Source organism: Patagioenas fasciata, chromosome 12, assembly GCF_037038585.1.
Source record: "Patagioenas fasciata isolate bPatFas1 chromosome 12, bPatFas1.hap1, whole genome shotgun sequence".
NCBI classification, from domain to species: domain Eukaryota; kingdom Metazoa; phylum Chordata; class Aves; order Columbiformes; family Columbidae; genus Patagioenas; species Patagioenas fasciata.
In genome coordinates, this window is record NC_092531.1 from 18,178,635 (window position 1) to 18,322,813 (window position 144,179).

The 144,179-nt window shown below is 38.4% G+C and overlaps 1 long non-coding RNA gene across 2 annotated transcripts; it reads left to right on the forward strand.

The window, feature by feature from the left end:
• Positions 1-12,824: 12,824 nt before the first annotated feature.
• LOC139829014 (uncharacterized) lies at positions 12,825-118,089 on the forward strand. 2 transcript variants are annotated; one of them, XR_011741170.1, is made up of 4 exons: positions 12,825-12,908; positions 110,457-110,548; positions 114,755-114,871; positions 116,889-118,089. It is a non-coding gene; the product is annotated as an uncharacterized lncRNA (long non-coding RNA). The 2 variants fall into 2 exon arrangements; XR_011741171.1 differs by lacking the exon at positions 12,825-12,908 and adding an exon at positions 39,827-39,927.
• The last annotated feature ends 26,090 nt before the right edge of the window (positions 118,090-144,179 follow it).

The following is a 144,179-nucleotide window of genomic DNA, read 5'->3' on the forward strand; positions in this document are numbered from 1 at the left end:
CTTGCTGGGGACAAGATGGCTTGTAAATGTTATAGGAGAACACAGCTTTTCCTGTAGAAAACAGGCATTTATGGTTAAAACACAGGGATTATTTTCTCATGCTTATGTTTGCATTTCATGCCGATTCACTCTTGCTCACTATGAGCTTCGCTTCAGTACTTACATTTAATCACTTAAGATCTTTATTTGGATAGCTAAGAAGAGTATGGTTGAATTCTTAAAGCACTGGGGAGCAGAAGAGCCAGAGATCAGCCTCAAGCTTTGCCAGAGAACTTGCTCTCTGACACTGAGCAAAGTCTGTTTGCTTACTGAACCTTACTTTTCCCAGCTGTAAAATGGAGTTGCATGGAAAAAGGATCCTGTAAAATGTTATTTATGACTGACAGAAGAATAGTGTTTATTTGATTTATAAAGCTATCTACCTATTTTAGGGTGGCTAACTATATATCTGTGACTTTCTAAGTAGCATCCTTCCCTACAACTAGATAGCTTTGGTGAGCTCAAGTTTCCAGGCCAGCCAAGGCATAAGCCAACACAAGATTTTAAAATAACAGAAGACTCAGCTGGCCCAAAGTTTATTCTGCTGTGGACCGAGAGCATAACTGGGTGTAACCAGCAGCTGTTATTAAATGTGTGCAGGACACTGTGTGTGACCAAGCAGAGTCAGGAAATTAATATTGTACCAGTAGATCTCCAGCAGCTGACTGTGCTCGTACAGCTGTACCCCAGTGCCCAAACTGCAGGAGGTCCTTTGGCTGTCCCATGTGAAAGGGAAGCAAACTGTACTCATATGTGATTTTGGCATCTGGAGATCCTCAGTGTCTCTGTGCCTCAGTTTCCCATCCCATTTTGGGAGGTAATGAAAAATCTGTGTTAAGGCAGAAATCAATGAAGCTTCACATTGAAAGGTTTGCTGAAGTAAAAAATACTAGTGTCCTATGCACGTGGGTTCTAGAGTAAAGGGGATCATGTAAGTTCCCAGGTAGATTCGATAACAGAGTTAATAAAATAAGAAAAGTAAATCCAATCTGGGGAAATCTGAGCTTCTAGGCTTCATGCCACATAGAGTTAGTAGCTATAAAACTTGAATACTCTGGTAGAAGGGGATTCAAGATTTTTTTCTGGCAATAAGAAAAAATGATATGCAGCATACTAAGTATTAAATTGTGTTAGCTCAGGTGTTTTTTTTTTTTTTTATGCAGATGGATTTTTTTCCCTTCTCTTCTGCTCTTTAAAGTGTTTTGAATTAAAATAGCTTACTCAAGGTCACTGAAGGCATATGGTCCTGCTCAAAACTTTAAACAAAACATTAGTTTTTACAACCTTTTGTAATTTGGTATTGTATACAACATGGTTATAGACAGAGTTTCTGTAATCTTTGCAGTGGGTGACAGAAATATGAGAGCCAAATTTATAAGCCATTTAGTGAAGCATTTAATCAATTTCATGCATAGGAAATAACTCCGATTGCTTTGCTTTATCAATCTTGCTTTCTCAGAGACCTGCAGTCACCCCAACCTCAAAACACTTGAGTGTGTGTGGGGGAACCATACGCAAAAATCTAATGCTGTACACAGTGTCAGGAACTTCTGAGGGCTGCTTAAACTTACTTGCCAGCATCAATAATCCCTCTTGAAGCTGTTAATATATTTCAGAATGAAGGCAGAAAGCCTAATATTTATAGAAACTGGCAAGGCTTCTTTTTACAGAGTTTTTTATTAAAAACCCTTTGTCTAGAATGAGTCTTTGATACTGTGTAGAGTTATGCACATTAAGCTTGCCGCTAATACTAAAGAGCTTGTGTTTGTGTAGCCCTTAATAACTTACAAACACTTAAAAAGCTCCTCGCATCACAAGTCCCTGTTTTCATAAAATATGAATGGCATATATTTTGACAAATTCAGAGAGACATCGGTTGAGAGGATATTGTTTACCATGGCCATAATAAGAAAAAAAAAACATTGAAGTCTAGACTATTTTTAAGCCCATGTAAGAGTTAAAAGTCACACTTACCCATGACTGCAACTGGGGGAACCATCTGAGAGATTTATCTTGTAAGAAACTGAACTGAAGGATTAGAAGAGTTCATCTTCTGATCTTCTAACCATGGCACTGGGTGGACCACCTGACCTTCGGCATTGGGTGACAACACACCTCACTCCTTCCAGAAGGCAGGTGGTGAACTCGAAGGTCCTTAGCTCTGTTATTTATCTAGTGGCATCAGTACTCATAAGGAAACGGGATAGAACAGGTCTACTGGTATATGCCAGCACAAGTTACTACTCTTTCTACAGGAGACAAAGGAAAATATTGTCCAAACCAACCTCATTCACTTCTCTTGTATCTGAAATCACTATCTGGACTAACAGGTAGGGCTTAAAAGACTATTTCAGAGTATGCTTTTCTCCTCATGTACTACAACAGCTTGTACAATACCCCAAGCAGAGTACTACACAGTGACTTTTTTTTTTTTTCCTGGGTGAAAAATTCCTGAAGGAGCAAAAAGGCAATCTCTCTGATAATTGTCAGCTGCTCAACTGTATTAAATTTAGACAAGGCTACAATAGTGCCAGAGTTGTCCCCCGCCCTCTAAAATTAGAACTGAAAGAATGGTGGGCATAGCGCTAAATATATAACTCATTTAAAAATAATGTGCTCTCAGGCTTTCCTAATGCTTGAAAAACTGATCATCATAAATCCCTGAAGATCTGTTTGCACAGCCAGCCTGACTCCACCAGCCCCAAACATGTTTCAGTAGGATATGTCCTTCCCTGAACATCAACTTTTCTTCACAGTGAAGGGTAAAAAAAAAAAGCAGTAAAGGTTTGCTGCAGATAAACAATACAATTCCTATTTATCTAGAAGGACAGAAGCTTAACTTAGCCTCTGCTTTCTATATAGACGAAAAAAAGAGGAAAGAAAAAAGGAAGGGTTAGTATTTACTATTTCTTGTAGTGACTACACCTGGAAGAGTGGATAGAGACTATCCATTTGAAATGGCCACAAATGTGAGATTTAACCCTTTAAGCTATAGAAAAACTTAACAATCCTCTACAGAAGAAATAAAGATCCACAACAAATTAAGAAACCCCATCTTCCTGTTTCTGTTTCTCAGCTCTAGAAAAATCTAGTGCTAAAAATTTCAGAATAAATAAAATAAACAGGATGGATTAAAAGCAGTTTCATGTAGAAACAGAGCCATAGAAAACCTACAGGAGAGCATCTTTCCATTCTTCAGGTTCAGAACAGCTTCTGCCTAGAAGAAAATCTCTTTTTCTTCCCAGTTCCCTTCTAACAACACATACAACCTCTCCAGAAAACAAGATATCTTGAGGGAAGCAGCCCCAGGGCTGCACCCAATTTATAACACATCCAGTTGGGACTGGGAACGTAAATTGGCCCAAAGGAATTCTGGGACCTTAGAGTTTCCATCTCATGAGACAAGAGGTATCTTGGAAAATGTAGACTTTCATTTACCAGCTGTTTCTCTTTTTAAGTGATTTTGATTATCAGAGCATCTGCAGCAGATGGTGAGCTTTTACAAAGAGTGATAGAAAGGGATGTGAAATATTAGCTTGGGAGGGTTTCTTGGAGGCACCCAAACCACTCCCTTGCTTGATATGTTTCTTCCTTAGGGTGGGGAGAATAAATCTGGGCCAAACCCCACTTAACCAAACAAACAAAACCAAACCCATCCAACAAACAAATAAAAAAAACAAACAACAACACAACCCAAAAACTAGAGATGGAGACTGTGTGTGAAGTCGGAGACCTTGGTTAAAGGTGATGCTTCTTTTTTGCCACAAAATTTGTCAAAAAACAGTGTGGGGTTGTTGTTGTTGGTTTGTTTGTTTTTCTCCTCTTCATTTAGCTGCTCTTTTCCCCACCCCTGTTTATGGAAATCTGGAGAGAGCTTAGGTTCGTACTCTTGGTTTTCAATAGGACTCTGAGAGGTGCCTGCACCACAAGAAGTGGGTCTGGACTTGATCTGCTGCAAATATAAAAGCTTGTTAGTGAAGCAAACAGGTCACATTACACTATTCTTGTACCTTAAATAAATCAAGAAAGGTGTAAATGTGCTAGTCATGAACTTATTTCTCCCTTGGGCTACTTCCATGAGATGTTTCTTTCTCTTCCTCCCCCCCCTCATTCTACCTTTGCTACTTTGGATGGCATCAGCTTGTTGGAAGGGTTTGCTGAAAATAGTAATATTAAAAAGGCATGTTTTCTGTTTGCTCATCTGGAATATTCTAGGAGGGGTTAACATTTAATTCTTCACCCCATAAATTTGGGGTTCCCTTTTTTAGTTTTGTCTTGCAGAAATGTTAAGGCAATTAAAGTATAAAAAGCTGCAGGTGTGTTTTTTGTTCTCCCTCTCTGCCCCCCCCCCATAAATAGAGACATTCTGAAATAAAAATACCTATACTTTTCTGCTGGAGGAAGGCAGATCCTACCTGGAAATGTTTCTCAAGATGCAAATCTAGGTTTTTGTGAGGAGAAAAATAGTATAGGAACTCAAGGTTCAATTTTATTGGTTTTTCTTTTAAGGAACCCAGGATGTGAATCCAGCTACGAGTGGCCAGGACTGAGCTTATACCTGGGGCTGGTGCAGTTACACATGGGACATCCCAGGTTGACATCAAGGGATCTGCAGTTCACTGATATTCTCAAGGTACTCCCCAAAACTCAGCTGGCAGAAAGGCCATTCCCCACCTTTTATTCTCTGTATCCTCAAGGAAATGGAGGTTTGGATTTATTTGTTGCTCACCAGAATATAGACTTAAATCTTACCTATTGGAGAATGCCTTAAGTCTCAGTCAGTGAGCTGTTTCTGGGGAAACTGGTGGCTTTTGATGACCCTTTTCTGAAAAGATTACTTTGTTGCTCCTAGGAGCTGTTTGCTACTGTGTGGACTTTTCTGGACTTGGTCTAGAATTGCTCAATTTTTACTAATGAAAGTAAACAAGAATTAAAGAAATGCTACTACATGCTCACTCACCAAGGCTGGTTTTCTTAAGGCAGAATAGACACAACAATTGGAAAATCTCAATCAACTTGTTTTACTGTTTAACAAACACAATATTTTATGGGTGTCATCTATACAGAGAAAAGAAGAGGGCTATTTCCAATATTATCTTTATCTTCTAGACATAAATAATAAACGCCTCTGGTAATCAAAATTTACTGCAGTTTTAATGTGTTTTGGCATCGTTTATGTATTGCAGGGGATGTTAATGTAATGTTGACTTTCAGGACTCAGGTCAGTTTTTTCAGTTGTTATGTTTCCCTTTTTATTTTTTTTTTCCCTTTAGACTGGATTCATTATAAAAAAAACCCCAAACCACTATATTTGCAGTTTTTATGGCATTGGAGAGATTAAATCTTGTAAATAACACTGTTTGTATATCCTAATCAGAAAGTTGAAATTATCTGTGACAATGTGAGCACTAAAAAGTTGTATACTATGAAAATATTTCAATAATTAATGCATGCACTATCTAAAGCAATTGACAGTGAGGTCATAAACATAATGGGCCATCTGTGTTTGATTTGTATCTGAAAATGCTTAAAGGGAAAGGCAGGTAATTCAGGCTTCTCTTACAAATGTAGACAGGCAAGATTTTTCACCTTCTCAGAAGGTTGTTGAACCATTTCATTGCTTTAAAGAACAAGAAAAAAAATTCTTCCAGGCTAGAGACTTTTAACACGCTTGTGTTTTGCTCCTGTATTCTCTGACAAACAGAGCACACCAGTGGGACTTTTAGTTTTCTTTTAGTGTACACAGAGGGTTGTCATGCTCCCTTATTTACTTTATATTGTTTGCTCTATAAAAAAATGCCACTTCAGGCTCCTGAGCAATCCCACTGCCTCACTTTGCATTCTGGGACCTGGGTTTAAATAGTTTCCTTTGGACCTTTCCAAGTTCAAGTCTGTGCTGGGCTGCTGAAAGACAGCAAAACTTTTATGCAGGGTTCTGGCTCATTGCACCTTTATGACCCTTCTCTGGATTTGTCCCAGCTTGTCTCCTGAATCTGTTTTCCTCCATGAAAGTTGAGGTTCAGGTTACCTGTGTATCTGAGTTTGGATTTAATTGAGCACTAGATTTCTGTGCTGTAATGGGGAGAAATGGATTGTCCTGCTATCATTAGGAATAACTCTTTATCTCTGAACTTATATGCATTGGCATAAAGCCAATATCAAGCTGGAATGACTCAATAAATAAACAACCAAATACCCCTCTTGTTTCCACTGCCTGATTTGATGACAATCAGACTCCTGCTCTTGGCACCGGCTGAGGCTCTACTGAAGGAAATGCCATTATCTTTCCCGTGCCAGGCAGAGATTAATACATTCTTAGAAACTGTATCCAGACAGGACTTCTAAATGATTTTGTGTCACCTCCTGTATATCAGGGCTATTAAATACTACAAATTACTTATGATAAGACCAGATTTTGCAACCTATTTAAAACTCTGTACAACTTTTCCCTCTGCTCTGCCCTTTCTTGTTGCCCAAATATTAAGTGTAGGCAGAGAACAGGTCATAGTGAGGTAGCACTGGTGTGTAGAGAACCTGGCTGAGATATATCTAAGTAATCCCAGGCCGTAAGAATTCCCTTACTGTCCCTAATAATCTGATCTGGGGTTAATGCCTGTCTCAGATCTGAATCTGGTGATCAGTGTGGCCCTGATCATAAAAATAACCAACAGTAGCTACCACCTCTGTGGTTTCTTCATTGCCCCTGAAAATTTTGACCACATTTCCAGTGTCACATCCCTAACATTGCAGAATCTTCAATATAGCCAAGGGCAAAAATGCTAGAATGAAGCAAGACCAGAAGCTGAATTATATCAACAAGGTGTGAGAATTATTCCTGATGTTCAAAGTACCTGTCTAATGCTCAGGACTCTGAAGGATAAATATTTTCTTAATCTTGAACCACAAGGGTAAGAAAAGAAGGCAAGACCTCAGATTCACAGAGTAGCAGGAGGAAGACTTTGGTACCTGGATGCTGAGGCTGGCAATGTGCTTCTCTTACTTGCAGAAGCATCCTCCTCCTTTCCTCATATTCTCTCAAATATGAATGTATATAAATTGCCAAGTGTTTCAAGTCAGACCACAGAGAAGATAAATTCTATGTTGTCTCAAGTAAAGTGAATAAACACCTGTCACCTGCGTTTATCTTCAGCTGTGCTGTTGTATCTATAGAATGAAGAATTTATTCTGAGAGTTACAGCAGGCATCCCTGCCCCCCTTTTTTTGTTTTTCCTTTTAGAGAGTAAACTTTGTCTAAAACTCTTCAAGCCCACTGGTTTCAAAGTTTAGTAGTTTTCATTACTGGGAAACTGCATCTTACTACAAAGTTGAGTTTCTGTAACTTCTGTTTTCACTTTTGCATCTTGTGTTGTTGGCAACAAGGTCAAATGCCCCGTGTTATGCAATATTCTCCCTGGGTACAGGCATCAGTGCTTAGAAATCAAGTTCTCCTTTATTTTTGTTAAACTGCAGAAGTTGAGTTTATATATTGTACAGTAGTGCTTGTTTCTAGTACCCAGGTTATTTTCACCATCATTTATCTTACTAGTGCTTTTTTTTTTCTTTTTTCTTTTTTTTTTTTTTTTTTCCAGAGACACGATTATTTCCTTGTTTCTACTTCGATCTTTCTTTTTTTATTCTACATCTGGATTCCAGAGGGGTTTGGCCTCTTTATGCGATAGCATTAAACAGAGGTGGAGATTAAATCCTTCAGGTTCAACTGTTTTGAGAGAGTTTCCCAGTCTACAAAAGTAACCTTGTTCCCCAGCTTTTGATGTATTTAGCTGTATCACAGTAAATACAGAATAAGAGACTAACCTGAATCAGAATCTTGTCCTCTCCCATCCTTTTCTAACATAATAGTTCTTCCTGTCATCTACAGATTTTATCAGCACAATTTTATGTACTATGTGAAAATTTCATAATAAAGTTCATTATATTGCGAACTACAAGTTGGGTCAAACCAAAGCAAAATCTGACCCAAGAATTGTGTGTGACAGATACTTAGGGAAAGATTATTAGAAGGACGACACTGTGCCCTCCTGGTTTCATGATCAACAGTTAAAAAGACATCCAAAGCTGATATTCAGTATTATGCAGTGAATTTCAATTTTTTTTTTTTATTTTTAATTCATATATACTTTCGTTCTCTGCAACATTTGTGAAAATGAGTTCCACCATTTAATTTGTGCAGAGGAGAAAAATACTTTCTTGTAACAGGTATTGTATTATGAAAAATAGTGAATAATCATTCTCTACTTAGCTTCTTTACTCCAGATTTTATGGGCCAGACATCATGTCCCCTCTTTTTCAGGCATTCTTTAAAAAAGTCAGCAAAATGCTATAATCTTCTATATCTATTTTGAGTCAGAATGACCAGAACTACCATGGACTTATACATGGTATGAGGATATTTTCTGGGTTTTCATTCTCTACTCATGTTGTATCTCATTTTCCCTTTTGTGGAGCACTGAATTAATGCTTTACAGTGGGTTAGTCACAATCACTGAGAACTTTTTGCCATGGAAGTGTCTGGAGTACTTGCATTGTTCTCCACTCAGTGACACTAAGGTTTTTATTTTTGTTTGTTTGTTTTTTACTGTTTTCCTTCTGTTTTTCTTGGATAATTCTCTATCATTTGTCCATATATGTAACCAGAAAATAGTTTGGGTTAGGAGGGAATCACCGCCCTCAACCTGCTGGACACATATATGGTCAGTGCAGTTAACATAGATTCCTGGGAGGACCCTGCTCAAAAAGTCTCCCTGGTTTGAAAACCATGTATTTTTTTTATAACCATGTCATGTTATAACAGCCCAGTTTAAGTCCCTTTGCTGTGAAGCCTTCTCAAAAATATTTCTAAAAATCTGTGTACCCTCCCTGGAGCACATGCATTTGTTGGTTCCTTTGACAGAACTTTACTAAAAGGCATTTGTGCAGACCAAGGAATGGTGCTGAATAGCACTTGGCATTACAAACTGTGGTGGTTTTACATAGTCAAGTTTAAGATAAGTTCAAAAGGAGAGCATGGTTTTCTACTTAGAACCGTGGTCTGGCATTCAGGATATGCAGGTTATACTCTTTCTCTGCCAAAAATCTGCCTCACTGTGGTGAAATTACTCAGGGGTGCAATCATTACTTATTTCTTTCTTCTTTATTTAACTTCTGAGCTTTCCAGGGTAGGGGCAGTCTATTTGTATGTACATTTCTTTAAATCATTTCATTGGCAACTCTGGTTAATGTCATAATCCAAACTGATAATACATTTGTTAAGGACAAATAGTTTGCTAAGGGCATTAGGTTACTGCCTTTGATCAAGGTCTTTCACTCTTTCTTTTTTTTTTTTTTTTTAATTTGGGTGATACATTATCTCTATGAGAATATTTGTGTTGGCCACTTAATCAATCAGCATGTTGCAAGCAGTTTTCGAATTCTGTGTTATTTCAAGTAAAATTATTTTGCTATTATTCTGCTGTTTGAAGAAGTTAGTTGGACTTTGGCACTAACAATGTCAGCAAAAAAGCCAAGGACTTTTTCTCTGAGATTTCACTAAGGTGTCATAATTAAGAAATGTGAAAGGAATAAAAAATTGTGGTGCCCCTGCATTGAAGAGGTTGTGCCTGAAGAGTCTGAGTAATAACTGTTGGGTCAGTGACCATAAAACGGTCCTATAAATGCAGAATATAAGATCTGAACGGGGGTATTGTCTCACAACAATTACACCAGCAGCTAATGGTCATATCCAGTGGGTTACCCGTCCTTCCTCACCATTTAAAGTGGCACCATCCCTGTTTTCACTCTGCATCTATCATAAAGACACATTGATTTCCTTTCGGAGGAAAACACATATTTCTTCCCTCCTGCTAAGAAGATAAATCTGACAGATTTTAATCAAATATAGTTGTTCACAACTATAGAAATGTTTCCAGTGTCATAGATGAAAACCTTCTTTTTTTTTTTTTTGAAAGAAGGAGGGTTCTGGAAACCACGTTTATTTGGAGAGTACACCTGTGCTAAAATCTTACTATATGCACTGGCAGTTAACATTTCAGAATGCCCTATGGGCAGGTTTAAGTTTACTGCCCTCCAACATAATGTCTGTCTTGTAGTGGTAACCATGAATACTGCGATAGTTAAGGGTCTGTCAGTGGTTCTATCATAAACTCCCCTGTTTCCAGGGTTTTTATAACTCAGCCATAAAAACTCTCTCCAAGCTAAAGCTTAGCTTACCAAGGCAGACCTGATTCTGATCTTGGAAAGGCAGATGATAGATATCCCTCTGTCTCTTCTGAAATTAGCTGTGATCCTCAAGGAAGGGCTCTCTCAGACCATGGGTGCTATACATGTCCAGCAATATATGATACATGAAGGGGAAATAGTATCTTAGGAAGGCTTTCATCCTCTTCAAATGGCAAATAAATTTGTCTTTTTACTTTGAAGCAAAAGGAGTCGAGCAACACAGTGCTTTCCAATTTAAATTATGTTTTTACTTTAGTCTTTTATTTCTTAAAGTAACTTTAGGAGTTCATTACTTTTTAGTCTTGGCCACAGGCAACAATCTGATAGCATTTAGAAATGTGGAATGTCATTTACTATTTAAGTATTAGTCTGGATTTAAATCTGTGGGGATGAGTATAGAAGTGAGTATCCTGAAGAAAAAGATCAATCTAAAAACCATGGCTACTGTGACTCTGAAAGAAAGGAAGTGGTCTTAAAAATGTAAAATTGCAATTTAGATTTCTGCTTATTTGAACGTACTTGTAGATAAGGTTGGCTGCAATGAGCTCCAGAAGCAGAGCAAATGTTGGTGCATATTAATAATATTCTACAATGGCAGCTAGTATAGATTTGGAAATAGGTCACACGTTCTTCAGTAAAATTAGAATGCGATAGGTGGATGCTAGCTGTATTGTGTTTCCGATGTGTTATTGCCCACTAATTAAAAAAAATGCAGCAAATTTTGGATACTAGAAATGTTTTTTTTTTTGAGGAGGAAGAAATGTTTGCCTCTGTCATGATATCCATAGGCTTTCTATTCTACAGTGGCAATTACCTAGTGGTGCTTGAGATGCTCCAGTCCTTTTTATTCTGTTCCTGAGTGTCCCGAAGTTGAACACTCACTAAATATTTTTAATTTAAATCTGCGCATACCTCTACTCAACGCTGAAGAGAAAACAAAGGAATTACTTTGAATGTGACTATTTAGATCAAAGAACAGTAGGCCAGTGTTGATTCCTGATGAAGAGTTTGGCTAATGTTTGACTAATAAAGCTGCACCCCTGATAATTTTAAACATAAACTTTATTATTGTAAGTCAGTTAGAGATTCTTCAACAGTCTGAATTTAGTGCAACAAGTCTGTCTGCTCAGTCTGGTTTCAACCACAGTCTCCAGTCAGGTAGTAGCCAGTGGGCCAAACAAACAGTTGAACTGGATGTGGTTGCATTAGACCACCTGCTAGAAGAACTGTCACCTTCACACATTTTTTCCTAGTGCTGGGTTATATCTCCAGCATTTGACGTTTTTACTATATTAAAATCTGGGCTCTTAGGAGCAGGAAAATAGGGACTCAAACTGTCTCCTCTCCTATGGTGTTTATAACAGTCTAAGGAAGAACTATGGAAAATGAAAACAAATTAAGTAGGAAGGGGAAAAGTGCCTTTTATTTGCTATTTCTACACTGATAATGGAACATTAATTTAAACCAGGACCCTCTTTGGAAATGAGTCAGAAGTAAGCACTGGCCAAAGCCATTCTTACTTTTAAACAGTATTTCTTCTTCTGTGTTGCGGGAGCTTTTACAGTTACTGCCCCTAAGAAAGATCATTCAGGCTTTATGCTTCTTTAGTTCTAAGCCAAGAAGATGATGTTCTGATGACCAAGCTTTTCTCTAATGCTTGTGCCTTTATGAATCTTCTTCTTCAAGCTATCAAGGAAGTTTCTCCTTTTAAGGAGTCTGGTCTCCCAGTGGTCTTGGGGTGTATTTGCACATTTAAGTCCCATCAAATAGTAATAGGAATTCCTTGGTCAAATCCTCTCCCCCATCTGTCTTCATGCCTCACTGGGAGAAAAGAGCCATTAGTGTGTTTAAAAGAAAATTTCAAGGTTTCCTTTTTGTGTGTTCCAATGGCTGAGGTTTATTCCTCTCGTCCTTTTTATTTTATTGTGAGGCACCTTGAGTTATTTGCATGATAAGACACCCTGTAAATGGATTATATTGTAATGCATTGTGTAGGTTTAACGCTGACAACAGCTTGGTTTGGAAGTAAGATAGCAACTTAGATTTTTAGTTTCTGATGTGCCGTGCAGAGAAATGTCTTTTGAGAAGCATGAGGCAAAGCAGGAGGGATGAGGAGGAGGCAGCTGGAGTTAAGTTGTGTGAATAACGTGAGGGAAAGCTGGCATTAAAGAGGAGTTGAATACATTAACTTCTCAGCCTCCAAGCTGGAGTCAATCAACGGCACTAATGTGAGCAGCTCTCCCCTCTCTGCCATAACAGTCGATGTAGTTTTTCCCTTCATTTTTCCTAGGATAGCAGAGGAATGACAACATTTTCTGGTAACAATCATTCACATGTGACGAGTGTACTTCTGTAGTCTCTATGCCCAGAATATTATGTCATTATATACTACCCACTTCTAAACTGAAGCTGGTCCCCTGGAGAAGCCCTGTATTTAAAAAAAAAAAGTGGTGAGATGAACAAAAATCTGTTTTTTTGGGGAGGAGGTAGGTTGCTTTTAACTCTCACTGGACCATGTAATGAGTGCTGGTGCAGGAAGCTTGGCAGTCTGAGCACAAAGCGTGGAAAACATACACTCCCCAGGAACAGTTTGATTAGAAGCTGGCAGAAACAGCTTGGGTTTTCCTTCCAAGGTAAATATGCAGTTTGCATTGAGTGGGTATTTTAGATAATACCATAAAAATATAAACTTAGTGTGGGAGACTGAAGTGCTTGTCATCTATATCGAAGTCCTGTATATTGATCGCACTGAGTGTTACATGGCTCAAGATATTCTGTACAAATGGTGGAAATATTCCTCTTTCTCCCTTTCATTTGCAATAATTAAACTCTCAATTTTTTTACACTTTGCTGCATGCAACTCAAAGCTTGAGTAAATTGCTAGTGATTAGACCAAATAAGATGTCTCTGTTGTCTCTGTTTCACCTTTATGTTGTTGGCTTAATTCTGCATGGTACGGAGCACCCTTCTGCTGGTCTAGGGATACTGAGCAGCTCTTCAGCTTTCAGTATACACATAGTATCATTTCAGTCTGATAGAACTATCTGCATATTATAAATGCAATTTGATAGGTTGTGGTAAATATTTTAACCAACTTTTTTTTTTTTTTTTACCTATAGTGTTTGAATGGTGGAAGCTGAGCAGTTATGGAAAATTTAAACTAAGATGAAATGTTGCTTGGAATATCTTTAGTTTTTTTTTTTTTTTAACTCAAAATAGTCACAAATAGGATTTTTAAAAGCACTTTGATCATTGCAGTCTTAAAAGAAATTAAAAATGAAGGGAGTATTTTTTGGGAAAAAGCGTTTGAAATCATAAAGTGTAACTGAACTTAGTCAGCATACTGTGAGCTGTCAGGAAAGTACTGATCCTATTAAAGCTCCGCTGCATGCAGCCAAAATACTTTAAAGAGAATTCTGTAGATTTCTGTATTTACCCAAGTCAGCGTGGCACAAGGGGAAAACTGGTTGCTATGTGGGGTGTGTTTTTTTTTTTTTCTTTGAAGAAAAAGAACTGCCTAGAAGAGCCATCAAAGCATTCCTGCCTTATGCTGCTGTACTGGTGATGATGCAGTTTCTGGGACATATTGTCACTTGATTCAGCTTTCTGAATCTGTGACTGTTCAGAAAAAGGGAGATTTTGATTTACCAATCCATTCTTTTCCATTGAAATATATGGAGCTGCTTGTCTTCCCTGCAATTTGGATCAACTCCACAGTTATGAGGAAAGAGTTGGGCACTAACTGTCCCTTATAGATTACTGGTGTGTAAATCTGGATTAATTCTGGCAACCGCAGGGAAGCAATATGAGGATACTTCTCATTTGAGTGTGTGATCTTTATGCTGTTACGTTGATAAAGAGATGCTGTACATTTGTATAGCTGACACCAGATGCAGGGCAAGAAACTTTTAATATTAGTTTAAATTAAAACAACTGGTGCTTTTAAAGAGAGGAAGAGGTTCTTTGTAAAACACAAATAAATTCTCCAGCTCTCTCTGTGAAGACGTCACTAACAACTCATTTAAACTCTTCTCATAAAAAGAGCGTTTGTATTCTAACAAGAAGTTTTGCAATCTGGAACAAAATGTTACTGATCGGGGAATTTGGATCTCAGCTGCTCCTGAATGACTCCAGATTTAATTCCATTCATGTCAGTGCTGTTATTCCAGATTTGCATAAGGGCAATAGATCATACTTGAGAGAAATCAGTGTTACTGAACTATTATTTAAAAAAAAACCAACATAGGACCTTTGTTGCTAGAAGCAGTATTCTTTTGGCCTTTTGCTGTTGAAAACGTCTGAAGCAGGTGAAAGCAAAGCTGTGCAACTCATGTTACATTTCATGAAAATATCTGGTATGTGCAGCTTCCTTTCCTTCTGTGAGTTCACTTTTTTGTGTGGCTTCTGTGCTATGTGGGGTGAGAGTCTCGTACACGCGATGGTCTAGGATGCAGTAATAACATTCTAAAATAAATCAGTCTGCATTTGAAATTGGGAAGAAATTTTGCTTTATATACAGGGATACACAGACTGATTTAACACTACTGTTATCTGAAAGAAAAACAGAGTGATCAAAATTGATAATAATTCTTCCATTAAGTGACAGATAAAACTTTAATTAAGACAGTCTACTTGAAACTCAGGATGCTTCATGTGTGACTAATTCTGACTGACAAAAATATTAATTTTAACAAACATCAATTAGCAAGTTTTTGCCTGTAGCTGAGAAGAGAGCTGCTGCCTGCAAGTGAATGTGCATGAGTATGTACATATGTGCATGCAGGAGCATGTGACATCTAGCAAAAAAGCATGAGGGTTCTCACATATCCCGCAATATTTAATACAAGGTTGTCTGGTGTCTAAGCGATGTGTCTAAATACATGCACGCAAGAATTTCTCAGTATGATAGGGTGCACTTAGCATACACAAGCACCAAAAAGCCGGGGGATCATATGAGCAGTTGATACATGAGGCTGCATCGAGCAGCTTTCCGTGGTTCAGTAGGTGGGCACCCATTTGGGATTTCTCCATTTTCATGGATGCAAACTGGGCCTCACTGCTTCAGGCTCCTGACAGCCCTAGGAAGAGGTTCCAGCTCTGAGTTTCTTCTCCAGTTGAGGTGTTTGGAGCTATTTCCACCTTCCCCAGCCCTGTGGTTTCCCTGTGGCTCGTAGCCCTGAGGGACACATGGCTGCTTGTCCTAGAGCCAGATCAGCCGGAAGTCAATGGACAACTTGCCCTCCAACTTCTGGGGACTAAGGTTACACCACTGATGTTACAGGACAAATGCTAAATGGCAGGATCAGTTGGATGTAATGGCTACTTCAGAGTATTTTAGCCCTGTGACTGGAGTGTCCGGGTTATATTTTAGCAACTGCGATGACCATTCTTTACAGATATTAAGAATGCAGAGCCTTGTGAATAGCGGAAAATTTAACATTTCATGGATATCACAACTCACGCTCTTTTTTCAGTAATACTAGTGTGTTGTAATTATTTTTTTTTTCCCCTCTATTATCCCTTTACAGTGCTACAGAATGTACTTTCATCTTTTGGAAATGACCCTTTAATGTAGTGGCTAACATTTAATTTAGGATATTCGGTTCTAAAAACTGTCGGCTTTGTTTCACAGGATTAACAATAAGGCTTCCATGTATTTTTATTGTGACTTTTAGAGCAAAAACGTAGTTTTTCAAGAAAATGATTTATTATTTTTTTTTAACCTGTCTGCTCAACCTGCAAACTGTGCCCAGCTCTGCAGACCAGGCTGTGTTGGTCCTGAGGTGTGAGATCTTACCACCAACATGAATTCTGACATCACATCCTTCCAGTGATGGCTGTGTTGCCTCTTCCATGTTAAAACAAACATAAAATAATTAAAACTTAATTTTCTTTGGAAAATATGAAAAGAAACATGATTCTAAATCATCTTAGAAAATTATTGAGAAACAAATTGTCTTTTTTTTTTTTAATAGAAGGGTTTTTTCTTTCTCCTTTTTTTTTTTTTTTCCCCAGTGTAAAGCAGAACTTTTCATTTTGAATGACGTTTGCCCTTCTGTGTGGGCCTTAATATGAAAATTGTTACCCACTTTCATCTCTGGGAAGCTTTCAAACCATGTTTAACTGGAACAGCAGAGACAGTCCCTTCAACTGGACAGAGCAAGTTCAGTTCCAAACGTTTTTATAAAGAAATGCTAGAGCAGATGCTTGTATCATTTTATTGTCTCAGTGCCTAATTTCCTTGACTGTAGCAGATACAGAGGACTTTTGCCTGTATTTCTGTAACTTCTAAAACTTTCTGTGTGATTATCAAAGTTTTCTTCCATTCCAGCTACTGATTTTGTTGCCTAATGCTGGTAATACTCAGTTATGTTTATCTCATCTTGATCTACGCTTTTTATTTGAGTTGCAAAAGACCACAGCCACAATTCAGCCAAAGAAGATAAACTAAAGTAATTCAAGCCCAGTGAATGGTTTTATTCTCTTGTGTTCATACTTTCATAACTTCCTACTTGTCTGATCCATTTTCAGCTGTAATGTACATATAATCAACCTTTTCAGACTTCTTACAAGAGAAGCTTTTGTTCACTTTGTGCAGTAATCAGTATTAAAGACCTTTAAAATGGTGAAAGTCAATGACACTGGCACATTGTCCAGATACATTGTTGTTGATGAAGTGAACTGATAGTACTGTGAAAACCCAATTTCATCTCAAAGTTCTTTCATCTGTGCTGATCACAACATTATCGACACATTGTTCTTCAGAATCATGTAAGTTGGTACCCACCTCTGATATTTCATTCTAGCTGGTGTTTTTTTTTTTTTTTTTTTTTTTTTTACCTCCCCAGAATAACTGTAAGATGATTTTTGATGGCTTGGAAAATAGCATTGAATAGCCTCAGTTCATTAATGGAGCCTCTACACAAATACCATTATGTATAGGCCATATATGTCACAGTATTTGAATCAGCAAAGAAAAATCTTATGGCAAGAAGATGCAAGATCACAAGTATGGTTGTGTCTCTATTAGATTTTAAACCTAAAACGAGCAGATTTTTTTTTCTAGGGGGACGCTGTACTTTATGCTTAATTATAAACCTATGACTGGTTCCAGATATTTCAAGTCCTTTAACATTAAGATTGTGATTGGATGCTTTGGTGTTTGGAATTATTGGGGAGATAATAATGTATAATAACGTATTCTTCTCCCAATTTAAAATTTTTGATGCATTGTTAATTAGGTTTCTATTTGAGGTGTTGAATAGGAACAAGATCCTTTAATTTTATGGTCCCCATATAATATGCAGCTTGTAAGGATCTCTACCACTTTATAGCCTGTTAACAAAAATGACAGGCAACATTTAGATCTCACATGAAGGTGGGGAACATCCTCATGTCACCCAAATCTGTCCCATGGAGGATGAAAATGTTAAGTGGACTTTCTGGCTCTGCTTACTTTCTGTTTGCCCTCAGGGTGTCCAGCTGCTGAAATACAAACTTCTATTAGTTTTACTACCAGCTTTGAAGATAGTCAGTTTTGAGACACCTTTTTGACTGGAATACCAAGCTTCCTTACAGAAGCTGGCATTGAAAATGAATTGCATCTGACACAGATGTATACCTTGATGTTGTCCTAAAATATATTTAGATGGAAACATTGTTACTTTTTAAATTAAGTCAAAGCCTATTAGGTACAATGCCTTCTGTTAGATCCCATAGTAAAGCTGGAAAAAAAGCCAGACGGCTATTGCTCATTGGAAACCTTCCTTATGTCTGAAACACAGGAGCAGGCTTAGCTAAATACAGTTGAAAATAATTGCTGCATGTTAACTTTATTAGTCACTTAGAGAGCTGCTGACAGGGAAATGGTTGGTATCCATGAGAAGAGAAAAAAAGCAAAAACCTCTTTTCAGATTTGACTATTTCCATCTTTCGTTCAAAATAAATATTGAACACCTATTTCCTATTTTTCCCCCCCTCTAAGAGAATAAGTAGTGGTTTGGAATTTTTCCAGTATTTTTCTTTTTCCCCCTTTTACACCTCCCATCTTCTTTCTCCCTATTTTTCCTATTTTTGCACTAACTATTCCAAATCTTTTCTTCTGGAGAAGTTACAGAAGGGAACAAAGGAAAATTAAAACTCTCTAAAGTGGTTGAGCAAGTTTCATTTTTCTTTCTGCTATTATATCTTTTCCAAACCAAACTGAAATTTTGGATATAATTCATTTATTCAACTAAAAGCATCAAAAAGGAAAAATGAAAGGAAATGGACAGGGAACAAAACCAATTCCCGCACTTAGAAAAATATAATGTAAACAGTAGAAAAAAACCCACATTTTGTAACTTGTTAAGGGGAAAACACTTGAGTTTTGAACTTTTTTTTTTAATGAAAAAGTTCTTCCATTTTTCAGCTTCTCTGAGAAATTCAAAGACCTCAGCTGTTTTCATCACTAGTGTTACTGCATTTCTACTTGTCTTGGATCTTGCTTATACAAGATGCTATCTCTGCTATACTGTGTCTCTTCTGAATTAACTGAGCTTTTCAGCTGCATATTTTAAGTCTACACGAGTCAAACATTCATTGGACTCATCAGTCATCAGCCCCATATATCACTAACGCCAACTATGATACTAAGATGACTCATGTTGTAATTATTTTGAATAACAAGTGTGCTCTTGTGGTAGGACAATATGATTTTGCTTGCTACAAAATGAATCAGTAGAAAGTGGCCACATAACACAGGCTTGCAAAGCGATCGTGAAAATGCAAGTTGGTACAAAATTGTTCAATATTCTTTATTTTCACAAGAATGATTTCTGTCCTCCAGCCCCACAATGAATCCATTAGGCAACTCTTGGCTCTCTATAGATAACAGGTACTTGAAAGTTTAAACCTGAAATGAAAGTATATATTTTTAAGTTACTCTTATGATGTAGAATTACTTCACCTGTAATGTCAATGATCCACCAAGGAGGTTGTAGTTATAATATTTGTTTGTGATTAGGATTTCCTTTTTGACCATTCAACATCCATCATTCCATAGAATATTGACAACACTATTTTATGTCCAGCGCATCTTCTGCACTTGTTGACAAACATGAGGAAAAGAAGTCTGAGTGTCAGCATATTGACACTCATCATACAGGAGAAATGTGAAACCTGGGGAGAATACTGACCTATGCTTGACTGTAGATCATAGTGACTTCAGTGGTGGCACGTCCTGTTCAGAACATGGAATAGGACAACGAATGGAATGCAATGCTTTGGGCTGTAACTACCTTTCCCATTTCAGTTTAATCTGACACCTCAATGATTCAACACCCACAGAATTTTCCAAGAAACAGGGTTTGCTGATCCCTGGTCTCCTTCAAACAGTTTCATATCAATATCCGAGGAACCTACTTTAAAGTATTTCTATGTTGTTCTTTAGTTGACTGAAGACTTTATATTTACAATATCGAACACAGAAGGCCACCTCTTATTTGCAATCATTAGATGCTATTGAAGTAGTTGTTATAATAATGTCTATCAGATTAATCTGACCAGCTGCTGTGTAGTTGCTTTCCCCACCTCTGTATCTTGTAGCTACATGTTAATAGGTGGAATTATTTAGTTTTTTTTATGGCTGTTTTGTTCCCATCAGTCATACTAGTTCTTCAAGGAGCAATGAGCAAAGTTTTACTTCTGAGTTAGCATCTTTGGGAGTTTCTGGTTTATCCTTTGAAATGTGAAGTTGTCCAGACTATCCATGTTTTAGGCAGGACATAAAAAAATGCTTGGCAAAGTTATGCACCAAACCCGCATCAGCTGAAAATAAATTCTTTCTGAGATGAAGTTGCCTATTTCAGCTCAGATGGAAGACAGAAGAAAGCAAAACATAGAAGAGCATGTGGACCACACAAAATGTAAACAGTTAGCTGATGTTTGGCTTGATCCAAACACGCTGTTGAAATAATTGAAAATATGCCAATTGACTTCTGTGGGATTTACAGCAGGTTCTAAGTTGGCAACTACCCTTTCTAGCAAACAAATCTTGTCTACTTCTACATTTCAGGCTTATAGTTAATTAAGTTACTGAGACAGAAATGTCTTTGGCATGAACGTGTTTCTGTTTCTTTTCCCTGCAACTAATAATGTTTCCCCAGAAATTGCTTCCAAAAAAACTCAAAGGCCAGTATTTAGATAAGCAATATCAGAATGCTTCAGCATTAAGCTGTGATAAGTATTTCCTCCTGTTTGTTGTAAGAAAGGAGGTTTTACACAAGCCATGTAGTCTTAACTTTCACCAAGTTAAATAAAGGTTTAGTAAAAGGATTTTGTGCCCTTTTAACCCTCAATAACCAGAGTGCATCCTGTGTGACCATTCATTACATATGAAATGGCTGTAATTTATACCAAATGGGGTAGGTGAATTTAAACAGAAAGATACCATCGATGATAAAAAGATAACACTTCTCTGTAACAGATGCTTCATTTTATGATGGAAATGGGGAAGCTGAATGCTGCAGGTGCCGGGCTGACACTAGGCCTGTGGAGAATCATTAGAGCCTCCTCAGAGATCGAGGTTTACTCTGTGTTTAATCAGCCACAGTCAGAAGAAATGGCTTCATTTCAGCTTGATGAGAGCCAGATTACAAAAGGAAGATAGATGGCCAATAAGGTTCATCACTATAAGCATATTGTCTTAATTTGAAGAAACAAGCTGGCATTCTGTGCTGAGGAAAAGTGAAGTGCAATATGGCTAGTATCAAAACCCAGTTATTTCAAGTCTCTGTGCTCCCAACAATGAAAAAATTCTGGCTGTTCTTCCTTTGACTAAAATACGAAAAAAATATTGTGCATGCTGCAGATGACCACATTTACTCCTGAGATACCCCTGCTTTGGGTTCCAAACCACTGAAACCTATATAAGTAGCTTTGTTCACCTTAACAGTTCTCCAGTCGCTTATTTATATGTGTGTATATTATAAACATAAATGCATTTGTGTGTATACACAAGTGAAAACGTTTGAATTGACCATTGATCAAAAAAGGTCTCTGAGCATAATATGAACGCACACCTCCTAAAAGGGTCGTGGTGTAGCCATCTATCACGACTTCCCACGACAGCCATGGGGACAATGAGACTGTCAGCTGGGGCAGGCGGCTTGCCATGATGGGGGATGGGACTTTCAAAAAAGTAGGAACCCAGACCAGGGAACTCATTCACACAAAAGATAAACAAAACTAGAGATCTCTGCTTTCTAAATGAAACGCGTGATTCATTGCTATTGCTTTGCTTTTCCTTAATACCCTTTTTTTTTCCCCTCTTGTGTATGGACTGACTTTTTGTATAACCAATTTCTTCAGTGCTCTGCAGAAGAAAGAACACTCCTTCAAACCAGGGGACCTCTCAGGATAAGAGTATGGGAGCCTAATACAATGATTGGAACAGTTCAGTTTTTACTGTTTATTGTACAGTAGGATCCAGCTGTTTTTATTAAAGTCAGAACCTTTTAGTATCAGGTAGTCTACAAGTATCTGCAACTGTGATTTTTCAACTCATTTTGAATTGTGAATGCATCGGAATTTTCTCTTCTATGGCAAATCTAAACACCCTAACAACAGGTTTACATTTCTAAATTACCTCTTGGATCTCTTAAAGGACTTTGTCTGCCCCAGAACTACCCAGATTACTCACGCAGAGCTGAGGTGCAAAACTGCTGAGCATCATAACTATAGTTAGGGAAAGCTGGGGTTTAAATTTAAATGGGGAATATTTGTAGTAAACAAACCCCTGCCTCAAAAGAATTAGTGATCCATAAAAGCTTGGAGATCAGTATTTTTTCACCTTTGTAACTTACTGGATTTTGGAGCAGACCTAAAGCGGTAACAAAGCAGAAGACATTGTATAAGAAAGGCATGGAAAACTGACAGGATTAAAATAATGCTTTAGGAAATGCTACCATGTGTACATTTTTGTAAATGTAGTGAGCAGGTCACACACAAGAAGTCTAAGATAGAGATTTTCTGTGTGATACAGAATAAGAGTGCGATGAAGTGTTTTGAGGGGTGAAACTATGGTTAATTTATGGCGTTTGAGAAGCTTTGAGACTGATACTGCTTGAGGGAGAAGTGGACAGTCAGGTTTGATTGATTTGGACTAAAGCAAGTGAGAGGAAGGAATGCTTTTTTTGTGGGGGAGGGGGGGTCTACCTTGTAGATATCTTGGATTAAAACAAGAATTTTGTACCTTGATGCAGTGGGTGAAAAGGAGGAACTGATGGAAAATATGAAACAAAGACATGATAAAGGCTATAAATTGGTCTTTAACAGTATTTTTAACAAAGTCCTAGAGGCTATTGTGCTTTGTTCAAGACCTGCTACAGCCCAGAAGAGTCACCATGGCAGAGGAAATGGAAAAAAGATGAGCAGAGGATTTCCCAGAAGCCAGGGCCTGAATAAGTATTCGGAGATAAATAATATATAATGAAGAATAATAGTTTACTTTGCTTTTGTCCTTACACCAAGAGCACTGCTGTTTCTTTTGGTCTTCCTTAAACTGACTTTATAAAAAAGCTTATTTGTTTTTTTCTTCCTTTCTTTGTTCTAACTTCTCCCAATTTTGCGTGTTGAGATGAAAGTGAAGCAACTCCTACTGACTTTACAGGTCTGAAGGGAATTAGGGATTTGACTCATCAAAATTATCTTTCCTCCCACACTTTTTTCTCCACGAAACACTGAAGAAACACACATCTTCGTCCCTCACACATTTTCCTAATGTCTATTTGGACTAAAAGCAGAGTGCTCACAAGCAGGCAGCTGCTGTTAAACAGCTCAGATTCGACCACATCTGTGTTTCTGCAGTACCTGCTTGCTGTTGGTCCAAGACAGCTTGAACTGCCGCCTTATTTTATGGCTGTACTGACACAATCCTGCAGTGAACCATGCGACCCCTGAAGTGTTTAGAAAGGTGCATTTGTGTAAGGGAGACATTTTTTTCTCTGGAGTAAATCAGAGGCTCCGAGATAATCTCACACGAGCACTCGTACCTCTTCCTAGGCGAGGAAAGTTGAGTTTTTCAGAAAACGATACGCTGAAGCATTCACAAAGTGGAGACTTAAGAAGCTTAACAATTGGTAGAAATATTATCATCAGCTATCATGGTAACATTATCCAGCCATTCCCACCCACAGATACACATGCGTGCACACTGGATTTCAGCTTAGAAAGCCCTGGAAATAACGCACTGTAGGTGTGTGGTCCTGAAAGTGTTTAAATGTTTGAGGATGAAGTGAGCAGGAACATCTTGCATGCACCAGCTGAAAGAGGGTTGGGAGAAGTGGGGGGTGGATTTCCCTGGACAGATGATAATTCTCTATCCTTCTATGTGCTGCCAAACTACCTCAACTAGTGGGATTTATAAACTTTCTTTTTGGTCTCTGAAGAGCATGTCTTCCAGTTTTTTTTTAGAATACATCAAATGCAGTACAATTAAACAGGAGAAAACATATTCCCAGGACACTTCATTACCTTTGTTTCCCCTGTCAAGATATTACTTAATTTAAATGCTGCCAAAGTTAATAATGAAAGACAGCATCCTCTGCTGTGTCAGAGCTTGGTGCCCAAGCAGAAAAGTATGAGTGGCTCTCTGCAATCTTACCTTTGCTAAATCCAACCTGGAAAAAAAGTAGAGCAAATTCAGGGATACTGTAATTAGCAGAATTCAAAATGATCTCTTCAGGTCACTTTTCTTGGCCCAGAATTGCCCAAGAATTCAACATCTGAACTGAGTATCTGATGTGCCTGTGCCCTCATATGGTGCCTACAGTGTAAGGCTAGAAAAACCACCAAATCTCTTAACCCAGGTATATGCAACCCACAGGTACCCCATAAAATCAAACTACCTTGTAACAACATCCTTCCCTTACAAAACGTATGGGAAGTGAAAAGAATACAGATCAGAAATACATTCCAGGATTTTGTGAATATAACCACTAGTGCTTTTTCATGGGGAGGAAGGAGGGAAGCTGGTGATTGTTGAGGACCAAGTTGGTGCTTGTTGAGGTTTTGGGGTGAAGGAGGTGAGAGGAATGAGGGCACCCTCCACACTTTCTCCTTCCTGCACCTTCCTGCAGACCTAAAACACCACTGAGATGATGAACAGAACAGGTGAGCAGTGCCAGACCTCAGTTCATTGCTTTTCTTTAAAAAAAAAAAAAAAGAGACTTCTTTTTTCCCTTTTCTAAAAATATTTTTTCCCTTTTCTAAAAATAATTTGTGTGTGAATCAAAGGGGGAAAAGAAGGGTAATGCACAGAGATACAGAGCAGCTTATTAATTAGTTTGAGTTGCTCTCAGTGCTCCTGTATATATGGAAGGGCTAAAAATGTAAAATACCGAGGTGACATTTTTGCCACTGCTGGGCCTGTGAAACATCACAGCAATGTGCATACCCTCTTTGCCTGGGTAACTCACTCTTGGTGTGATTCTAGCTGGAGTCGTACAAAAACAAATGAAGGTTGCACAGAAAGATGCGGTGTTTTGGCATTGAACCTGGGGATCAGGATTTGTGCAAGAAGGGATATTCTCCCACAGCATGTCTGCTATGTGCAGGTGATATTTAGTGGGCTTAACCTCCACTTTCCTTATCCCCAGCAAAACCTTGCACCAAAGTCTTCTTACTTGAGGTACTTTGTGTCCTCTAGCATAGCAGCCTTTGGAGGCTTGCTGGTACAAAGCAGAAGTCCTCCCCAAGGTGGTCCCCATTCTCCATTGTCTCTAACAAGGCAATTATTGTTCCTACTCAGAGAGTGAAGGTAGCGTACTGCAAACCATAGTATTCACCTGCTAACAGTCAAGGTCAAAGCCTGCCTGGCTGTAGATCAGCATACCTTAATCACACAAGTCTGATGGCCTTTTCCTGTAGCCGATGGAGCAGAACATCATGTGATGTCTATCACTGACTTCCCAGGTACTGCTTACAGCTCAGTCATGGTCCAAAGCAGAGCTCATGCTCTTCGCTCTGGGTCTGCAGGAAGACTCTTTAACCACCTCGACCTTGTACCTCTGATAGCAAGGGGAACCTGTGATATCCTAAGCTTCAAAGGGGTGGTAACTGAATGCACTTAAGCAACCCCAGGAAGAACCTACAACAGGGTTTGAACCCAGTGACTGTTCTGCAGGAGCATACTGCTTCTGGGAAAGACTGTTTGATTGGATATTAGGAAACATTTATTCACAGAAAGGGTTGTGAAGTGGTGGAACAGGTTGCCCAGAAAAGTGTTGGAGTCATCATCCCTGCAGGTGTTTAAAAGATGTATAGATGAGGTTCTTTGGGACATGGTTTAATGCTAGATTTGGGTTATGGTCGGACCTGCTGATCTTGAGGGTCTTTTGCAACCAAAATGATTTTATGATTTCCTCTAGCTATGGCTGTAATAGCTCTTATTTCTCCTTTAGCTATGAAAGCTTCCACTTAAAAAGAAAAAAAAGCAGAAAATAACCTAAAGTATACCTAAGTTGTTAATGGACTCAGGTAGGGAGCACTGCATATCTGCGATGAAATGGAGAAGTTGCATATGTCTCATACAGCAAGTACCAAGAACAGGTTAAACTTCCCTCTTCAATGCGGTCAACGATGTAACAGCCAACAATAGTCTGACTCTTATCTGTCTATAACCTCTCTCCTCTAAATGGCTACTGCTTATCAGCTACAAGTTTTGGGGAGTTAGTAGCTGTTTTTTGTTTTGATGAGGGATCATAGCCTGTATGGTACCAAAAGGTACAAAAAGTCATTGCCAGTTTAGAATCAATTCTGAAACTACTAATTCTCTTAAGTCCAATTAAATAATGCAAAGCTTCTAGAGAGCAGTGAATGGTCACACCTGGATCCACCACCCGAATGCCATGTACCTACTTTCCTGCTGTATGTCCTCTTGTTTCCTTGCTAGGTAAAGGGAAGAAAAAAGGCTGGTAATTTATGACTCCTATTAATACAGTAGGCTGGATGTGTTGACAATATGTCAATAATTATTTCTGGCAAGACCTGAACAGCATCGTATGGGTCTTGTAGGATGACTCATTTTACCAGAAGACAGATATGTGTGACCTGAGTTTTATGACAGATGTCAAATATATCGACATGTGGTGTGAGGAAGATCATCTTATTGGCAAAGTAATGAGAAGCCAGCGGGAAGATTAATGTTAAAGCTGAATCGTGTGGTGCCTCCTTCACTCTGTGTTTTTGATAAATGATGCTGAAGCAGAAGGGAAGGGGTTATCCTTCGCCTCGTGTGGGCCAAAAGTGGGAGAAGTTTGGAGGAACAATAACATTAACCAACGTGGCACCTTAACTTTCATGGGGAGATCACAAAATAAACTGCTTTTTGAAGGGGAGGGAATTATTACGGGCAGTTGATATATGAGACAGTGGTAGAGGTATGGCCAACTAACCAGATAGTGTGACCTAAATCTTTCAAGGTGACTGCTGTCGTGACAGCTTAAATGGGTCTTCTTTTCAGCAAGTGCTAAGCCTCCCACCTTCTGAAAATCAAGCCCTTGTGTGTCTGCAGCAGAGCAGAGATCAGCTGCCACCTCTGGAAGTGTAGGCTTAGAAAGCCTCTTCTGCAAAGCCACTGCAGGGAGACTTTCTTAGCAGAGCTGGGAATTTGGCTGCTGGAATGCAGCTCCCTGTCCCAGGTTCACTGGTCAGTGCACCTCTCTGTTCTTTGGATCCCTGGTATGGGCCACCATGGTCCTTAGGTGCCACCAGAGTGGTGGCTGCAAAGGGCTCAACAACATACCTTCCTGCTGGCAAACCCTCCCTCCACAGCCTTTACCCTTGGCTCCTGCTGATCCCCCAGATAAGGGAGTTTAAGCAAACTTCACCTTCTGATAAGAGTTTTGGATCTCTGCCTTGCTGTGGGCCCAGAGCTGTAGGCTGGTCTTACGAAGACCACCTCTTCTGTGCAGAGAGGTCCAAAGGATTAGTTATCCCTCCATTCCTTGCTACTGAGAGAAAGATGGTGAGGAGTTGCCTCCTTAGGCAGTGAGGGACAAAGTCTGATTCATAGTGGAGGCAGGGAAAAATCCCATCCTGTACCTCAATCGTTTTTGGTCCTGCAAAACAACTGCTAACGCTTCATGGGGAGGGAGTTTTCTGTTCCCCAAAACCGCAATGTCATCCAAGGAGCAAGATTTTGGGGAAAGCCTGTGTTGTGATGCTTAGATAATTTTTTCTTGTTTGTGCAAGAAGACGCCTTTTCAGTGACACGGGCGCTTCAAAGTAATAACAAGGTCAAGCTTGAAAAAAAAATTATATACTTTGAATAATTGAGCTGTATTTTTAGCCTTCATTTTGTGATCTGTGTCACATATATATACGTGTGTGTGTGGCTCATTTCCCTGTTCACCAGAGACACTTTTGCCATATTCAGGTTTGCTACCTAGAGAAGAGGCACATGGGCACTTGGTGAACTAAAGGCACCTCTTGACTTCTTTCAGCCCCAAAAAGAGTTGCAAGGTTTTTCTTGCTTTATCTTTTTTTCTTGGAAAGGTCATGATTACAATTTCACCACAAATAGGACGAAGTTCTTTCATTCAGCTCTAATAGTGGCACAAATTTAACTATATTGTGCTAGCAGGCACCGATATATTAATTAAAATATAGTCTAATTATTTACTCTAGTTAGTTCATACAAATCTCAGTAGTGTAATCAGTGGACTCCCTTAAGGATTTTTGCCATATTCAGCAACAGAAATGGTTTCTCTTTTTTACTCTACTCAGGAACAGAGTTAGTTTGGGGTTTTTACCTCTAGGTCAGTAGTTCAGTGGATGCCATGGCCCTGGTCTATGCAGGAGAATTTTGCAGCCACAACCACACTGAGTAGTTCTAACAGGTGGATTAAACCTATTAAAAATTATTGTAGGAACTGCAGCAGAAGCATGAAGCGGCTCTTCCCAGCCCTGACTTTGAGAAAATTCCTGACCTTGTGCTGATTCCTCTGCAGTACATTTGTTCACATGTAGCCACAACCATTTCTGAGAAATGGTGCTCTGATGTTCTTCAGCGTGAATGGATGTGGAACAATGTTTACACAGGGAAAATGTCCAGCCTGTTTCGTAAGGAAGGGAAAGGAATGCCTCCTGGCAAAACGGAGGCAGAGTACCAAGACTAGAGGGATCTGAGCCTTTATTAAAAGGACAACAGAAACTGATGTCTGGTGCTGCAACACAACTCGGGATGCCCAACTTGTGTACGCTTAGGGTTTATTTGCTGTCAGGTGTTTCTTTTAAACACAAGTGGTATGAAAGTTGCAGATGGTGTTGTTGAAAGGGAAGGAAAAAGTGTTCAAAGCAAAAAGGTGAAGGAGAGGAAGGATGAGGTGAGACTGAGGAGGACCAAGACTGACCAACCATGCAACTTGCAACCCTGGAAATCTCATTTCTCCCTCTGGCATAAAGCCATCAGTCTTCAAACCCTGTCTCCAGAACACATAAAATTGAAAAGAGTGGGTTAAGAATTCCTAGTTTTTCTCCCTTTGTGTTTTCTTTTTTTACCAATCTGTACCTTCTCATCTCACTTCCACTTTTTTCTTTCTCAATGGGGAGATCAGGCAGCATTGAAGAGAAGAAACTGCACCACCTAAGCTGCTGGAAGGGACAGCGATGCAACACTATACAGCCCTTCAAGCATGTACTGTAATTAAAAATTGTGTCCTTCCTCCTGCTGAAGAGAGGGGCTTGACAGATACAATTTGGGGTGTTAAATACTGAATCCAAATTGTCCTTTGTTGGTGCAAGTAGTGTGGCTAGCACCTGCAAAACAAGTTCTCTCTAGCAGTTCTAGCCCTCCTTAATTACATACTTACTGCAAACAATCACTAAAAAGATCAAACAGAAATTAACACATGGGCTGAAGAATCAGGTTTTTCCAGTGAGACAGTGCAAGACTATATAAAAACCTGCCTTGAACAGCAAAGTCATCGGTGTTCCTGGGAGTGCAGCCTGAATTTCTTCAGAAATCAGGTACCCTTTAAGCACGTTTTCATCATAATATAACAAGTATACCTTTTATTACATTTCCTCTCCCTGTTCTACTTCTGGTTTAACCATGTGTGAACCAAGCTAACATGATTAAACACCTTGTTTTTCACCAGTCATTTCTGTTTGCATTCTTCCATAAAGTGCTTGAAATGAATTTTAATCTGTTGATGGTACTTACAGAAGAGATTAATATTCATAATAAATACCCCTCAGAAATAATCTTCAGCAAATCCTTTTGACAGAGGAGTCAGAGCTGCTAACGACAATAGCTACTACAAAATGCAATCTGGTCAATTAATTTAATTAAATTTCACTCTATAATGTCTTCTCGTTTATATAGTGAACTAATAGGGGAAAAGTACATCCTTATTTGACTCCACTTAAATGTCCCAAACTGTTTCCTTATGTTTTGTTTTAACATATGCAGCTCTCCCAGCTTCTCAGAACATTTGAGATAATTATGGGCTTTTCATATGGGCTTATTCTTCACCAAGAAAGGTTGAGAGTTTCTTTTGAATATGCTTTCCTAGAATAGAAACCTTGGCTACACAGATTCTAATCTGGTATTTACAGACTAGCTGATTTTGGATGGTGCCATCACTTCAGTGTAAATGGTAGACATGTCTACATTTCATCAAATACTTTTTAAATTATATTGTTTGAAATTGGAATAAAAAGGAACACAGCTGTCTAGAGATTTTGGTACCATACAGGTTATAATGAACTCATGAGGAATAACAGCAGCAGTTTTTTAATGCACTTTACTGTGCTGAACAAAGAATTTTACACTGTGGGCTACATTCTCAGTTGGAGTAAATTGCTGTATCTCTGATTTCCTCAATCTACGACAGTCTGGTTCTGAGCTCCTTGCTCAAAAAATTTGAACTTGTGTTTTCAGCAGTTCATATAACAGAAGAGAATATGGCCTGAGCTTATTGTGGTGCAATAGAGTGTAAATATTGAGGTCATCTGTTATCTGGAAAAAATGCATGAATTAAGTTAAATTCGGTAACTCCTACCCCACCCTGCATCAGTAAAATCAATAAAGCTGTTTCCATGAGCACTGTGAATATTCATGTTGACAACCCTAGTAAGGCATACAGGACTGTAAAGCAGGCATGTAGGCCAATCTAGTGGCAATTGTAGGGGTGACATTGTTTTGGGGAGCCCTGCATTTGCTGGCACCCTAATTTTTCTGTCACAGCATTTGCAGCAAATTAATCTTTGAAAGGCAGAAACAGCTAATTTTTATTACGGGGTGAAAGGAAGAGGGGCAGAGGTGGGAACCCCCCTTCCTCAGCAAATGTCTTCCATGCCACAATTTTTTTTTCCCTGTGGTTTCACTGAACTCCTGTAAACTACAGCAGTTTCTGCAGTGGGCTTCCAATTTCTCTGACAATGCTATAAATTTTGTTGGGAAGATGAAGTCCTACAGTGCAATTAACTCCAAAAGTGGTACAAAGCAGCAGCACGCAGATACCAGGCTGCAGTACTTAGCACTTAACTCTGAAATTCTGATAAGCCCTATCAACTCAGGGTTGTGTTTAATGTTCCCTCCTGCTTATATACTGAAGATACAACCTAACGGTCACAGTGTTAACACTCCCCAATATCTATTACAATTAGTTTTTGATTAAGAGGCCTAGCATGGCTTTTGAAGCCTTTTATGTTGTGTCAAATGGCTAGTGATGGAGTGAGATGCACAGACACCTCCCAGTAACAAAGCATCTTGTAAAAGGTTTCAAGTGAACTATTTTATCATCCTAATGGAAACCAGATAACTTTAACTCCCCCTTTAATTTCAACTATTTACTGAAGAGTCCTTGTTTTGAATTACTTAAAGATTTATTCCAAACCGCTGTTTAATGCATTAAGAATCACTAATAACAAAGCCATTCTGGGCAGAGCAAAGCTTTTAAAGACTGTGACTACGTCATTTCATTTATTCTTAAGTTTAAGCCACACTTTTAATGGTTTTCACATTATTTTATTTTATTTTATTTTATTTTATTTTATTTTATTTTATTTTATTTTATTTTATTTTATTTTATTTTATTTTATTTTATTTTATTTTATTTTATTTTAATTTTTTCTAAATTTTTTTTGTCTTCCTTGAAATCCTGAACACATTTTTCTCCAGACATTCGCAGCCCGTGCTGCAGTGTCCTGCTGACAGGGACCAAATTGGTGGAGCTGAACCTGTGCATGTGCTCCTTCGTCACATCCTCTGGAGAGTGTCTGGTTTGGATCTCCTCAGCGGGTTTAGCAGAGGAAAGATTGCCAAATGAGGCCCTAGGGGGGAAATCATTGTCCACCATGCACAGCTTCGTTATTTCTGCTGCGCGGTAAAATTTTCAGAGGACAAAAGTGTCGCTTCATATTAACTGTTCTGGCTTGATGGCTGGAGTCACCCTGGCTTGGCATCTCTCCCCTGGAAAAACAGGAGGACCGGGGGGGATCTGTTTCATCTGTCCTTGTCCGCTATCTCTTTCAGGCTCATCCCTTCCTCTCAGCCACATCACTCTGCATTGCTGCAGAAGGAACCCTGAAATAACTGGGATTAACTGGATTAGTGGTGCAAAGTGAGGATCCTTTCTCAGCTGCTCTGATATCTGCTGCCTGGGGTGCAGACCTCCCCATTTCTGTGGAGCCTCTCAGAGACACAGAAATTGCTCTTAATGAGCACAACCATGAACTGGTTTTCATCCCAAATTGTGACACTGTTATTTACATCTGTCAGTATTTTACCAAGCTCTCCCTCTCCCTGAGGACACTATCTTCTAAGATGTTTCAGGCAACACAGCTGCAATATTCTTCTGCCAAAATGCCCTTTCGGCCCAAACGGTAAAGTTCTTCAGCATATATTTTAGTGGCATTAAAATGATGAAAGAATGTCATAGTTAATTAAATAAAGATAGATTTTTCTATTTTAATTTTATGAGAAAAGATACACATTAAGAAAGAAGAAAGTGAAGAAATAAGGCTGTCCAAGACTAAGAATAGGTTGTATATTAAAGTGTAGCCATTAAATGTCTTGAGAAAACTGCAGCTGGATTGAATAAGAAATTTGGGCAAATAGAAGACAGTCTATTTCTAAAAATGTTAAGCAGACACTTGTTGCAATGATGACCAATAACTATTGACCTTTTGTGACCATGAATCTTCTGACCCACAGAAACAAGCAGTTAACAAATCAAACACACACTCCAAATGGAGAGCTCTCCATCCTTCACAGAGGTTTCTACTGTGTGGATATGTATTTTCAAAATCTAGATCAAACAGAAGCCTTTAGTACCCACTTTGCATGTTTCGGTCTTTGGACAGAACTTGAGTTCATGGCATGAGGGGAAGGTGGGAATGAGGTGATTTGGGTGGGATTCAGCCTCAGGTCATATCAAACAGGACGCCAAAAGATGAGGAATATTTGGCATATAGCATCTTAAAAACATTAAGGATGTACCTACAGCCTCTTTCTTCTTATTTTATCGTAACAATAAATATTTTTACAGTGATGGATAAAACAGGTGTAAATACATAGCTTGCTATCATTAATGGGACTTCAGTGGGATGAAATTAAAGTGGTAGGTCTCCTTTGGCAAACAGGGAACAGGAACCATGAAATAGAATGATTTGATGTTAATTAAATGCTAGAAATGTTGTTAATTCTCTTTTCTTTAGTCCAGTTATCGGACTGAGTTGCATTGTAAGCCTGAGACTGCCTATAAACTATATGCACATATGAATAGTTCTGCATTTGTAAAAGCCATATGCTGGTGCACAGAGATGGTGACTTTGGCTTATCATTAAGAAAACCTAAATGATTTGCATTTTGGAAAAAGTCAGGGAGGAAGGCTCTTCTCCTGCTAGTGTAGCATGAATTTTTTTGCTACATCTGCAGGTCCACAGAAGAGTCCTGATTCTCCAAGTCCATCATCAGAAATCCTTTTTGTTGCACCATAAAATATTCCATCTACTCTTCTTAGGCTTCCCTAATATGTCCTCCCTCCTACTGCTCTGCTCTCTGATCATACCTTCTAAGTGATCTGAGATGTTTCTACAATTTTACTCAGTGTTCAGATAATGCCATTTTACTTAATATTGAAAAGCAGCTTTTTTTTTTTTTTTTTTTTTACACACTAGAAAAGTGTAATATTTCTCTGTAGAAGTAATTTTCTACATTTTCTCACCGTGGGACTACCATGATGACTGTTGTTGAAGTATTTGGAAATTCCACTCCCTTCTAATATATAGTTTAAGATGCTTTGTATGATTTTTAGTTAAAATATAATAATTTAAGAACCCATCTGATTTGCGTCTATCGAAGTTTGCATTATGAAAACATAGCAGGAGAAATGCAGTTTGTCTCAGGTCTGGCTGCCTTTGTTTCCTAACCTGAATGACCAGGGACCTATTTACAGTCAGGTCAACTAGGACTAATTGTGGACCTAAGAGTGAGGCCTATTTCATGGTAATTTTGATACTGGTCTGGAATAAACAGACAGGGCTGCACAGGAAACTGCTACTGAGCTGACAAGCCAGAAGGAATTGAGAAAAAAAGCCCCTCACCTTTTTGGAATGTAGGAGGGAAACGCTGATACTTTATATTTTAGGAAAAAATGTGGTAATAAAACTTTTACCATTGGTAATTTGAAGTATATTTTGCTTAGAATCAACATGCAGCTCTAGTGATCATTGATGGAATGTTAAATCCAACTGTTCAGTATATTTTAATATCTTTCCGGTAATGAACAAAGGGAGGAGCTTTTTTATTTTATTTTATTTTTTAAAATTTTTTAGACCAAATATATTTATGGACAAAATAAATTCTTTAAATATTTTATATTCTGCAGAGTTGTCAACAAGACAGCATCACTCTGAGAATCAATTACAGAATGAACATCTGTGCAATACTTTTTTCAGTGATTCAAATAGCTTTACTCTCCATGAATTAAAAAATAATTTGTTCAGAAGTTGAGAGAGAAGAAAGAATGAGAAACAAATGCCTTAAAGTTAGGGTCCTCTAGGTTTAATTTTTAGATGCTTTTAAAATATTGGTCCTTGCCCTTTCCAAAGTTATTTCTATTAGCTATTTTACTAAGCTTGCTGTAAACTGCCAGTTTTCCTCTGTGTTAATTATTAATATGACCTGTTTATGTACCAGTTATCCAGCTAACCATTAATGTCTGTTTACTCATTGATGACCTTTGCAACTACATGCCAAGCTCTTGGCCAGTAAATGTCAACATTTTTTAATAATTCAAAAATACTCATCATGGCTTATCTACCAAAAATTTTTTTGACCCGAAAACCAAAAATTACATGCCACTCATAATTCATAGACATCTGTACAAAACTGTTTCAATTAAATGGCACAGCAAAAGTGAAAGAAACAAAATCTTCACTGATATTCTTTGGTTTTGTTTTCATATACATTGCAACAGGAAAAATAAAGGTCTATCATACAGGCATAATAAAATGCTTTTCAAAAAGAATTACTGTAAGTAAATCTTCATCTTTTCTCATTTAGATTTGCAGTATTAATCTGAGCACAAATAAGATATCTCTTCCCTGTGTTCTACTAATAGCTAAAGGCTACACTAGGGACACAACTGGATTAAAGCTGAAAGTGGTGACAGTAATTTTTACTCATGATTACAAACTCTATGTATATTTTTGCTCACTAAATGTTTCCAATTTAAAAAGACAAGCAGTAGCCCAGGATGAAAAAGAATTTGAGGGCATTTCCCACTCGAATTGATGTGTAGGATGGCCTTCTCCAATCTGCTACGGAGATAAGTGGAACAGGCAGGTTTCTTCTTCCTTGGTCCACTAACACCCTTTGCTAAGCAGAGCCTTGAAATATTGTCTTTGTGATTACAATTTGCAGGTATGAAATTGGCTTCCTTTTGAAATATTTTCAAATATTAGCATCATCCCAGTTGTAAGTAATGGTGATGGCATTTACAGAGACTGCAGCTTTGATATATATGTAGATATATGTTCACATTTTCTCATTCATTGGTGTTCTAACTTCAGTATTTTTTTTTTTTTTAAGTTATAGCCTTGAACACTTGCTGTGACTGTCACTTCATGTTTAATTTATCATACAGAATGTAAGTTGTAAGGCTGAGGAGCAATCTGTCAGAAGCCATAGTATCAGTTTCTGAAGGGGTTTGTTGTGGTCCAGGGTGGGAGGTAAGCTTTCTAAGGTTTCTACCCTCAGTTGCATAGACCATTTGGGCTCAATAGTGTTGTTTCAAAGGGATTTGTCTGGGCTGTAACACATTTACTTAAACACTGTGCTTCTGTACAGGACGGTTATACAGTACTTCAAGCATATAAATGCCTTTCAGGTTTTCTGTACTGAATGATAACTCACCTTGTCTTTCTTGGTGAGGTAGGTAATAAATAGAAATCTGGACTCTAACTGAGACATTCTGACTTAGTTAGATCTTCTGGTGTTCTGAAAAAGACAAGTAGACTCAATTACCATGCCAGCAACTACATAAAGACTGTCAAATTAAATCCAAAAAACTATGTTTAAATAATGGTATGACAAAACCTGAGGAAAGACAAGAATATCAAGCTCTTCTGACATTTGACCAGAAATTACAGCACCGTGGAAACAAAGAAAAATACCCTTTAAAACATACATTAGTATCTTGAAAGACTGAGGGGCAGGACTTGGTCAAATCCATCTTAGCCTAGGGATGTGGACAAGTGATGCTGCAACCATTAATTCACATTGTGTTCTTACTTTTTATTGAGATAATCCCATGGTTTATTCTATAAACACATATATATGACTAAAAGGGAAAAAGAATAATACGCTACACTTTCTCGAGAGTCATTCAACCGGCACCTTAATTAAGCCGCCAAAAGCCTTGTGAGTTGGATAAGTGTTATATTGAATTAGCGTCACCCACCACTGATATGGATCTATCCCAAGGTTCAAGCACAACAGCTGTCTAATGGTGTATAGTGACACCACCCACCAGGGTAGAAACCGAAGCAGCATACCACATCCGATGGAAACTGCAGGGAGACCTGAGAGAGAATTTAATTATTTCGGTTGGAACTTCTTCAGAACATTGGCTTGGCACTCCAGTCTTGCAAAGCACACCGTGGAAACTTTAATGAGCTGCAGTTGTAGAGGGTAGGCTTTCTTTTAGATATCATTGAAAGACAACAACTCAGCACACCTCAGGATCAGGCTAGAAAATGAATTCCCTGCTGACTCAGAAAACAATGCATAAACTAGAGTCATCAGCACCATTCCTTTCAATAACTAGGTCTTTCTTGGAGGTCTCTCATCTAAGACTGACCTAAGTCGACACATTTTAGCTTGTGAGACAAGGGACAAGGCTCAAATGTGATATTCCTGTGGGAAGTGGTGTTCTGCGTTCATCTGCTTTTATGTACAAAGCAATGATACATTTAATCAGGGTTTCCCCCTCCACCTCAAGATGCTTATTATTTATATGGAGCTGTTTAAATTTTCCAGATAAATAGGTATTTAGAGTCTTTCCAAGCTATATAATGTGCTCTATAGATCAGAGCAACTCCATTTAAAATTGTTTTTAAAAACCACAAATTATAATTTGGTAGACTGGAACAGCTCTATTGGTTTCATAGATAGCTGGGCATTTATTTTCCACTATAAAGATCATAATGTTTACCCAATGGACCAGAACAGCTCCTTCTTAGCCTTTACTCCCCCCATTATACCACAATTATTTAAATACAGATTCTGCATTACTTATTTTGTACCCAAGTGGATGGGGTATCACTTAGGTGAGTGAGTAAAAGGGGCAGGGGTTGTCTCATACATCCCATCATCATCTGAAACACTGTTTAAAGATCTAGATATAATAGGAAGAGATTACGAACTGATAGCTTCCATGACTATTTTTATTTATAATGTATCATTCAGTTCTCCATCTAGTTCAGTGGGAGAGGGGGCTATTCAGCCATGTGTTCCGTGCATTGGAGGTGGGAGATATTTTAAATGCCTATATGCTGACAAGGTGAGTGGTTAGGGCATGATTTTGTTATATAAATATATTTGTGTGTATATATATATGAAAGCACAAGAATAATTTCAATAATTATTACTTTCCTGCTTTATTTTTGTGTGACCTCAGAAGACAGAAGTATAAATCCATACTGTGGGGATATGTGCTATCTTGTTATTAATTTGTGGAGAACCAACAGAGTGTGTGAAACCATATGGACTGCAGCAGAGGAGATGCATGTTCAGAAGCACTTCCTAGTGGTATAACAGAGATGTTACTGCTGCAGTGGTTTCCTCATATGCAGGCAATGCTACCTTAGACTTTCAAAAACTTGGGGATTGGTGTACCCACGAAGGAAAATTAGCAACTATCATTGTCACCAGTGGGCATTGCCTTGGAATTTCCTGATGCTAAATGATAGCCATTTGCATACATCTTGCACACTCTTTTGTATCAATTCATAATCCTTGTTCCCAGGTTTAACAGAAATATTTTGTCTGCATTATATTCCCTTATTTTTGAACAGGATTTATTATTTCTTTAGTTTTCTTTAATACTTTTGTTTTATTATGCCTTAATACAAGGAGTCAAGAGTAACTGCTATGGAACTAAGAGCAATACATATCCAACTCATTTAAACTTGTGGTTAAAGCTTATTCCTTTCTCTAACTGATTTTTCTAGAATTTGTGTCTCTCTTAGCCAGTATGTCCTCACAGCTGTCAATATGCGGTCACAGAAGTGGAGGTAAAGACCATATTTGGTGTCTATGGTTTCCTTCATTTAAGAGGTTTATCAAAGATGTTGCATGGTATAATTGCATTTTTCGCTTACATGTGATGATGGCTGAACTGCAGGGTGGCTAAATTGTTGAATTTTTTGTTTTTCACATTGTATGTTTCATCCAGCTCTGTGACTCCTTTCTTTCACAACCCCTTTCTTCAAAGAAAATGCCCTGTCAGCAAGTCCCCAGCCCGCTGTCATGTTATGCTCATACCTCCCCATATTCAGCTGGTTCAGTTCCAGCTCCTCTATAGGCCTCCAAAAACAGAAAATATTTTCTTTCTTCCAGAAAGCTCTTTCTAATTTATATCCCAGATGAGTAACTCAAAAAGCATATGAACAGTGAAACATAGTTTAGGTTTTCAAGTTGTACTAAGTTACAGGAACTGAAATTTCCTAAAGTTCAGGCACTGTCTAGTGTGTGGTTTGAGCCAATGCTATTCTCTGAACAAAACTACTTAGGCAAAAAATCTTCCTGATTGAAAATGGAATGGATGAATGTCAAATGTTTGAGTTGCAGGGATGTGCAGATAGTTACAGGAGCGTTTACTTCATCAGTGCATGTTCAATCTAAGTGTAGGCTGCTGATAAAAGGCAGTTCTGGCCTTAGTCACACATTCTTGCAATCTAATTCTCATTTATACCAGTTATCTGACCAGATTAACCCAACTGAGAGTTACTACCTTTTCTATTGCTCAATAAGGTTGGTTTTCAGATTGTTCTATGAGTTGACCCTGCCGAGTGTGCATTCACATGACTGCCAGCCCTGACGCAATGGGGACTTCAGGAACATGCAGCCCATGGTGAACATGAATGGCAAGAGCTTGGGCACCAGCAAAAAATCTCCATCTGGGCTCAGTTTTGGCCAGAACAGCACTACAGCCATGGACATTAGGCCCATCCATTAATGTCTGTCTAAACGGGGTCATTTCAGGGTCTGTTAGAGGGGTCTAATTAGAGGTCTGTTTTTTTCTTTAAAAGTCCTTGCCTACTATTTCTTTTGCGTTTCCAAACGCCCTGAAGTAGACAATACATCACAATGAGGTCAAAGCAGAGGAAAAGTAAAAAAAAAAAAGAATCCCAACAGCCCCAGAACAGTGACAGTTTTCATTTATTATCTAGAAGTCATGTGAATTTTAAAGTCACCAATCATCATCAAGAGAGGAATGGACCTGGATGCTTGACAAGGAAGATGTTGTCTGTGGCAGCATAATATTCAATTTACTGCCAAGGCTACTGACTTCTGAAGCAATAGGAGAATAAGTGAAATAATTGATTTCTTACCTCAAAGAAATATGGCATCAAAATTACACTAGTTATGTTCACTTGTCTTTTGTTAAACAACCTTCCCGATTCTAATTTGATCCTTGAAAAGGTAGAAGTTTTTAAGACTGTCTTGGAGCAACACTATGAAAAAAAAAATCTTTCTTAATATATTAAGGGTGCAAAGAAAAACCTAAGATATGTACCTACCTGCAACAAAATCTACACTGGCCGTTTGGCATTAACTAAATTCTATCCCCAAACCAGCATGTTCCTGTTGAAGTTTTGGGTAGGGGTCCTTGAAGAATGGCCTGAAGGCATCGGATTTCCTTAACACGACCCTGCCCTGTTCCTATGCCTATATATTGTCTATTTAGGGAAACATTCCACTGTCCTTGCTCATGCTGAGCAGTCCCATAGATATAAATCACTCTGCTGTGGAAGCAGGCACAATTCAGCGTGACTAACGGACCCTTCTGTGCAGATGAACATTAATGGATGTGGCACCATACATGCTTGTAGAGCAGAAGTCAGTGGGACTGCTCATGGAGTAAAGTGCTACTCACTGTGAGTAAATACAGCAATGCATTGCCTATGTATAAGTAAACTATTTGAGATAGGAATCTGCCAAATTATAGAAAAGCACTTTACTGACCTGGATGGTTTAATTAAGTCTTAAGTTATATGTTTTTGTCAATAATCACACTTCACAGTTGTAAGGAGCTGTAAGAATAGGAAGCCAACAAAATACATAGGTGCAGTAATACGTTCTTGCAATGGGGGACTGTCTCTCTTGAAGTAATTGTCTAACACTGTCAATAGGGGTAGTTTTTAATGCTCAGCAAGTGGTTAAATTCAACAAACTTAAATATTTTCTGAAACAATTTATATTTATTGATGGCTGCTACAAAATCCGTTTACCCATAATCAAGTGAAACTTGAAGGTGCTGGCTTTCTTAAGTGCCGAGAGTCAACAATATTAAAGTAAATAGTGGAGGACATTCCAAGATAGTATTAACACAATTGATTTATTGATGATTGCACAATGGGAGGTTATCTTTTGTTAATTGACTTTGTAAATAAGCTCATAGGCGTCTCTAGTGAAGAAAAAAGTCCATTGCTACTAGAAAGTCCATAGGGTGAGGTAGCTACACCACTCCATAAAGTGTCTGCTCTGCTGTAAAACTCCTTGTGGCTGGATAATGGCATTTCTAACAACATATCCCAGCAGGTGTTCGTGCATACGTGGTAAGTGACACTCCAAATGTTGTTAGCTTGGACTATCCTGTATATGAAATCATTCGTCTTGGATTTCATAGAAAAAGACATGGATGGAAAAGGGAGGGGCCATCCTGGAGCTCACAGATACATTTACAAATCAGGTGGTGTCTATACAGCAGCCAAATCTGATCTTGTACTATTTGATCTTTCCAAGTGATAGCTGGAAAGTCTATTTCTTCACTCAGACCCAGGACCTACCTCTATCACCTCACACGTAAGGCTGGTTTGTTGCTGGTTCATCCAACCCAGGCTGCTAGATACCTTACAGATGCTTAGATCTTATTATGGCTTCCCTTTGGAGTTTCTAGTCTGTACCATGTTCTCTTCTGATTTGAGTAGGACATTGCCCAAATCGAGTAACACTTTGACTATGCCCTTTATGTGTTATTGCTTGCTTCAGTACATTTATGGTGAGCAGCATGGATGCTGCATATCTAGTGGCTATGGACTGTCTTGTCCACTAATTTCTAGCCTTCTTGCCTGAACAAGCCAGTGGAGACAATTTGGTAGCCTACTTTTTCCTGCTTTAGTTTCCATTTTCCTCCCAACACTGTTTCTTTCTCTGTTTTTAATCCCTCTCTGTTCTTATTCCCTCTGGTAATCTCATTCTCATCTCACTCTGACCCCGTCTTGACATCAGAAAAGAGCTATAATTGATCTGAATGTCCTGCTTCACTTAGTGAAAGATCCAAGAGGGAAAGTCCTTTGCTCCTAAGTTAACAGCCCTGATCTGTGAGCAAACATAATATCTACTTTTGGCTGACAACAGCAGATAGATGGGTGGAACAGAAGCACTGTGGTCAAGAACTACTGTGCGGGGACAACCCAGTAGAACGTTTTTATTCCTGATCTATAAAACGTCATGAGCTTTCAAAGAAATTGGCTGCTTCTAGTCTATGACCCTTATGAAACACCTGCACTGACTCATGCTCCTTTCCCTGTCATATCAATAACCTCGATATAAAAAGAAAAAAACAAACAACCCGTGCCACTTCTCTAGGAGAGCACACAGGCTGTGGGAACAAGAGCTCTGCTGTTTCCTTATCTCAATAACAATTAAGACATCAGATTAACAGAATCTTTAAATGCTTTGACGAATGCAGGTGGAATGCTCTCTGTTTGCATTACTATAAAGCCTATCAGTAACCTTAGTATTAAAGGGCACAGGGGAACATGAAGTATCAGGCTTGCATACAAGACCAAGTGTAAAGTCTAAAAAAAAAGAGAGAATTTAAAAAAAACACCACATATCATTTCTTGTAAGTCTGGCTTTTGAAACTTCTAATAAACATCACTGAGGCCCGAAGTTTACCTTGGAGAAGACAGGGAATTCCCTTCCCTTATGACATGCAGTTTCCTTTTTTATTTCTTTCTCCCTGTTCCTTGGCACAAAAATGACTTCAGTGTTCACTTAGTGGCTGCAATGCCCCTGGTTAATAGGACTTCACTATAATTCCTATGTTTTAGCTTGGCATTGGAGCCCAGTGCGCATTTAGTGTTAGCTGGGTGTTTGAAAGCGCATGGAAACAGCATGACAGCCCATTCTCCCAATACTCTGAGTAGTAATCCTTGGAATTACCCTGGATCAGGCAGAAGTGAAGATCTCATCTAGAGGACACAGATTTCTCTACTGGGGTCACAGCTTATGCAAAGAATAAAGGCAATATCTGCAAAGATATTCAGGCACTTCAATAGGACTGAGGTGCCTGGATACCTTTTGTGGGACTGGCCATAATTGCATTCAGCACATCTGCCTGACAGGCAGGAGTCTGAGCACTGACCTCCAAAACTGGTGGGAAATGCCCACTGATTCCCTTTAAAACAGTTGCTGATTTTTTCTGGGGATCCTGTAATAAAGTTTTTCTGAAAGGAAACCATGACTGAAGGGAACCCTTTCTGGATCCGTTAGTTGGGAGAGGGTAGTGAATGTCACTGTTGTTTTCCTTTTTACAGTTCAGGAGAAGATGACTTTCATATTTTCCTTTTCAGTCATCTGTTCAGTTGTGACCCCTTCTGTGCACCTTGTGACACCAAAGCGCCTCATTCCATTGCTTTGAGATCTATAAAAAGAGCAACAGTGTTGAAGGATTTCTGAACAAACTGTTTTGTTCCTGTAACTGTCCTGAGAGGATTAGACTTTTGGAAGCTTAGATTTAGGCTCATGCTTCCCTCTATCCAAATGCCTGGCTCATGTTTTGTTTAGGAGACCTTAATATTCCTGAAGCAGTTCTTGGGATGATGTGTTTTCACATTATCTCTCTCCATCATATTTGGTGTACTTTCCTCATTTGAATTCAGTAATCCAAGCCATTCTGTAGAAGCACCAGTGACTCCCATTTACGTCTTTGCCACCTTTTCTAAGAATGTGTTCATTTCCTTGGTCCCCTGTTTCAATGCAGCAGTTGTCCCTGCCATTATCCTTGACCTAATCATAGCATTTAGGGATCCGCGTGTCTCATGGTCACAGATGAACACATGGACAGAAGCTGCCTTACAGATCTACCCATATAGCTCGCTTTAGATCCATCAGAATGGCGTGTGAAATTCCTATTAGGTCCAGTTTCTTCTGAGCTGTGAGGGCCAAGATAGTTGTATTTCATAATCTGCTGGAATGCTTCTTCCCTGTCTTGGCGTAGCCAGTCCCACAGAAGAAAGAGGGGGGAGAGGATGTGCTCCAGCCCTAAGATCAGATGTCGGGCACAGGTGCTGGCAACAGAGCAGCACTGCAGTCCCCCAGTATGAAATTGCAAGCTGGCCTCGTTCGATGGACCTTCTGAAAACAGCTCAAGATTGTGTATCATGAGTTATGGTGGTGATATAAAACCGAAAGCCTGACTGCATCTGTCAGTTAAAAATTGCTGTGAGAGCTTGGAAGGCTGTTAGCTCAGTGTTTCAGCTAAATCTCAAACAGGGTGGCTGCACTTTACTTTCCTAATTAAACACCCTCCTAGTTTTTGTTGCTCAGATTAATTTTTGCTTCTGCTTTCTCTCGCAAACTGACATGGATTGGAGCTATCGATGGAGACGTCTATTCACCATGTGAACTTTGAATCTAGATTCATATCTTGCTCTCTTCCTCAAATGCTGCAAAGTCCTTTGACATGGAGCTGTCACTTTCTGTCACGGTGGTCACATGTTTGGGGAAGAGATCTTGTCTCACAGTGGTCAAAATTTTAGTTGACAGGAGACATATGTTGAGGCAAGGTTGTAAATTTTGACATTTTTTTCTCAAATGGACCAAGAGCATGTGTAAATACTAGTACCATGCATTTGATTTTGCTCTTTGCAAGTGAAGAAGCAGCTTTGTAGACAGATACAGAGCATGTAGAGTCACTTCCACCTTAATTTTGATAGCATGTACATGTTTTTTTTGTAGGGTCTCGCTACTTATACATGTTCTACTGTGTGTTATTTTCTGATCTTGTATAACAAGTGAGGTATCTGGTTCTCTTCCCATGCAAATGAATGTTAGACATCTCCTTGGCTTCCAAAGGGCAATGTCAAACTTAAATGAGGAAGAGGTAGAACGGTGCTAGGATGAGACACTCCTAAAAGCCTCTTAAGTGATCCAGGAAGGAGCATTCATAAGTGCTCCTCTAAGACATCAATGAGTCACTCTTTAATCACAACCTGTCTATGCAGAGCAGTACCTCTCTGACACAAGAGCAAACTTCACCTCTGCAGACCTTTAAAGTAAGTCCTCTAGGCTGTCTCTCTTTTACAGGAGATAGCTGATACCAGTGACCTTGCTCATGTCCAAATCAGGTCATTGCATCATCAGTTCATTTTATAGATGTGACAGGATATAATATTCCTTGCACTTCCTGTCTTAAACCCTGGTTTCAACCTTCGCCTAGGCTGCCCAGGAGATTGCTGTGTGTCCTGTCCTTCTTCCACCACTGGCAGCCCTCTTGTAACGGGCAAAACGATCATTTTACGTAGGTTGCACATCATTTTTTTGGGTGTGTATAAAGCACTTTGGGTCACTTTTAGATAAAGGATACTATATAAATGAAAGCCCTTATGACTAAATCAATAAATAACAGAGTTAGCTTCTTGCTGTTAGACATGGTAATTTTCACCTTGTTTGTCACATGCATAACATGGCATTATTTTTCTATTTCCTTTATCCTCTTGATGGCTGAACATGCTATGAAAAATGATTCTCATAGAAATGTTTATGTCGGCCAAACATTTTCAGCATGGGAGGGTCCTTGCAGGGGACCTTACTTTCCTAATAACTCATAACTGTTGTGGCTACTATGTAAATCTCTTTATCCAATCAATCAGACATGAAATAAAATACACTGACCTGATGCTTAGCTAGAATGTAAATTCCAAGTCACGTGAGGCCTGGGGAGTTCTAGTGCAGAAGAGGGAGTTTTCATTCCCCATTTGTAAGATGATATCTGCTGGGCTCATTAAGCGAAAATATTTTGGGGCCTGTGTCTTACAAGGTAAACTTGCTCTATTGTGCAGAAGAACATTCACTGAAATAGCGAACATGGATCATCTGATGACATTAGCTTTGTAAGTAATTTCCATGATGTCAAGGGTACACTGGAGATTAAAGGGGGATTAAGACCTACTTGCACAGTCAAAGCATCACAGTAAATTGACTTGACTTGGCAGGCTGCACCTAAAGTTGGCAAGTTTTCACTAACTAATCATATAAAATCCAGGTTTGTGGTGTTAGACTACACTTTCACAGAGGCCAGGAAACGTTAAGCTTTCAAAGTGGGAGGTTTTAGGAGCTAAAGGAGGAAAAGGGAGGGGAGACTGTGAAGGAGACTTTTGCAATGTCAAGGTGCCAAGAGGTGCTAAGTAAAATAATGACCCAGTTTTAATGGAGAAGGCTCTGCATTGGAGGAGCAACCTGGCTGGATTTCTACCCAAAGGGCTTCTCCTCCAGCAAAGTTTATTTTTTCCCTCCCTCTTGCTGTCACAAAATGCAATCTCCTCTAAAAGGATCAGACCCCGCACAGGAACTTCACTGAATAAAGATGAGTTTATATTTTAAAAAGGAAACAGCTGGATTGCAAAAGCAAGGGAGGTAGGCAGCTCTTGTTTCATTAGCTAAGGGAAACTCAGGGCCCCAGAGGAGAACAACTGGGAGAGCAGCCATGACAGAACAAAAAAAAAAAAAAAAAAGGAAACAGAAGATCATAAAGAACTAATAATGAAAAATGGAAAGTGAGAATGAGCCAAGAAAAACAGGCAATAAATAGATTAAAAAAAAATAGTTTTGGGGAACAGAAATGTAAAGCAACCAAGCAGGAAAAGAGCAGGGTAGAGAGTATGGATTTTCTGCATATAAAATAAATCTGAAGTTTCTCAAGAACCTGATGAAAAACTGGAAGTGTCTCATGGTTGATCTCTTGATCTCCAAACTGGAGGCCGCTTCAACATGAAAACAAAGGAGGAGCACTGTGTGTAATTGCCTGGCAATTTGTTTGCTGCTTCCACTGGAAAAAAAAACCGAGTGAGTTTGGCTGGGTAAGAGAGTCCAGACTCCATCCATGCTGATGAATTAGGGTCCTCTAAGAGCAGCTTATGAAAAAAATGTATCTCATGGTTGTTTAGAAGGAACCAGTCAACTGTTTATCTGTGCAGTAATCACTGCATGATGAGTTGGAGGTAACCTGGGTGTGGGACTGTGCACAGCGGGAGTCTCTGAACAGTTTCAGATGAAGAAAGAGTAGAGATTGGAAGAAGAGGGGGCTAGGAAGAAAAACAGATACTAGTCTGTCCTTCGTCTTGAAATCAATTCATTGTGATAAAATATATAAACATGACCAAGACCTCATAGTCCAAGAGAGAACAGATTTTTTTTTCAGTTGCCCTTCAATTAGATCCGTAATAATCCTGTAGCTTTATATGGTTTACAGACGATGCTTTGCCCAGCAGAAATGGTGCTATTCTTTATATTGTGCTGTGCTCATTAGGTTTTAATAGGAGCAGTTGTTTAAAGGGTGGGTGGGGGCAGGAGGGGGAATGCACTTGGTGATGCATAGTGGAATGTACATTAATCTTGTTAATGACAACACAGTTAATGGCTGGCAAAACATTACTTTTGAATTAACCTTTCTCTTGTGCAGGCTATACTTGAGAAACAGAGCCAGGACACTGAAAATACAAGGAAAGTGCATGAAGACAGGGATACAGGATTTCCTATGATTTTATGTTGTTCTTAATTAGGAAGCATATTGGCAGCAAATGCTAACATGTGTTGGGATGTTTAGCTGTAGCCAAATAAATGTTTTCTATTACAACTCTGAATTCTTTGCCTAGCCAGAGCCCATGCTGTTCTGTTCATGTCTTACAAAATCCCTTTATAAGTCATTTTGGGGGCCAATTTTCTGTTGGCTTCTATAGCAGAGTTACTTTAAACATATGCACTCAGCTCCAGAAGGGTCGTTGTCCTCACTTTTTTTTTTTTTAATTTTTTTTTTTGAGTGATAAATGGGGAAGCCCTTATGAAATGCTTCTATAACCCAACCTAACAATAGCCTATACTGAGCATGCTCATTTAAAGCACAAAGTAGGGAATGGATATAACTGGTTTTCTCTGGTCACGTGTTTACACGTAGGCTGAATGAATAATCCGTAATGAATAATTTATCTGACATTGAATTACTTTCTCCAGTTTATGAATGGTCTGCAAATACTCTGTTATTTTTTTTTTCTTTTTGGTTCAGTTTGTCATTTTGAATTATTAGTTAAATAATTTCTGATATATCTTGTAGGTTATTTGAGAACAGTTTACTATAAGTATTCACAATTTATAACTCTTGCTACTTCAATGATTGGAACACATAACCAGAGTCTGACTTAAGTAGTGAAAGTCTTGTGTAAATGGAAATTTCTCTTTGCAAACATCCTGCTACATTTACTTTAGGTATTATGCTTATTTTTTCTTGATGATCTTGATAGATAACTTAAGTGGTTAAAGGTAATTCTGGCCAGTAGGGAAAATATAGCAATTAGTCTCTAAGATTGACCATGAGTCTGGACAAACCCTTTCTTCCTTCCTCAATGTCTGGTAGCAGAAGAATTGCTGGTGGTAAATATCACAATATTTTGAGCTATGAGACAGTAAAAATTGTTATCACAACTTTCTGTGACTGACTTTTAAGGTTATGTGTATGAATTCATAATCTGGGTTAATAAAGATATTTTCAGACTATCGTGTAAATAATTTAAGCTATCTAGTCTTAAATAAAGTATATAAAAGTTATTGTGAAAGTATGCTTCTTATGTTTATTAGTGCACTGTTTGACATCCATCAGAATTTGATTCTAAGGTTTTGTGGTTTTTCTGACGAGAAAGTCCTTTACTTCCCTTGGGTGCTAATGGGAAAAAAAAAAAAGAAAAAGAAAAAAGGATTTATCTGCCTAGACTATTTTGCATGGACTCCCTTTTCTTTTAGAAGAGGAAAGAAGGTGTTCAGGGACTGCCCATTAACTAGCACGTATGAAAGACAATGAACAATTGTGCTAAAAATAACTCACAACCATATAAGTATAGCAGTTGTTCTGTGTTGCTGCAAATATCAATTTGTGGGGAAAAAGAAGACAAGTTGCAGTATCTAATTACTTGTGAATGTGATTAGCTGCTAGAAAACTTAAGAACCATGTTGTATCAAAATCCCATACCATAAAAAGAAACTTGCTCTTAATTTTCTTCTCAAATTGGACACCATTAATCACTGTGAAAGTTTCAAAATCATTTGGCTGAAGAACTTGGATAACAGGAGGCTTTCAGGAGGTCAAGCTCTCTGATTGGCATTCCTGACCCTCTCTTGTCTCAGTTTCCCATCTCCTGGCTTTACTCCAGCTGTAGAGACGTAACTGTCCCTGGGCTGGGTTGTTCTGTTACTCGTGTGAAATCCTCCATGGGCTCGTGTTGCCTTGGTCTGTGCTGTTTGACAGAGCATGCAGGAAAGAGAAGTGGCACCAATGGTTCAGTCGTGTCTTAGAGTTCAGCTTCAAAGAAAGACAGAGGTTGCAGTGGGTTGTTTGTGAACCTAGCAGAGATTGTAAGTAGACCTTTGGTGTCCCAGCTGACATTTAAAGGCTTGAAGCCTGCTGTAGAGCAAAGAAATGTCAGTCTTTAAAAGAGTGGACTGTGCTGGTTAGTAGGAAGGAATGTCGAAAGAAAGTTGATAGGCATCTCTTAAAGTCGAAGTAAATGTGTTTCATTCCTTTGATTTGAGCATGTTTCTTCATGATTTACCTGTGAATGAATGTCACAAAAGCTAGTGTTGGTTAACAGATGCTTGAAATGACATGGGGAAAGTACAGAGACTGGTTCACATTTGACTGAGGGCACATAACTTGTAAACCTGACTTATATTGGAGTTAAACCATCCCATCTGATGTGTTGGGAGTTGGATCTCCACACTTGTTCTTGTGGCTCAGAGATGATACATTTGAACCATTGCGTGGTTATTCACATCCAACCCTTTTTAGGATCCCCCATTATTCTTATTAACAACAGCGAGCACTACCAAGAAGGAAAAAATAATCATTTTTTCCACAAAAAAGTAAAAACATAATAGTGAATTAAAGTTCTAAATGATAGGACTGTTAACATAATGCCTTTTGTCTAGAATGAACCATAAAACACACATATATACAATGGAGAAAACCCTGTAAATGTGTAATGGACAAAAAAATATATATATAATAAAAATGTTGAAAGAATGCATTTTCTCAGCACCAAGGCTATCCATAAAATTTTTACAATTTTTCACTATATAACATTATCCTTCGTAAAAAATGATATTTTAAAGCAAAAAGGTTGGCAAAAGAAACAGTTGGTAGTTAACGGAAGGACAGGATTACAGCGCTATGCCTTTGCTGTGAATGGTGGAATAGAAAATGAAAAACATTTGGGGCATTATATGAAGCCCAGCAGTCATGCTCCATATGGTTTGAAGAGTTGAGCTATGCTTGACAAAGGTTTTATGACTTCATTTTCTTAACATTGAATATTATTCCTTCAATCTAGGCCTGCAATCCCATTCCTTGTCTTAAATTTCTCCTGTTTTTCAGACGAAGAAATCTGTTTTATTAGTATGTATCATTTATATAGAGTTTAATCACATCTGGTTTAATATGCTGTTTCGTTACCAGCATGGCCTCTCTGAGGAATGCCCTGTAATCAAGGTATTGAGGCAAAATTGAGATAATCTGGTCCCCAGATCTTCTAAAAACTTCCTATGGGACCTGATGCAAGTTATTTCATCCCTTTCTATTTTGGTTCCCCACCTGTAGAATGGAAAAAATAGTATTTCTGTATATCAGACATTACTGTGATAAGTTTTAGGATAGATAGCTAGAGTCATCTGTATAAGAGGACAGGTCAATATTTCTGGATAATTGGATTCATAGCATAGAACTTCCTGGCTCCCAAACCTGTACTCAGACAGATCAGGAGATTAAAATTTTATCTTAGTCTGCATCATCACTTTGAAAACCAAATATTGTTCCCTTCTGTCATAAAACAGGGACCGATTAGTTGCCCATTCTTCAGTCTACGATCTACTGCCATGTGTACTGCCATCAGTGGAAGGAAGTCCATAATTTTCCCCAGAAATGCATGAAGATTATTCTTATTTTTGACATTCAAATCACTGGGCACAGCTGGGGATTGGGCCAAGTTGTATGTTTGTGATGATGTGCACACTCATCATGATATCAGAATTCCTGCTGCTAAATGCACACCATAGAAAAAGGATATTTGTGTCTCACTTTAAAAAAAGAGCGAGGAGGTTAATGGAGATCTCAGTGTCAGTATATATTCTTCTACCTAAAAGAAAAGCAGCATGTTTGCTGTGACTACAGATGACCTAAACTGAAAAAATTAGACCTGGATCCAAACTTTTTCAAAGTCTGAGTATTTGGATCTTCAGTCTTAGCTTGGACGTATCTCTAAAAAGGAATTATTGTTGTCATTTATTACATCAGTTCGCATCCTATACGACACACGATAGGTCTTTTCCGAAACATCACTTTTCTTTTAATTTATTTTACTGCACAGTGAAAGGCAGCATTCCCCAAACCCTCCTCCTGCTGTATCTGAGTGTGTGCCCTCACATGTGGGTCTCACATGTAGCGGTATTTCAGGTGGCATGTTCTATATTAGGTAGATTGAGTATCACTGGTGGTATGTTTTATCCTATAGACTCAGCACACTGGAGAGCACTCAGCTGGTTAATATTTCATTTGGATTCTTTTCTCTTTTCTTTCAACCATCTATGTAAACTTTTAGATGGCTGGTCTGGTTTTAGGAGGTGATTTCCTTGCTGTGGATTAAGGATCCATTTGTGAGTCATTCTTCAGGCACTTCAGAAGAGTAGATTTCAAACCTGAAAGAATGTATTGTAAACAGAATAATGTGCTTTCAAAATTAGGTCATGTACCAAATTATGTATTTACTTAATACACCTTAATGGCTTTTGAAGAAGCCATTAGGCTCTATTGCGTAAATAGTACGTATACCAAAATATGTATTTAACCTAGATAGGGCAGTTTCCCATTGTTGGCTTTCCTTCCTTCTTTACAAAGTTTTATCTTCATGGCCTTTTTAAGGTCTATTATTCTTGAAGAATTTATCCTCCAGGAGATTGTTTCAGACAGCGGCAGCTGAGAGGGCAGGGGGGAGAAATAGCTGTCAGAGTGGCTAATAGGACTTTTCAGACTTTGGAGTGGGGAAGGAAGAATATTACTGAGCAAAATGATTTTCTTAAAGGGAAGTATCCTACAGGGTTCTGTGTCCTGATCCTAACTTAGGGAACAGGAGTGTGCTCCTACATCAGACAACTTTATGTTTTCACATTGGTAGGTTAAAGGGACCTTAAGCTGTCATGAGATTTCAGTCAAAAAATTTGAGCTTTGTATTTGGTTTTCCATCTGTATACAAATATGGAGAACTGGGATCCTTGACAATGGCTTTGTAAGGAAAACTGGAATAATATTCAGGATTTGTCTTGAAAATAGAATTAACTCTAGTAATATTAAATGTGACAGGGCTACTCAACCTGTTCAGTCTGGTGGATAGTAAGTGGGTAAATAAGTGCAAACAAGCTAAAACTGCTGTGCTTCACTGTTTAACTGCTATCTGCTGTAATGGGTACAGAAAGCAATCCATGTATCTGCTAATGTCACAGGTGTACTCACAGCTAGCTCATAATAGAAAAAATACCTGTAAATAACTGCTCAGTTACACCAAATGCCCAAAATTACAGTCCATGTTATTCACAGCTGATTCCACCAATCCTAGCCACATTCATCGGTTTGGAAACAATAACAATCCCATATCAAAACTCTAGAAAAAGTTGTTATGTTGAGCAGAAAATGCAATGAAGACTAGCAGCCAAGTGCTAAAAATAGAAGTGTTGTATGAAGCCTTGCAAATTTGGCATACAGTCACGAGGTGCAAAATGAGAGTAGAAGGCATTCCCAGCACTGGGCAAGAAAGAAATGATGGACACACAGGGATAACCAGTATAATGGGAGAAGAAAAAGTTCCTAAATTTTAGTGGAATTTACTATAGACTTATGTGTTTTTGTGGGCTCTGGGAACTTCCTGTCTATATTAATCAGTTTATCAAACAAACACTTCTGCAAACAGTCTGTGCAAATTCCTCAGTCTGGTTCACCTGTGTCATCTCGCAGGATAGAAAGGGGCAACAAGACTTAGTGTCTTCTTAAGAAATTAGTTAACTACAAATACAATCAGCTTTGTTAAAATGAATGCAGTGTTCTGAATCTCTGACACAAATTGCTCTCCAGCAACAATCTCTTTTTAACAATCTTCTTGCTTATGTGACTTCAGGCAGGTATCTCCAGTTAAAGTAGGTTTTGGATATACTTCAAATGGCCCTGACTTGATTTCTAAAAGAAATCAAATGGATTCCAAATTTAAATTAAGAATGATAATAGAAGAATAATAATAATGAAGGACTGGACTACTGGTAGTTGGTCCATTAATGATGCAGTTTTTTAGTATTACCTTGTATGTGTGTATGAACAGGGAAGTATACCAGAAAAGATTTTGTGCAAATGTATTCAAGCATTGTTATCAACTGTAGACCAAAAATGAAATTGGAGCTGTATTGTTCTTTTTCATTGACTTTTTGTTGACCACAGGAAAAACTGGTTTTAAAGTATAACACAGTAACACAGTCTAAAAGAGTTAAAGACTTGTAGAGCCAGTTTGAGTAGTCAGGGTATGCTAACTTGTGACCCAGATGTGATGGTGGTTTTAAAATTAAATTGAAACAAAGAAGTTCTGTTGTGCTTTTTCCATATTCCCCCTAGGAAACCATACTCTTGTCTGACAGATATTGCTCCCGTCTCTTGTATCTACTGTGCCCTGCTTGCTCATGTTGTATCTGTGATCTTTGCACTTTGTTGCTTCCCTCAGTAGTGACCATCCCATACATTCCCTTGGAGATACCTTGGACTGTATATTTTTCGATTTCATCTGTTCTTACCCTGCTTAATAAAACTTTTTTTTTCTTTTTAATTTTTTGTGAAAGGATGAAAAACTGCCCTACAGAAGACTAATTTTATATATTTACAATGTTTTCTGATTTATATGGCTATCATCTTAAAAGAGTTTTAGATATGTTTCTAGATATGTGGAGTTTCCAAATAACATATTGAAAGGCTCTCTTTGAAAATCAAAGTAAAAAATATTTTCTGATGTTATTTGCAAAGTTTGACCAGAACTACTGAAAATATGGATATGCCCTTTTTGTCTCCTGTGAGACAAGAATTTTATTTTCAGTTGCAGAAAGAAAGAGACAAATGGAACTGTTTCATCATTTAGACTAGATACCATTTAGGGGATAGCGTTTTGGTACTTTGTAAAGTTTCTATCATGATTACACACTTATCTTTATTAAACTGTAGCTGTTCCCTTAAAACCAGACAGTTTGAATCTCTTTTTTTTTTTTTCCTCAGGTACTGGAAATTATTAATTCCTAGTGTTCCATCAGGCATGTCAAAGACAAATATTTCTATGTGCATCTGTATTTGGGCCACCCATCCTGAATATGTAGCTCAGCTTTTCATGCCAAAAATCTCCTGCATTAAATTTCATGCTGCATTTTCTCTGGGTTACCTACAGGTGCTATTTTTCCTGTTTTTATTAAAAAGTTAAACTGAATTTTATTCCTAATCAAAAGCTTTTTTTTAGGACCTGTTGGTCACTCTGAGATAAGTCTGTCATGTTAGAGAAGTACTGCAGTTTTGTATTCACTGAAGGATTGTGGCTTCAGTTGTGTGAAATGACCTATAGAACATGTAGCATATTATTGATTGATAACCTGATATACAGTTGTGCATGTGCAGTTTTCTGCAATTCTGCTCAAAGTAAGCTTTAGAGATATCATCAGTGACCTGGTTTCATTTATATTAAAAGAAATTAATGACTTCCAGTCATATACATGTGGATATGCACAGTTTAAGAGAAAACTGGGTACTGTTTGGAATTACTGTTCCTCAAAAATTCTTAAAGATGTGGTGAAATGCTTAGACTGTATAACTTTAATCGAAAGTATTTATCCAGCTCTGATTTCAACAGATGTCTGAATAATGGGGGAAAAAAAAAAACCTCCACCCTGTAACAAAACATCAGTCTACTTCCAGACTTCCCATGCTAAAGTTTTTATGGTGGTCATTGGTAATGTGTAGGTATTTTTCTCTCATTTTTTTGTCAAAACTACTTATCTTTTAAAAAAATACTTTTTCTTCCATTGTGCGGTTCACTCCTGCCCTGTCTGTAGTGGATGCTTTTCAGCTGAAGGTTGAAGACAGTTACTTTTTTGCACTGAGGACACCTGTTTTTGTACCCCATTTATCAGTTTAAGAAAACCAGGGAAAAAATACAGAGAAACATTTGGATCCATCTGGTTAGATGTGGAAATGTTAAGATCGTCTAGACATCTGGAGAAGATGGTAATCACCATCAATCAGTTTGGCAAATCGTAGATTTGCCCCTGCTCTAGCTCTTTCTGAATGGTCTAGAGGTGTGGTTGGTTTTTTTTTTTGGTGGGTTTTTCTTTCCCCTGATAATATACTTGATCATCCTCCAGCTCTGTCTTTCTTCCCTGACTCTCCACCACCACCAGTGGGGATTTTCCTTTCCTCCAGCAACAGCAACCCCTCCACTGCTCTTACTGCTCGCTGTGTCCTCCTTAAATAGCATCTTTCCATAGTGAATGTGCAAATCCTGTTGTTCTCCGTCATATTGTCATTATGGCCACAGGCAAGTGTCTACACATGACCCCTAGCAAGAGAGATAAATGTGTGTCCTTGTGCCCATGCTTGCAGCATGTGTGATCTGTTGTCCTCCCTCAAACTCTCCCAAGTATATGTATCCTTCCTGCTGGGGCTGTGCCTGCTGCAGGACTCCAACCAAATCTTCCTCCATCCTGGCAATCATTGGGGAAAAGGATAGGGATTGTGCAAGTAGGGAGACAAGGAGACGAGCTGCCTAGGTGAGCGTTCAAGAGGACTGAGGCTGAAAGATGCAGGGTGGCAAACCTGTCTCTGCCTCCATGTTGATGCTGCTTTTAAGCAGCTTGATGTGCAAATATCCCCTTAGCAAAGGGACTGGGCTGTATTTGTGATCACTGGTGTTGGAAACATAATGTATTACATCTATAACAAAAATCACAGAACGGTTGTGGTTGGAAGGGATCTGGAGATCATCCAGTCCAACCCACCTGCTAAAGCATGTTCACCCAGAGCAGATTGCACAGGAATGTGTCCAGGTGGGTTTGAATGTCTCCAGAGGAGGAGACTCCACAACCTCTCTGGGCAGCCTCTTCCATGGCTCTGGCACCTCAAAGGAAAGAAGTTTCTCCTCATGTTCAGCTGGAACCTCCTGTGCTTCAATCTGTGGCTGTTGCCCCTCATCCTATCGTTGGACACCACTAAAAAGAGTTTGGTCCCATCCTCTTGACACCCATCCTTGAGATATTTATTATAAGCATTTATAAGATTGCTCCTCAGCCTTCTCTTCTCCAGGCTGAACAGGACCAGCTCTCTCAGTCTTTCCTCATGAGAAAGATACTCCAGACTTCTATTTTTGTCTTTGTAGCCCTCCACTGGACTCCTTAGGCTCCATTTCCTAGTCAAATCTTTTTTAAGAGGGTACCTGGAGCATCCCATGGCAAGATGAAGATGCCAAAATGCCGCTGCAGTCAGTGTGTCACACTCTGACTGTTGGGCAATGGCTGCTCAGTACCGCTCAGTGTCACTTGATGTTATGCGCTTCCATATCTGGCCCATAAGCACACACTGAAATTCCTGAGCATGTGCGTAAAGTTAAGTACTTAAATGCTTTACTGAATAGGAATTGACTGAACATGTGCTTAAGTATCCTGCTGAATTACAGCATTAATCATTTTTACAGCTGACAAAATCACTGCTCCAGAAAAATATTCTCCAATTAGAATGAGCGGGATTATTTCTTTCATTTGTGTGAAATAAGTGTGTTCCCAGTTGTACTGAATGTGCTCTGTTTTCTGAGATATTAGGAATCATTTTCTGTAAGATTTCATATTGCTCAAGAGAAAACTTGAGAGATTTTGGAGTTGATCAGGTCCCTGGATTTGAGTTTATATTAAGAAAACATTGTAAGGAAAGATGTAATGGGCCAAAAATATGCACTTGCTTTTTTTTATTGATTTCACCTAAGGGCAGAACTTGGGCTGGTGTGTATGTTCATTAATCCTCTCTTGTGGGTGCTACTTCTTTCCATATCTGATTTTAATTTGTTTGTAGACACTGGATGTAGTTTTTCATACGGTAGAATGCTTTTTTTTGTTCCTTATTTCCTCCACATGTCTTTTAATAATGTAGTTCAAAACCAAAAAAAAACCAAAACAACAACAAAAAAACCCAAACAACCTTTCCTTTTTGTACAAGCAGTCAGTTAAATAGATAATAATGGTAATTTCTCTGCTCTGCTAATGATGATAATATTGATATTTATCAATAACAAATAACATGCGAGTGCCTGGATGAACAGAGTATTTTGCACAGTGGGGTTTTATATCTATACATGAAACACTGTGTGGGAAGAGCTGCTTGCAAGCAGGTGAGGGAAGCTGAGCAAAGAATTGCCTCACAGCAGAGTGCCCGTTAACAGCGGAGGGGAAATTTAGTCCAACCCAAGAGCAGAAATAATCCCTGCAGTAAAAAAGCTGTGGAATCTGTAATCTCAATATCCAGCCCAACAAAGACCATGTATCTCGGGGCTCAACTAAGTGAGCTCTGACTGGAAACAGTGTGGGGCTCACTCCAGATAAATTGGGAGTGGGGGGGTCTAGGGGAAACCTGCAGCTAAGCCCTGGCAGCCTGGATATTTCCAACGCACTGTTCAGGCTGCTATACAATCCCTTTGGTGTTCAGCGTGTTTTATTTTATTAAGTCTGCAAAAGGGACTTTGAGAGTCCTTATCTTCAGGAGATAAATTTACAGCTGCTTTGCTTCCTATATTATGTTTACATTTTGAACCTGTGTGCCTGAATATTACCTGTTGGTAAAGCTGACTCTGTAATTATTGATTTTGAGGCTTATTACTGTTCACCAGACAAGGGGAAGGGGGAGAGGGAAGGGTGATCACAGAACAACCATCTATTCCAAGACCTTCAAAGGTGACTCACAGAGAAGCATATGGCCTGAATATCCTGCCGGAACAAAGAGCTGTACCTACAGCAACGTCCCCTGAGCTTGTTTACTGAGACTAGTTTAGGATGCGACCTTTGAGTTTCATTGCAGCAAATGACTTGAAGTACAGCTAGAAATATTTGTAAGGCTGGTCATACTCCTTTTCAGAGGTCCTGGATGGAATAGAGACCTGGCTGCAGATTGAGCATCTGAACATGTCTGGGTGCTAAAGCTTGGCATGAGGGTGTCTGGAGAGAGCTTAGATATGCTTGGCATCACCCATGGGTCTGACTCAGAGCACGGCCCCAAAGCAGCTCTGAATATGGACAAGTCCAGGAGTGTCCCTTCCTTAGATGCCACATATACCCAGCTGCACTGTGCTAATCACAGGATCACAGTTTGTTAGGATTATAGTCACTACCAGATCCAAAGGAGACAATATTACCTTTTTAAACAAAACAATAAAGCAATAAACGAACAATAAAACCAGCACTCCAGATGTCTTTCCTATGCTAGATAACATAAAACTAAAGAACAGCCACACATATACACATTTTTCTATTTATTGTTTTAGGATCAGCTACAACTGCAAAATGTTTCTATGTGCATGTCCACACTAGAAAAATCCCAACTCTTTGAATCACAGTCATTTGTATGTTTTATTTTCTTAGGCCTGAATGTATTTCCGAAATAACACAAAAAAGGCTTTTACTATGCATTAGTTTTTACTTGAATTTTCAGCAACACCACCAAACATGTACATTCCCTTCCTTATGTGTGTTTCACTTGACGTGTTCCATGTTACAGAGACTGTGTGGGAGACTTTGAGAGGTGTTATCTTTGATAGAGGAATTTATGACCATTTTCCTATCTACCCTATGTTTACATTTTGAATCTGTGTTGAACATTTGTTACACTCACTTGTTGTGTCTTGTCTTAAATTAGATCATAAACATTTTGAGTCAGGGACCATGTCTTCCTGTATATCGTTTGTTTATTTAGGCCCTACTGTTATGGATGTAGAACTGACTGGGAGTGATTGTAATAATAAAAATAATACTGTTAGAAATTATTTTGCCCTGATAAAGAAATGTACAACTTCTGTTATCAGAACTTACCAGAGACTAGGGTGCTTGGAAGAGATTGTAGAGTAGTAGTTATCTTTGCAAATTGTTTGAACCTTAGTGTTAAGAAAAGGGAAGGGAAAAGAGTTGTATTTAGATTTATAAAGAGTCCTGGCAAAACCATTTCCAAATTTGCCAATATCCAAATACTACCTGTGGATTTGTGTGTGCATCTAACAAAGGTTTTGAACAATTACCCCTAATTGCCCTCTTCTAATATTCTGCTGAACAGAAAAATCTTCATTATAAGAACACACAGGTTGTAAATGAAAGGGATGAAAGCTCATGAAAGGACAGAGGCAGACCGTACGTCATCCCACACCTAGGCACAATGGGATGCATTAAGGAAGCATTTATGGAGAGGCATTCCATCAAGTCAAGGTGTCAGAGGACATATGGTCTCTTTCACCATTAGCTCAGTGAATTTCCATACCTTTCCACTGGTCTGTATTAATCTCACTTTGTGATGGTCTGCTTTGTTTGATATCGTTCAGGCTTTGCTATGAAAATGCCCAATATGCACATGCAAAATTCATGAAAGTAAATAACTAGAAACCACCTCTTTGCACTTGCACTTGTTTTTTCGCCAAAGATAAATTTAAAAAAATGGGTCAAATGGAAACATCTTCAGTAATCAAGACAGAAATTAAGAAATACAGGTATGAATACTCAGATTTATCAACACAAATACCTGCTTGACCCTACTTCCTGACTAGAAAAAAATTGTGCCTTTGAAATACAGGGTAGCGTATTAGTACCAATTTGTTTGGTGTGTGAAGGTGTAACCATGCATCTTACTTACTGGTGGTGATCCCAATGATATCATTGGGATACTGGTAATTGCTAATAAAATGCACATGTAGAGATCTGTATGATGAATATTATGGCAGGAGATAGTAGAGTCTGGAGTTAGGGGCAACAAATTTAAGTTTTACTTTTAACTCTTCTAATTGCCAGATATGCTTCTGTATTTGATCTCCTCAGTTGTGTTTGGGGACCCGTGTCTAAATAATAGGTAGATGATCGTGTGTTCATCCTGAACTCAAAACTACACTTCCCTCTCTGTGGGTCTATAGTCATCTCAGAGGATATCACACAGACACCTTCATCATCGAAAAGATACTGAAAAATAGATCATACACATATGACCGGACTAACTAGAAGTCATGACTATTATGACTATTATTTTTTAAGATGGTCTCTGCTTTATTTTTGGCATTTCTTCAGCTGAACAATGATTGGAGCCCAAAATCTCTGCAACCTCTGCCAGGGAAAACGTGAGTGTAATGGCAACATGTTTTTCTTACAAATAATTTAAATGATGCTAAAAATTCCAAGAAGCCCTAATGCTGGGGAAAGTGGGGGGTGAGAGGGAAGGAATTTGTGAAAGTGCTAGGTGGGAATAAGAAAGCTTTTAAGACAGTCATTATAATAATACTGTCATAATAATGCCTTTATCTTGAGGGAAAAAAAAGAAAAAAAAAGATAAATAATCCGCCAAGCAACCACCACTGAGCCTGGGACTAAAACAACCTTTCTGAATTTTCAGTTGTCATAAAGCACCGATGTTTTCTGAGGAGAAAAAAAAATAACAAAAATATATGTCTTGGTTTTATCATGACATTTTGTTTTTCACATTGCCTTTCTCCTGTCCTAGAAACTTCACCCAAGCTCTCTGAAAAGTCTCACTCCTCAGCCAGAGTGCTTTATACATTTGAATGGAAGAAAATATTGCTGCATTTAGTAGTTTAAATTCAGGGCTCCTTTAATTAATGTCTAGAAGCACTGACTTAGTGAAGTGGGAAAACTCCCTGTATACACCTATTCCGTTACATTTTTCCCAGCAGAGGAACTCTTGGTGTGTCATACTGCTGTACTTCCTAACCCTCCGGTATAGTCTGTGTATGTACATACATGTGTGTTTAATATACGTAAAATCCCTAAAATGTTTGCACAAAGAATGTTGTTATTCCCTGAACATTTTATCTGATGCTTACCAGGAAGAAAAAAGCCTAGTGGACTGAAATTTGGAATGAAAAGTCAAACAAGCATAGACCCTTTACTTAGCCCAGATGCTAATGACACACTGTCCAGCGTTTTAGAACATAGGCATTCAGAAGATCAAACTGTTAGAGAAAAGTTCTCCATCCTGAAAAATAGGCTTATAACTGAATCAGGAATTGCCAGTAATGTCTCCTCTGGGATGCTTGTTTTTAAATTGCCTTTTGGGAGGCTTTATTGACTGCATCCACATCAGTGCTGTGATTCAGAGCAGTGATACAGTTTTGAAGCAAATCCCCCTGTTTGTCCCAGTTACTGTGCAGTGGTTCAGTTTGCAGAGTGGTTTTGCAGCACATAAGCTGGATTCTGTTTGGAGAAAACTAAACTGGAGGCTTGATCCAGATGTGCCAAATGTTCTTCAAGTCCTACTGGGGAAATAAGAGGTCAAACCCATGACTAGACCTCCCAAAAGCTTGGAATCGTACTCAGGGTTGTTTCAGTTCAGGCATCCAGGCTAAATCAAGTTTAAAACAATGCTGTCTCTCCACCTCCCCTGTAGTAGAGAAAAAGAAGCCCCAGCACCAAGGTTTTCAACCTATTGATCTGCTCCTGTGACTGTGATTGCCTTGAGAAGGTAGATGTAGCCTATGACATCTCAAAACTATTCCAGATTTCACAAATGTTTTCTGTTTTATGTTGGTTGTTTTTCACTTCTCTGTTGCTTGGATATGGTGCAAATATTCTTAAATGAATTTTAATTGATCTGAACTTGTGCCCGCTTTTTGTTGCAAAATTTAAGATCAACAGTTATTTTTTCCCTTTTTTTTTTTTTTTTCCCCCTCTAAAAGAGATCATACTGCATGATAAAGCCACTTGGGCTATTTGTGAAAATTGTTTTTAGTCTACATTGAAACTGCTGTTTAGGGAGATGTTGATGGAGAGATATATTCCTGCTCTCAAAAAGGGTGAAAGGAAATTGCAAGAACTGTGAAAAGTTTTTCACAACACTTTTCTCCTTGGGTTTTCAGAGCTGTCTGATATTGCCTTACAATTGAAAGTGGTCGTCTCCCAGGTCCACATTATGCCAGTGGGCACCAAAGCTTATGATCAAGTATAAGCAACTTGTGATATTTTTAGCTTTTGGTAGAACATGTTTGCTTTACAGATTATTTAAATTGTGATTTTTAATTTGGATATTCATCTCTTTTGTATGTTTTTCCTTATGTGCTCGGCCTCATTAACCCATCCAGTTGACCTGCATCATTCTCGTGTTGACAAAGATAGGCATTATGAACCTTAAAATGTCATAAACACCTCTAAAATGTGACCCTACTTGCATGCAGTGGGGAAGGTTTGACAGCATTACACCAGTCATCTGATAAGCTCAGGTCAAAAGTCTCCCAATTGCTTGCCTTTTGTTTGGGTGTCAAAGAGGCGAAAGCTTTTCATGTTTTTAATAGGCAAATTAATGAAATACTTACAGTACATTGCATACATTAACTCTTAGGTAGCTGGTTTTCTTCGGGCACCATCTTTCCAAAGGTCAGAGGCCATAAATGCAGCTTCAGTTTTCCAGGAAACAAAGAGGACACTATGTTTCAGTAATCCTTTCCTGCATGTAGTTAAGATTCTTTTTTTCCCTTTTCACTTTGGCTTACTTTCTAGAGGCACAGTAACACTTGCCAGCTAAGCCAGATGTAGCATTTCAACCAAAAAAATGCACCGGATGCACGTTCCAAGTTTGCCAATGGCTATATATGAGGCTGGAATGTCGGAGCAGGAGTGGCGAATTAGGAAGATTGTGTTCGTGTTACTCAAAGCAGAAGGAGCCCAGAAAATGTCTCTGGAATGTCACTGTTTCAGCCACTTTTTCTTCATAGATATAACATGTTTGTTTGGGAACATTTTCATGCTCCTTGCTATCACTCATTATAGTGTTGCTTACATTTTCAAGTTATTAACCAATTAGTCCTCATATGTACACTTCACAGGAGTTTAGGAAGTCTGTATTTTCTTTCTCTAGTAAGGAGAAACAATGAAAAAAAGCTTGCTTACCTAAGGTGACATTAAGGCAATGGCAAGCTATCCTTACGATGTCTCCCATTTTCCTCTCTTCTTCAGACAAATCTATGGTTTCTTAATTTTTCTGCACGAAAACTGATTTCATGTAAAATTGGTGTTAATAAAGCACCTTTGACTGGGAATGATCATCTACCTATAACTTTTCTGTGGGATCAGATGACCCAGTATAAGTATGTGATGTAAGAAGTTAAGCTCCAACTCATTTACTCTGACTGGGTGGTGGCTTTTCTGGCCTTCATTTATACTAATTTAAACCATCACGGGGTGTCTACTATCTAACACTTCCCATTTTTATCCTCATCCACAAAAGCATGCTGCAAAAATTGGTGAGCACCTTCAGATTCCCTTTGGAGCTAGGGAAACCAAAGACAGGAAGTTATAATAACTGAAAAATCTGTGCAATATGCCTCACTTTGGGAGTTTTAGCAGAGGGACTTTCATCGACTTCCAAACTAGACCCAGAAACCTAAAATTCTGTCACCTAAGACAGAAGAGTCTTCATGTCAGCAGAACATTAGTTGACGTTACATTTACAGGCAAATTTCTCAATCAGGTTATGTTTGAGTGGATGACCAAATCGTTGTCATTTTAAGTTTATGTTATTGCCTGTCTGGAAAAGCTTCTTAGGTAGTCTCTGTTGCTTTAATTCTAGAATCACAACATTGCATGCTATAAATGTAGTTCAAGATGTGTTTTACTGAAATTTGCTGGGTTCCGTGAATTTCTATGAGGTAGCTTGCTGGAAGTAATCAAAGCTACTGAAACGAATTGACTTCTCAGGCCTGTGGTCAAGGTAGAAAATCAGCTCTTCTATTAAGCACACTACTGACAAGAAAAAAAGGGCTAAATCAATAGAATATTCAAGGAGAAGGGGAAATACGCTCTTTCTTTCATGTAACTGAAAGTCTGTAAGCATCTTTAAGTGAGGCTTTTCATACAGGTTTCACTCTTGACATGCAAACCAGCCACCACAGACTGTTTCTCTTACCGACTTGAGTAACTAGTGCCTGGAAAATTAAACATACAGCAAAACCCCACAAAATGAGACAAGAAGCTGTAAAGCACTGGCTAAAATAGGCTCTTTCTGAAATGATCCACTCAACGCAGACTAAACTCAAAGCCTACATTTTGGGAAGGATCTTCCTTTAGCCCAGGTCAGGCTAATATATTTCAGTCTCTAAAGTTCCATCAAAATGTTCCATGCACAAATGTTCCACAATCTGCTAGCGAACAGATATCTAAGTTACATAAAAGGCATAAGAAATACAGCCATGAGATGATTTTATCCCCTTTGCACTGGTTGGACTGCTTTCATTCTAAAATGAAATAAACGTAGGGAAAACTGCCTTATTAACAAAAGCTATTAAAGTAATCTAAACAACACATTAAGCTTTGCTAGCGCAGCAGTAGACACAATAAGAAACACATATTACAGTCATTTAGATGCAAGATAATTTACTGTTTTTAAGATCTTATAGCAGCCTTGCTCCAAATTCTTTTCTTTTACTCTTTGCTGTTTCTGAATATTCTGTCTCTTCCCCGGCTCTGGTTGCTGAAAAGCATAATCACCTTTCAGCTGGAAAAACTTACTCAGAGTATATGTCAATTCTTTGCTATCAAACTGGGTGGTCATGTCAGTAGGGATCTTACAAGGGTTTATGCTAAGCTTGGTTTGTTCAATATTCACTAACCTCTAGGACTGTGCAATAGAGCGTGCCCTTATCAAGATGGTAGATGGCACCAAACTGCCAGGGTGTGAGCACTTTTGCAGCAAGATTAGAATTCAAAATGACTCTATTAAATTGCAGAAGTGACCTGCAATTCAATAAAGACAACTTGAAAGTATTACAATAAAAAGGGGGAAAATCAAAGGTACTACTGGTGTTCTGTGGAAGTGAATCAAGGGGTGAGAGCTGGACCACAGCCCATATGTCACCCATCAGTATGATGTTCTTGCACCTTGAGGTGAAATAGGAGTGTGGCATGTATTTCCACTCCTCTGGTGAGATTTTGGCTGTAGTTCCAAGCCCAGCATTAGACACTGCACTTTGGGACAGAGACTAATCAGAGGGAGTCCAGAGGACAGCAACTAAAATGGTGCAAGGTTTAGAAAAAGTGACCTATGAGGAAAGGTTGAAAGAACTTGCTTTGTTTAGTCTAGAAAAGGGAAGACTGAGGAGGTACATGATAACAGATTTCAAATATTTAAACGGTTGTTATAAAGAGGAAGAGGATCAATTATTCATGTCCACTAAGAACTGGACAAGAAATCAGGAGTGGCTTTAATTTGCAAGATGAGGATTCCAGTTAGAAAGCTTTCTGACCACGTGGGAGCACATTAGCAGTTTCCACAGCCTCCTTGGGTATTAAAGGTTTATAAGAATGAGTTGAACAAACTTTGTAAGTGATGGTTTAGACATGCTTTTGCTTAGGACAAACAACTTAAAGCCTCTCTTGGCCTTACTCCTATAGTGTGTAATATAGATTTGTAATGTACACATCCCTATGTAATTACACAAGTGCTACATCATTATCTGAATGCATACTTGGTTCTTTCCTTAGCTCTCCAGGTATGTGATGTAGTAATAGTGAGGAAATATCTGGACTCTGCTGCTTGCTAAAAGAGAATTGCTCAAGAGTTTTAAAACCTGTTTCTCTAAATGCAACAGTGGAAAATCAGAACTCATGCCTGACCTCATCTGACAGCTGCTAGAGCCCTTATAAAGGGATTAACAACCTGGAGATAAAACAAAGGTTATTGCCCGACATTAAGGTGTGATATCACTCAGCACAATTAGGACACGTCACACGTCTGCGTGTGGTTACGCCTGAGTGGAGATTTACAGAGAAAAATGGTGATTTCTGTGAAGAAGGCCTGATGTTGTGATTGAAGTGGGGCTAAGCATGGCTTGGAAATGTCCTGAGAGAAACTGATGGCCACTTTTTCTGAGGTGTAAAATTGTGGCACAAGACAACCACCTGACACTACAAATTCCCCCCCTCAAAAGCATTGCATACAACATGTGCATCCTTTCTTGTTGTTGTTGTGCTATCTACATTAAATGTCTAGCTATCCTCATGGGATTCTTTAGGTCTGCAAAATGTGTCTGTACAATGCAGTACAGTGATCAATAAGAAAAGCTGTGTCCTGACCCTGGCAGAGTTTCTGACTCTGGACATTTCAGACGACGCCTTGCAGCCCAGATGAGATCTGCTTCTCTGCTGAGTAAGGAGGCGTTTTGGTAGCTTGATTCTGCAAATCAGTATTTAGCAACTTTCACTCTTCAGAGGTGCACACAAAGAGACAAAATGATGATTACACTACATGATAAGTATAAAGAAATAAAACTATTGTAGTGTTATTGGTTAGTTTTCATAGCAATTTAGAAGCAACTCCATGTGTTTCAATTATATAAGGATGAGTTAGCTTATAATATGCTAAGTTCTTTTCATTAGTTGATTAATTTTTCACTTAAGTTCTAAAAAAAGTAGTTATTTCTTCATGTTTAAGCTTTCATTTCTACTGCTTTATTTTGTAGTGCTTTTCTTAATTATCTGTAGTAATTTGCATGAACAAGAAACTAAGAATCTTTGCATGTCTTTAGTGCCTTCCCTTCTCTTTATCTATTGATGTAGCTACATATAGAGACCTCAGCACTGTAGCATCTGGCAATTGAGTCACTATTACAAGCATTAATTAAATCAGCCTCTCAATACTTCTGACAGGTGATGAGAGCTGCTGACTTCTGACGAGAGGCTCATTTTACAAGTAGAGAAACTAAGGGTATGTTTGAAGTGTGAGATTTGCAGATACTTCCTGTTTTCCAGGGTCCAGGTGCGCGCCCTGGCCACATCCCAAACGTGTCCTGGGGCAAAAGCCAGGCTTTTTCTCCCCCAGGATCTTGGTTTCCTTAGGAAGGAGACCTGAGTGCTCAGACAGGGAGGGGTGGCCAACATGGGTAGGTGTTGAGTCAGGCCTGTGGGTTGCACTGCAAAGTGTTATCCCCACAGTCTAGACATGACCAAGGGAACTTAATGGATTTGATGGAGGCTCATGGTGATTCTGTGTTAAAGGTGGGAGCAGACAATAAAAAAAGCTTGGCTTCCTCATCATTCCCTTCCTCCCATTATTTAACTATTGAGATGACCACACTGGTTTTGCACATTTAACAAGTCCAATGCAAACACGATTCTTTCCTTCATTTTCATCAACTTCAAGAGGTTTTATTTTCAGGGATCTACAGAGGCAAAGGTACAATTCAAATAAAACCACAGCAGTGACTGCATAGAATAATAGTCTCACTTCATTTTGGATCAGAGCTTGGAAAATGTGGCTACAACCAAAACTATTAGAAAAGTGCAGCACACTCTCCACCTCTTTCTAGCTGCTTTAAGCAAAGGTCACAGGTAGCAGAGTCTTTTCAAGCCCATCTACTTGCTGTACACAAGGAACAAGCTGGAAGATGGCTTTCAAAACTGCAGCATCTCTATTTTGCCAGATGCACATTTTTGCTTTACTAACTGTGGCATCTTTTAGCAATTAAATCTTGGTTTTCCTGGATTAAATGTCAGTTCATCAGCCTGTGGACAATTACAATGGATAGTCATGGGGCACTGTACAAGTTAATGCACTTTAGTCAAAGTACAAGGGCTTGCCTTTGAAAAGTTATTTTGTCAGTAACAGCAATTCATTCTTTGACAACACACTTGCCTTTCTACACTCCTTTTTTATTTTTTCCCCCATTTTTCCAGTGTCATATTTCAGCACTGGACTATTGATCAGTGGTCAGACTAGGTCCAGTGAAATCAAAGAGCATCATTTCACTGGTTTCTTTAGAAGTGTTGGATTAGTCCTGTTGCCTACAATTTAAGAATGGATCCTTATCCAGAAAAGCACTTTAGCACGTGATAACAGTTAAGCCTGTGCTTAAGTGCTTTTCTGAATCAGGGCCCGTATAAGGAAGCACTTCAAGCAAACGTTTCCAACTAGTTGAAATAGTGTCAAACTTTTCCAGCTATTAGATTTACTCTAAAATATATAAGCAGAGCTCCTTCCAATATGGAAAAGCCTCCCTGAATTCTTCCTTTCAAACAATTGTTTGGAGGTTTGCTCCATTATTGATATAAGGATTTATTCAAGTTGCAAAAGAAAAAATGTGTTTATGCAAATATTAAGTGCCTGAAAACTACACCACAGCTGTTTGGTTTTTGGATGAAAGTCTTGGCTTGTTGTATAAGATGCATCAGTGTCTATGCAACTTCAAAAACCATCTTTTGTTACATGGTTATTTCAGTGGAAATATACTCTGCTAAACCTTCTCTTCCAGAACAAACTCAGATTCCTTTGCATTTAACATTGTAAGCGTATGAAAAGCTTCTTGGCATATGTATTCCTTGTCAAAATGAACCTAGAATGAGACAGTGACAAGGAACAAAAGTTTTGAAATTATGTATACCCTTAAAATTTTGCAGCATGGTTTGTGTTCTAATTACAGAAAAACTGCAGCTACAGTGACAGGGTTCAATGTCCCCATAAGAGGTGGTCATCGAGTGCAACAAGCAGAACAGGGTGATTTCATTTAATATGTAAACATTAATGGTAAGAGAGAAGACTCCTATGCTGTTTTTCTGGTTTTTGCTGCCTTAACTTCAGACCATACATCATCTCTAACGAGCTTGATAAATCATAGCAAAGAATATGTGCCACAATTCGTCATGATTTCCATTTCAAAAGTGACATCCAACTTCAGAAAATAGTCCATTTTGCAACAAAAGAAAACCAACAAATGATAATGGAAACAATATTCTCAAATGAAAACTTACAGGCCCCTCAGATCTGACTCCCATTATGGCAAAGTGGGCCAGATTTTCTTACCAGTATCAAGAGATCTCTGGTCCACCTTATAAATAGAACATGTGATCTTTCTGTTTTGTTCACCTCAGAAACCCCAAAATTTTATTGAGTAATAAGAGCTGGTATACGGATAAAAGCAGGAACAGCATTTTAAATTGTTGGAAAATATAACATTAGATATAATCCTTCCTCATTTAAAAGCTACGGCCCATACTGCAATGGAAGGTATAAATAAGCTACTTTCAGTAGCAGTAAAGGAGCAATCTGTACATTTTGGGGAGCTTTTGAAGATTTTTACTTCTTTGTCTGAATATCCAAACTTTTTTTTTTTTTTTTTTTTTTTTTGGTGGCTGCAATCCTCTTTTAGAAATCAATCTAAATCAGTATTCTCCCCAGTACATCTTAGACGCCTTAGATATCACAGACTTCACCGTTTACATAGCTTACCTTTAATCTTTAGTCCTGGAAACAATTTAGTTTCATAGGAGGTATAAAACTTGGGTTGGAAAAGAAAATAATACTTCCTGAACCGAAGGAGAGGTGGAGGGTACCAGAGCTGGGCTCAGCACTGGAGCCCACCACCCAGACTCCTTTGCTTCCCAAAACTGAAATGATGTCCTAAAGACATTGCAGATGTGTACAATGGTGTCAGATCTATTAAATATGATGTTGATAGGTGTTAAAGCTTTTTTTTTTTTTTTAATATGTCATCCTCTTTAAGAGATGTGACAACTGGAGAATATTGTATTGCAACTTGAAGGTGAATGATCACTGCCAGAACAGGGTGTGCTGGTCTAAGGTCATGGAAGAGATGGACTTTGTGAGGCAGAAGACTGTCCAGCAACCTGTCCAAGATGGTCTCCTGGGCTCAGCTGTTGTATCTCAAATTGGAAGTGAAATTTGCAAGTGGAATTGAAGGAATGGGGAGATGCTGCCTCTCAAAAAGCCAGGATGCTGCTCTCCTAGAGCACCATCTGCTAAGCCTCTGAGAAGTCCCATTCCACCTTAACTGGGCTCACAGGTCATGTTTGTGTTTCTGTGCATGAAAGAGAAAAGAGCAATTCTGGTCTTTGATGATATCTCAGCTGAAGACAGAGCAGGCATGCATTTCCTGTGAATATTTTAAAATACTCAATTAAAATTAACTGTTCGGAAAACACTAGTTTTTTGCTAGTTGATTGATGAACTACGATATTGTTAAAAAAATAGAAGATACAGGAACAACTGCTATTGAAGTGAATTCATGTAAACCTTCTAACAAAAAGTTCTCAAAAAACTATACTCAGGATCATTCTTATGTAGTAGTTAATTAACATGTGGAACTCACTGCCACAAAATACAGTATCTTTGAGGCATGAGTTTAGCAGGATTAAAGGGATTTATTAAACACTTATATGGATAATGAGACCATCCACAGTTACATTACACAGGATGAAACCATACATTAGGGATATAAACAATTATGCTTCAGGACAGAAGCCAGCTACTGACTAATAGACTTAAGGAAGAAATTCACTCCATAATTATCCAGGATTTTATGCACCTTTTATAAAAGTTCTAGTACTGGCACTGTCATGAGCGGGCTACTGCCTTATAGGAAATGTTGGAATACAGGAAAAATAATGAAATTATGATTTCTTTTATGTCTAAAGATGATGCCTTATTTTCCCCCCCTTGTTAATAGTAATAACTGCAGTATTTTATTAAAAAAAGGAGAATAGCAGACAAATAATTAATCAAAAATTTACTGAGGGTAATGAAACAGACCCCTGCCTCCTTTCATATAGGAAATGAGTATCAGCAGTCGTTCATATTTTTGAAAATTATAAGAAAGAACTAAGGACATTGCTTTAGCTGATGTCACACCACCTGCTTGCATAATGGCATTGTATATTTTTTTTCCCTGTGCACGAGGAAATTCCAATATTGTCTTCATCAAGAACATACACAGTAACTCCTCTGTGGAGCTCTGGATATGACATTAGGGACAGTGTCACGTCCCTTCCCAAGTCTCCCTTGCAAGAGCTTCTTGCTGGAAAGGGGAAGAGAAGTCTGCATGCTTTCATATTTTCATCAGTGACTTTTCTCAGCAGCTGTAGGCTCTCAAGAAGCACTTGTTTCTATATTCCTTCAGAAGCTTGCCTACAGAAGACCTGAGCATACGCAGTAAATGTGATGCATCCATCCAAAGGGTCTCAGATTTGCTGTACGGGCACAGGGCATCACTGTACATCACTGACAGATGCTGTGTAGCTGTGAAATCTATGGAAATCCTAAATAAATATCCAAGGCTCTCAAATCTTGCCAAGTTTTGGGTGGAAAAAAAGGACATTTAAGGTGAAACCCAGCCTCATAGTGACTGGTTGCTTCTTCTCAACAGCTGTCTTCACTATCTTTTGTTCCTCAAGGAGAGGATTGATGGACTCTAGGTCTTGTATTACAGGGGAAATTGTAATGTCTCAAATGGTATATCAGCATGTACAGGCAGAGGACTATGCAAATAATACATAGCTAAAGAATACTATGCATCTCTACCTCTGGGACCAGAATCAAAATCACTAAAGTCAGTGGAAAGCCTCCAGAGAGCTCTTCTGTCAATCAAAAACCACAAGTATGACTTCAATTAAAGACAAAAAAGCAATAATAAATAAGAAAAACAATAAGAGGAGCAGGTGTTCAGCATATTTGAAAGGCAGAAAACCAAACTTTTATGTTATAGCAGTGATGCTCTGCAATGAAACTGAAGTCTGTCGACATCCAGATATGTTTCACACTGTATGTTTGGCATCGCAACAGGTGATTACTGCCAGATACACCAATGAAGAATATTCGAGATTTGTTAGCTATTGCACAAAGTCTTTCCACCAGATGAATTGGCTGTATTTGGCAGCAGTCAGTTAGTAAATAAAAAATGATCTAGAGTTCATAACTATTGTAGCTTTAAAAAGCCAGCTAGACAACATTGTTTTTCACCAGTGACATTCCTCACCCAGAAGGGAAGTCCCGGAGAAAACAAAAAAGGAAGAAAGCTCTGACAGTCAATAAATCTGGACAATGTTGAATGAAATGGTTAAATAAGTAGAGGACTCATTATTAAAAATGTCCCTTAACAGTCTATTTACATATAAAGAAGAGGACTGAGAAATGAGGTAAAGCTTCTGTACAAAGATAAATTTGGTAAAACCACCATGTTAATGTCTAGGGAACGGCATATGTATACCCTAGGGCTGATTTTTTTTTTTTTTTGTACTCTGCTTGGTCTTTAACCTTGTGATTTTCCACTGTGTTGCACAGCCCCAATGGACAACTTCAGGCTGTTTTTACCTACAAGCACAGCTTTGGCTAAGAACAAGGTTTCAAATTGTAGTCTGCTGGGATTTTTTTTAAAGAAAATTCCTTATTCACTGCAAATTTGCTGACTGCTTGAAAATAGAAACTGTTTAAGGAAAGATCAGTTTGGATGATTTTCCCACTTCGATAAGAATCTGGGAAGAAAAAAATTCGAAATTGCCAGCACATTCCTTTCCGCCATTTTCAAAAGAAAAGCAGCCCAGTGCTAGTACTGACACAAACAGTTCAAAATGATCAAAACAGCTGTTTCAGTGGACAACTTCCTCTTCATCTCTTGTTACAAACCCACAATTAGCTCTTTTTGTTTTAAAACTGGAGTCCCATTTTCCTCCTAACAGCCTTACCTGCATTTCACAATCAAAAGAAAAGCTCTGTGCAATGCAACTTTGGGGATATTGTCATGTATTTTTGCCCTTGGATTGTCTATTGTATTGCTGTTGACAAACCATTTAAATGTGCCAGACTGAGCTTATGCTTCTAATTTGATGGAACTTATGGTGTTCTATACCATTAAAAATAATATTATACACTATCCATTTATGCTGATAATTTTCCAGCCATATAGTTCCAAGGAAGATAGCAATAACATGACACACATCACATATATGTTTTTGCCATACTAAGGCTCAGTTTTAAGGGAAATGCTGTGTTTTTCAAGACCACAGTTCTCCCCTTTGCTACAACCTAAGGAGTTGCACTAGTGGAGCTTTATTGGTGTTTGTTTCAAGCATTAAGTAACCTTGGGGAAGCCTTTTTCTTCCTTCTGTCGTTCTTTCGTCTGCCCACAAAGCAGGTTTCAGGTTTGGGCCTGCTGGTTGAGGGGAATGCTTAGCTCGCCTATTTAAAACACAACTGGATTTTGCTATTCAAATGTAGGAAACCTAATTACACATTGGTAAATTCTCTTCAGTCTACCAAACACAGAAAAAAAACAGTGACAGAAACTGAAAGGCCAAAAAAGAGAAAAGAGTCCCTAAGACCTAATGAATCCAAACTAAACACCTCTCCACAGAAATGTCAAACATTTCTCTTAGCACAAAACAAGGCTTAAAGAATTCCCTGCTTTTGTCTCTGGGCTAATTCCTTAAGCAGAGAGGGGGATTTTCTTCTGGGAGTGTTATTTCACAAAGAACTAAACAGCAAATAAACAAAAGACTCTCAAAGAGTGAGAGAGTATAAATAAAATTCATGACTCCTTAAAGAGTTTACGCTGAAAGAATGTGGGGGATTATTTACAATTAAAGCATAGTCTGTGGAATACAGTTATTATTACAAAAATGAATAAGAGAGTATTTCATTTAGCTCACAATAAGAGTGCACCTGGGTCTTGTCCATTTGTTAAAATTGGAGAAAACTCAGTTGCCCTCAGAATTATCTGTTTGATTGCTTTTACCAAACTCTCTTTCATATACCAAGCTGGGTAATCCAATTGAAAAACCTTGTTTATGAAGTTATAAATTATCTATGCTGTAGTTGCAGAAAGTGCTAAAAGGAAAGAACAAAAACCAGGGCATGCAAAACAAGAAAGTTGAGAATTTCTTCCTTTAAAAGAGAAAAAAAAAAAAGAGAGAAAAGGTGTTTTTTTTTTTTTTTTTTTGTTTTGTTTTGTTTTTTCTTTTTTGGTGTGTGTGTGAAAAGTATAGCTCCCCTTCCTCAGCCAGTCCTGCAGAAATGAAAATAAATAGAAAACATCCTTGTCAACACAAAGAAGTGTTTTTATACTTCAGGCCAAGCAGAACACAAGTTTTTAGTAAAGTGAAAAGTAACAAGAAAGGAAGAAAAACTTTTTGGGAATATCCCTTCTTCCTTGCAAGCAGAATATGAAACAATGGAGTAGGTTAATAATGGAGACAAGGTTAGCTGAGGGATAAGATGAACGTGGAACAAATACAAGATTTCACTTCCAATAAATTAGGCAGACACAAATGAATGGTTATTAAGATAAAGAAACATAGGTTGAAGAAGTCACTTGATTATAAATTATAGAGCAATTAGTCCTCTTTTCAGTGCTTTTTTTGTACTAGGTATTTTGTATGCTACAGCAAATGTGTCATAAAACAATGCTGATAATGATGTTGTTGAAAGCCAAGGTAGAGTGGCCAAATCCCATATATATGTATGTGTGCATGTATTAATAGGGTTGTGAGTGATATATGGGTATACGTATCCATAGGGCTGTATGTATCTCTATGTATGTATGTCTGTGTGGGTGTACATGCATGTCTGCCTACAGCAAAAATATCACTAGGCGTATCCACGCGCAAGCCTATTAAGTCTTTAGAGAACCGATATATTACTACAAATTAAAAAAAGAAATCTATATGAGTGTCATGGAACGTACTTTATCTATCTATCTGTCTATATTATGTCTCTCTGTCACGTTAAAAAGAAAACCTTATGAGAGAGGTTAGGCCATGGAGACTTATTTCATGTGCCTGAGCGACAGAGACAGAATTTAAAGCTTTGCTGAATTTGCAGCAAAGTTTTGATTGAGTCTTATCCTGCCATGCCTGTCTCGAAGAAGTATCCGGAACATTTGGCTACACATGATTAAATGAACAGTATTTATTTTTAGCATCTGCTGCCCCTGACTCAAACTTTGCTACTAAGAAATTCAGCTCTATGGAAAAGAATTTGAATTCCAGCTGGGCAGTTTTCAAAATAAGATGAAAAGTTAAGCAGGCAATTGGTGTGTATTTAGGGCTCAAAACACCTTGCCTCCTAAGAAGTCTTGAAGGAGTTAATCCCTTCTCAAGATAATCCACTAAAGAGCATCCTTCATTATGATGTTAAAAGCAAGGATCAGTGCTGGGGGAGTCTAACAATAGGACAGGGGTGCTTTTCAATCCCCATCACATTCTTCCCAGGTTAGAAACAGAAACTGCTGTTATTCCAGCCGAAAAACAGGACGGGTTTCTCTCTTGGTGTTAAATATTCTGATCTAAAAAGCGGGGGGGGGGAAGGAAAAAAAAAAAAGCAATCGCTAATCCACTGCATTAACTAAACTTCTCTCTTATTGGGTATTTTTCTGCCAATCTTCCTAACTTTTATGACAAGGTGGTGAATGCAGAAGGGCTGCGTCAAAACAGCTCACAACTGTCCTAGACATCAAAAGGACTTTTGAGAAGAGGCTTGTAAATGATTTCCTGGTGGTAACACGTGAGTCGAGAAAACCCAAAGCGAGTTGGTCTAACTTCACTGAATGGAACTTTGGGCAGGAATTGGACTTCTAATAAAACATTGGGAAAAAAACACAGGTTCCATAGCTACTTATGTGGCTAATGTTCTTAATATCTGTTTTTCTCTTTTTTTTTTTCTTTTTTTTTTTTTAATACTGAGTATCCTGTTTTTTAATAAAGAAAATATAGAGAACTGTAAAAACACAGTGTTTTTCTGGAGACCTTACAAACATATTTGGGTATTACATACACACACACACACATGCACTCACACACTGTTTAATATAGAAACTATCAAATTAAAAAAGTTTTGCTAATCTATTCAAGTAGAGAAAAAGCAAAAATATTCATGAAGTGAGAGATTTTGTCTATATTTTTAAGACAGTAAAGGAGGAAGATTCAACTTTTAAAGACTGTAAGTCAGAAACCGAAGAAAAAAAAGCTATTACTTTGATAGCTGGCCATACAGCTGATTTAGGATATGATCCAAGTCCTGTGGATCTCCAATAACCACAATTGGTGTTTGGATCATGTCCTCAGAGTACAATAACAAGTTTTTATAGCATGCATAATTGATGGGTTTTGAGGAATCTCATGTAAAACATGTTTCATTGTACTTTGCAAATGTCACCTTAAGGAATTCTAGCCCCATGTCAGGGCCAAGAGAGACAACAATAATATTTCAGTCATGATAATTAAATGCTGTAAGCACCGTTATTTTCCTATTTGTTGTAATTCCAACTAAGAAGGGCTCTGATTGAGACCTGGCAAGAAGTGGTTGAAAAATTGCTCTTCCAAAGGGGGAAGCTAAAAGAGCACATGATTCAGCCGTAGATAGTAATTTTGATTCTTTTGTCCAATATAATCAGTAGTTGGATGGTAGCTCCAAGTCACTGCTGAAGTCTACAGCAACAGCAGCTGAAGATTTCCTGACACAGGGCCACTGCTTCTCCTGAGCATAACAGATCACGTCACAGGGGTAATATCACAGCTGGATGGAAGGAGGAGCAAACCCTTCCTCTAGGTTGAGATTTCCGTTGTTCCACACAGTTGGAGCATAAGGCAACTCTCTTTTTTCCATTGTCTCCACGCAAGAAAGTCAGATGATGTTATGCTTAGCTAATTTTGAGGATATGACAATTAAAGGGGAAGTGTATCCGAGTATGTGAGACCTTTTTTGGCTATTCCTTCTTGAATCCGTGTTCCTCATCCAGATACTGGAAGTGTGTGAAGCTGTACTTTCTGCGAAGAGGCAGAAAATACTAATGCTGCAGATGTTGCAGATGTCTATTAACTCCTTAGATGTTGCAAAGCTTTCTGGGCACGTTAAACAGAAATAGTAAAGTTCCATTTGTTTACAGTGCAAGAAAATGAAGTTTTTGTGTTACTGCAAACTGCTATACACTCTTGTTCTTGCTTCACAAATGAGTCTGGAGGGAATTTCATCCCTGCTCGGTAGTCATGGTCCTTCTGGTACAGAAGGATCTCACAGCTGCCCTATTCCATGTTGGTGATCCCAGGAAGAAGGGAAATGCTGGTATTTCCCCACTTGCTGAGGCAATAGGAATTGGTTTGAATTTTCCTTCTGACCTTCACTATGTAGGTAGCTGTTGAGAGAGGAAATCAGGGCCGTTTTTCTGCTGTCCACAGCTTCAGGTACTCTTACCCAAATCGATGACCAAAGAAAGAAGTTGCCCTGCTTACAAATCTTTAAAGGAGGTGATGAGCCCTCACTTTTATAAGCATCATTCTAAAATTTTAACAATCCCAAATAAACTATGGTTATTAGGAAAAGGATCTAACTTTCAGAAATCCTGGGATTATAACATATAGATGGTCTGACTTTCTGAAAAAAGCAGATGATTTTGACACACATTAAATGTTTATAAAAGTTTTTAAAGACTGAAGGCTCTGATCAAGATGAGTTCTTTGGTTAAAACCAGACACTAAATAAACAGAGGGAAGGACACAACCTGAGCCCTTACAGGAGCTTGCTTTTGAAGCAGAGTCCATTTCAGGATAATAGGAATGTCTGATCCAATTCCTGCCCTTCAACTGCATTCAGTTTCTGGAATTAATTTATCAAGCTACATTTAAGGATTAAAAGATGGCGCCTGACATTTTAGAACAAACCAGAAAACCCCAAAAAACCCAAACAAAAAAACCTGTCACAATTCAGCAGAATTTGCAAAAGAAAAGAGGCTGTATGGAATAAAGAAAGCTAGCCCAAAGTCCTCTTAGGTTGATGATCTCTTCAGGTCACGGTTCAAGTTATCTTGATTTTCAATTGTACCCACCCAAGTCTGTACAGCTTCTCCCTAGCTATTTTTTTAAAGACTTTAAGTCGCTGCCTAAATGCTCTTCTCCTTAATGAGAATGAAACCGACTGGCTTTTATTAATGAATCCCATCTTTTGTGCATAGGTTTTAGTTTCTCTTTAACGTCTTGAAAAGTCATTAATTTATTGCTAATTTAAAAGAAAAAGAGAGAGCGATCCTGTTGGTTCGAATGAATACTTTTCCTTTGGTTGAACCAATAATTCAAGCTCCTGATTATACCAATTAAAGACCAATTTGAGGAAAGGCCTCCAGCACTGAGCTGCAGCTGCCATTTAGCCACAAATTATGGGCCTTATATGTGGGTGGACATGAAACTCTTTCAGAGAGAAATAGATTGAGAAATAGGGAAACTATTGTAGGGATTTCAGCAGAAGGGGGACATTAATTGGATACATTGCTTGAAGTCAATCAGAGATTCAGCTACTCTGTGGGCCTTTTGACTTCAAGACCCTTCTCTTTCTGTTCATGTACCTTCAGCTAGATTAATCACAGTGACTAAACAAGCAGAGATATTTTTCAGGGCTTTTTTTGCCCTTTTTTTTTTTTTGGTGGCTCTGGAGAAGGGGCAGCCTATTCTACAGTGAAATGAACACTGAAAATAAGTGTGATGGTTTCAGTTGTGAAATTCATTATTAAGATACTCAAGAACATACAAAAGTGATCCCAGGATGAAAGCTTTTATTTGTTAATTTGATATTAGAGGCTCCACTGTATTTATTAAATGTATTGATTAAAGTGTAATGAAAATATATTTTTTTTTTTTTCTGCTAACAGGTAAAGAAAATGCCCACATGAAAATGTTTCTCAAACTTTGACCTGTCTTAATCAAAGAGTGAAAAAGAAAAAAGCAGCAGAAACAGCCAGACCTTTAGCAAGTTATTGATAAAATACACAGTGTCAGTACTCATAATTGAAATGTTTTGAAAGTACTCCGTATTAGTTGCTACTAGACTGCTGTATGCTATCTCTGTTTTGTTCTAGTTTCAATTTTTGCAGGCCATAGAGAAGATCGGTAGCAGTGGTGGGATTAGAACTGTGCTATACTTGGTCTCTAGTTCTGTGGAAGATTTTAAAATTATTTTAAAATGCTGAAAATTGAGTACAAATAGATACGTGAAGCAGAGCTTTTGATAAAGAAGTGTAATAACAATACATATGTCTGTTTCTGTACATACACAAATATATATGAAAAAATGTGTTTACTTTTCAATCTGCAGTAGTCTATAAGAAAACTCACTGCTAGTGATTTCTTGAAATCAACTTTATGGTTTTGCTGCTTGAGAACCAATAAACTTTCTTATAGTTCAGCTTGGGCATAAACACTGTTTTGTGTGAACTCCGTAATCCTGGATTCATCATATACCCTGATATTCAAGGGTGTGTTTTTCCATAATACGAACATCTTTGAATTAGGTTGAGATTTTGATTTTTTTTTTTTTTTTTTTAATCACATCATATTGTTATAACTCACTTGGGTTGCCTGATCAAGATGTCAAAATCTATTTCTCAGCTATTTCTTGAGAACTGTAACCAACTCTTCTCAACTCTTTCATTCTTAAATTGACATTTGCAACTTAAATGAATCAAGGAGGTTGATATACTGACTGCAAACAGATATTGAAAAAGTCCACTTGCTTCTCTATACCTGTAATAGGACTTTTTCAGTTGGTTTTCAGATCATTGCATTTCTGGGCATTTATGTAGAGTAGAATTAAGAACTGAGCTGTGTTTCACTTCTTATAATATTGACACCACAAACTATTCTCAGTCCTTTCTCTGGCTTAAAATTGCCAGTTAAAAGAAGTAGGAAAGACTTCTGTTCTAAATTTCCATATTTCATTCAAACTTGCTAATTTTATCCTGGTTAGGAAGTGGGATTAATAAAAACTACTTTTGATCCACCCAGAGAAGGAAGTTGTGGAAATGCTGCAGGAGATTTTTGTCCTCTTAGAGGAAGAATTTGCTTTGTACAAATATGCTGCCCCAACTTCGTAGTCTTCAGAGGTCTGGATCGCACAGATGTTACTCTGTTGATTTTACATTTATTCTAGTGATTGTTCAGTATGGAAGCAATCATGAGTTTTCATCTCCACAATAACCAGATTCTATTTTTTTCCTCCATCTAATCTCTATTCTTAGGTTCTGCTCCATATTTGGTGAGAGATTTTCCATTTGCTTCATAGTGTTTACATGAGGATTCTCTTGTTACATTTGCTGATGAAACACCAGATGTTAAACATTTTTTTTCCTATCATTTGCCTCCTTGATACCTCACACTCCCCAAACGAGACAGAATTGGTAAAACCAAAACAATCTTGAGTTCAACAGGTGAACCAGACAGCTGAGAGAGTCCACCACCCAAACCACCCTGCTTTCAGTTTTTAATCTGAGGTCAATCTCTTCTCCACAGCATGGAAAGGTGGTTTGGTGTTGGGTTAAACACCTGGTTGACTCACCTGCATTTATGGCTAGTAAAGCAAGTTAACACCTCCTTGTTCCAGGTAGGTAATTTCCTGCCACAATAGCCAAGACAACCCTGTGAAGGGACTGCCTCAGAAAATGAGTATTTTTCCCTGAGAAATTGCACAATGCCCATGGTTAAGGAACAACATTTCAAGCATTTTATTCTATACTAATTAATCTCTAAGCCTTAACATTTATCTCTCCAGTACACAGCATACATATCACAGTGAGTTTCAGTTCTGAAGTCTGATAAAACTAATAAACCAAAACTGCCAGAGGTGGCACATTAAACTGGTAAAATGGTTTTCATCTTAATTGGATATGAGCAGTGTTATCTCTAATAACCCCAGGATACTTCTAATTGGAGTTTTCTTTTTTCTGTCTTTTTTCGTTTTCTTTCTTTTCCCCTTTCTTTCCCTTTATTTTCTAACACTGTTGTCATTGACCAGTGTTAATATTTGAGTGCCCCCTCTTCAAAACACCCCAACTTGCAATGTTTTCTAAAGCAAGAGGTAGCCCAATTTTAGCACAATGAGGAAGATGTATTTGTATTCCATTAACAAAGGTGATGTTGCATGTGCAATCATTGGAGATTTTAATAAGATAGAGTTAGCTAATAATGTTTTGAAAGTTGGTTGTGTTCACTGCCCTGAGATTCACCTCAGGCCAGCAACTTCTCAATTTTCAGATGTTATTGCAAGACAATAGCTGTCATTGTTTAGGCTGAGATTGTAATTTTAGTATAAATCTTGCCTCAGTTTTTTAGTGTGGTAAAATCGTTCTTACTGCTTTCTACTAATTTTTTAGACTCTTTCGATAAGAATGCATGTTAATTGGTAATACTAAAATACTGTGTATAATTAAAAGGCAGCTAAGCTTTCTACAACTAGTATCCTTTTGTTTTATTTCCTTAGGGTTACTAAGAAATCTTTATGTGGGTGAGGAAATATTCACAGTTCTGAAGCTCATTTTTCACAGCAAAGATGCTTTACAGTTGATCACTTCATGGTCTATAAGGGAGGTGGCAAAACGGCTGCTTGTAGGAAACAATTTTGAGAAACTTTGGTTCACTATTTTTCAGGATTTTCCTTCCCTTCTTGCTCTTTCTTTCCACACATAGCTCAGAATTAGCTATTCCACTACATCAGTTTTATATTACAGTTTTCTTATGCAAAATCAACTTCCATTTCTCTTTACGCCACACTTGTCTGGCAATACAGGTATGCTATTAGCTCCAAAAGAAATAAGATGATAAAGAATTAAAATAACAGAAAGGACAGAAGGTCTAAGAAAAATAATTGTATCAATAGCATAAACTACCTCATTTCTTCAACAGAGATTAAAAGTTGAAGACTGCATATGTTTTAAATGTGAGAAATTTTGCTCCTGAGACATATTCAGGAAGATATAATTCATTTTCCTGAAGAACACACATGCATACACACACAGCTGTGCACATGATGAAGTCAGTAACGTTCCCTCCATCGCATGTGTTTCTGAGCAAATGTTATAAAGTTCACAATGGTTATTATGTTTTCCTATGTGATCAAAAGTATCTATGCAGAACTCATTTAAATATTATAGAAATGTTACAAGAACACTTTCAAGTGTGAAAAAGTCCATTAAAAACCAATTGAAATAAATAAAATTAGCACAAAGATCTGTTCAGCAATTTATATTTACATCTCAAGCAATTAAATCAGCAATACCTGGCGTGTGGATTAGAAAGGATCAAAGACCTTTCACAAAAAGGGCCTTTTATAGTATCAAAGACCCTGTGACATCATGTTTGCCTTTTATGCTGAATTAGATAATTGCAAATAATTGTAACTCTGAAAGACATTTACTTTTATGGGAGATTTTTTTTTCCTTTGCAGGTCAGTGTGCAACCCTTTGACCCGTCATGGTAGGACTAAAGTCTTTGTTAGAAAGACAAAGAATATTACTTTCCTAACTAACAACATGCATGATATTACTTTTGTCAACAGTCAGAGAGAGCAGAGCAGAAAACTCATACATCAACCCTTAGGATAAATGTTCCAGATATTTTGTCAGGAATAAAATAACCAAACCTTTATTTTTTTTTTTTTCCCCTTTAGCTTTCTCTGGGATTTACCACATAAAATGCAAACAGGCAAGAATTATGAATACATTAGAAAAGATACTCTGCATTTCATTCTTGTTTTTGGGTCTTTCTTCCACAATTTGGCATTCTCATATAACACATGAGCTCATGGTAGCAGGCTGACCTAGGGTGGGTTTTGTGCTTTCAGTGGTTGCTTACAGGACGCAGGCAATGGAGAAGAGTCAAAGTACAATGACCTTGGTGTAAATCTTCAGAGTGTTAAGCGGAAAATTCATTAATACATTTCAGCAACAGATCTCTGCACCTACCAGCCAAAACATCAGAGACAACATGGTCTGACGCACACACCCTACCCTGCTCTGCTGGCCCAGGAGAACTCATTGCATGGGGTATCTGTAGGGTTAGTTCATAGTCCATTCGAGGAACCACTATATGACTCTCACGACATTTTTCATTTCTGGACAAATAAGGACTAACATGGATTTATTCTTCCACCGTGTGAAGTGAAATAAAATACCTGGACCATGGAAGTTTAGTCATCAGGCTTGCTGAGCCTGGAATTTCCACCAAAGCATGATGAAAAAAGGGGCAATAAGGATGCCTGTGACTCTGATGAATAAAAAATCTGTCTCTGTGGTTTATCATGCTAATGAATTGTTCCTGCTTTTTTGTTGTTAAAAGGCCTAATTTTTTCACCTGTTCTTGTGTTAAGAAGTAGCTGATATTGCCCCAGTTTCCATGGGTGGGGTGGAGATTTGGTGTGGGGGTTTTGATGTCAGTCTGCAGGAGTGCTGTCAGGTAAGGGGAAAGTTTGTGAACTTTTTGTCTGTCCTAGGGGTGTGGGATGTGTGGAAGCCAAACCCTTTCCCTGTGTGTTAGCCTTACTCTGAAAAAATGACTTGCAAAAATGCATATAAAATTTGCTCTTTGCTAGAGAAGCTGAGAAAGGGGAGGGACACAAATAAGGGAACAAAAGCTGCATAACTGTGAACATGACCAGATTATGGTTACCTTTCAAACTGTTGCTATGCTTCACTGCTGCCGCAAGTCACAGCCTGCCAAGTGGGTAGGAGACCAAACTGAGATATATTTTTTAGATGGTTCAACTGTCTCAGGCTTGGAGGTTCATTAAGGAGTGAAACCATCCCAGGAATACCAAAACACCAGGAGGCAATAAAGATGATATAGGTAATGCATTCTGATTTCTCCTAGCATTAACTTATTTTAAAAGTAGTATTAGATAGAAAAGCAGACTTTTATAAGGTTGTAAAACAACAAAAAAAATACAGAAAGGCATGTCAGTGCTGGGTATTGTTTGCCTACAAAGAAATCCAAGGGGAGAGTAGTTTGTTTAGCTTAGTGGGACTCTAGGGTAAATAGGAATTAGACATTTAGGTAGCAGTATACTGGTCAGTGGGTGTGGGTTAAACATGAGAACAAACTGCATTAAATATTGCCGAGGTCAATGATTAATTTATTCCCATAAACTTGGTAACCTCACAGTCTCCACCCCACTCTGCAGTTTTTCAGCTTAATTGAAACTAATGTGCTAGTTTTAAGCAGCTATATAATCAGCCATAGTTATTACAACTTTGACAGCAGATAAGTAGAAGATGGTATTAACAGAACAAAAGTGTAGTGCTTTTTTAAGAGATGCAGCTTCCAGCAAACTCTTTTGGGAGCTTTAATAAACCCTGTGGCTATGTACTGCACATAGACGGGCAGAAGCTCCAGAGAGGTTCTGCAATTTGTTTTCCACCTAAGTTGGAACTTGTACCAACCTGGAGTGAGAGGGTGAGACACATATGACCTCCGGAGACCTTTTCCAACCAAAATTGTTCTATGATTCCAAGATTTTTCTATTGGTGACATCATGAGGGGTGGCTGCTCAGACTGCCTTGGCTCATTTTTCTTTTTTCTCCTCTGTCTATCTGCTGTCTCATGCCCATCAAGGGTGGTGATGTTTCAAGATCTTTCAGCTGGAAAACAGCCACGGAGTGGAAGCATATGTGTTAGAGCAAGCCATTGTACCTCCCTGGTGGTTGTGGTGAACGTGGGGATTCTCATTGACATCTTGTATTTGGGGTGTTCAAAATACTGTAGGTGGATCCATCTCTTTTTTAGTTATTTCTTGTGAACGAGCTTGTAGTAAATGGAAAAAAACCCCTTTGTTTTACAAATGTCACCAACACCAAGGGAGCACAAGAAAACAGGCCACAGAAGGACTTGAGAATTTGAATTCCCATAGACTTAAAGGGTAATTACGCACCTAAGTAAGAATTAGGTTCCTAAATACCTTTATGGAGCTGCCATTTTCTATTTAGGCCGTGAAACAAAATCAGTCTCCCCTGGGCCTTATACTCACACAAATGAAATATATTGATTTGTTTTCTGCTTCTTTGCTTTCTCACAAAAGGCTTTTTAATATAATTTTTTGGCATTAACATATTTTTTGGCATTTGCCATCAGAAAGATTACATATTATCTCATACAACTGTAGTTAGAAGATTGTTGAAAAAAAATCCACTTTGTTTAGAGGATATATGTGTTGCAGTGTAAAGGTAGAAATTTTCAAAACAGTGTTACTGCTGCTTCTTCTGCCCCAACCGCAAAGCTGAAGGCTTACGTATTTCCAAGCTAAAAGTCAGCATTAGTCTATTTACTGTGGTAACCTGCTTCTATTAATGTTCAGCTTTTCACTGGAACTTGTCAAGCTTTAAAATATTGTGATAATTTTCCAGTGTTGTACCATCGGGTGCAGTAGAATTTCTCCTGGGCTGCAATTAGCCAACAGCTTATGTTAATTTTAATTAATTAACTTAGGTTGATAGTAATGCCATGTAATAAAACATTTTGCTCAGTGTGAAACTTGTCCGTCACATTTGTTTGTGACCTAAGTAAGTAATTATGTGTGCTTAAGTCAGTGGTAAATGGAAATAAAATGATGCGTCAAAGCTGAACTGAGGTAATTTGTGTCAGCTCAGTTGGTTGATAGAGTTATAAAGGTAAAAGACACTGGAGTGCTGGTTAGAAACTGGTCATTATTTTGTAATCCAAGGAATCTCTCATGATGCACATTCAGTACTAATAAAGACACAATTTTCTTGTGTGAAAAGTCTGTCTTGTAGCACAATAAATCTAACTAAAACTCCAACTAATGTACAAGGTTCAGTAAGAAGGTTGACATTTGAATTAAGATGAAATTGCTGTAGTTTAGTTCCTCTTCAGCCTTTGGAATCTAAATGATCAGCAGACGTTAACATCAAACTTGTGACTAATTGCTGAACGATTGAATAAATTTTAAGAAGCCCGAAAATTTGCTCAGGGCATGACTTTCAATGCCAATGTCTTACAGTGCATTATGGAACCTGAAACTGTATTAACTTAAAGAATATTTACAAAATTTGCTGTTTTTCCTATTCCAGGTGTGTTTTGAAAATAGCGGTCTCTGCCTCCATTGCGGTAGCATCCCACCCTGCTAATAAATTTGAAAGCTGCGTTTTCCTTCAGAACTCGAATTTTAATTTAAAGGCTAATATCCTGTCTGCTTTATTTCAGTTAGACACTTGTGTTTTTCAATGCTGCCTTTGGTTTCAGGGTGAAAGAAATCTGTTGTCATATTTTTGCAACTTAGACCAAAACTAATTAATTAGTTAAGCGTCCAACTATTCTGACTTGCTTTTGATGTCTAAGTTTCCAAGACATAAAAAACCCAACAACCTCAGCAAATGAAAACAAGAACACTGAAAAAAAAAATCCACCCTGTGGATTATTTGCAGGTTTGTTTTTTGTGTTGTGTTTCTTTTTCTTTTTTTTTTTTTTTTTCCCCTCAAAGCTTCAACTTTCTTTTTCTCTCGCTGGAAAAAAAGTGCTCATTAACGAAACTGATGTTACTACAACTACCTCTTTGCACAGCATGACAAGCCCAGCAGTAGCACAGCGTAGGTGTATGAGTTTCTTCCACTGCAGCTTCTTGCAAAGGAAAAGAACAAATTTTCTTATTCAAACTTGTATCTGATTGTCATGCTCCCCCTCCATATGTCTTGTCAAACAAAAGTCAACAAGTAAAAGTACCTTTGACCACAGACTGACCTATTTCAATATAGTGAGTATTGATTCACTTCGTGCTAGAAAAAAGCTACTAGTGAAAATCACGTATATCTCCTTGGAAATTGTATGTCTTCTCCTGGTGAGAGCATAGGAAGCAAATAATATAACTATCATCTCTTTTACGTGTTAGAATCACAGAAGGATGAATTTGTTTGATCCTTAGCAAGCTGAAATTTTTATTTTGGATCAGTGCTAAAGATTTACCTTGACACGAAACTGTCTCTCTGAGCATCTGTATTATTTAAGACTTTCTGAATATAAGTTAATTCCAAAAGTAAAAATGCTATTTGGAAAAGAAATATTGAAACATTTAATTTAGAAAATATATGGTTTTTTGCATTTTTGTTCTCCACATTAAATAGATCGATCTTTTCCAAGAGTACATAAATTCATATTAAATCTTTCTTATCATAAAATGATATTTCTTGAATATTCCTTAAAGAAAGTCTTTGGCTCTACAGCATTTACATTTCAATGTTTATGGAAAATTGACATGTTCTTTTTCAGACCAAACAAATTAAAAATGAATTCTGGTCTTCTGATTGTGAAATGGAGAAATAACAATTTGGGGGTCAGTTACCTCTTCCCCCCAACACACCTCCCATCTTGCGTCTGAAAAAACTGCATTTCCTATTGGAAAATCATTCACATAGTAAATTCTTGCTGGACTCTGCTCATTGCAGGTTTGGAATAAAAAAAAAAGTATAAATTTGCACTGGACAATGGAAACCTGCAGCGTGGGATCTCTTGAGTAGGTTTTACAAGAAGAGCTATGACTGATTATTATGCTAATATTAAACTTCCAATTGTTAATGAACCTTTCATCTTGAAGGATCCCCAAACACTTCACAGACTGCAGAGATCTCTCCCACTCGCGCTGAAATGCAACCAGCTCTTCTGGCCCTTCTTTGTGACTTGGTGTTACTCAATAGTAGAAAAATAACCTCTGCCCGCCTCTACACCGGCAATGTTTAGAAATGTAAAAAGTAATTACTGAGTTGGACTGCAGCCAAGGCACTGGTTCTGACACTCTTGTTCCCGCAAGTGAAAAGTGCTACAGTATCTTTAGGTGGCCATAAGTCAGAGCTTGAGTCTGGCGCCTTATCAACAACACGGAGGCACTGGTACAACATGGAGTCTCAGGGGAGGACAGGAGCTACCGCCTCGCCCCCTGTGTGATTTCTTGTAGCAGCTCCAAGTTTTACTTGGAGACTCTCCCACTAGAAATTGGGCTGATGTAGCCCTGCTCATCTGTCAAAGCAGAACATGTTTATGACCTGGTTTGCAGATGGCTACTATGCTGTTTGCAATGCATTAAGCTTAAGTTAGGCATGGGTACAGATGATGTGGGACTTTTATTTCTGGAGATCAAGGGTGATTTTCTGCGCTATTAAGATATTTGGGCTTTTCTTGCATGGATGCTGAGAGTTTACCTCAAATATGTGTGTATTTCCATCTTCCAAATATTTCAAACTGTACATGGAACGCAGCTACAATCCTCCCATTCCCATTCATGTCTCATGAAAAAATACCAAGCCAACTGATGTTCTTCAGCTTAGAAAGATTCCTTTTCTGATTGTCTGAGACAATAAAAGGAGCCAAGATTTCTTAGCAAGGTACAATTTTTTCTAATTGGTACTCATTTAAATTAACTTGTGTTTCCTGTAAATGTTCTTGTGGCATGAAATGTACTTCTCCTACAGAAGCAGTGATGCTTTTAGTGATGGAAGGAAATGCTGCTTTGTCAGTACTTTTATTTGGAGTTTGAAGTCCATTAAACTGACTTCATAAATTCAAAAATGAATCAATTGATTTCTATGGATACCTACAGTTAATGAGCATGTGGTGTTTGATTTGGAATTAAAGAGACATTATCACACTGCTTTAAAGGCCTTAAATTTAGGCTTTGTTAACAAAAAGATGGGAAAGAAACATCTGCATTTAAGATGTCCTCTTGAGCATGGAAAACTTTGAGGCAACAACATAATGTCATCCAAAGAGCTACTTTTTAGGCCTGAGTAAGACCAAACCTTGCTGATACAAGAGCAGTGGCGGCTGATGTCTGACCCAGGGTGATGGGCTGTGCTATCTTCTTTGGGCATTGATTTGGGAGAGTGCTTAAGCATCTGTTTAATTTTCACCAGAGGAGATCTAGTAGACTATTTACACTTCTAAGGTTTATCACCTGGTAGATCTTGGGCTTGTGTTCCTTCCCCATGGGAATTTGACCTGAGCAAGGACTTCAGGAACAGGCTCCAGGATTTCAGTTTAACCCTCGCTCCTGAAAAGCCCACAGCCAAACAGAAAAGCTGTTAATGGCAAACATATTAATTTAAGAACAAATGGTAAACAAACCTGCAGCACCGAGTGCCCTGCAAAAACAACTTATTTCAGATTGAGGTGGAGAAGATGGCAGAAGACCGGGAAATTGTGACGCTGCAGCGGGATGCTCATAGTTTTTTTCTTTATTTTTTTTCCTCTCTTGCTGACCGCTGTGGGATGGGGGAGGATGTCCCGCAGGACCTTTGCCTGACCCCAGTCCCAACCGGCCTCAGGGACTGTGTGTGTGCTTGCCCATGTCATGGCAGCTCATGGATGGCTCGACAGAGTTTACTGCTTTCTGTCTTATTTTAAGTCCACTTGGAATCTCCCCCATCCACTAGCAAACTGGGGCAGGCTGACCTTTAAGCCATATAATCTGAGCAGAAGTTAAAAAAGAAGCCCAGAATTTTCCTTTCCCGAATAACACCGCTGCTGACGATCCCCGATCCGGCTTTAATGTTTAATTGGATGACTGGGTTTTAAACAGCATTCTTTAACCCGGCTGACTCTGTCTGTCCCCATCCCCCTGCCCAACAGCAGCCTCACTCCAGTTATCAAAGTGTCATTAGTAGAGACAGCTGCCAGTAAACAACAGGAATGTCAACACAACTGTCTCGGTCAACAGGAATTTAACTTTAATCTGTTCATTACTTAAAGATACATCATCCTCTTTCTGCGCTGTTATCTACATCACTTGCAGACAAAGGCAGAGAACAAATTGACGGCGGATGGGGGGGTGGTGGTGGACTGGTCCTGCCTTGGCCAGGCTGGTTCTGTTCATCATTTTCAGTTTCACCCCCCCTTCCAAGTTCTCCTCCTGTGTATGTGTATATATATTTGCTGGATTGCGGGTGAGGGGGGTCAGGAGTTCCTTGTTTAGCTGGAAACAGATACTACATATTTATAAATGTAAACTTGGAGCGCTGCCAGACTCCTGCATTTAAGTGATTAACAAATGTTTCCCTTCAAGTGGACACCTCTTGTTCTAAATATATTTGACAAGAATGTAAAGAGTCAACTGGAGGGTAGAAAGGGCAGACCGCAAGCATTTTCTTGCCGAGGCTTGCCAGCATTTGTGGGCCTGGGCTCTCGGGCCGGCGATGCCGGTGTTCATTCGGCGGGTGCCAGCCGAGTTCCTGGCGGGCAAACTGCCAGCACAGCCCAGCCTCCCTGCTGTTTAACGACAATGGATTTACTGCTTCTCTGCATATTGGTGTTATTTTGTGTAAACAAGGTTAACACTCCTTTTAAATTAAATACACCACCTGGTGACTTGAATGCCTGACCTTGGCAGACATCTCTCACCTGGCCTCCAAAAAGGGTGGGTACCCCAGCTGTGCCTTTTCCACCCACTGGTTGCCTTTAATGCCTTGTCCCATAAAAGTGTGTCAGCCTGTACAGTGCAGAGTGTTCCTGGGACTACTCCCACCTCCAGATGCACAGGACATCTAGGAATAGGAAGCTATTACTTATGAGTCAGGGTGTTATTCTCTCTTAACCTTGCCCTTATTATTCTTGTCCACTCTGGACCTGCCATTTCCCTCTTGCTTTCCTCTCAAATGGTTCTGTTGCTTAATCAAAATGCATCTGATCTTCCTGGATTTTCTGTTTTGTCTGTGGCCAGAAGGGAAGCTTCTGACCTTGGTCCCCTCTTCTCTTTTGAGAAAGGATGGGAAGACTTGAGAGGGATCTTCCTCACCACTTCCCAAACCGTAATCTGGAAAAGAAAGCATTCTTACCTTTGCCAAGAATATCAAAACTTTTTAAGTTCTAAAGCATCATCTGTCATACAGATTCAACTAACGTGTTCCAAAGGTAGCTGATTCTTCCACCTTTGATATCTCTAGAGGTGCCTCTCTGTTCAGACTGAAGTCACTCATCGTGGTGTGTTAAGAATTAACAAAATCCTATACTGTGTAAAGAAATCTGAATTTTATGCAGTGGAATTAAGTCAACAGCTAAATAGTAGTTTTGTAGTTAAGAAAACCTCTCAAAGACCAAGGTACAGACTATTTAAAGTCTGAATATATGGAATATATAAAGCCTATAAGTCCTGTGAATGAAACGTGTACTGGAGTTTGTAAACTCTGCAGGAGAACAGAGACCAACTGGGCCCAGTTACACACAGAACTTCTAAATTTCACAGGGCTGCAAACTCTACTGGAGGCCAAAACTCCCACTGGTGTTACAGATCAGTGCTTCAGTGGGTCTCAGCTAGGAAGGATGGCAAATTTGGAAGGACCAGAGGGGATGCTCGTTCCCTGCATGGTGGCACTGAGTCTCTGGTTAAAGGCAATTCCCACATACATCAGTGCAGGTTTCCTGGCAAGACTTCTATATCATTTTCATTAAAGTAGCTCATTTCTCATAGTCTGACTTACTGTCAGCATCTACCTTTCAGCTGTTCAGTTTAAATGGAGATACGTGGCTTTTTCTTCTAAGGGTGACATCCCTTCCTAGTTGTGGGTAGATCAGTACATATTTATTCTTACCATGATCCCTGGAGGGTGTCCAGTCCTATTTGATTTTTTTTTTTTAAGTTTTGGACCTCAGTGATAACCTTTGACAGTAAAACTAACAAACTACTTGAATGGAAAGTATTTGTTTTTATGAATTCTACATCTCCACATATGTTGCTTTCAGTCTTATTGACTCTTCCCTTGTTCTTATGCTATGAGAAATGGAGTTAAGAGTAATCTATTTTTTCCCTGGAAACTTTACAGAGAAATCTTAATAATTTTAAACAAATGTTTAAATATCCAGATAAGAGTGCTCAGTTGGGTAATGAAATAGAAATGATGGGAAGTCATCTGAGAGACTTTATTTAGACTAATAGTGATAAGACTTTTTAAAAAATAAAGTCCAGACAGAGAGGTACAAAATATGTAAAATAATATGCTATAAATACATGTACTAAATACAGCTTTTCCTAAGAATCTTTGGAAAGAATCCCTTTTTTTTCAGTTGCTAAATTTTTCAGTGTCTAACTTACAGAATATTTTCTGTTTTTTCATAAAATATGCTGTAATTTTAGAGGTGAATACTTCAAGTTTTAGTGCATAGATGTTGTCCAGCTTGTAGGCAGTGTGCCTGTTACTAGGCAAAAGGCTATTATGGTGTTGGGGAACGCAATAGAGTTTTAAGTGAGGAGCGAATAGCAGAATTTATTTCAAAAAGCTGCCACATTTGTTGTACAGATAAGGCTAGTCTAATTAAACTATCATTGCAGACTCTCCAGATTCCCCAGGCTCTTCTTTTGCTCTTAGCTGGAGTTTGGATTTGGTACTCCAAGAAGCACAGTCTCTTTGAATTTTTTCCTCTTTGTGTCTCAAGGACTATTCTCATCTGCGCTATAAAGAGCCCCTGTTATCTCTAATGGAGTATGGTAGCATCTATCCTGACTGGACCATGCAGTGCTAGAGCTGGGAGCTCTGAGCGATACCTCATTCCTGTTTGCTCCCTCTTGTTTGTTTTCTCTCATAGAGAATTCTCTCTCCATAGTCTTACAGAGTAGAATGACTTTTAATGAGGTTTATGATAAGCTCCTGATGTCATTTTCCTGCTACCAGGAGCTGTTTGCTACAGGACTCACTAAAAGCAGTTCTTTCATCACAAAGTGTCAGCACTGTTGTAGCAACAGGAAAACAGTAGAATCCGACTAAACTCAGCCAGGTGCAATGGCCAATACTTGAGCCTTCAGAAAAAAGTCTGTGCGGGTCACTTTTGAAATAACTTGCCTATGTGAAGGGATTTTTCTGTAGGTCTGTCACTTTGTATTCAATCTGCAGCAAGTGCACCTGGATTGATAGACACGTGACTTTGGGCATCTTTGGTTTATTAGGGTAACAAGCAGACGTCACTATATGACTTACATACCATAAGCAGGACAAGAAGTACTGCTGAATATGGGATATAATTTTTCTATAAACACATCAGAGAAATAAAGAAGTGGAAAAAAAAGAGAGTTACTTAAATTAGTAAACAGTACTGGCACGTGAACAAATGGGATAAACTGACAGTGAATAAATCTAAGTTAGAAATTAGAAGAAGATTTCTAGTCAGTGGAGAACTGACACTCTTGAATAACCTTCCATTAGGGACAGTTAAGGCAAATAACGAAACTAGTTTTGACTTTGAATTCAATGCTTTTATAAAGGGGATTATATAATGTAGTTGCATAGAGGAAGCCTGGGGTAACTGACCTTGAAAGTTCTGTTCAGTTTTATGCTACATTATTACTTCTAATTATTGTGTGGCACTAACCTTCAGCAGGATCTTTTTCAGTTTTCATGTCTGTCTTACCCAAACCTCAAATATTTTGGTTGAAATTTTGCATTTCTGGCATGCGAATTAGCACTTTTTCCCTCTTAAAAATTCTTTAGAGTGAAATTGTCCAGACACGTTACAGAAAAACTTCTTGTTCTGCTCACGCATTATAGATCAGTTTGATGGAAAAGATTTAGTATTTCCATCTCTGGAGAATGGCAATGAAACTTGGCAGGGTGACTCTCTTTGTGCAATTCGCTGTCCTCTAGAAAATTTGCCCCGCTTTTCATCCAGTTTGTAAGATTCTGAGGAAATAAAAAAAATCAATCAAACAGAAAAACCAGACAGTTCAGGCATGGTCAGCAAAAATTTGCTGGAGTTTCGTAGCCAAGTTTCCAGATAGTGCATGCACCGACTATGTGCCAGCTTTTGTATGTATAACCAAATTGCCTATGTGCTATGACAGAGTGTGAGCCTTTTTGTGTCTGGGGTAGGAGGGACTGAGCTAGACTTCTGCTGCAACTTACTAGTACTCCTCTTTTCTGAGAGCTGCTGTGATGCCAGAACTGAAAGCAGAGATAATTTTCTTGTTGCTTAATTCTTTCCAGCTGGTGTTCATGCTGTGTAGAGGACAATGAGGAATGGACACCGTTGATTTTGACATTTCTTAAAATTTTGTCATGGAACCATCAGGAGTGAGCCAGGGAGGGACCTCAGGAGATTATCTGGTCCTCATCTGTGCTGGGACAGGATTAGACACGGTCTGGACAAAGCTTACCTGTGCTTCTTTCTCTTTACAGTCTCTGGTGCCACAGGTTCCTAAGTGGGCTATTCTAGCATTCAGCTATATTCAATTTCCTTAAATGTTTCTTCATGTCTACCCCAAATCTTGTTAGCCTAAGTGGACGTGTAAAATAGTTTGTCTTTCACCTTTACTTCTAGTTTGGTATTTTTGAAGGCTGCTACCATTTCTTTCTTTCCCCTCTTGAGACTGAGCAAATTTAAGCCCTCAATATTTCCACACTGGTGGAAAGGGAACCCTTTCTATTTGATGCAAACCTTTCTTGGATTACAGTACTAAAGGGCAGACCCCAATCCTCCAGTTGGTACTTGATGCTGGGAAGCATCAGACGCTCTACAGATCATCATACCACTAGGACATTTTCCTTTTTTCCCCCTCCAATATCCTAACATTGTTGATTCAAGTTTAATCTGTCACTAACTGTATCTCCTACATCATCTTCCTACCTGATCTGCTCTTATTACACACAGGAATACTGATGAGTGAATCAAAGGAGAGATAATTTCAAAATCCTTGATTAGTAGTATATGGCTATCATTTCCACTTCTTTTTTGAAAAGATGGATGGGATGAAAAACTATTTATTTCCTGTGACTCGACAAAGAGAGGAAAAAAAATCAAAGGTAGGGTAATAAATACCTCTATTCCTGCAAACTGTGTGGTGACCATAAAAACAAACAAACAAACAAATCTCAGAAACTTTTCATTTGAAGTTGGCCTGTACAATATTGCATTGTGCAAACTTATTAGCAGCTTGACCACACATCTCAATGAGACCAATCTATCCTTGAATTAGCACTTCTATCTCTTCCATATCCCTGGGCAAAACCAATGTTCTGGAGTTAAGATTTTGTACTTAACTATAAGATAGTTGAGTGGATTTTGCTTTAATAAGATTAAACATTCATTTATCTGATCCGGGTAATGTGGGCAGCACACAGACAAAAAAATAAAAACACTGTAGGGAAAAGGGTAGGTTGGAGTTAAGGAATTAGTAAACAGACATGGAGGTCAACCTTTTGGTATTATTGCTGTATATTCATCTCTGTCTCAAACATGTTGCTATTTGTGAAAAAGATCAGTTTGCAGATGCCATCTACCAAGGGCAATAAAATACAAAAAAGTGTTGCTCAGCAGCACAATGAAAAACTACAGTGCAGCGTTTATTGCTTCATTGTAAGACAAACTTTATTTGTCTTGACAACAATTACAGTAATCAAGTTTATGTAATTTGTGAGAGTTCTTGTCTTTCAGGTTTTTTTCAATCAGTAGATGAATGAAATAGCACAGAATATTTTGCACAGGCTTTCAGTGTAAACAGGTGTGTTGGACTAAAATTAAAATACATATTGACAACAAAAAAAATAGACCTCTAGGAAAGAGGTTTATTCCTTGTCTATCTATGAAGGAACATTGTGGAAAATCCCATTGCTAGGAGTTGTCACAGCACTACAAAAATGAGGCATACGGCATTATTTTGCACTGGGCAGGAGATGGCCTTCATGACTGAGCTGATTTCCAATTCCTTAATTTTATCACTCCTTTCTCTGCCTCCTGTTAGCATGGCCCTTTCACATACTTCTCCCATAGAACAAATACCTCCAAGACAAACTGGCCTCATGAAGACCAATGGCCAACCTCATCAGATTCTCCTTTGTGTTTCGGATGAAGGCCACAGGTTCCCGAGGATTATATGGCAACAGCAGAATTAGCAGAACAATGAGCAAGTTTGAGATCAGATGCTTCCTCTCTTGTTTCCAAAGCAAACAGTTCCAGGAAGCATGCTGTTCCCTGTGTTAGAGCTCTGTAGAAAGACCTTATTACGCTAAGTATACTACAGGAGATACAGATGCAGATCAATATGTGGTTAAGTGTTTTAGCCTTACTTTTATTATGTTTGACAGCGATGACAACACTGGATATATGTCACATATAAGATGACTAATGTGTGTACATGTGTGAACCCCTTGCACAAACAGGTTTTCCCATAAACTTAGAGAAAAGTAAGCTCCCTGAGAGCAGATCAGAGCATGGATTGAATCTAAAAAAACCTCCCGAAAACAAAATAAAGAATCAAACAAACCCCAAACTAATTTCAGGTCTTATGAGAAGCTGCAATGGCATCAATGTCTGGAAACATCTACCACAAGTGGTTTCAATCCAGAATGATTTCCAGGAAATACTTGCCTTGAGTTGTGCTACAAAATGTGTCATCAGGATGTTGTCTGTGTTCCTGACTCAAAGTTGGGGGGAGGACAAAGAACACTGCAAGGCAATGTGAGCAAGTATGGAAATGAAAAAAGAACTTTTGGTGTGAGTTGACGATTTTCTCTTGGATGAAGATTCCCTCCAGCACACCAGAAGTGAACCAACCAACATAAGTTATTTTTCTGTAGATAGCTCAGTCTCTGTAGTAGGCCAGCAGCCAGATGAGGGGTTTTTAAGGAGAGTTATGATGGTTATAAAGAGTGAAAAAATTTGCAAACACTGATAATAATACTCCTACACAGGAAGGTTTGAGCCAGTCACACTACTCCCCCCCTTTTCCAGTGAGATTCAGAGTTACATAGGAACAGGAGATTGTTTTGGCTGGGATTAGATAGCACAGATGGTACCAAAATGTGTAACACCTACCACCAGTTCTTTAGTTTTGTATCATCTGCACAACAGTTCTTCTTGGCCTTTTAACAGTTCATTGAATGGAGGAAAAAAAAAGACATGGGACAATTGCTGGAAATGTGCAGCAAGTACAATTTTATTTTATCTTTGAGGAATCCATACAGGACCATGTAGATATGCTCCTATAAAATCTTGCATATATCTTCTGTGAGATGGTGTGAAACTTCACTTGGCTCTTCTCTTTCAAGAATCTCCAAAACTTGGCAAGTAAATCTCACAACACATTTGAGAATTACATTAGTAATCATTTCGCAGATACATACAACTTAGTACAGGAATTTTAACCAGTTTTCCCAGAATCACCAAAGGCGTTTGTAGCATGGGTGGCTCTTATCTCCATGGAGCTTCTCAGGAATCCCACGGACTTTTGTTTTCTACCCTGACATAAATAGCAACTCTTTGATTTTCTTGTCTGACTTTGTAGGTCTTCTACGTGACATATAATAAAACTGTCTCTTCCTGTCCTAATTTTGCAGATAAATGCTATTGTAGCAATTCATGTATAGCTTGTGATCCCAGGAATATTTCACTGCCAATTCTAATATCGTACTTTATTCAATTCCTCTAGTTGTTACCTTTCTTTACAGAAGATACTAAATTTCTGTGCTTTTAATAGGTTTTTCCATGGGTCCAAATGAAAGAGATTAGAAAGTATACTCCTTTCTTAGAGAGAAATCGAAACATTTCTAAATAAAGACACTGAGGTGATACTGTGATGATCGTATGAGAAATAACAAGAATTCCAGGTTGAGATTTTCCAGGTTGCTTATTTGATTTAATTGCAGCAGGTACTTGACACCCCTAGATAGCTTTGAAATATTCATCGTAATGTTATTTAACAAATAGGCTGAAAGCATGGAGCCTTCCCTGAGAACTAACTAGGAAGAGCTGATGGCATAACTCCTCTGTCGTTGGAATACTTAGCCACACGATTTCAAATCTTTTGAGATTTGTTTTCTCTAACTAATGAGAGACCTTTAACTAGACAGAGTCAAGGAAGACACTGGTTCTCCAGATTACATGGAGAACTATCTGCGTTAGGACTTCTGAGATGGTTAATGCTTGGGGAAGGATTACTCTAACCACAGTTACAGTGAGCTCCCTATGGATATACACAATGAGCAACACGGATGTCATTGCATTGATGTCAGCTTAACTCCAGGGCAGAAGGACATGAGCTGTTGGCTCATCCTTGCGGGTGCTTTTGAAGAACTTAAGTTTAGGATAATGATGAAACTTGAGTTGGTGAATTAGGTCTGAAAATGCATCTGTGCAAAAGTACACAATTTTCAATGTCTGAGGCATGTGAGGCAAATGCAAGGTATAATTCAAAGTCATTATACCACTCACTCTAAATATTGTTTTCATAAAGCCAGCCTACTCATATACTCAGATAACCCATCCTATTATTCTGGCAACTATAGGACTACTGAATCACAAGTACTTGAACCTGAGGGATTAGAGGTTTTGCTCTTTAAATAGCATAGGTGCTGGTCTAACCACATTTTCAGACATCTTTGGAGAAAGAGAATTGATTTATTTTTTTTTTTCTTAAACAAAAAATCAGTCAGGGCCCAAAATTAGACATAAGCGAGCCTCCTCCTTTTGTAATTGTGTTTTTGAAAATCAGACACGTAAAATCTTTTGTAGCTGTGGACTCGAAACTCTCTTTTGTGGCAACACTGGTGCACTGTAATTGGTTGAGTACTGCTATCCAGCCTGAGAGGGTGACCTTTCACACTCTGCCCTAAAAGAACACTATAGAAAGAGAGGTGGCGTAATCTGGGTTAAAGGCTTCTTACTAACATGTTGAGAGCTTGTTTCACACACACACAAACAGTTGCACGAAAGCCCCAGTCTGATGATAACGTAGCACTTTAGCATGGTGCTCTTGAGACAGCCCTCTTCTGAGAGAATAAAGACGGGCCCCTTAGTTGAAATGCAGGACTGAAGCTCTTCATAACCACTGGGCAACTGTTACGAGGGAAAAAGAAAGTTAAAAGAGATGAGAACAAAAGGGGCTATCCTTGTTACATGGCTCTGGTTCTAGACCTGAAAAACTCCTCTCCCCTAATCTTTTTATTATTTTCCTCTGTATAGCCCCAGGTTTCGACAGTGAAATCTCTTGTCTTTCTGAGCAAGCATATTCACTGGTGTTTAAGAAATTCCCGTGGACCTGCTTTTTTTATGATCTCTTCGTACACAAAGAAGGAAGGTGAACATCTTTGCTTATTTGGTTATGAAAAGAATGGGTTATTTCTAAGATTAGGCAATTATAGCCAAGATGTAACTTAAACAGTATAAAGACTCTAAAAAAGTACTGTGCTGTTACATTTACCACATAGGAACAGGTAACATGTGCTTGCTTAGGTTGTGTGCAGACTTGAGACTTTAATGTTTGACTTCAGAGGGACTGAAATCACAGCCAGTTATTCCGAGTCACTGGCATGGGTGAAGGTCCTGGGTGTCGTGAATGCCACATGGTCCCTTAGGTTACCGAGCCACCTCAGGCCTAACTACATGTCCTTGGCTGGTGGGTTGTAGGAACGCCTACTTGCGTCTCTGTAGTCCCCTCACCTCTTTGTCTTTTAATGCTTACTTCAACATTGATTAATATAATATGTCAGTCTTATGCAGCTTATCATTTTACATTTAATTTCCCCCCCTAATTCCTTTTTTAGTATTTCTTTTCCATGTGCCTCAGTTTTCTTCCTTACAAATTCCCATGTATTCAACAGTTAGTGTTTCTGTTAGCTAAATTATCTTTGTGTCCTCTGCAGCCAAGTTAAACTTTGTTAGCTGTGACAGTGTTTCTGACTCATTTCCAGTCTTCTTAATTACCATTTTGATACTTTTTACTTCAAAAACTTTCAGAACGGCAACTAAATTTGAAGATTGCAACCACCAGATGATTTTTACCCCAACAGTGTACCCCAACAGGCTGGTGCACCAGTCCTGAAGAAGACCGAGAAAACAACTAGCCACTCAGTCACAAAATCTGCTTCTGAACAAAGTTAATTTAACATTATTGAAGATTAGTTTCTTGTGGGTTAAAATTTATCCTATTTGCCTTTGGAAACTGAGGTTCAAGTTCCACGAATTTACAGGAAAGAATATATTTGGTGAGCTCCTCATAGCGTATGGTGAGGATATTTTGTCATGGCCCAAAATCACTGCACAATACAGGATGATTGGCAGCTGCTTCCTAAGAGAAGCCCGTGGATGTGGTTGGAAAGGTTGCAGCTGCTTGTGATGGAAAGCCTTTGGCAGTCAGTGATGGGGACTTGCCCAGAATGTCCCTTTGAACCATGCAGAGCACTGGTTGGCTTTCTAGATCCCTCACTTTGGGGTTCACCCAATTCTTTGCCTCACACCTACAATTTGGGAAATAAATTGCTTTACTCCTGACAGACAAGCTAGTTTTCATACAGGGGTAATTGAGTATCTAAAATGTATTTACAGATACATCTGAGCAAAATGATTGCAGGAGGACTGCATAGAGAAATACTCATTAAAAAAGAAAAAAAAGAAAAGGGAAACTGCACTTTTTATTTCTAAACATTTCTACCAGGAAATGTTACAAAATTTAGGGAAATGAGCCACAGCTGACATGCCTGACAAACAACTCTCATGGAATCTATAAAGTGAGTTTATTTGTGCCATCTTTTACAGGAAGGGCTGTGCGTGAGTTTTGTAGCATTGCCACTGGGGTTGCTGAAACACCCGGCTGGTGATCAACATTTTGGATGCTCATGAATAACCAGAATATGAGCACCTTAAGCACAAATTCAACAAAGGTTTTTTCAAGTTCATCATCACATATGAGATTGCATCATTCATAGTGGCATTTATAGCCATCAGTACTATACAACCCATGGTAACAGATGACATTGCATGCTGAAAGAGGCCGTGAAAGGTCTTTCATACTGTTTCCTGCTCCTAATGACAGCTTTTACTGCCAGTTAGGACAGAATCCAAACACATGAAGTCATGATGGCTGTAGGTGTTGATTTGGATATGAAATGCATAACCTGGCTTAGGCAGCACTGATTAACAGACAAATTTTTCAGTGCACGTGTTATATGCACAGTGCTAGAGAAAACTATAGTCAAAGGGACAGAGAGAATGGGCATGAGATAGGATACTACCCTGATAGCAAACAGTTTGATGTACAGAACTATTTCGTATTAAAAATTTGTTTGGACACCTATGCTCATAATCGTTTGGACATCATGCCCTTAGAGTTTATTCCAATTGACAAGAAAAGAATATTCATGTCTATGGGTCCAACTAGTAGGTTTCTCAGCTGGAAGCAAGTGACATTCAAATCTCTTCGTTTACGTGTTTTTATTTGTGCGTGTGTATTCTGCACGTGTATTTTCATGTTTAGCCCAAAATTCCACGTCTATAGAAAGCTCATGAATATTTTATAGCTTTTATTCATGAATTTATTAATGAGTTTTATAAATAGTGATAATCTGAAAAAATAATATGTCTGAAAGGCAATACCACTTTACCTATGAATGACCTCTTTCTCTTTTTGTTTCCCCTAGTTTGGATATGTTTTGCCAAACAGCCTGTGAAAGAGTTTACTGGTTTACTCACTTTTACTAAACTTGAGGCATTAATGGTACATAAATGAATGTATATGTATGCATACTACGTATAGTTACATCTTTTCCAGCCTCTAGCTAACAAGTGGCCATTAAATGTATGGAAACACGATCTCTGCCAGGCAAATCTGTTGGTCAGTGCAAAATTCAGGCCATGCCATGCTGGATGGATCCTGGATTGCCTGTGGGTTTGCTGCACCCCAGGCTCAGCCTGGCATCAACAGCTCATGGCTGGGCGGTCTCACATGTCTTTTTGGAGTATAACGTCCATGTGTGTTTACGCACGCGCGTGTGTGCAATAAGTAATATAGGGTAATCCCCTCCTGATGACAGAAGCATCAAGTGGTTACAAGTAGCAGACCTGTTTTCAGATGCCTGAGGTAACTGTCTATAAGGTACAAGGTAAAGAAATAATTCATTACACGTACTGGTTAAAATGAGGGAAATGACATAGCATGCTTTCATTGAAAGTGCTTTGATTCATCATGAGGCAGGGTTTTTGGTGAAAGAAGTGTCAAGACACAGAGTATTTTGCTGCAGTCAAAGGTTGAATTTCAGTAATCACCCGGTGCAATTTTACCCGTATCAGATGTTCACAGCTACAATGCATAAAGGGGGAGGAAAAGAAGTGAAAGATGGAAACAGAGAGAGAAAACATCCCATAAATTCTGAACATGCAGTCTTGCTGAGTAACCACATTCATAACTGGGTAGGAGTGATTTGTTCTGACAACACAAGACTACTAATTTTGCTGAATTAACAGCACTACTAGTAGTGGGTGGAAGGGAAGAGGGGGAAAAAGAAAAGAGATTTGTCATGGACTTTCTCAGGATTGTTAATAACCAGGTGATATAAATGGTACATGGTTTACAGTATCACGAAAAGTTTGGTTACATCCTTCTGGTGTGCTGCTAAAGTAACTAAATATCCAGAGCTACACACTTAACAGGAGGCATATTTATATTTTAAAATTAAAACAGGCTTACACTTACTAGTGAAAGGAAAAAAATTAGAAGATTGACTTTGATTCCTTCTGCACTCTATTGAAAGGAGCATTTCAGTAGGGGTCTTTAAATTACTGTAAAGTTGTTTTTTCTAGTCCTCGCATTTGGAAAGACATGCATCTGAGATTATTCTCTATTGCAAAGATTAATATTTTCAGTGCAAACTTTGGAATCCACTTGGACAACCTGGAGCTTCCAGTTGCTGTTTATTCTAGTTAGAAAATCCCAGTGCCATTCTTTCAAAATTAATAAAAAAAGCTCTATTGAGTTAATTCTGTGGAATTATGTTAATAAGCACAATTTGCACTGTGCAGGTTTACTTTGTGGTTTGTGGTGATTTTGTAGAGGTTTGATGAGCAAATCCAAATGTGGTGACAGCAAAACCTTTCCAAAGCACAGGCTTTACTGCTCTAAGCACAGAATTTCCTTTTGTGGTCATATGTGACGTATTTTTTGGATAACAAATGCCTGTAATAAGGTTTCTTAGGTTGGCTCAAAGGGCGTGTGCCTCTGTTTTTAATGGCTGCCTTTGGAGGAGTTTCGGTTACGTATATTTTCTTAGAATTTGAGCACTTCTTAGAGACAGCATTTAATGAGCTTGAGATTGATCCAGAGAAGTTTTGCTCACTCACTGCTTCAGACCACGAGCGCTGACAATATTCCTCTGCATTATCTTGCCTTGCCATTAGGACACGGTTTGATCCAACAGAGATAGGTAAAGGGGATTTAGCTCCAGGTGACTTGATACCCCATTGTATGTGCAGTTAAGAGCAATTTTAAACTTCTCTAATATTTCCTGGTCATTATCAGAAGTCCCTAAAAAGGTTGGAAGGAGCTGGAAATGCTTTGCTGTCCCCCAGGACGGCAGCACAGTGGGAGCACAGCCGCCTCTGCTTGGGCGTTGTGCACCAGGAGCATATGTACAGCAGAAGTTTTCCAACTTCATATTTCATAATTTCATCCTCTTCAAATCTAAACTGGTGAAAGAAGAAATATCCCCCTTGTGACAGTCTGGATCATCTAAACTGATTCTATTTTTGTGGTGGAAGGGAGGGCAGAGGAAGGAACCACATTTGCTATAGAAATTGGTTTCTATTCCTACATAATAAAAAAAAAAAGCAGATGAGGTACTGATTAAAAAAAACCCCAAAAAACCAAAAAAACAAACCTGAAAGAGGAACCAACATGTTGCCAAATGCAAATGTATTGAAAAACCCCAACAAAAAGCCCAACCACCGAAAAAACACGCCTTTTGTAAGGCACTCTTTGTCACAAATCAGTAAAAGTTGATTCCTGTAATGAATTAGAATATTCCAAAAGCTTAAAGCCTCTATCACAGTTGACCTTTAAGGCATGTAGCAGCAAAGAAGTTAATACACTTTGCACATGTTGCAGAGCAACAGGTGGTAGAAAAACCCATGCGGGCTCCTCGCATTCCTTACTTTTCAAACTGGTGGCCCCTGGTATTCTGGGATTTACACTACCTCCCCCAGGCTCTGACTGACAAGCTAATCGGTGTGCTGGGAAGCCCTGAGCTATTGATTCCACTGTAACAGAACACCTCCCCGTCAATGAAACTGCAATGAAATGCTTCAACAACGAAGAAAGGGAGGCATTAGGCTGTTGAGCAACTGGAAGAAATTTGCTTGTAGGTAGTGCGGCAGAAATGAAAAGGCTCTCGGGGGCACAAGCTTGAAAAGCCAGGTTATTAAAAAAGCCACAAAGCTGGAGTCTGGCTGAGTGGAGAAAAATAGTTATGGCTCAGTTAGGCGTATCTAAAAGGAGGAGGGAGGGAAACGCAGCTTTCAAAATTGCGTTAATCCCCCATGTACTTAATTTCTTTTCTTTTATGGAAGCTTGTAGTATAGCAACAAGTACTCAAGCAGTTAATAATTTTAAACAGTTTAGCTTTCCGTAGGCAATATATCTTTAGCCTTAATTAAAATTTTATTTTAGTTGGGGGAAAATATTAAAATGACATTCTGATCATCTTCTAAGATGGAAAATATATGATAATATAAATATTTTATTAGATAAACTATTATTGAACAGCTGGTGCAAAATCTTAGCCACTGATTAAGTGGGTTTGTTTGAAATGCAGGTCACTATTTCTTAATAATGGCCCAACAGCTTCCCACTTCTAGTAATGACCACTGGCACACCACCTGCAAACACAAAGGTCCCAATATCTTGTACCAGAATCCTGTGGATACCTGCAGTGCCAGCCATGTGGATGGTGCCCCTTTTGGGGTAAAAAATTCATGCTTATGCAGACAGATTAATTTTTCAATGACAATAAAATGGCTGACATAGTACATAAAGTGAAAACTGCCAAAAGTGACCTTTTTTGAAATTTCCCATCCAATCAGTTATGGGCTGTTGTAGGTTAAAGAATTTTGCCTTGAACAAGCAGCAGAGATAGCTTTTCTGCACACTGGGTTTTTTTTTGGTGGTGGTGGTACCATCTATCTGAGTCTATATACGAATATAAATATATATAGGGGTTCCTGTAATGGAGTGCTCTGTGTATAGAGAGGGTGGTAGAAACTGGATGCTAATGGCTGAGGAGTCCTGGTAAGAAGGAGAACATCCATGAGTTGAAAAGGGAGTCAAGGAGGCAGAGAAAGTATCAAAAGAAAAGAATCCTAAAAACTTAAAATCACAGAAACCCAACTCCTACCCATACTGAAACCAATCAGAATATTGACTTTGATTTCAATTTGAGCAGACTGGAAAAAAAAATATCCTGATTTTATTAAATATATGATGAATGACATATGCACAAATAATGGGTCATTCCTAAAGCTGACCCGTATCTGTTTGCCTTAATTCTGTTCTTGTCCTTGGATGAAATTCCTCTGAGGTTGACGGACATTCACTGAAAACTTGGATTTGTGTCAGCAACATTAATTAAGCTGAATCCAGAAATATGCAGCTCAACACAGAGCAGTTCTGTTTTACATTTGTGCAGTCTGGGCCAAACTCTCACGGACTTTCCACTCATCAAAATGAAATGCTCCTGCCATGAAATGTATATGAGCAATATACTGCTCAGCCGAATAGCAGGCCAACAGCTGTAGACCTAACTAATAAATTCCCTGAATACCATGTTATCAATGTCTGAGATGTTCTTCTAACCCCAGATATTCCTACTAGTATTTTTTTAGATTCATTTGTCTTGGTCTGATGTTTAAATTTTAGAAACTTAAGTGGTGATCTGATGATGTGATAAAAACACTGAAGAACACAGTGGGTCCATTTTTAAAGTGAGAATTTTGCAAACTTTTGCAGCATATTTATTTTATGTTGGGAATGTTACCTAATAGAAAAAGCAATTCTGAGCTCTTTTATTTCACCAATTAGACACTAGTGTCTCACAAGTAATATACCATTAAAATTTTTAGTTTTGTTTTTCCTTAAAGGTCTGTAAATTATGTTTTTTTCCTGATGTTCAAGAAATTGGAACATTAAAAGCTTTGAGTCTTTTTCCAGTCTATAAACTGTGCTCATGTAGACTCTAAAACTGGACAACACATCTCTCTTAGGTCTACCTACCAGTTACTGATACGGAATCTATTTTCTTTCTGTTACTTTGCTTTGCTATGAGTATATTTTACAGATTATTGTGAACAGAAGGGGTACAAGGTGAAGGCCTGGAAGTAGGGAGTTCTTTTCTAGTATTCAGAAAGAGAAATAAAAAGAAAGTAATTTCTTGAGATGATATAAGTCAGGAAGTTTAAAAATAACCAAAGATGGCTGGAACACCTTGGAGAAGGTAATCAGATCTGTTTATCCCAGATGATTGTTAATAACCCTGTAATTATCGACTATTATTAGTGAAAACGTAAAAGCAACTAATAGTTGGTTAAAAAAAGAGAAGGTAAAAACCTCGGAAATTTAATGCAAATGGGGTTGATTCCTCTTCAATCAATGGGCTTTTAAGCTTCCTCCAGGCTTTAGATTTGCAGAGAAGTCAGTACTGGCATGGCTTATAGCAGCTGTTAATGCAACACATGCCTGTCATTTGCTGTTGACAGGCATTAATAAAAACCTAATCTGAGGAAATTATGAAAAACCTACATATTATGAAATCTGGTTTATGTTTTGGCATGTGGCAAGCATTGGTCTAATACAAGGGAAACCATCACACATAAACTTTACTGCCATTGTTTCCACTGTAAAGGCAATTACTTTTTTTTTTTTTTTTATAAATATGTTTGATCCTTTAATTGCCTCGCTACTCAGACAGGCTTGCGTTGTGGTACCATGGGCGTTACTTTGAACCTTTCTTTTACAGAAGGAAGAATCCTGAGCAGGGTTACTGACTTCAGGTCAATAACAGGGAAATTAAACTCTGATATGTCGCTTTCCCAAATGCTGGATTCTCTGGCTTGTTTCCAGTAGTCCCATTGCCTTAGACCTGACATCTTTTTTAGAAACCTTTTTTTCTTCCCAGCTATTTATCCTCCTTCTCTTTGAGGAATGGAGCCTTTTCTACAACATAAGCAAGAAGAACCTATCACTGCCATAGATTAAGGTTTAGCTTTCTCTTTTTTTTTTTTTTTGTGAATTGCTTTTCTGGTGTTGATGATGATAATCCACATTTCATTGTGTGCAATTACATGTTCTTCTGTGCTTGCAGTTCCCTAAACTTCCCTGCCTCCCCATGTGTTAAACCTTATTTACTAGTTTAATCCCATACAACAGAAAACATGTGTTATCTCTTAAGACACCATAAAGTTCAGTTATACTTGTAATTCGGGGTGTGACAAATTCTTTCTTTCTTAGTTGCATTCTATCTCTCTCTTTCTCCTTCTCTATAGGATTTTTTGTGTGCATATTTGTAAACTCCACGATAAAGTGTTACAATTCTGATATATTTTTGTCATTGCCCAAAATGTTGTACTACTAAACTCTTTAAAATATCTAAACTGTGAATGCATAAGGGAACTCAGAAAAAAAAAAAAAAAGACACGAAAGTCAATCAATAATATGAGGTTGATAAAAGGGTTCAAACAATCCTGTAGATATTCGGGCTGGAATGTGAGTGCTAAGAAAAGTCTTTGGGTAAATTCAACACAGATTTGGCCTGCAGCTCTAAGCTGGCAATTCCAGTAGAAGAGGAGACCTCTACCCTGTGGTGAAGAGGTACAGAATAATGACTCTTTGAATTAGTTTCAAAATGTTGCTATGATGCAGATGGATTGCTCCTAGATGCCGAAGTGCAGTGCACCAACATAATAACATATTGTTAAGTCACACTGCCATTAAAGGATATAGTTATTAATCAAATTAAGTCAAAACACAAAGCAAGTACAAATTAGTATCAGATGACACATCTCGCTATGAGCAGAGGGGATGGAATGGAAGGAACCTGCCATTTTCAAAGAAAACAATCTTTCATTAAACTAAAACAGAAGGTGAGGGAATACCCTACTACATAGTAACTGGCAGCTGGTATGTGCTATCTGAACAGTACTTGTATTTAAATTCACATGACAGTCCTACAGCACTGCAATGTAATGAGTGTCTTCCAGAAGCTCGGGTTAAACTCTGAATAGTGTTTGGTTTTGGAGATGTGGAAAATGTCTACTAAGAAACACAAAAGTACTTGAAAATTAAGGGGTTTAATGTTTTATTATTTTTTTCTGTCTTCGTACATATCATGTCAGTGTAATTTTTTTAGTTCCAGAAGAAATGTTAATTCTCACTGAAAGATGGTTTGGTGTTGGGGGGATTTAAATTGCCATTTCATTAAATTCTGTAGAAACATGTCATTTGTGGGTTGTGAAACTGGTCCAAATATTGTGATTTTTGCATGTTTGTCTAGATAGCCTTTCACAAAGAGAGGTTCGCTAGTTTTGTCCAACTCTGATAGCTAATCACACATGAACACATGGATTTACCCATGGTTGCATGGACATGTGTGTGTTCCTAAGTACCACAACATTAGCTTCAGCTCTCCAAATTCTTCCAGTTACAGTTGAAATTCATGAGCAGTTTATTGAAAACAATGATACTTATAGAGCCTAAAGATAATGTAATGACATTCAGCAGTGTTGCAGGAAGCAGATTCTGCATTATGATGTGCAACGTTGCAGGAAATCTAGTTTCTTTATAGATTATCGGAAACAGATATAAAGCCTTCCACAGAGGAGGACAAAGAGCCCTTTTTCCTCTCTCTTTTTGAAGCCATTGTGTCTGCTTGGGCACTGGTTACATATTTATCACAGGATAATCTAACTTTAAATTTTTTCTATATTTTGTTTACAGTTAGGTTTGCATTTTTTGTAAGTGTTGGTTCGATTTGTAACATGGTAGGTGGTTTGCACGTTACCTGTCACCGTTCAAGTATGTTTACTTCATTAATGGTTCCTGAGTGTGAAAGTTTGTTTCCCTTCTGCTCTTGCTTCCTGAGTCTATGGTTTCCTCATCATCGTGACATTGCCAAGTGTGGTGCTAACATACTGCTTCTGCACGAGAGAATGTCATCACACAAGATTACAACCTTAAACAAAAGTCACAATAGCCAGGCCGTCAATCTCAGGTGAATTGCTTAAACAGTGCATGTTTGTATTAGCTCAAATGTTAATGTAGGCTGCTCTTTGCCATTATGTATGTGTTATGGGTGACAACACCCAGAGAATATATCTTTCAGAACTGGGCAAAGAATAAACATGAAAATGACTCAGCTCCTCACTAATAAATGCACTGAGATGCCACATAGTTTGTTATTAGTCTTCTTGTAGATATTACCCTATCAGATGAAGGAGAGAGCTACAGGAACTGAAAGCAGGGATACAGAAGAAATTCTGGAGAGGTATTTGTAGATGAAGATCACCATTCCACTGAGTTCAGTAGGACTAGTTGTGTTACTAAGAATGGCAAATCCTGTACATTTTAGTCACAGTTTTTAAGGGTATCTCAAGGATGTGTGGCTATGTATCATGATGAACAGAAACAAAGAACGGAGATGACATTTCTTGAAGGTTCTGCTTGAAATCTTAAAAAAATGCAACCCTAATAGGCCAAGCTAGCTCTAGTAATCACATTAGTGCTTTATGTTCTTCGAAGGTCAGGTCAATTTTTTGCTTATACTGTGGCTAAAATACAGTACAATGAGCAGGTCTAGAAAGACGTTTCGAGGGTACTATGTTGTATAACAGCAAAGATTTGGAAATCTGAAGAAATGAGTGGTAAAAGGCTCCCACCAGATATATGCAGGCTTTTGCAGGTAGAGCGGCTGCTGTGTTGTTTGCTTTAAAACAGACTAAAACCCAACACATGTGCTTCAATCTTTTCTCAATAGCAATAGGCTTAAAAATCACCTTAAATTATTTGCTCATTTGAGGCCTGAATGGGAGGGGAATGTAGCAATCATTCCAGGGTGTTAAAAACAAATCAACCATCAAGTAATTGGGTACAGCTTCCCTGAAGCAAGTAGAGTTGCACCTGTTTGGACCAGGGCTTCATCTGGTCTGCTGAAGGTGAGTTTGAGGCCCACCAACACCTTTCAGATGGATCTACCATAAGTCGGTAACTGATGATAACCACCTTCAACCCCAACAGCAAACAGTCCTCATTCCAGAAGAAGTGTTTGGAGCCACATGGGAATACTGGGAAATAAACTTAGTTTGAGAAAGAATGGGCTTTCCACAAATAACTGTGATTAATTCTGAATGTTCACTCCATCAGTGAGCAAGGTAATGCAGCCATCTTTTTCTGTTGTATCTATAGAGATATAGGGGAGATAATGGAAGCTTATACAAATTAATGAGATGTATGTATGTATTAATGAGATGAATGCATGTATGGTCACATATTAAGGTGATAATAGATTTGAAGAGCTGTTCCTGAGTGGGTCTAGATTAAGAAATTCTGATGATGAATCTTAGTTAAAAACCATTATCAAGATACAATCAGCTTTACACATTAAATATTCCAGCCTCAAAAAGAAAACAAAACAGAATCAAAGCTTCTAATCAGTTTATGATCCAGAGATTTTGCCAGCCAAACTTATTGGAAGAAATAATGTAAACAGAAAGATGCAAGCAAAGTCAGTTAAGTGGAATTTAAACTGTCAAGCTACAGTGTAGAACTCCATTACCATATCTCCTTGTGTTTTTTTTTTTTTTTTTTAATAGTATTCTCTGAAAAGCACTAGATGTAATAAAGTCAATTTAAAATTTGTTCTACCAATCTTTTGCATCTGTAATTTTCCCATTAAATGTAAATGCCCATGAGGCATGCTATTTGCATTACATTGCATTTGCAGTCTTTAAAACAAACTATAAATCCCCTCCTTGTTTCATGTGATTGATGCTGTGTGTATAAATACCACCATAAACCTCAAAGGGGGCTAACAGTGACAGTAAATTAAAGTTTTCAAGTCTGGCAGCATCTCAGCACTTCAGCCCTTGATCTTAAGCAGCGTTGTTAACCCCCGCCTCATTGCCCTCCTGAACTCACCTTTCCCCCCAGCCTTTTTTTTTTTCCTTCCCATTTTTCCCTATTCTGTCCCTACTCTGATTTCCTTGGGAAACACCTTTCCATCCACACAACCTGAACCAAGTCAGGAATATGCTGTTAATTAAAAAGAGACTGCAGCTGTTTGCCAGATAGGACCAGGTCTTAACTCTCCTGTCTTGGCATATCTGAGTTCAAGACTCTCAGACCATCTTGCCTATGTAAACAATAGTCAGCCACAGCTCTCTTGATTACCCAGCACCACTCCAATAATTAACTGGCTTTGGGGGTATTTATGTATTTATTCTTTCTTTCTCTCTCTTTTTTTTTTTTTTTTTACTCTCCCTTCTCTTTTCTGATTGCCTTTCTCTGATTCACTTTCAGCTCATATGCAGAAGAAAGAAATCAAGAACTGAGAGAAGCCTCCTTTAAGGTTGAGGAATGAATTGAGTCATTATTAAATTTCCAGTCAATAGGTAAGCCCACTCTATCAAGTTTTTTTTATAAAATCTACCTTGATTTGATTGTGTTGAATCTTGGCTCCAAGAGATATCAACTTCTCCTGTGACATCTGCCACTGTTTAAATAGAAGGAGACATGACTTATGTCAAAATTATCCAAGAGATTGGTCTGTGGGCCAAACAGTCTCATCATAGGTAAAGTGTAAGATAGGCAATGGGGTAATTTTAGCTTACCACCACTAAGGGCCTGGTTATCTAATTTTCACATCAGAACCAAACACTAGTAGCTCTCAGAACTCCATCCTGTAGTCAGGAAAAAAACCTTTGCTTTGTTTGGTTTTCTTAAGAAAGAAAAAATATTTCTGAGAGAATAGTGATGCTATCATACATCACACCTGTGGAGAGAGGGAATCCTTTTCAGATCAGGGAAATATTTCTTGGTAAGATTTTTAAAGATTATGTATGGTCAAAGATGGAAAAGGGAGGTAAAAAAAGGTGAAATCTGAAAGGAGATGAAACTAATTAGTTGTTTTAGGCTGCTAATCTCTACCAGAGATACTCTGAGAATCTGGAAGCAGGTAGAGTGTCCCAGATGGATGGTACTTGGGATGTGCATAGATCTCCAGGGGAGACAAAGCTGTGACAGCTCTCCTGTTGCTTTTCCCTCGCACCCTTCATGCACCAGGGTTTCTCCTCCTGGCTAGGAATGAGATTTTTATCCTCCCTACAGCTCTGCAAGTTGCTATCTTCTGTCAGCCTCTCTATGCTACAATCTTTAGAAGTCAGTGATGTCCAAAGTCTTCTTAAGCTTCTTTATGACATGGAGAGCATTACAATTCAAATGTTTTTCCTTCAGCATTTCTGAAAGGTGTCATTTTTTAGTAAAACTTAGGAAGGGGTATGATAATTTGTTTCCTAAAAATGACTGGGATACACACAAATACAAAAGGAAAGGAAATAAACTGAGAATTCTGTTGACAAATTTGAGTTCTGAAATTAATCAAGTGATGCCATTCAGACTGCATTCCCTTTGAAACAAATCTAACAACTACAGAGTGTGTAAGTCATTAGCATTTTTTCCTGAGAACAAGAATATTACGTGTGTCTTTGCTGAACATCCAGAATTGTATTCAACAGACTGCATCAAACTATGCAGAACAACAACTCAACAGGTGAATGCTGATGGCTGTTCAACTTCCTATAAAAAGTTTTCTCTTGGAATGCAGATACCCACAAGCCTGACAATAGCCAAAAACCCCCAAACTATTTAATCTTTTTGACAAAGACGTTTAGAGGCGCCTAGATCATGTACAGCCAAACCCAGGTATATTTGTGATTTTGACTGATATTGAGTAACGTTTCACTGAATCTTGTCAAGTTTGGATTTTATAATAAGCTATTTGGATTTTACAATAAGCTGCCAAGCCTGGCTGTCACAGCTTCATCTTGAGTGCCCTATCTTCTCAATATTTTCTTAGGACTGTTGTCTTAAGGCTGATGATTAACTCTTTTGGTTTCTCCATGCCTATGCTGTGAAGGAATTCCCATTAGCAGTCTCATCAGCTATGGGTACAAGGGATTTTGCACAAGCTTGAGCATGTGTGTAACACCCCAGCATGCAGTAATGGCAAGGAGCATGGGCACAGAAAGAGGGAACAGTCTGTGGGATATTTTACATATAATCCTTAAAAAGGATGCTGAAACGGAAATACTTTTTTTTTGACTCAGTCTGCATTTAAAAGAACTAAACTGCTGCTCAGATAATAAAAACTGTTTTAAACCTCACAGTTTTCATTCTGAAGCATTGTAACCCTTTATTTCATTCTGAAACATCTTAACCCTGTTTCTTAATCCTTACTTCCCATACTTGTGTCCTCTATTTGTTTTGCCTTTTCATGTTCCTTCGAGTTACTTGGACACCTTGTTCTTTCAAAATTATTAAAGCAATTTGACTGTAGTCAGCTACATGATGCTTTCAGCAGTGGAGTGGGGATGTGGTCCCTAATCTTATGAAGAAGTCGCTGAATGGCTCTTTTAAACATCCTTTGATTTCCTTATTAGAGGGAGTTCACTCAAAAGCAGAAGTTCAATGTATGTCTTGCAGGTCAGAGAAATAACTAAGGACATTCCTTCTCCTAGAAATGAATCTCTTGGGAGCTAAGTTTACTGCTATCGTATTAAAATTTACAAAGCAAAATGAATAAAACCTAATTTTGATAGTACTAATATATATACACACACACCTCTATATATTTTAAATACACTTAAATTTCATTAGCAATGATTGTTTAGAGAAACATCATTACATTCCTGGTCTTGGGAGCCTTCTCCAGGGTTGTGAACAATCAAAGATTTATTTGAGCTTTCTGCACACTGGGAAATGAAGACACAGAATCTCATTATCATGTCTATTAAAAGGCAGAATCTGGGGTACATCTAAGAAAAGATGTATTACTTTTTAAACTGCGCTGCAAACTGTGAAGTACTACAGGGACTTGAACTATTTAAAAATACTCTGGGCTTATGAGTAAGAAAAAATAGGGTCTCTTTCCCAAACAGTATAAAAATATCACACCATTAAGTTCTGCTGTTATTACAGTCTTGGAAATATGATCATATCTACTTTTCCTTGAAGCTGCTTGATCCCTGAGTTTCATGCTGGGGTCGAGGGACCATGGAGGGCTACTGGAGTGAGTTACTTAGGGGACAATGCAGTGGGGGGTATGAACAATGACCAGTTAAATTCTAGTTAACCCCAATTATAAACCTTCACCTTTGTTAATTAGATTAATTCATCAGCAGGCACTATGCTTACAGTGTGTTGGAGGTGTGCAATCCAACATTTTTACCATTTATTAAAAGTTAAAATATTTTATGTCATCAGTCTTTTGCACACAAATGGCCATGCAATATATTACTGTAAAGGTAAAATCGGGTTAAGTTTACCTATAAATTAAAAGTTAACATTTATTATCAGGATCCTCCTTAGAAGTGAAAAAGTTGCCTCGCAAGCATTTTCTGTAGTTATTAAAGATCTCCAAGCTATGAATCTGAGAGCTTAATTAAAAGCAACAGAGACATGTCCAAGGAAAGAAAGAAAAAAGGCTGCACATCAGTACAGGCAATTTTCTTACATTTCCAACATCTCATTCTTCCCTTGATTAATGTCCAAAATGTTGCTTGCATTGGTGCAATGTCTTAAAATTGTCCAGTCAGGTTCTGTTAAAGACCACAAGTGATAGTAGATGGGTTGCCTTCCAGAGCTGAAAGGTTAGTGATATCTTTTGGTGCCCTGGTGGTCAGAGTTCCATGTGGACTTCCCATCAGACAAGCAAAGATTATTTTACAGCAGGTGTGGAAGCAAAGGGCAACCTTGAACAGCACCTGCTTGGTCTGTGCTGGCTTGATAAATCTTTTTCACAAATGCGAGAATGACTGACCATTCTTCATGCTAGTAAAAACCACACAACTCGTTTGCGTAAACAAAGATGAGTTTTTCTCTCAGTCACATAGGTAAAATAAATTTACACTGATCCCGCTAAATTCAATAGGGGTAATTCCTAATTTATATTTTTGAGAGCTGCATTTTGTCCATTAAACACTTTCAACATTTGCAAGTCATCATAAACTCTGTAACATCCCCGTGAAGCAGGTGAATGCTGTATATATAAAATATATTTATCTATCCCCAAATTATGGCTGGGTAAACAGAGGTGGGAGAAATCAGCTCTGGACAATATCATAATTTAATTTCCCATTTCAGCGAAAGATCTGTAGTGACAATATTCAAAGGGCCTTACAGGAAAAGTGTTTATCAAAATGAGAAATTTTTTAACTTTAAAAAATGTTTCTTTAAAAGTGGCTACAAAAAAATACAAAGGAGCACCACGAATCATGAGGATGCCTTTTCACACTCCATCACTATTCAAACACAGCAGGAGCTTTTCTTAACCTTGGTTCTGTTTTTCTAATTGTTTATGTCACCTTTGGATGAGAGTTTGCCTTTTGTGGATATTTTGTTGGCTAGCTGCTTGGCAAAAGCACACAGAAATCTTTTTGAGATTTCTTTTCAAGAAGAGGCATTTTGGCTTTGGAAGAGGATATTTTTATATAGAATGTTTTGGGATCTGTTTCTGAAAACTCATGTTTGCTTAAGAGATTGTTGCAGTACATTTCTGATACATTCTTTCTATATATTTCAACATGCTACTTGTTTGGAAGGTCTGGTCTAAAGAGAGAGCTGAGGGAGAGCATCTCATGTCCACAACACTGAAGAGACAGGAGCAGTTGAGCAGAAATAAACGCTGGAAGAATATCTTCTTAAAATTGTTACTCCAGGTAAATAGGAAATGGGTTTAGTCTTAATTAAGAATTATGTGGTTGTAGCTATTACAATCATGCTGTATCAAATATTCAGAACACTGCCCCCTTTTTTTGTACGCTGAGTAGTGATGTTTTTTTAAAACCAAAAGATCTTATGAGGCCAGCAAACAAAAATTCCAGATTATGGAAATTAATTAAAGCACGCAATGCTGCCTTTCTCAATGTTTATACTCAACTAATTAGGGATTAGATTATTTAAGAGCAGCAGATCAATTAGGATTTCTTTCTGTAAAATCCCACAGTGAAATGTAGTTACCTGTTGAAAAGTGAAAGAAATCATGCCCAAGTACAATGGATAGATCAAGGCACAATACTGCACGTTGACAAAATAAATTATGAAAACAATATTCGTGTTTATCCAATCTCTTTGTGCAAAACTGTTATTTTGATTCCAGTGCCAGCTGTCTGAAACTTTAATTTAAGTGCTTGCTTGAGGCAAGACATTTGGGATACTAGTTTAGAATGTTTTATAGCCTAAGCAATATGTTTTACTAACCTCAAATAGTATGATGATGATTTTAACGGTAACTATAACATGTTTGAGGAGGTTCCAGGGTGATCTTTGATTTTACCAGGATGCTCGCATGCCTAATAAACCCTGATATTTTTTTGGCTTCATTAGCTGCGAGCTCCCCAGGAGCGATGGGAAACTTCTCTATAGGAGGCCAATGCTTTATATTTTAAAGGGAGACATACCAAGTAACATACTGCACTACTTTTGTGCTAGTGTTAAACGTGTGTGTGTGTAATCTGAGGAAACAGCTTTAAAAAAAAATCTGTCTAAATGTCAGTAATACAAAAAAACCTGATAAAAATAAATACTTCACAATGCACTAAGCTATTAATTTCATCGGTTGGTGCCTCTTTGTACGCTTACGAAGAGTACATTATTTCTTGACTTGCGGTCTGACACTCTTCTTTAAAATTTGAGGTCCTCTGCTACTTGCTCCAGAAGGTAACGGGATTAAATCGCAAGGGGGAATCCTCTGAACCCGACAGACAACCAGGCTTTAATTATTATTATTATGTGCTGGAAGTGGTGGCTGTGAGACATCAGGCCATTGCTCTTGAAACTGTGTTTCTCTTGTTGTCCTCATGTAGCCCACAGGCTTTGTGACTCAGTTTCCCACAACACAACAGGGCTAATGACACTTGCAGGGGACCAGAAAGTGTCTTTAATCGCTGTGTACACCAGAAAGCTTGGTGCGAATAAAGGTTAAGAATGATTCATCTTAGATTCAGTGAATTTTCTGAACCCACTGAAGTAGGTGATGGAAATATTTTCAGTGGTTTTGTCTACTCTTTTCCAAAATGCAGCATGTTGGATTAAAAATCATCAATCTTTTAACTGAAGGGATTCCAAAAAACACGCTATAAAGATTTCTTCAGGCTAAAGGTAGTTGTTTTTTTTTTTTTCTTTCCCAAGTTTACTTGTTTTGAATGAAATATATCATGTTTCTAATGAAATATATCGTGTTTTTCAAGGTGTTTTTTGGCACTTTAACACATAGTCTAGCCCAGAAATTAATAGCTTATTGAAATAGCAACTTTGAAAAGGATTTTTTCAAAGAATTAGAAGGATTTAATGTGCTACATGCTAGCACGCTGGTTCATTCTTGCTCTATCAATCAGGGCAAAAGGTCTATATACGCTAATAAGTATACTATATATATATATGTATTTTTTTTTTTTTTTCCAACAGGTCACATAATTTCCCTGATTTAAAAACAGAAGTAATTGGAAATAATTAGCCCTGTCTTTTTCTTTTTTTTTTTAAACTGTGAAATAATGTTTCAGTTTGAAAAACTATACTCTTAATTCATTTCAAGTACAAAGCAATTCTTGAATAAGTATAAGTATTCATAAAAGGAAAATTTGCCCCTAAATCTCTTGAGTCTAATGCATTAACTGTATGCGTAGCCTACATGAAGCCATTAAATCCAAAACTAATCCTATGTTCCCCAACCTACAGCCTCTGCGCCACCTGCAATACCCCAGGATGACTTTTTTGGCCCATGACTCGTACTCTTCTTCTGGTTTTCCTGACGGCTCCTCAGAACTCAGCTCAGAGCTACATGTGTCTTTTGACACAATTAGCAATCAGATCTCCGTTCCTACCCAGGAGCCTTTTCGCCGTCAAAATGATGTTCTCAATTTTCTGTCTAAGTTTTATTTAAGAGTTCCTCACTATTACTGCGTTTGAAACCAATTTTGCATTCCAAAGAATATTTGTCTTCCTTTTCTTTTACATATATAAGATTTGGTGGGTTATTTACTCATTGTGTATTTTTTTTTACTGGTGGATATGCTCCTGGAAAGAAATTAAAATGCAAACTTCAGTGTGTGACTGCAACATAATAACCCTAACTAGGAGGTGGTTAGTGTAACTTTTTTTTGGTTCCCTTCCCTGCTCTTTCTGCATATGAACAATGAAGCTGAAACATACTCACATAGTCAGCTGATTACATTTGGACACAGTCAGGATACTCTTTATTTATTTATTTTTAGTGCTGCTGACAAAAATATAGAAATGAATAAGAGGTTATTTCACTCAGCTACTCCATTTTCCCTGGTGCAGACTGAATGGTTCTAAGTCATCCTGGACTCCACTGAGTTTGACTTTGGTCAGAGAACTCTGGTCATTTTTATTCCATTAGCGTGAGTTTCCATTGCAACAAATCCTTTTCCTGTGTAAATTTATGTCAGAGATAACAATTCAGATCTTGTCAGTTTTCACTATTAACCAGTTTAGATATTGGTAAACCATTTTATTTTCTTGTGTGTACAACAAAGAAATAGTTCATTCTATTTCCACCTAAGGCTAGCAGATGAATGTATTTTTGAATATTTACTTTGAATGAATTGACACGGCTGCTATAGTTGTAACTCTTGATTCATGGTCTGTGGTAAGGAATAAATCTATGAGGTCACCAGAAAATCTCTACGCTCTAGATTTTTTTTCCACTTCTAAGGTAAGGACACTGAATACCAAGCAAAAGTAATGGAGATGTGTTTGCAGAACATTTTCAATATGCAGAGGGATATGCAAGTAGAAAGTACCAGTATCCTTTTACAAAGAGTGATTTTGACAAATTATATCAAGTTCCAATACTCAATAGATCACTCATAGTCTGAGTCCCATGTGCAAATGCCATCCTGTGTGCAAACATATGGCCTCCCTCTCAAATAGTTGGCTACACACTTTGAGACAGAGCAAAGAAATTTGAAATTTCTGCTAGAAAACAGCTGAAAAATGAGACAAAAAGAGCTGGTTGGATGTGATGCACAGGAGCTTTGACCCTTAGGGAAGTGCTGTAATTTTAGAAGATACCTCTTACTGAGATTTGATCCAAGACATATTAATCTATGGGAGTCTATGACACAGCAGGAGTTAACTATAATTCTCTAATATGCAAGGAAAGAAATTCCATTGTATTTTTATCTGGTTTTCACTATGTGCAAAAGACGACTTTGAACATGGAATGCTGGTTGGGAAAGCCTTGCAGCACAGACATCATCGATACTGAAATCCACATATGGTATTTCTTATTGCATCTCAATTACTGGATTTAATTAGCATCCAAGAAAAGAACAGCAGTAACATTTGACATACAGTAAGGTGCAGATGTACCAGCAAATCCATACAGTTCGACTGTGATATGAGACACAAAACCGCTCATGAGCACTGGGATATCACGTCTATCAGTACAGTACAGATTCTTCATTAACCAATAAGATGCCTTCTTTTTATCTTACTGCTATAGATTCAATAACTTTGCCTTTACAATTTGTTTGATTGAACAATGAAAATGGATGAGTTGATCATTGCAAAAAAATATCTATCTTAAGCATTTTTTTGCCTATTTCTGCTGAAAATCTATAACAGATCATAAAGAACATTGCTTAAATAAAACCAGCACATCTTAAAGGCACCCTGTAAGTGCAATTAGAAACATTTCTCATCACACAGCAAAGATAACATTTCCTAAATGCTCTGAATTTCATACATCTCTTATATTCTCTCATGAATTTTTTTCTCCTCCCAAGACAATTTTTGAAGGTTTCTGCCAATGTAATTCAATTTAAAGCTTTTAATGTTGGCTCAATGGTCATGTCACTTTCTCCACATTTGTATTAGGCTTAGAGTAGGTAGAAATGTGATAAACAGTTTTCATCAGTAGTCTATATTTATGACAAATAGGCACTGCATTTTTTTTCCATTATTTGTTGGCTATATCTTGCAACTATTGTTATTTTTTTTTGTCTCTTTAATGTATCCATAGGCATACACATGTGAATATACACATATATGCAGAATCATTTTAAGTGGCATTTTATTAGGCCATAAGTCATTTGTATTGCTTTTAAAACTGCAAAATATCTTTCTCATTCACTTGTTTTCAAAATATGTCTTTGACTGTTTTTAGACTCTTTACTGAACAATAACTATGTATTAATTTTTTACATTGTCTTGAAACTATGTTTAAAGGATCTGACTTGACATTACTATTCATTTTTCACAACTACCAGTTCTGCTTGCAGAAGAATCCCCAAGTCCTGTAGCAAGTTAGATAGGGTACAATCATATTTGTCAGAAAACCCTAATACCCTGGATACAACTGTATTTTGTCCTGTTTCTAATACAGCATTAACATGAAATTTGATCTCATTCTTAGTGTCTTAACTGCTGCATCTATGAAGATGTACTTTGACTGAATACCAGGAAAACACCCAAAATGGGGCTTTTACATTTGTGTGGAAAGAGTGGAAGGATGTACAGAGCATGCATACATGAGAAAAAAAAATGTATTATTTGTAAATATGTGTATTATTACCAGCACTTTATTTTGAGAAAAAAGTTGTGAAACTCAAGATTTCACTTGAAATGCAGATTACTTGTCCTGTGAGGTGACATATTGAAAGAGACACTGCACACTGATGGACTAGTTTCTGACTATACAGAAACTTGAAAAGTCCTACAATATTCTGTACCTGGGGAGAATAAGTTTGTTATAAAGAGGTGGTGGTTCAGGATTCCCGGTTGTTCTCTGCAAAGGCCGAGACCATGTACATCTTCCATTAGATCATCTTTGCTAGAGATAGGACCATCATGTTCCCATGAATGTAAGTTCATCTTCAAGAGCAGGTTCACAGACCTGTCAACAACTGCCTAGCAGCTTCTCAGTAGAGATTTTCTTTTCATTAATACTCAAAATGACTTTGTAGTTGTCATATTTCTGCAACAACAAGGTACTGCACCAATGGAGAACTGAGTTAACAGAAAAAGTGATTTATGGAGCCACAATATATCTCTCAAGGTTTACTTTCATCCCCAGTTGGGGTAGGGAGTCCTTGGTTCTTCAATGACAGCTTGATGAGCTGTAGAAATATTTTCTTTATGCATTTTCAATTGAAACAAAATATTTTGACATTGTTGAAACAGAAGTGCCTAGTTTGGTTTCATTGAGATGGTCCTAACCACTTTGTTTTGTGACAATGAAATCTGCACTGCAGTTTTCCCTGGTGGTAAATTACCTCCCATGATTTGTAGCAGGAGGTCTGAGACTCCTCCATTTGTCCCAAAGAACTAAGCAACATAGTAGAAGTACATCTCCTGCAGTGTTTCTGAGTTGTGTGATGCCCATAAAGGGCTGTGACATGGCACAGTGGAAAATCTATATCACATTTGTGTTCTAAGTCAATTCAAATGGCTAAACATTGTGAGTGGGCCAAGCCGGCTTGCAAGGAGAACCATGGAGGTTTTTGTTGAGAAATCTCTGCCCCTCCTGATCAGTATATCCTTCTGCCCACACATGCTTCGATTTTATAGAGATAAGCAAGCGATTTTCCAAAAGAGAATTCCAACACAGGTTTTTATGATAAATTGCTTCACCATCACCCTTCCTGGTATGAGGATGCTGAACACATCAAGATCTGCTAGCAAAATAAACAGTGACTCTGTTTTCCCAAGGGAATTAGTGGCCAGGGAAATAAAACCAAGCAGAGGGTTTACACTCTAAAACACTGGGGATAAAATTCTCAGAAACAGTTAATACCATTACCAGAGCCTGGCCTCACAGCCCAGGGAGACAGCCCTTTGCCTCATGACTGCACACCAGCTCTAACACCGCTACAATTGACCAGGAAAGCAGATTTAAAATATCGGTCTAGGGCTTTTCTAATTATCTTAAAATAATCGTTTAACCACTTGAAATGAATACAGCCACAAAGCAAACCTTCCAGACTGTTCACTGCACACCATCAGACATAGACTAATGACCCTAGAGAGCAAGCCAGCCCTTCTGATGCAACATCATCTGCTCTCAAAGACTAAAGTGACGTGTCCTCTGCTCTCCACGTGCTCCGCAGACCGGGAATGAAGCCACATCACTTCTAACACAATCCTGAAAATGACACCTGTTCGGCACAGACACCGCAGAGGGACTTTCAGAGTCAGCCCTTCGCAGCCATGCAATCAAAGATCAGTTTTCAATGAAATATTACTTACTTGAATCAATGTTGTCTTGATTCTTCGTGAAGGGTGCAGCAGGCATAAAATGCGATATTGATTTCTGAGATGTAGCCTGGTTCTCTCTTCATGGTCATTTCAAAAAATGCAAAGTATTTCTTTTCTTCCACAGCACAGATCACATCACCTTTACAAACTGGAGGTCAAGGGCCTTTTATGTTGCCTCATATTTATCTCCTGTCCTTTTTTTCTCGTCCTCCTCCCTTCATCTTGCAGTTTTTCTTTCTCCTCCTTGAGTTTTTATTGCCTCTTCGGCTCTCCTCTTAGCTCCTGTTCTAATTTCTGCCTTTTCCCTTGCTCTCCTGAGTGCTTTTAGATTCTGATCTAATTTCTCATGTCTTCTCCCAGTGCTGCTCTCTCTCCTTTCTATCTTTCTGACCCTCACCTCTTCTCCTTTCTGCATCTCTGACTCCAACTCCGCTGCTCCCCTTACGAGACACTGGCTCTGGATTTTCCTCCCTCTCATTCCCCACATTGCTCTTGGGCTGCTTTAAGCAGTCATTTCAATAAAGTTTTCCCTGCTGTATGCACAAATACAATGTCTCAGCCTCTCATAATAACACATTTTTTTTCTGGGTTGCTTCGCATTTCCACAGTTATCGTGCATGTTTTTTAATGAAACTGTAGAAAAGACCAGGAACAAGGCTTCCTAAATCTGTAATCTGTTGCTGCCAGCCTCCCGTGATAGACAAGGGTTACTTTTTTTTCTGAAGCCAATGTGAATTTAAGTCTATCCCATTGGTTTTGTTTAATTAATTTCGGAGCTAGAGAGGGGTCCACATCAGAAACGATAAAGCTAAAACTGTCTCTCAGTAGTCTATGGTATGCAATAGAGAAGAATTAGTATATTTTCCAGTTATATTTTGAATAGGAAATTTTATATAGGAAAACTACAATTTCCTAAATACACCACTAGCTAGGTTGCCGAAATGAATATATTAACTGTGAAAAGTCCAATGGAGGCTTGAGCAACAATTAAGATGGACTGTGTGTTAAACAGCCTCTAACGCCAGCACTTCCTTGATTCTCTGCATGGTCTCAGAGGAAGGAACATTTTATCCTGAATATCCAAATTATATTACTAAGTAGCTTGTCTGTTTTACCAAGATTTTCTAGCAATTCTTGTTTAGTTTGTGGGAGTTGAAAACATCGCAGTACATGATGACATGCCTACAAATATTCTGGCTGATATGTTGAATGTCATTCCACACCCTTTGAGCTGACCACATGTATGGTAACATTTTGATACCGTAATTGGATGAACCCAAAGCTTAGACTTCGGTCTACACTACAAATACTTGTGGTTGCAAGCTTGAAATTCTCTTTCAATTACTTTGCGTTTTATTTACTTAAACATACTCTGAAAATACTTACCAGTAAACTTGTTCATCAAGGTCAACATTAAAAAAAGACATATACTCCGTCAACATGGTGTATTTTTTAGATTAAAAAAGGCAAATAAAAAAGCAACATCTGATATACTACTTTAAATCTATTTAGATATGTTTATTTACATAGAGGTTCTCTAAAAATTATATTAACCAATTTTCATGACATCCATGTTTAAGTTCAATGATCCTATCTACTTTCCTTTGTGTGACACCAGGTCTAGAATGGTCAATGGAGTTCCAAGGTCTCCATTTTGTATTCTGACTCCTTCCTGACTATGAGAACAGAAAGCAGTATTTTCTGCCAACTTGCAGAAGAAAGACATGGTTAAGACTGTGGACACGAGTATTCTGTGCTCAGAAAAAGTCCTCAGGCAGGCAGTAATCCAGAGTACCACAGTTAGAGAGTCTGATCCAAAGCCAATTAAAAGTGCCATCATGGGCCCAATAACTTTCAGCTTCTCTTGACCCAGGAACATGCCCTTCTTCTGAACAGGAAACCATATTTTGGAATCAAATAAGAAAAGGATGATAAATTACTAAAGCCTGTGCTAATTTCCATTTCATGCAAGTTCCATGGAAATCAATAAAACAGTTCCTAATCTCGTCAGCAAAACTGCAAATCTCACTTACTTCTCCTGAAGTTATCTGGGTTTGGAGCAATGTGGACTTATGATTTAATTATTATTATTTTTTTTTTTTTACTAAGTCAGAGCAGTATTTAGCCCAAATTAGTATATCCTGGATGATGAAACGTAAAACCACAGCACAACACAGATGCATTTCACTTTCAAAACAACGTTTGGAAGAACTTAAGAACTTTGAATGCTTTAAAGCCAGTAACTGTTCAGCATTTGAGTTAAATATGCCTCAATACTTACACTGATCTCACAGGAACGCAATGGTCTGTACCACAAATCCTGTGCTAAGGCCTCCTCTCTGTTGTTCCATGATGAGCATGTCCAGTACCTGATTTCTTGTGATAGGCCAGATAACAATTCACTAAACTGGAAGTTGTCTTCAGGAAGGTTTTGCTGAAAGTAATGTCACTTTTCAAAGAGTCTTCATTGGAAAATATTTTGTTTCACTACAAATGCCTTGAAGGAAGAATTTGAATTCAGTAGAATCTAATATAACATGTCATTTTATATTCCGGCATTCCACCAGGCAGAGGTAACACAGTTCAGCAAAAGCACATGTTTCTTCCAACCTGCCACTTAGCTGAAATGGTGTGTGCTTTTTATATATTTTCTTTCCAGTTCTGTCTTTAAAAGATTTTTTCAATTTACAAGCTTTAATTTTTCATAAATGTAACTACTTTTGCTTGGCAAATAGAAGGCTGAATGAAATTTGCTGAGAGTGTATTCCTAACTGAATCAGAATCAATTGAATGGCTCTGGAAACTAGTTTTTGGAGCTTTTGCTGTTTGGGCTGATTGTTAGGATTAGTTATTAATATCAGCTTGATAATAATGTGTATCTTAGACACCTGGAATTATTTCTACACCTTGGTAGGTTACCTGAGAGATTTGAAACTAATATATACCTATAGACACCTTGAATTTAAGATAACATTGAAAATTAGTCCAGGTCCTAGATACAAGTATACCTGAATCAGATGGTTCCAATGTGTTTAGTCCAAAATAAAGCCCTGGGTCTGTAAAAGCTTAGTCTGAGAGAAGTCTGGAGATAGGCCATACATAAATATTTTATAGAGTGTTGTGTACACTAATTAATAAATACAATTTTCTGAGAGCTTTCTGAACCTTAAATAAACATTGCTTAAACAAATGTATGCAGATTATTAATAGAAACTGTAATCTCCTTCTCTATCTATTATTCTTATTTGGCCCTAACTACTTTGATAGCAGCAGATTAGAAGAACAAAACAGGTTAGCTTTGCCAAATAGGAAAACAAAATATTCCAAAGCATGAAAGAAATAATTTTAAGGCCAAAACCTCATACAAATCAAAGAAAAACAAATCTGGTATTGCTCAAACCTTGTTGTTTAACTTATAATGGTAAAATCTGTGTCTCCCACTAACCGTGAGATATTCTTGTGTGACTGCAGTGTTGTTTTATGTATGTGAACCAACCTGCAATAAAAGGCGACAAACAAAAAAGATGGAAAAATATATAAAATGGAACAAAAAAAAAAAAAAAAGAAAAAGGGTCTACTTGCCACCTCAGGCTTTAAAACTCTCCTTACACACTTCAGCACGAAGTCTATTAAAGAGGAATATAGTGGAAATACAATATACAGCAATGAATGTCTCCAAACCAGCAATTTAGCGCTGAAGCTGAGGGCAGTTCTTATGCACCGACTTTTAATACCGAGACGATTTGTGGTCTCACAAAGTTCCTGCCTTGGGCAAGAATTGTGCTGTGCTCTAATAGGTCTAGTTTGTTGACTGTCAGAATAATGGAGAAATTGGTAGCAGAGGGCCTGAGCGCTGTAAACAGCTGAGATAATTAGAAGGTCTGTCAGGAGGAGAATAAGGCTAAAGTAGTTCACGTTCTGTCACAGGGCGGAAAGTGTTCATTCAGAAGGCTGCTGGATAACACAGGATGTGTTGCTTTACATTCTAGCAAGCTTGTTTGGAGATGGGGAAAGAGTGCTTCACATCGATTTAGTCGGCTTCCTCTACAGTCTTTCCCACTGCAGGCTTCAAAGAGTTTATATCTCTTATTAAAAATATAATATGTCTTGCAAGCAAAATGCTGACTTGATATTTTTAAGCCAAGCTGCTGGCTTAACAAGAAGCTCAGAGTCAGGCAGGGCAACACAGGGAGGCTGAGGAAGCTGCAAGGGCTGAAGCCTTTCATGCAGACCAGGCGCTAGAAGCACCCTTCCCCCCAAAAAAAAGCAGCCAAGTGTATCATTATGTCACCACCTTAACAGAGGGTGCTTCTGTATTGATGAAGCAGTGTTCCAGAAGTTGTTAACATAAGAAGTCTGGTGCCTTAGTCAATAAACTAGACAGTAGGAAGTCTCGGAATCTAGAAATTGCTGTGACTAAGTAATTTCTAGGCAACAACATGCCTAGGGATTAAGTATGCCAAAGTTTTCAAGGCTGGTTTGTGGTTTTGGTTCTTAATTTAGGATCTTTTAGACAAAAGAAGGCTAGCTGTCTTCTGCATAGGAAGTCTTCTCAGAGTTCAGAAAATGGGTAGCCAAAAAGGCAATTGCTTGAAATTGCTGGTCTTTCACCAAAAGAGAATTAGTGTGGGTGTTCAGGAATCAGTAGGGTATGAACTTACGCTAAGGTTAAGATATGTTAATGCTTAATAACAAGCAAATATTAATAAGTTTTGAGTTATCGAGAAACAGGGTGGAAGAGGTGGAAAAGGCACGTGGCCAAGAGACCTTTGTCCTTCCTCTCGTTCTGCCATTAACAAGTCACATATTAACTTTGCTCCCTACCTTGCCAAAGTGTCTTGGGGATCTCCAGGTGTCAGAGGACTTTCAAGTTGCTATTTGTGGGTGCTGGCATTGCTTCCATAATCCAACCATCTGAGATGTAAGACAGAATCTTGCATGCAGTTTTTATGTAATGCGGATCTCTCTGAGGATTACCCCCATTTTCCTGGATCTGTGAAAAAGTGGGAGGCTAGACACTCAAGCTAGGACTGCAACATCTACATCCCTCCTACCCCACTGCATTTCAGCATAAGTGGCAGATCAGCCCTTGACATCAATTTCTGCCCATGCATCTCTCAGTCCTTCTGAACACCTGAATAGCTGTTGCTTTAATAATTCGGTTGTCTTTTTGACAGGATCGGAGGAGTCTTTTTCTTTTTTTTTTTTAAGCTCCTGCAGCACTGTGCAGCAGCAGGCAGCAGACAGCGCGTGATTGCACTGGGACTTAAGAGCAAACTCCAGCTCCCTGTCAATGGCCGCGTGCCAGACAGCTCAGCCTGCAGAACGCGAAACCTTTCCGAAGGCAAAACATTGAAAAGGGAGACTGTCAACATTCCTCTGAACAGTTAATGGTGGCATCACCACAGAAAAAGGAAGCACATCTGAAAATTGGAGGTGTATGGGGACAAGCTGTGTAAAAGGGCTAATTATCTTCCTATTCCCCTTGTGTGTCTATGAAAGACCACCAAAAATAGCATCTACTTAAGGATGGGGCTTTTCTTTCCCCCCCCACCTGCTAAGTTAAACAGACATCCCACCTGTCACTTGGTGAAGTGGAATCACTCATGGAAGAGGGAACTGGCCAGGAGCCACCTCCTGACAGAGAGAGGCAGGTCTGAACAACAAAGTTTGGATCAAGATCTGAACTTCTCTCACATCCAAATACACTTGGATCCAGGACGTTGGCTAACACCCATCTCCAACTACATCTATTCTGTGATTATGTGTGAATGGCCCTATTGCTTCCCCCTACACTCAACGTAATCACTTCCATTTGGGCATCGTTCTGCAAGAATATCTGCTGTCACGATGGCCAATGTGTGATGCTTTGCTGGATGAAGACTCTCTGCTCACCCTTACAAGACATCAGTTTTCACCTGGAAACATATTCGTTGAGCTTTACTGATGACAACTTCCATATTTACAGTTCTCATTATTAAATCTACTTTAACTCCAGGTTTAAATGGGGGACCCTTTCCCAGACTGATATCAAAATACTATATATACCTGACAGCCTGTGTGCATGTGTAGCGGGCCTGATTCTGACTCTTCCTTCCTTCACATCTGTTTTATGCCTGTGCAATCCCATTGACTTCAGTGGAATTGTTTCTGATCAGAATTTGATGAATACCATGTTTTCCTATGTATCACCCACGGATTATCTATAAAAACTGCGATTCGTCAGCAGTGTGGTTTATACGCATATGTAAGTAATGTGAGGGGAAGTTTACTCTGGGGCCCCCTCTTTCCCAGCAGCCCCATTGCCTCTAACTCCTCTCCCATTTGCTTCCTTTATTCCCAAAGTCCCCCACTTCAGATTCCTGTTTTCTGACTGAAATGAAATTTGCTAAAAAAAAAAAAAAAAAAAAAAGAAGAGGAAAAAAAGTATTTGCATTATGTAAAGTGTTTATTTTAGTTGACTGATATTCTTTTTTTAAACGTTTAAAATGTAATTAAGATTGACTAAATTAGTTCTAAAAATATCTTCTGAAATAAAAAATAAAATTATTTGTTTCAAGAACATCAAACCAAAATATTCTGATTTTTCCTTCCATGCCTCCCAGTAAGTTATTCAGAGTTTAACACATATTCTGTGAAGATGTTTCTCAGAAAAAAAAATGCCTTTAAAATCTACCCTTCATTAACATGAGGAAAGAGGTGAATCAGAGCCTGTGTATTTGAGGAATCGTTTGCTCACCCTTAAGGTGGGAAAAATGATCAGAGGTGAAGGCCAATAAAATCTGTAATAATTTTTGGCACTTAGCTCTTTTTTTGGAAGTCACGTATGCAGCTGTGATGAACTACAGATCATGTCATGTATCTAACCCAAAGTCATACAGCAAATTCCTGGCTGAACCAGAAATACAAGCATACTTCATTTGTTTCTTTGCAATGTGTAATAACCACATGAAAATGGTTGATTTATATAAATACGTGCATCCAGTCTATAACCAAAAGTGTCATTTTCACTTTTGTGATCTTTCCAACTTTTTTTTTTAAGTGAAGACTGCATGTAGCAATCATGGTTGGATGTCCTCTGTTGAACTTCCACGAAAAATGTGATCTCATTTCTTAAGAAAAGTATCCAAGAACTTTTGACCTCACACATACTTCAGCTACTGTCAGAAAAAAAATACAATAAATAGTTCCATGCAAAGAAAACAAAATTATTATCCTACAACCTAATAAGCAATTACAAAGGGCAAATTACTTGTACCCTCTGTAATTTTTTGCCATTAGATAATTAACATCAGAAGTATTAATGATAATTTTAACAAATTACCGTATAATTATAATGTGTTTCTTCATTTAGTCATACACATTGTACAAATCCTTCGAAGATTTGTCTATTAACTAAAAATACAGTATTTATTGGCTTAGCTGAATAACAACCCACACTGGTAACTAAACCTATTAAACAAATGCTGTAAGGATTGTAACTATCTGTCAATCTATGGTCACCAGAGCAATTCTTAGTGGATGCAAGTGTCACTGACCAAACTCAAATTAAGGATCAAATGAAAAACTGTAATAGGTCACAATACTCACTGGGATCACAGACCTAGAAAAGTCACATTTCTGACTCATATTAACTTTAGAATTAAAGCTAGGAACAAATGTATTCATGAGTTTACAGGGCCAGCACATGCTGGTGGCAATGCTGCTTGTTCGATTAATTAATTTAATCACATTTCCATAGTACAGTTTTACTTAGTGTACTTTTCATAATCTAATTTTAGTTGAATTGCTTTGCACAATCTGCTCAAAATGTGTTTACAAGTCAGAATTGTTAGAGTCCCCTTTTCATTTTGTGCTTAGCTGCCTTTGTAAAATCTACCTAAAACGGTGAAATAAATTGGGGGAATACTGCCAAAATATTTTTTGTATGATCCTAATGTTTAAACCAATTCACTTGGGCCAGGTTTGCAGCACTTCCCATGAATCCTCTCCTGGAGGTACATGGGCAGGAGCATGACTGGAAAAGTGAACTTCAGGAGTACGCCACAGATTCTTCTGTGGGAAGAGGATTTTGGATGGGGTGGGGGCTGGAAAGCTGATTCCAAATTACCCATTTCCAATTTGGGAATAGATATGGCCCATGTGACCTAAGCATCTTGTCAAGAGAGCTTGAATTTGAAATTGTGAATATGCACGTGGATGAGCTACAGACCCAAAATGATTCACACAATGATATGGCATATCTATCTGAATAGACTGAAATTCACCCTTGGACAAAAGTTCAAGAGAATGCTCTCAAAACTTGGCTCACATGAGATACAATTCCCACGGTTTCACTCTAACCACCTTGAACATTATCAGTTGTACAGACAAAATACACATTAAAAAAAATTCATGATCCCCTTCTGACAATTCGTGAAGGGGGAAACAGTTTGGAATAAATTATTCATTACAGAACTATTCAGCTTTGGCAACAAATCTGCAGGTTAAGGGAGAAGGGAATCTATTCTAGCTGCAATGGTGTGTTACAACCATTTTCAAATCTGGATGCTTTAGCTTTGTGACCAGTTGATAATAATATCCTGCCATTTTCTTCATTTCTGTGCCTTATGTAGCCTCCTACAGGATTCTTCCTCTTGAGAACCCTTGTCCTTCACAGGACTCAGGATCCAGAGGGACAAAGCAGGGATATTGCTCTTTTAAAACATATTGTTTCCTTTCTTAGGAAAGGCACCCTGGTAATCTGTTGTACTACTGTAGTTTTCTGCTCTAGGTCCAACGTACCTGAAGTGCTGCTCCTCTGGAAGTAGGTAAAAGCAGAGATAAATGAGCATCCAGTGACTTTTCAACAACACCTCTGAAATAATTAAAAATAAAAACAACCAATCAGGAGTGGCTGTCTTCCTGGTTCAGTAAAAAAATTAACTTCCTCCCATCCTTATATTCAATAATTTGCAGGGATCTGAGGGATGGAGCTCAAGGCTGAAGAGCAAAATCTTTATCCTACTAAGATCTGTGGCCCAACTTACACCCTGCAGGCAGGGTAGGCTGCACTCCAGGTATCACTGGCCATTCAATTTCACAGGTATCGAACTATTCTTTTTTTAATTAAAAAGAGTGATTTTTATTCTGCTACTGCCATTTTCAGCTGCCTGCACAGCTATGATGATACCTTACAAAGTCGCCATTACATTGGTGATATTAGTATTAATCACACGTTGCTTGATACTGTAATTGAATAGTTTTTACGCAGATGATATTAACTGATAAAATATGGCATCCTCAAGAGAAAACATTACCTTGAAATATTAGTGTTATAATATGTTAATTTCTATGGAGGATATGAGTACAGATATATGAGGAGATGTAAATTTGCCAGCACTTCTGCTGACAATTTCCATGTCAACATAATTCTTAGGAATTCATGCTCACTATTTTGTGATGACTTATATGATGATGTATAACAACTTAAGGGGTTTTTAAAATGCAGTATTTTGACTAATGCAGTTTGGTAAATAGCATGTAGGACTGCTTCTTCCTTTTGATTCTGGGAAGGCTGACGCAAGCCCTTGGTGTCACTGAACTGAATGTCGAATCCCAAAGCAGGTGTTCAGACTGTTCTGTGCATGTTGCAGCTGCATATTAGCAGGGAGAGAAAAAGTTCTAGTGGGAGGCAGCAAAATCTCTACATAAGTATTACAAATTGAGGCTAATGCAGAAAGAAGAAAGAAAAAAACAAAACAAGGATAAAAAGGATAGGTGGTTAAAGGGAAGCTCTGCATGCCTTGCAAAGCTGTTGGAAACTGAATTTTGGGTTGAAATTCATGACTGGTAAAACATAAGGTAAACTGTCTGGACTATCTGTAGGTTCTTAATGCTGAGCTATCTTACATCTTCCTTATGCTGCAGGGCGGGGGCTTCCCCAGAAAAGTTGAGCCTGATTGTGTACTTATTGTATATACCAAAACGAACTGTGTCAGGGCCCACACTCACCCTTAACTCCTAGACGGAAACCACGAGGTCCACAGCATGATGTCTCTTTTCTTGCTTTTATCGCTAGCGAGCAGTTTACACCAACACAACTCCACTGGCCTTGCTGGCTTCTGACTTAACACTGATGATCCCCATGATTTTCTCAAGAAACAATCTGGAATAACAAGATGAGAGCTTGGTGGCACAGACAAGCACCCCAAACCCAGGAGAAATTACATCAGTTGGGGTTCTTGAATCCAGAAGCAGGCAGCCAACCTGTCTCTTCTCCCTCTTGAGCTAATCTGAATTAATTGGTGCTATTTGTGCCTTTGATACTCAAATGCAGAGCCCGGGGGGGTGGGAGTTCTCATGAAACAAGTGGCCACTTGGGAGAGCCGTCCCAGGTCCAATCATGTCATGGGCTCATTTGTCTCCCACAGTAATTCACTACTCACTTCAGTCGTTTTAAATGTAAAACAGCTGCTGCTGCTTAGCCCTCTTTTAAGGTACCTAACCATCAGCTTTAAACCAATACTGAATGGGTCCCATCCCATAATAGTCTCCCACACAGTGGTCATTTGGAAACAATTAACCCTTGATTCAAGATTCTCTTAAAGAATCTTATTCCAGGCCCTTCTCTGCTGCAGCTTCTTGCATCGCCGCCTTGCCCCTTGGATGGGAACAGCTTTATTCTTTAGGATGTCTTGTGCAACAGTAACCACCTTAATGGTGCTTGGAGGAGGGAGAGACACATAATTGCCAGGGTTATTGTATGGGTTTTTTCCCTCTCCCCCATCTGCACTGGTAAAAATTGAAGCTACCAAATCAAACAGACTTGTGCTTTATTAAAAAACAACAAAAAAAGTTTCCTCTCTTCCTTTTTTCCCCTCTCCAGTACTTCAGGATCTTGTTCACTTTGCACATGTTTGGTATTGCTGCTACCCCTTGACTCTCTTGGTCTCTAGTGATATGATGAACTGGAGATTAATCTGGTTTAAGAAGCATCATCATCTGGCTTTGACCTAATAGAATATCAATTTGCAACAGGGAGGAAAAGGCTCAGTGAGGGGTCTGCGTGCTCTGAGATCCAATTTGACTTGGGAGTTTAATGCCATGTATGAATTTTGGGCTGTGATCTGAGCACTTCAAAATCTTTCTCTGTGCGGTGGTCTCAACTTTCTCCAAAAGTCCTGTGTTTTCAGATGGATGACGTTTAGCATTTCTGGGGCTACCTCCTAACTCTGAATCCTGTGGGGCTGCCTCCTCTCAGACACCCCCCACCTTTCCCTTTTCCTAATGGCTCTGCAGCCAGATGTGGTGGCCCCTTGCTGGGATGTTAAACTGGCAACACCCTTGATCCAGGCAGACAGACACTCAATAGCCAACTTCTGGAAAAGCTCCCCCCTCACTGGCCGGCTCTGACACAAACCAGCTGAAGACATAGCAATGCCAGAAAGTGTTACATCTGGACTGCCTGACAGATTGGCAGCACACACGCTGATTTGGGGACCGTATTTGGGGGCCTGTGAAGTACTCACTGTCCAGGCACTGAGCCACTAATCACAGTTTACATTAGGCAATCAGATACTTTTCCACTACTGAATGATCTGCTCTTTTTCCCCCCTCTGCTTTTTTTTCACCTTACAGGACCCTGTGTGTGTATGTGTGGTACCTTCATGCTTCAAATCTGCACCATGTTTTAAGCTGTATCTAATGCACAGTCAGTAACACCAGCAATAGGGAACCCAAATCACTGCTGCTCTGATTTCCTCAGCCTGGCTTTCTCTTGTTTCTGTGCTGAACCACTTGTCTAATTTAACATGGAGGTGACGCAGTCATGAAAATTTCCTGTAGGACTTAATACAAAAAGAAAGGTTTTATATCATTCTTCAGAAGTCTGTCAACATATAGAAACCTATGAATGATTTTAAATACAACTCCAGACATCAGATCTTCAGTGAATACGATAGATTTTAGAGTAATTTCTCTGGTATGCTGCTGGCTTAATCACTCTTACATAGAAGTGTTTCATTAGGAATGAATCTATGTCAGCCCCATAAGCCAAGTCTGATTTCTGCACTGGCCCAGCCATGATGCTGGAGATATATGTTCATGTAAGATAAGTGTGCCACGGCTGGATATCTAATGAATATGGCCTCATTTACAACAAGAAGGACTTAGACCTGGCTACAAACCAGAGTTTCTATTCAGAAAAAATGCTGACATTTCGGGAAACCTGGGTCTCTGTCAGAATGAATAGCTGAAATTTTTATATTTTCTAAGCCAAAAAAGGTGCTTTGAAAAATGTGTACTGTATTAAAACATTAAATAACACTTAGGTGCCAATTTAAGAAAAATATATAAACACAGAACATGAAAATTCATATTTTAATATAAACATTGACTGAAATTAACAGAAATGTTTTGATGTTGGTGAAAAGAGATATCATAACTTCTTCTCACCAATGTTTTTTTTGCTACAGCTGATCTATTTCTATGAAAATGTTTTGATTTTAATGAAACTGTATGGTTTCCACTGAATTATTATTTTGCAAAAAATGCAAACCAAATTACACCATGTGAAAGTTATTCCACTGAAAATGGAGTTATTGCAGTTGATCTAAATGAACTCCCAACTCCCTCATGTTTGTTTATGGGGAGTCAACCCCCAAAGTTCAAGCAGAGCAGGTAGGATGTTTTAATCTTTTAGCAAATATTTAACTGTACTTTTTGTGGTTAATAGTACCCTCTTCACTTTTTCTCCCAGTCATTGCAACCAAACATCACTTTGCCAATTATGGCTCAATTTTCCTACCTAAAAAGTAGGAATACTGCTGTTTACTCACCTTTCTTAAGGTCTCTGCTTAGGTAAAGCACTTGTAAGCACCAATTAACCTTATTACCCAATTCCTGTGTGTAAACACACTGCTATTGTGAAGAAATGGGCACCCATACTGTTGTGCAGATTAAAAAAAAAAAGAGGGGGGAGGGTATTTTGGGCCCAGATTGTAGCTTCAGGATTCCCAGGGTCAGGCTGAAGCTTGCAAGACTATTTCCTTCGCTGGAGAATATGGGATGCAATAACCAGCAAACAATCCTGATGACAAAATGTGAGCTGTGTGAGAGGTAAAGGACATCAATTAAGTAAATATAATGTATAACTCTAGCAACACAGTGCATGCACACTCACACACTTTTAGTCTGAGTGAGAACAGAGTGGACTTGAGAAATGTATTACACATTCAGGCAACTGCGATGTGCCACTAATAAAATTAAGTGTTGGAACATAAATGTTTTAATTTTCGTGCGAATGCTCCAAGCAATACCCCCTTCTGCACCCTTCTTTTCCTCCCCCAGCCTAGACTAATCCATTTAGAGGCAAATTTACATTTTATTTCTCCAAACCCTATTAGCATTAATATAAAGGTCAGCACTGAAAAGGCAGCTTCAGAAGCTAATGTGCCAGTGTGCTGTGCTCTGTGACCAGATGAGGGCACGTGGGTCTCTCACCCATCGAGTCTGACAAGAATTTGTAATTTAAGAGGGCGGTCCCTCTCTCCAAACGTCCCCATAGCTCATGGAGATGATCAGGCTACCCTCTGGCAACTAACTGGGCCTTCTTTTCTTGATATCAGAAGAGGGAGAGGGAAAGAAATGGCCCTGTGAAAAGCCCTTGATGCTGTGAAAAAACTATTGACAATATTTAAGGGCTTTTGAGGAAAAAACCCAAAACAAAAAAACAAACAACCTTCTATTTGAAAATGGTTCAGCTCCAACAGCAACATGCTTCAGGTGTCCCTTATTGTAGATTTTATTAAGAGGTTAGGTGGGGTGCAAACAAGAGTGGTGTTATCTATGAGATTCAGCATCTCTCAGCCCGTTGTTGGCTTCTGGAGAAGCTGAAATCTCCATCAGGAATATCCCCACTGCTGAGTGATAATTGCAGAGCCCTGAAGATGAAATTACTGTGGTTTCAAAAGTTCAAAACATTCGTACGTTTTGAGCTTGATGTAGATTGTGGTTTAGCTCCAACTGAGAACACTGCCCTGGGAAAAAGCTCAATAACCTGGAGTAATCCTATTGAATGTACTGGACCTTCTTACGTGTATAAAGTTACGTACGTGCTAATTTTTTAGATGATCAGAGCCAAGGATCTTGACCATGCATGCTGGACATCTAGTTGACTCATTTCTTTATGTCTAAAACATGTGAATTTCATCTCAAGTTTCAAACAGATGTTTGGTCCAAAATCTGAAGTCTTAAAAAGGAATGAAGTCAGCTTCATCTCCTGGATCAAGATCCTGTGAAATTCCTATTTTTGTACAATCACAAAGCAGACACTGGGGTAAAGCTGAGTGCTCCAAATTAATGTAATTCTTCCAGGCAATCACGCATTGAATTTATTTTTTTTTCCTTATACACCATGGGGTCCTCCTCCTGTTACTACTACTACTACTAATCCAACACTAAAACCCCAAGGATTTCTTTAAAAAAAAAATACACACAAAATTTATTCTCAAGACCCAAAGAAACTCTCAAGCCACTCTAGGCTGAGCTGTCTAATTCAAGAATAAACTGATAGAGCAGGTGGACATGCCAAATGCCATTCAGTTTGCCAGAGCCCAGCCCTGAGGAACACAAAGGTGAGAAGTATATTCCACAACAAATGACCCCTGACCGGGAACTCCCTGCTACCAGTCCCCCTTGCTTTTAAATTAAACCAGTAAGCCTACTTGAGTGTCTAGCTTGAGTGTTTCATTTGATTCCACTCCAGGGGAAACGCAGCCTCTCAATTAAGCTTTTAGAGTTTCACATGTGAAACCAAGGCGTGGAGGCTCCTGGAGCTCACATGGAGAATTAAGGCAGGAGATCCGAGTTCAAATGCTGCCCCTGCTACAAGGCATGGTCTGATTTTTTCACTCCGTACCTCAGTTTCCTTGTCTTATAAATGTGTGTGCTTGAAAAGCTGTTTAAAAAATCTCCAGGTGGAAATACATGTAGTGCATCTGTTAGTTGTATATTCCGCCAGTGTTTCTGTATCTTTTTGTGTTCTCAGGATTGTATTAGTGATCTTCATGTGACTCCCTTTTCAACATGCTGAAACAGAAATCCATAAATAAAGAATCAATAGAAAAGCCCAGATGTGTCTCCATAGGTGAGGGTTGAAGGAACGCCATAGTTTTCATACCATTACATAGGCAGATATTTGGAAGATTAGGGACTGCTGAATGCATCACTGGGGATCAGCACAAAGTTATTTGCAGTTGTTTCTGTAATCATGTTGCTTAGAGAGAAAATTCACAGTATGTCTTACTGCCTGCCCGCCTTCCAAACACGCACCCTGCCACCTGTGTGCAGTGCTGGGCTGGTGTTAATGCCCTGTGCTGTGCTAGAAGCCATATAAATTAATTGACTGGCTAAACACCTGCTCTGTGTTTGTTTGTTTTTTTCCTTCCTTTTTTCTTGCTTACAGTTCTCTGTTTAACTGAATGAGTTTTCTTTTTCTTTTTCATTTTTTTTCTTTTAAAGCCATTTGAGATTTTTGATAGGGCCATAGATGGTTTTCCTACATAGCAAATATAAAGCTGGATGTTTGTAGGCTCCCTTAATGTGAGTTTGGATGCAAAAAACAGGGTCTCTAAACCACTCATTCAAATTAATTACCATGAAAAACTTTTTTTCAGGCTACAGAAGTGAACCTGTTATAGTATGCATTCAATCGCATAGTCTCCAAGAAGGAATGGTTCTGTCCTAAATTGTCTCACTTCCATGGTCAGGTGTATGACTTCCTTTCTTCTCATTTCTGGAGGAGAAAAAAAAAGTATTTAATTTTCATTCTTAGCTTGATTTCCTTCAGGAGTTACTTTCACCTGATCTGCCTCTGTGTACAGGGCTGGCTGGGCATTCCTGCTCCTCTGCCTGTCCACTCTTGATAACTGTGAATCTGTCAGGAAATTGCAGCCAGATATAAAAGAACAAATTATTAAATTCCTGCAAGTTTGGTGAGAGCAACTGGAAAGAGATGAGAGACTCTAATAATGCATTTCCCCCCCATTGAGGGAAAGACTGTCACTTATGGTCAGTGCTCACCTACCAGAGAATCTGCATTAGAGAACCTCTGCCAATTCTCTACTCACAGGGCAAAGCTTCAGGTGATATTTGCAGCTTCTTGGGCACCAGAGGCTTCCAGGACAGCCTTCGATGCCATGGGAAACCAAGTCACTCTACTTCTGTTAGCTCCTGACTTATTCGTTCCTTGGAAGAACAGTATCACAGAACAAGAAAAAATTGGGGAAGCTGACTCCAAACAAAGAGCCTTATTTTCTCAACACATGGAGGGGTGTAACTCCATGAACTTCAACGGTTGGACACCTTTCTGATTCATATTGTCATTAGTAGCACAGTCGGGTCTCATGAGAAGAGGTATCACCTTGCTGTACATCATTGCATAGTGAAGGTTTTTATGATTTTGAGTCTTGTGTCTCAAAACTTTGCTGATGTTCCTGTCACAGCTGAAAGAGAAGTTCACACTAGTGATGAATAAATCCCATAAAGCATCGAGTGGGAGTGCTTGATTTGATTAGGGAAACAGAACTTTCCGTGCTGCTCCAACATGATCAGAACTTCCTTAATTTTTAAAATGTTTAAAATTTTGGACTGAAAATCTCAGGAAATATCAATTTTCTTTGGAGATCCCAGTTAGTTGTTGTTTTCCTTTGGGCAGGTCACAGGAAAGCAGCCAAATTATGGATATTTTTGTCCCTTGTTTTGTCTAACATTATTTGAACCCAGTTTTCCAGTAGCAAGGTACACAACTGATGGTTTTATTGACTGTATCTGTACAGTTTGGGCCCAGTTTTCTGATCATGTAAATTCATTCAGCTTGACAGAAGTCAACAGAGCCACAATAAATGTCAAAACTCTGGGCTGTGAATGTGTCCCCTAATGCTCACTACAGATCTCAAAGTCTGTCCCAGCTTCACTAAGTACGAAACTTGGAATGAGCATTTTTTTAGGCATGAGTTTATTAGGTGGTTGTTAAAATCCCATTTGGGAATTGGGAGGGGAAATCTGTGGGTTCTTACAGTCAGGATGTTTGGAGGCGTCCTGGGGATGTTGTTCTGACAAAGGTTTGAGTTTCTCTTCTCTATAATTGAAGCACCTAAAAATGACTTTACATCTAATTTGGATCAGATGGGGAGGGAGGAAGGACCTGCTCTCCATGGTTAATTCCAGGCAAGGTGATTTCTGATTCACTAAATCCAAACAAATATATTTTAGTTTAATAGTGACCTACCCTTTGTAAACATGTGTACAGGAGACTGTTGGTCCCTCCAACGACATTTGAGTGGTGATAATGTGGCACAGAGAAATAAAGAAAAACAGACACCCAGTAGTGAGGAAGACATCAAATTAAAACTCCTTAAAGAAAGCTCTCACTTCCTATTTGCTAAATCACTCATTCTGTAAATGTCTTTGCTGTTGATGCCACCATGTATAATGTGATCAATAGCAGTATTCTCTAGCGTTCCCCCAACCGACTGACTGAGGAAGATGCTGGGCAGGAGAGAAACGGGGTGGGATGTGGAGCGAGGGGGGTGGGAGGAGGAAACTGTACTTGATCCTTATGGAAGTCAGTTAAAATTAATTGGAAAAAGCTTTTAAAGACCTAAGATGAAGACCAAATGTATCTCAGACCTGCGGCCTCATCCCCGACACTGAATGCGAAGGTCATTGCAAAGCTGTAGATTTATGCGGAAGGCTTGGGTGATGGAAAATGAGACAAAAGCATTTGGATTTTATTATTCCATTTACTCTGACCCTGGGCCATAAAGGGTTTGGAGAGCCTGTTTTATGTATTCAGCTGGTTGCCACACTGACAAGCATTTGGAGCCACTTAAATAAACCACCCCAACCCACAGCTGCAACAACACCATATCAAATACAGGTTAGAGTTGAAATGTAGAGCCAGCAGCACAGCGTCTCCAGCAGGTGCATGCAGAGTGTTTTTTAACCCCCTTGGTTTTGGAATAGTTCCCTTATTTATCTATTGGCTTTGATTTAAAGACCATTTAATCACCAGTATAGATTCCAGGTTAAAGCGTGCACATGTACACGTGCACTGACACATGCAGCAGCCGAGCAAGCTGCTTTCTGCTGCACCCCATTTCCTGATTTTTCAAGGGACTAACACAGAGTCTGAAAACTTCATGTTTTGGTCAAAATCTGGGCAATTCTGTTCTGTCTGCCCTTTTCCCAGGCTGCTCTATACACCCACTGAATCTCTCAGATTCCTGGCAGGCACCACTGCTTTGGAGCAACGAGACAGGAAAGAGCAATATATTGAGGGGGAAGAGGGAATAAGAATTTTACTTAGAAAGAGGGGAAAATAGAGCATGTGTTTGGACTGATGACAGCAAAACTAGGTATCCAGGCGTGCTGGGAAAAGGGAAGACAGTCAATCGCATATGCACTCAGAAATCAGTGGGAAACCCAATACTGAGTTCCTTAGTGTGTCTTGCATGCTCTATGTGTAATGTGTTGAGATTCTCCAATGGGCTACAGGATGTGTTGTACCTATATGGAAAGGGAGAGAGTTAAGCTTAAGAAATCCACAGACATTCAGATTTTCTAAAGAATTCACTTGCAACCTGCCTGCCCCTCTTTTGTTCCAATTTTCCACTAATTTTGTGTGGTCACTCATAATCTTGCTTTCAAATGGCAATATCACCAGTGTGGATGCAAATTCTTGTGAAAGCTCCTACATTTGCTCATGTAAGCCAAGTTGCTAATTTGTTAGTTTTAAGGAAAGCAATTCACCTTTAAATAGGGATCACAACTATTCAGGACAAAACATTTAATAGCCAGGAGAATTTAAAAAAAATGGCAAAAGAGTATGTGAAATACATTTGAGTAACAAAGCAATTCCAATCTCTTATCAGTACCCCACTAGCTGGAGAAAGAGACTAATTTATGTGCTGTGAATTTTGCACTCAGCCCTCTTCCTAGAGGCTATTCTTTCAAAGAAGTGTCGAAAAACATGATGGCTGAGATGAAATGTTGGAAAAGATTGCACTGTACTACTCAATATTTTCTAATCCTGGCTAGATAAGGAGGGTACAATGGTTTGTAGGGCTTTTTAATTCCTAAATTCACAATTTCTATAGTTTATTTTCCTCCTTGGCACATTTCCATAGTGATCAAGCTGAATTCTCCTAACTATCACCTCTAATCTTGTAGTACTAGAAGTATTACAACAAAAGCTAGAGTAGCCAGGACATATTGCATTCTTTTAATTTATTCTTATTTTGTGTTATTCATATTTAATTCTGAGTGTCAGCCATTGCTTAATCTACATAATAAACTAGAATAATATAGAAACTGATAATGTTTAACAAAATTCAAGGCCTCTTTCAAATCAAGCATCTCTCATGAGAATGAAAAGGCAATAATACCAATTCTCACTTTCACAAAGAAGGAGAATGCAGCCATTCCCATCTTAGCTTCGACGATAACATCGCTCCTTTGCAGAAGATGCAAGATCAAACTAGAAATACTAACCTATATGTTCTCCTGCATTTGGAGGGTATAATAGTCTTGAAACTTTGCTTGGTTAAACCAACAGGGATTCCTGAGGGCTCAAAACGACTCTTTTTTTTTAGAGCTTGTTATGCGGTCATGAAAAGCGAGGATGTTCTTACATGACTCTTGGATAATTGTGTCACAGCTGTCCACACCTGAGGTGGTCACCCTTCAGTGACCAGAAATGGGGCACTAGTTCTCATCCCGAAGCAGGCAGAGCACATGAATTGTGCACTAGAAATGCCCTTTCTCTCCACTGACTGCAGTGGAGTCCGAGCATGATTATATCACACGTAGACCTCTACCCTATAGACATGTGAAGTTACAAGCAACAAGTCCAAGGCACAGCCACCTTTTTCAGCTCTTCACCGTGGCAAAGGCCTGGTGTCACTTTCCTTTCTTGCTCTCTGCCTAAAGCAAGCAACAATTTTCTCTCTTGATTTCTGAAATGCTCTCATTTAATTAATGTCACTGGGCTCAGCTTAGAAGTATGTGAGTGAAATATGATTGTGTAAGCTAGAAAGAGAGTCAAAGGACATGAACCAAAGTCTATCCTGGCCTCAGACTCAAAGAAACTGAACCTGAGCCAAATGTTGTGTGGAGCTGTTATCTGTAACGTCATCTGAATGAACTCTTGATCTAAACTATTCAGGGGAGCCCAAAAGCCCAGGTTCAGCTGTTCGTTCAATAATTATTGATGTAGTCTTGATATTCAACATCGGAACAAACTTATTTTCAGGTCTAATCTTCCTACCTCTGGAAATGAATTTTAAACAATTTCTATTTACTTACATATAATTAATCTTAATGGATTAAGACGATCTGATAACTTAACTGTTTCACTGAGGAGATTCCTCTGTGTTTTATGCACACTTAACATTAGAACTGGGTGGGAACTAGAGCTTTTTCCCTGTTAAAATTTTTCAAATGTTTGTTGCAAAATTATCTGACAAATAAAAATTTGTAATCTTGATCAAAACCACTCCAAACTGAATCATTGTTGGATTTGAGGCTTTCTCACTGAAATATTGAAAACTTTCAATTTAAAGTAAATAACTCCTGCATAAAAATGAGCAAACCCAGTCTTCAATCAGATAATGTTGTCTCCATTTATGTAATGCTAGCAATTGTTGAGAAAACTTATTGAGGCTAACAAGCTACATAGCCAGACCTGTGAGACCAGCTACTAGAGAAAGAGAAATGGAAAATCGTCACTTTTTCAGTGGTTGTTACAACTTGAAAACTTCCATGACATTTACATGGTCCAAAGTAAATAATGAAATGATAACCAAATCTGGATGTTTTCCAGCATCCAGAATTGGTTCCTTTCTGTCTAGCTTAATCACTTTTCAGCTATACTGATAGGGAAATAACAACACTGACAATCCCATACTGTATGCCTTCAGACAAATTTTGCAGAGTTTAACTGCGATATCCGTAATGGTCACAGAAGCAGGTGAGAAAGATGGGAGGAATGAGCCATGTCCAGCAATTGCCATATTGTTAGGTGGAAAACTGGGGTCACTTGGCTCATAGTCGCTGCTGCTTGTCCACTGTTACATGAGTCATAAAGCAAGCCATAGTGCGGGCCTGTTTAGGACAAGAAAAGAAAAAAAAATAGAATAACTGTATGTATAATGATTCCCGCTGATCAGTAACTTTCACCGAAATTGGGACAGTTGCATTTTAATTGACTTTCTTCCCCTACAGCATTGCATTGGGAAATCAACTCTGATATACTTGTAGCAAGGTGGAAAACAGTTGAACTCTTGTCAGATTTCTGTAGAGATCAGATGGTATTTATTTGCTGTGGTGCTCTCTTGGGCTAGATTCAAACTCAGGTTCTGCAGATTACAGGGAAAATCTTTGGAGCCTCAGATGGATTTTATGCTGACTAAATTTAGAAATATTAGCAATTAAACCTGAAGCTGGGTTCCTTTTTCTTGGCATTTCTACAAAATGTTGCATTAAGGAGAGAACAGGGTGAAAATAAAAGCTGCTGGACTAAAGAGGAGGATAAAAGATTCATGAATATTTCTGCTAATAAAAAGTGCTGAGCTTGGCCTATTGGATTCATGGGGTCATATTATGCATTATTTTTGAGTATTCAGATGACCTCCAGGAATTTGTAAAGCTTTCAGAAAAGTAGAGAATTCCTTGATATTTTAGCGCAACGTATGCTTTTAAAGAGCACCTATCACATTCAGATGTAATGTAATTCTAATTCTAGAGAAAATATTGTTTCTTCCAGTATCAAACACTTAGGCCACATTAACAGAGTAGATAATATTTTAATTGTTCTTCTCTAGGAGAAAGTGCAAGCACTTAATTTGTTTTGAGAATGTTTACTGTTTATTATCATAATTGGTTTAAAAATTGGTTGTAGGCATTTAAGAAGAAGGCACAAATGATACCATACGAGCTGGATAGGCAGTCAGTCACATCACTGAATCCACTAATAGCCACAGCCAAGGTGGTTTTGATTCCCCCATCACCTGCAGATTATTTCTGCCAAGTTTTCATGAATATTTCTGAATAACAAAAATGTTAGTAGGAAATCAGAATCTGTTTTCAAGCTGTTGTACAGTGAAAATGTAAAAGGGAAAAATAATCACAAATATTACTAAGGAAAAGAAAGCAAGAAGGAAGAAATCCCAACCTGGTTGTCTGTCATGTAACTTTGTGAAATTCTTTTGCTGGTTTTAGGTTCTCCAGCCAAACATTGGCTCTGAACAAAACCCAACCCTGTCGAGCAAACTGCTTCTTAGCAGCAAGCATGGCGACCATTCCTGCAAACAAAGAGAGGAAAATATGTAAATTTAAACAAATTCACAGTTCTTTTTCCTCAGAAAAAAAAGGCTTTCATGTTATTTGAAATAGCCAGACTGCTAGAGTAATGTTCTTACATATAAATGGAAATCTTTTTTGATATTTACACTACTGATTTCTGCACTTTCTTTAATCTCTGCTTTCAAATTAATAGACAATAACATCAGATTCCTTCCTTGGCTCACTCAGCGCTTGTGCATATTTACCCAAGTGTCTAGAGTGGAGATTGTACACGTATCTCTAATCCACCTGCCTATGTTAGTTAAAAGCCCAGATAAAATCAGCAGCACTTAAATCTTAACCTTTTAAGTCTGAAATGTTTTTAAAGTCTGGGCTCATGGCAACTCCACTGAAGAGGGGGGG